The sequence below is a fragment of the Lissotriton vulgaris genome, unplaced genomic scaffold (genome assembly GCF_964263255.1).
Source record: "Lissotriton vulgaris unplaced genomic scaffold, aLisVul1.2 SCAFFOLD_793, whole genome shotgun sequence".
Classification (NCBI taxonomy): domain Eukaryota; kingdom Metazoa; phylum Chordata; class Amphibia; order Caudata; family Salamandridae; genus Lissotriton; species Lissotriton vulgaris.
Genome location: NW_028250973.1, coordinates 187,767 through 331,945, shown reverse-complemented (window position 1 = coordinate 331,945; position 144,179 = coordinate 187,767). Strand labels below are relative to the sequence as shown.

The 144,179-nt window shown below is 45.3% G+C and overlaps 1 protein-coding gene across 1 annotated transcript; it reads left to right on the top strand.

Moving 5' to 3' along the window:
• The first annotated feature begins 47,464 nt into the window (after positions 1-47,464).
• LOC147663069 (fascin-2-like) lies at positions 47,465-132,294 on the top strand. The gene is made up of 5 exons (XM_086950705.1): positions 47,465-48,419; positions 122,456-122,612; positions 122,924-123,045; positions 129,560-129,727; positions 131,604-132,294. Exons 1-5 carry the CDS (start codon positions 47,597-47,599, stop codon positions 131,807-131,809), a joined length of 1,476 nt encoding a protein of 491 aa, XP_086806831.1. The 5' UTR covers positions 47,465-47,596; the 3' UTR covers positions 131,810-132,294.
• The last annotated feature ends 11,885 nt before the right edge of the window (positions 132,295-144,179 follow it).

Sequence of the window (144,179 nt, the reverse complement as noted above, 5' to 3'; positions counted from 1 at the left end):
TATTCCACACATCAATACTGTTCAACAAATTTGATACAATTTATATAGCTTCAGTTCCTCCTGAGGTCAGAAGGGCATTTTCTCATAGACATCGTGGGTAGGATGATTCAGTGCCAATGCTTCAGCAACTTCGGAGCTAGAGTGCTTACGTGCGGCTTTGTCCAAGATGGAGTTTTTATCAGTATTCAGGCCCAAGTATGAGCTATCAGCAAAGTCAAAGAGAAACATTTTAGAATACAAAAATAAATGAATGCACTGTATACCACTTATCTCTACTCTAACCCCATCACTTTATTTTAACTTTTGCATTAATTGTTAAGCAGAACAAACAAGCTTAGTACAAGCAGCAGCATAAGCTTTAGCATGTGAGGGTTGAAGCGGCCATTTCTGGCACTAGTGTGCAGAAGCGAGAAGTTCCCATCAAAAAGCAAATGTACGTCACACCACGTAGATGTGGCAGATGCATGCGTAGTACATTTTAAGAGTCTCAGGTTAATGTTAGTAAAAGCACATATGCAAGCTTCCCCAGCTTACTAAAATGTTGTGAAATGCAAATATTAGTGAACAAAACATGTTGATTAATTAATTATATGTTATTTCGAGAGGGCTGAGTCCAAGCAAGTTTCGGTATACGTGAATCCTTGCTCTATCAAAAGGACTTAGAATGAGGAATGACCACTGGGACCAGAGAAGCAGCTAGCAACACAGCCTAGAGCACTTAGAATGGAGGAGTTACCAGCTGGACAAGAGAGGCCGCTGCATCACTGTCTAGGAAACTAAGAATGAGGAATTACCACTGAGAACAGAGACACAGCTGCAGCTCTGCCTATTGGACTTTGAATGGGGGAGTCGCCAATGGGACCGTAGAAGCAGCTGCAGCACTGTCCAGAGGACTTAGAATGAGGAATTATAGATGAGACTAGAGTAGCTGCTAGGAGCCCTGTCCAGAGGACTCAGAATGAGGAATTGGCATTGGGACCTAAGAAGTAGCTAGAGGCACTGTCTAGAGGCCTTAGAATAAGGAATTACCACTTGAACCAGAGCAGCAGCTAGCAGCACTGTCTAGAGCACTTAGAATGGAAAATTACCAACGGGACCAGAGAAGCAGCTAGCAGCACTGCCTAGAGGACTTAGAATGAAGAATTACTACTGGGAACAGAGAACCAGCTGCAGCACTGTCTAGAGGACTAAGAATCAGAAATGACCACTAAGGCCAGAGAAGCAGTTATCTTCATTGTCTAGAGGACTAAGAATGAGAGATTACCACTGGGTGGTCACATACATGAAGGAATTGACTTCTCCGTACACTTGAGTCAATATGCTTGCGAACACCGTGTCAGGGACAACAAAGAAAAGTGCTTCACCAGGCACCTGCATGCCTCTAACGGTCTTCACAGTGCCCTGAATCAATCAGGTATAATGCTTTACAATGTTTTTCACTCATTCACTCAAATTTGAATGAACTACCTTAGATCCTAATATTACCTAAACAATCACCTCAGTACAAAATTCAACTATGCTAAAATTGATTAGAAAAAATGATTGAAAGCATAAATATCCCCACACAAACTCTCCCAGCCATATGTAAATACTAAAAATATAAGTAAACATAGTCATTTATTTTCACATATTCCCCACAAACCGTCCACTCAGTTCAAACAACAACTTAAACAAACTACTTGACAATTGTATGTACTTATTTTGTGAGCAGCTGGAACAAAAGAGGGATGAGAGCTGCATGTTTTGAGCTTAATGTTTAATCAGAATGTTCAAAAGTTCAACATTATTTCTCTTGTTGCTGCTGTGATGGGGCAATAAAAGGATATTGCATTGCATGCTTGGCATGGCCTATTAACGAGACAAGCTGGCTCCTTGGTGTACTGCCTGCAGGTGCGGTTAGAATGGTGCGGTTGGTTCCCGGTGGGCATGGAGATGGGTGCAGTACAGGCCCTTCACGCTCTAACAATAACCAGGATGGGTGATTTTTTATGTTACAGAGTTATGACTTGTTGAGAATCAATCACTGATGATGCTCAGCCCCTCTCACCCTCTACCCAGTTTCATTATTACAGAGGCTTGCCATGCTTTAAGGGACCTGCTGGGTGATGATCTGCTGAAACCTCCTTATGTGCCAGCACTAGCTTTTCTAATACAGACGATTACCCCTGTGAAAGTGGTGTCTAGACTTTGTGCTTATCCTTAGGATGCCAGGAGACCTGCTATGACAAAGGCATGCCTGGAGTGGCAGGCAGAGCTTGGCAGGACTTTAGATGATAAATGCTGGCAATATGGTTGTGCTATGATTAGGGGGATCTCTTTAAATAGGAGACACCGCCTTGTACACTTTAAATACATCAATCATGTGTATTACACTCCTGAAAGATTGTATGGATAAGGCTTGCATGACTGTGGAATGCCAGCGGTGTCATGTAGAAGATGCCAGCTTTAAGTACACTCAAAAACAACAGTTGATGGACAGAATGCAGAACAATGTCATACATTCACCCCAGTACAGAGATCTGGGCCTAAATCCATCGATTTTTTGCAGTCCACACCACCCCAGTTCAGACATGGCCATATGCAAATCAGCCTTGACCCTGTGCCTCATGGGAACAGTCCAGCCTGAACTGCCAAGCCATGTCTTCCCTGGACCGGAATCAAGCATCCTAGGACCGGTTTCTGGCTATCAGCCGTCTTCAGCCAGGATAGCTTGCCTCCAGTGGCGTGGAGAGCACAGGACTCACTTCTGAGCATACCCGTCCCACTCGGGTGACAAATGCAAAAACAACAGTTGATGGACAGAATGCAGAACAATATCATACATTCACCCCAGTATAGAGATCTGGGCCTAAATCCATCATTTTTTTGCTCACCACACCACCCCAGTTCAGACATGGCAATATGCAAATCAGCCTTGATGCTGTGCCTCATATTATGTTATGTTATGTTAAGAGGGTACTTTTATAGCGCACGGCTACTCCGAAGAGTGTCCCGGCGCTGAAGACCCTCACGAACCCAACGTGGAAGATGAAACAGGGGGAGCGGATAGAGTGAGGGAAAAAAACGAATTTATTGCATAAAAAGCAGGGTCTTCAGATCCTTCCTAAATGCCAGCAGACTGGTGTTAGATCTGAGTGACAGAGGAAGAGCCGGGGGGCGAGATGTTTGAAGGACCGCCCCCCGCAGCGGGCACGACGGATCACCGGGGTGACTGCCCTGGCCTGGGTGGCGGAACGCAAGGATCTGGAGGGAAGATAGAAGCTAATCCGTTTTCAAAGATAACAAGCACCGGTACCATGGAGGGCCTTAAAGGCAATGGTCAGGGCTTTAAAAGGAATCCGCTTCTTAATAGGCAGCCAATGAAGGGTTTTAAGAAGTTCACTGGGCCTGGCTCTTCGAATAAGGCCAAAGATGGCCCGGGCCGCCGAGTTCTGCACAACCTGGAGACGTGCAAGGAGGAAGTCTGGAAGGCCTAGGTATCGAACGTTGGAATAATCCAGGCGAGAGCCTATCGGGGCCTGTACCGTAATCTTTCTATGCTCTAAGGATAGAAGCGGCAGGAACTTCCTCAACATCTCCAGGATTGCAAAACACTTGCCGGCCAGAGCAGACACCTGGGCCCTGAAAGAGAGGCTATTATCAATCTGAATGCCCAGATTCTTTGCGGCCCCTGAATCACTGGCAGGAGCGAACATGGCAGTAGGCCACCACTCCTTCCAATGGGGGTCTGCAGGACCGCCAAAGAAGAGCACCTCTGACTTATCGGGGTTGCACTTGAGGCTGTTGCGACTAAACCAGTCAAACACAGCCCCAAGGCAGCCTCGAATGGATGGCCCGTCAAAATCGCAGCCCCTGCCACACGTAAACAGAAGTTGTGTATCGTCTGCATACGAGACAACCTGGGCCCCGAAATCCTCCGCCAATGCCGCCAATGGGGTGATGTAGATGTTAAAGAGCGAAGGGCTCAAAATTGAGCCCTGCGGAACTCCGACCTCCAAGGACGGCATGGCGGCCGAAAAAGGGGGGGCCCAGACCATTTGCTGGCGATTCGAAAGAAAGGACCTAAACCACTGGAACTCCGTCCCCCTCAGACCAATCTCCCAGAGTCTAGAAAGGAGGCGGTCATGGGGGACGGTGTCGAAAGCCGCCGAAAGGTCCAGCATCACCAACATAGCTTTGCCTCCATTGTCTAAGGTTTCCTTAATCACCTCGGTGACCTCGAGCAGAGCTGTTTCGGTGCTCAGATTGGAGCGAAAACCAGACTGCGACTTGTGGAGTATGTCGTTGGTCTCGAGAAAGAGGGACAAGGTGGTGTGAACATGTTTCTTGACCACTTTCGCAAGCGCTGGCAAGAGGGAGATGGGTCTGTAAATGGCGTGGGATTCTGAATTCAGGTTGGTTTTCTTAAGCAGTGGCAAGATGAATGCCTGTTTCCATGGCAGGGGGACCTCACCCGAACTAAGGGAGAGATTAAGTTTCGGGTTGATAAGATGGTTTAATGTAGGGGCCAATTGTGCACGAAGACTAGCAGGACACGGGTCTGACGGAGAGCCAGATTTCAATTTGGAGAGGAGATCTAAGGAGGCCTGTGCAGTCAAAGGAGGAAAATTCCACAAAGCAGGGCCCACAGTGGTCGGGGACAGATGTGGAGAACACGGGTCAGGGATGGGAGACATATCATAAGTTCCAAAAGAGGCCTGGATAGTCTGAATTTTGCTGGAAAAAAAGTCAGCAAGTTCGGAAATCCAGGATTCAGAATGCTTAGATTTAGGGGTACACCACGGAGGCGAAATAAAGTCCTTAACTATCCTGAAAATTTCCTTACAGGAACTGGAAGCATCTTCTATTCTGGTAGCCAGGTAGGACTTTTTACCAGCTTAGACGTCCTATTGATAATCTCTAATCAAAGCCCTGTAGGTTTCTTTGGCGCTGGCGTCGTAGTGCTTACGCCATACCCTTTCGGCTTTTTTACACTGATGACGCTTAGTAGCAAGTGCTGGTGAGAACCAGGAGGCAGATGTTTTCACTGATCGTGTCCTAGGGGGCACAAGAGGAGCTTGGTCGGCTAGCCGTTGGATCAGCCAGCCCTGCAAGAGCTCGAGGTCCTTTTCCAGAGAACCCGTCAGCAGGCATGGGTGCTTGTCTAAGGCCTGTATCAGCATAGACGGGGAAACCCGGTGGAACGTTCTGGAGGGATACGCTTCACACCACTGTCCACTATAGACACTCCTCTCTTTAAGAGGGATCTGAAAATCTGCCAAAAAATGGTCAGACCATAGCCCAGGAGCGAGAGAGATCAGGTCAACTGGGATAGTGGAATAAATTTGTTCCAATGTGTGACCTTTACAATGCGTGGGGGACTGAAGATACGGGATAAGCCCTAAAGATGAGGTGATGCCATTGAGTTTTATACTGTCGGGATCCATTACAATGTCCATATGAATATTAAAATCGCCTAGGAGCAGACAGTGATTAGATCTAAGGCATAGTGTGGAAATAGCCAAATTAAGTTCTTCAAAAAAAGTACCCATTGGGCCCAGAGGCCTATAGATCAAAAGCCCTATGCATGATTGCTGAGGAGAGAAGGCGAGGGAGAAAGCAAGAACCTCACACCCAGTGATATTGTCCATGGGAAGAACCCTAGAGCAGGTATTGCCCGTGGTCCTAAGGGAGAGCAACTCATCCCTTGTATATTTTAGCATCCTAGCTATACCTGCCCAGCCGGGCCCGCGCCCGTCCGCCTCCGGGACGCTGACGGGTGCAGACCGGCTGTCCTTTGGCGCTCCTTAGGCGCCTCCGCAGCGCGCGCCCGCAGCGCGCGCCCGCAGCGCGCGTCCGCAGCGCGGAGAGAAGGGCACGCAGTTTTAAGGCGTCGCGGGCGGCGCTATTCTGCACCACTAGACTGCCGCCTCGCGAGCCAGCCTACCCCGAAGATGGCCGCCACAGAACTGCATGGCTGCCGGTCCCTGGAAACCCTTCAGCAGCTTAATGTAACGGCTGAATGGGACAGGAGACTGCGGGCCGAGCAGCGTGTCGCATTCAGGGTGAGTAGGAGAAAGGAAAGAATTAAAAGTCGGAGAGGCCTACGGTCACCCGAATTTCCGCCTCAGGTGCCAGAGAAGAATTAAAGTGCAAAGTGCAGAGGAGACAATCACAGAGTAGTGAGCTAGTAGTCAGCTCCAGCCGTAGTGCAATAGATAGCTTTTTAAAATTGCTCGCTTATCGCTCGTAGTCAGCGTAGAAATTCACACTCTCCGCACCCGGCATCCGCCTCAAGAGGTGGTATGAAAGTGAGGATCTCATGGGAACAGTCCAGCCTGAACTGCCAAGCCATGTCTTCCCTGGACCGGAATCAAGCATCCTAGGACCGGTTTCTGGCTATCAGCCGTCTTCAGCCAGGATAGCTTGACTCCAGTTGCGCGGAGAGCACGGGACTCAAGTCTGAGCATACCCGTCCCACTCGGGGTGACAAATGCAAAAACAACAGTTGATGGACAGAATGCAGAACAATGTCATACATTCACCCCAGTACAGAGATCTGGGCCAAAATCCATCGTTGTTTTGCTCACCACATCACCCCAGTTCAGTTATGGCCATATGAAAATCAGCCTTGACCCTGTCCCTCATGGAAACAGTCCAGTCCGAACTGTCAAGCCAGTCTTCCCTGGACCAGAATCAAGCATCCTAGGACCAGTTTCTGGCTATCAGCCGTCTTCAGCCAGAATAGCTTGACTCCAGTGGAGTGGAGAGCACGGGACTCACGTCTGAGCATACCCGTCCCACTCAGGGTGACAAATGCAAAAACAACAATTGATGGACAGAATGCAGAACAATGTCATATATTCACCCCAGTACAGAGATCTGGGCCGAAATCCATTGTTTTTTTGCTCACCACATCACCCCAGTTCAGACATGGCAATATGCAAATCAGCCTTGACCCTGTGCCTCATGGGAACAGTCCAGCCCGAACTGCCAAGCCATGTCTTCCCTGGACCGGAATCAAGCATCCTAGGACCGGTTTCTGGCTATCAGCCGTCTTCAGCCAGGATAGCTTGACTCCAGTGGCGTGGAGAGTACGGGACTCACGTCTGAGCATACCCGTCCCACTCAGGGTGACAAATGCAAAAACAACAGTTGATGGACAAAATGCAGAACAATGATATATATTTACCCAAGTACAGAGATCTAGGCAGAAATCCATCGTTTTTTTGCTCACCACATCACCCCAGTTCAGACATGGCCATATGCTATATCAGCCTTGACCCTGTACCTTATGGGGACAGTCCAGCCCAAACTGCCAAGCCATGTCTTCTCTGGACCGGAATCAAGCATCCTAGGACCGGTTTCTGGCTATCAGCCGTCTTCAGCCAGAATAGCTTGACTTCAGTGGCGTGGAGAGCACGGGACTCACATCTGAGCATACCCATCCCACTCGGGGTGACAAATGCAAATACAACAGTTGGTGGACAGAATGCAGAACAATGTCATACATTCACCCCAGTACAGAGATCTGGGCTGAAATCCATCGTTTTTTTGCTCACAACATCACCCCATTTCAGACATGGCCATATGCTATATCAGCCTTGACCCTGTACCTCATGGGAACAGTCCAGTCCGAACTGTCAAGCCATGTCTTCCCTGGACCAGAATCAAGCATCCTAGGACTGGTTTCTGGCTATCAGCCGTCTTCAGCCAGAATAGCTTGACTCCAGTGGCGTGTAGAGCACGGGACTCACTTCTGAGCATACCGGTCCCACTCGAGGTGACAAATGAAAAAACAACAGTTGATGGACAGAATGCAGAACAATGTCATACATTCACCCCAGTACAGAGATATGGGCCTAAATCCACCGTTTTTTTGCTCACCACACCACCCCAGTTCAGACATGGCCATATGCAAATCAGCCTTGACCCTGTGCCTCATGGGAACAGTCCAGCCCGAACTGCCAAGCCATGGGCATTTTTCTGTGGGCACAGTATAGAAAAATATATTTAGGAACACTGCCATTTGCGAGGCAAGATGGCGGCCGCAATTGTGGCCGTGTCAGCTTCCCTACCTGCGGTGACCACACGTCTGCTGAGCCGGACTCAAGGTGCCTTACACCCGCGTTTTTCAGGTGTGCCGGGCGGTGGTTTTGTTCTGTTGCTGGAGGATTGTAGAGCCATTTGCGTACAGGAGGCGAAGGTGGTTTGGACCCGGCTCCCGCTTTAACCTGCAGGGCGTCCTCGCAGGCGCCGAGGCAGCGGTCCATACAGTGGCGCTTCAGGTTCCCCATTGCCGCGGCAGCTTTGCCGGACGGGTGTATGGACTCCGCTGCAACTCTACCTCCCTTGACAGCGCTCTGTAGTGTGTTCACCGGTGCTGGAGCTGGTGCTGATGCTCCTCGATACCAGTTGTGAATGGCTGTGAATGGGACTGGCGAAACGGGAAAAGGATAGGAAGGATTAAAGGCCCAGTACTACCCTGTAACAGGCAACATTGAAAATCAGCGAAAACATCAAAAACAAGTAAGCTTGTCTGGTGGATTCTGGGACTAGTAGTTTATCGTCATTTAAAATCCTTTTTCTCAAAAAACTTTTTGGACAGCTGTTGGTTAGAGAGCGGCATAACAGAGACTTGGCAATATAATTACATATCGCGGAGGGGATACCGTGCCCTGATTCAACCCTCAGTTCAAAGGATGGCCCCGAAGGGCAGGGGCACTGCTAGGAACAAGGGTGGGCCAGCGGTTGAAACGTCAGTGGGGGCTTCAGCTACTGGAGAACAAAATCCGGGTGCTGTAAGTACTAATGACAGTGACTTTAAGGCTAAGGGGAATGCTACAAAGATTAAGCCTGGAGGGGCTAGCAGCAAGCAAGCTCAGAGCGCGGTGTCCGAAGATACTCCGCTAGCTTCATCTAATCAAGCACTGGCGGCGCAGGGTGCGCTAGGAGATATACAAAGTCAGTACCGTGACTCGGCGGCCCACCAGCCTCAGGTACAAGAGACACCTATCAAGCAGAAGACTGTTGCAGCAATATTCAACAAAAAACGAACTGTGAAGAACAAAGAGCCTATACTGGCTGCAACAGTGTCATCAAGTGAAGCCAATGAACCTGTACAGTCAGGCTCAGGAACTCTGCGCTTCAGGTTCCCCATTGCCGCTGCAGCTTTGCTGGACGGGTGTATGGACTCCGCTGCAACTCTACCTCCCTTGACAGCGCTCTGTAGTGTGTTCACCGGTGCTGGAGCTGGTGCTGATGCTCCTCGATACCAGTTGTGAATGGCTGTGAATGGGACTGGCGAAACGGGAAAAGGATTGGAAGGATTAAAGGCCCAGTACTACCCTGTAACAGGCAACATTGAAAATCAGCGAAAACATCAAAAACAAGTAAGCTTGTCTGGTGGATTCTGGGACTAGTAGTTTATCGTCATTTAAAATCCTTTTTCTTAAAAAACTTTTTGGACAGCTGTTGGTTAGAGAGCGGCATAACAGAGATTTGGCAATATAATTACATATCGAGGAGGGGATACCATGCCCTGATTCAACCCTCAGTTCAAAGGATGGCACCGAAGGGCAGGGGCACTGCTAGGAACAAGGGTGGGCCAGCGGTTGAAACGTCAGTGGGGGCTTCAGCTACTGGAGAGCAAAATCCGGGTGCTGTAAGTACTAATGACAGTGACTTTAAGGCTAAGGGGAATGCTACAAAGATTAAGCCTGGAGGGGCTAGCAGCAAGCAAGCTCAGAGCGCGGTGTCCGAAGATACTCCTCTAGCTTCATCTAATCAAGCACTGGCGGCGCAGGGTGCGCTAGGAGATATACAAAGTCAGTACCGTGACTCGGCGGCCCACCAGCCTCAGGTACAAGAGACACCTATCAAGCAGAAGACTGTTGCAGCAATATTCAACAAAAAACGAACTGTGAAGACCAAAGAGCCTATACTGGCTGCAACAGTGTCATCAAGTGAAGCCAATGAACCTGTACAGTCAGGCTCAGGAACTCTGCTGGAATCAGCTGATAAAACTGTCGAACTGGAAGCCGACGGGAAATGTTATTCTATGTCGGATCTAACGACTTTGTCAGATAAGGAGCATGAGTTAGATAGCTCCAGCAACCTGGGGAACTGGGGGGACCTACCAGATGATTTTGAAGGAGATGAGCTTGACCAGTCTGCCTCACTGTCTACAGTGAGGAAAACTACTGATCCCTCGGATGGAGTGCAGCAGGATCAAACCCAGCAGGTTACGCAGCTAAACCTAGAGGAGGAGTTGGAAGAGGAGCTGAAAGAGGGCTCAATAACTCTCGGCTTAATCTACAAGACTATCATGGCTCATCGAACTGAGACGAAAGCGGAGGGCTTACTCACGCAAGGAGCAGTAAGGAAATTACAGAATACCGTGAGACAGCTGGTCAAATCCTGCGCTGAAGTAACTACGAGGGTGGTTGAGGTTGAGGAGAGAGTCTCTTCAGTTGAAGATACTTTAGTGAAGCAACAGAGGGTTGTGGAGTCCCTGCAAAGATCGGAGTCTGACGTTGAATGGAAGCTCACGGACCTAGAGAATAGGGCACGCCGTAATAATTTACGCGTGCTAGGAATAGCTGAATTGAAGGAGGGTGCAGACCCTTGCAAAATTATTGTCCAGCTGTTCAAGCAAGCTTTCCCCGAATTAAGTGCTTGGAATTGGGAAGTTGAAGTAATTCGTGCTCATAGATTTCCTTTTGTGCTGAGAAATCGGGGCAAGGAAGGACAAAGCGGTCAGAATCTCTACCCAAGGGCGATTCTAATTTGCCTGAATAATTACTTGTTACGTGAGGCCCTGTATGATTTAGCAAGGCCGGAGAAGAAAAGAGCCGCTATGGGATGTGAGTTCTTCGTTCGCCCAGATTTTTGCCCAACGACTGTTAAAGAACGATGGCAAATGCGAAAATTAATCGCTCCCTTTCAAGAAGCGGGAGCCCAGGTGTTCCTGCTCAATCCTTCAAAGTTAAAAGTAATTGTGAATGGGAAAGCGCGGTTCTTTACATCTTGTAATTCAGCACAGGACTATTTAAAGGAGGTGGCTGAGCATACCAAAAGATAAACATTACAATATATAGCGCTTGCACTGTTTAGAGGGAAAAAAATATTTTTTCTCTTTTGTTGATTGGCTCGATTTGTCTGTAGACTACAATTTGGACCTAGTTGGGGATCACCGCTTAATTCACTGTTAGTTTATGTTAATAAGTGCCTACTTTTTTTTTCCCAGTGAACTCTACTCCTAAATTTTGGTCATTCAAATGCTCATGTTTGATATAATCGAGTACCCCAGAATTTCTACCTTTATGACTAAGACATTAGTCGGGGCATAGAGGCTGATCGCAATAATTAGGCTATGAAGTTTAATAGTGTGTAATTGTGTGGGGGTCTTTTTTTTCCTTTTTGGACCTGAAAAATTCTTTTTTCCTTCTTATGGTACCTATAACTACTTGGATGTTTTAGGAAAGGAGATATGGTGCAAGGAGTAGAGGGGAAAAGGGGTGGCACAGGTGCTGGTAGGGAAGCTGATGGGGGGGCACGGTTATAGCATCGCAACATCACTGAGGACTTGGTCCTTAAGCCTTACTATGGGTGGTGGGGGTGTGGGGTGTGGGGGGGGAGGGAATGGGGGTGGGTGGGAAGACATAAGGGGGACGGGGTAAAAAAAACAAAAAGAGTATTTGTTTGCATTGCAGTAATGGTATTACAGTTTGAGTATATGCACATCTTGTTCTGGTTTCTGATTTATTTTCTTTATTCTGATGGGGCAGGACAAATTGGCTCTATGTACATGGAATGTATGCGGTCTTAACGATGGCAGAAAGCGGGCTCTTTTTGCTAAAATTGTTCATTTGATGCGGGCAGATATCCTTTGTATACAGGAAACTCATGTACCGTGGGGGAAGCGGGATCTCATCAGGCTGGCTGGCCATAAGCTCCTTATTTGTTCTAAACAGACCTCTATGATTAGAGGGGTCGCTATATTTATGAAGCGGAGTTTAGGCTCCTGTAAAAGGACATGGGGGACAAAATGGGTAGGTGGGCCATAGCTGAAGTTTGCATAGGTGGTAAACAATTAACGATTTGTAATGTGTATTGGTCGAATTTTGACGATCCGGAGGCGGTGCAACAGCTAAATGTGGAATTGGCAGCTTGGCCTACTCCACTTTTATTATGTGGTGACATGAACATTAATACTTTAAGTAATTTTGATTTAGCTAGTGACTCAAAATATGTGAGTAGAAAGCCTAAAGTATTTAAAGCGCTTCGGACTCTCCTCCAGGAGCATGGTTTGGTTGATCTTTGGTTCCTGCATAATAAAAAGGAAGATGGGTTCACACATCCCCATTCCCCATAACAAAAATGTTAGGTTAGATTATGTTTTTCTCACAGAGCAGGTGGCAATTGCTTCTTCTATTTCCTGTTTTCCTCGACTTATATCAGACCATAACCCATTAATAGCAGAGTGTGAATGGCCTCGAATTAGGAAACCCCCTAGGGAGTGGGCGTTTGAAAGGAAGCTGCTTTGCGAAGATGAGTATCGGCCCCATATTAAAAAGTGGATAGTTCAGTTTCTAAATATACATATTGGGTCGGCATCTGATCAAGTGGTATGGGATACGTTAAAAGCTAGACTACGGGGGGAGACCAAAAGCTTCACTTCGTACAGATGGAAGTATGAGCAAGAGCAGATGCGCAGGCGCGTTGAGGAGCTAAGAGAGGCAGAAATCGAATTAACTCTGAACATTAAGAATGGTTCTGAAACGCAGTCGAGTCAACAAAAAGTAGCAATCCTGAAAGCCCAATTATTGGAGCCACTCGGAAAAGATCTCGCATCGAAGTACCTGCAATATCGTACAGAGATGTTTGAGTTTGGGGAGAATTCTGGTAGGGTTTTAGCTAAGAGACTTCGCCAGCGCAGTATACAGAATCAGGTAGTAAAAATCCAAGATCAACATGGAATAATACATGATACCCAGGAGGCAATTAATAGAGTTTTCTTGGATTTTTACTCCTCTCTGTATACGGAAGATAGGGAAGATATCCCTAGGCCAGATATTGAGAGGGCTATGGAGGAGTTTCTTATTGGTATGGAGACAATCAAAATTTCTCAAGAACAGGCTGAATTTCTGGGCTCTCCCATTCAAATGGAGGAATTGGAACTGGCTGTTAAATCTTTAGCCAACGGCAAGGCCTGTGGTCCAGACGCGGTTCCACTGGAATTCTACAAAAAATTTCTGGACGAGATTAAATTTTTTTTCCTCGAGGTCCTAAGGGCAGCACAGAAGGGCATAGTGCCTGAATCATGGCAAAATGCAACTATAGTCTTGTTCAAGAAAAAAGGGAAACCAGAGCTGCTCCCGTCATCTTTCAGGCCGATATCATTAATCAATGGAGATTCGAAAGTCTATTCTAAAATTTTGGCTTGTCGACTCGCGCAAGTGATTACTCCGTTGGTCTCCATATATCAGCATGGATTTATTCCAGGCAGGGACACAGCGGATCATGTAAGGCGCTCCATTGCATTGTTAGATTGGGCCCATGTCACGAAATCTCCCCTCGGGTTGATCCTGTTGGACGCCGAGAAGGCTTTCGACAGGGTCTCCTGGGGGTTTATGTGGGCGGTACTTAGATGGAAGGGTTTTCCAGATAGATTTATACATGCAGTTTCTGCTATGTATCATTCCCCAAGGGCCCAACTGCGTATCTCAGGGCAGCAGACTAGCATTTTCTCTATCACTAGGGGCACACGGCAGGGGTATCCCTGCTCACCCCTACTGTTCGCCCTATATATAGATCCATTTCTCTCTAAAATTATGGCTAATCAGGCTATAGTTCCAATCAGGGCTGGTGGCATCTGCTACAATCTGCTAGCTTACGCAGATGATATAGTTGTGATAACATCCGATGTTCCATCTGCATTTTTGGCACTGAAGGAATTAGCTAAACAGTTTGGAGCAGTGTCGGGTTATAAGCTCAATGTTTAAAAAACGCAGGTGGTTCAGACTCCCAACATGCCTATATCCGATGCCCCAGTTGTATCTGAAGCTACGTATTTAGGGGTGCGGATAAGTTCCATAGTCGATAGGATTCCGGCTCCTAAATATCCTCCCAACAATAGAAGCAGTCAACACCAAATTGGAGAGACTTGACAATCTTCACTTATCCTTGTATGGACGCTGTAGCATCCTCAAAATGATAGTCCTCCCGAAATTTTTATATTTGTTTAGAACCATTCCGTTGTTATTTTCTCAAAATAGTTTGATTAAGGCAGAGAGGGTGCGCAGTAGGTTTTTGTGGGGATATAGGCGATCGCGACGAGCAGCTAAGTGGATGTATCTTCCCCGAGATCGGGGGGCTGGGCGGTTCCCAGCCTTGTTATGTATTACTGGGCAGCAATGCTGCAAACTATGGGAGTGCTGATATGTGGAGATAGGGCGAATGTACCGATGGCCAATCAACCTACTATATATGAGATAGGGTTAGGTGAAGCTGTCAAGGGTATACTGTTGGAAGTTTTGGAGCCTAGCTATTACAAAAGGAGACGCTTCAAAGTTCTGATCGCTGCGTGTTCTATTTGGCGGAAAATTAGGAAAAATTTAGACATTCCAAATTTGAATCTCTATACACCATTCAAAAGCAGCAGAGTGTATCCTAGTATTTTTCAAGACTATGTAATGCTTGGTTGGCAAAGGAAGGGTGCTTATATGCTGGGTGACCTAGTGGAGGATGGGCAACTTTTAACATACAGTGACATTAGGAATAAATATAAATTACCCCAGCGCGATTTTTTAAATACTTGCAAATACAAAGCTTTGTCTACAAACAATTGAAGACCTTACCAGCTATATTTAATCAGCTACCAATTATTGAGATAATTGGGAAAAGAAGTAGAATAGGGGCACTTTATCAATATATAGTATCAACTTTTCCTGATGACTTGTCAGTACAAAGTGCTAACTGGGAAACTAAAGTAGGACAGACAGGTATTGACCTAGCCCCGGTAATGGAATTTGCCAGTAAGGTTATTGTATCAGGTTCGTTGAAGACCCAAAGCTATATGGCTATGTTAGATCTTTACTATACGCCAATGAAAATTGCAAAATGGGGTGCTAGGAAGGGCAATACATGTGCTTGTTGTAATTCATCGACCGCGGACATAATACATATGCTTTATGCTTGTCCAGTATTAGAAGGGTTTTTTGACGACATCGAGCATTTTATCAACTCCGCACTCAAGATAAGTTGTTTATTGACTCCAGCATTAGTAATATTCGGGGTTGATGTGGGCAATAGCTCAGCTGGTACTCATTCCTTTTATAAATCTGCTTTTCTATTCATTGCTATGTCCCAGGCACGCCTATGTATTACATCTCAGTGGTTATCTGCGGAAGCCCCAACGTTTGCACAATGGCGAGCAAGATTGTTAGCCCTTGATAGGTTAGAATTTTCTGTATTTTCTTGTAAAGGGGGGAGGAGCCGGCAATTAGCAACTAGGATTTGGGCGCCGGTGGCTGAATGGGTTGGTTAAAGACTTACTGTGCTACGGGGTATTGATTGATCTGTGTTCTTTTTTTTCGCTATGATTATGGCCCATTATTTTATTGTTGATTTCTATTTTGTAAACCGCTACATAAGTGCTTATCATTAGATTATCTATAGGGATGTGCAATGTTATTTCGTAGCAATGTTTTTTTTTGGGTTCAAAAACCAATTCTGCAATGTGTATTGTAATGTGTTTCTCGTGCATTAATAATAAAATAAATAAATAAAAAAAAAGGAACACTTCCATTTGTGACAGAAGTGGTAATTCAGCTCTGGCAACAAACATTCAAGTATTTTAATTGGGAAGGAGTGCCTATGGAAGCAATGCTGTTATTGTGCAGTATTCTGGTGACCGCAATGGGACAACTTTAGATCTCGGTTCTGGTTGAGGTATGAGGAACCTCAAGTTACTGACTTTTGAATTGGTGCAATCAGAGTAAAATGGCAACTCTCAAGAACTAGCCATAGCTCCAGATTTTGCATGCCCACAGGAAATATGTGCTTTGTTACATCTGATAGGCCAGATTCCACTCCTGTAACATATACATTGTTAGATGATCTGAACAGATGGAAAATGGTCTCCCTGGCACATAGAATCCTTAATCAACAACACTCCACTCACTTTGAAAAAAGTTACAGCTAGGTGGAAGTCTGGGTTTTGGTGCTTTGGGCAACAGAGTGGGAAGACACCCCAGGGTGCTCTAGTGAGGGGGCCATCAGATTCGGGTTTAGACTGATACATCTTACAATTGTACATCACACATACGGTGCTTGCACCCCCCTAACTGTGTGTATGAGGAGAGGCTCCCCTACTTAGGTGTACATGGGTTCTTTCTGATTAGGGTCTGATGGTAGTTACAGAGATAGTGTATGTGCCTGGGGTAATGGGAAGCGACCAGACATTATATTAGGATACTGTGAACTGAATATTGTTTGACAAAACTATGTCTTAAATATTGTTTACAAAAGCATCCCCTACGAAGTTAGCAATAGGAAAATAAACATTTGTTAACACATGCATGTCCGACAATATTTGTGTAATTGATATTCTGGCTACAACCAGTGACCGACTTAGCAGCATGATGTGTGGCATGGATTGGTGTCTAGTGTCGGTACAAACTCCACATCAGGCAAATTGATCAAAAACTCGTGAAAATGTATGATCTATTTTGGGCTGACAACATGAGTATTTTTGGGAGGGGATGGATGGTGATGGATGTGTTTTTTTCTGATTGGGACTGAGGCTGGGGGAGGAAGAGAGCGACAAACTTTCGGTTGCAACAACCGGGGGAAGATTCTGCACCATATTTTGTCGGCTAGTGATATATTTATCCCGTTTATTGAAGTGACGGACGGCCAAAGCGTGTGTTGACATGTAACTTTCTTCTCTGTTTTCTTTTGGACATGCAAAAAAATATAAGGAAAATAATACTTTAAAAAATAGTGTTACGAAAAGCCTACATTATGAAGAATTTGAAATATGACTACAACTCAGGTCCCACTTTCCAGAGAGGCGTCCATTAAAGCCACCCTTCACCCCTTCTACATGAAGGTACTCAGCATCATTAATTGTGTTACAAGTATATGTTATACTAAACCTTTGCTGGGTAAAGTACACCTGCCACAGGTAAGAGACGCGCAGGCCGCGCCGCCGCAATGTAAGTGGAACCGGCGCGAGGTAGAGATAACCCAGCCATGAAAAAATCATTGGAACCCAATCTTGAGGGCCAGTTTTCAGGAACAAAGAGCATCTCCAGGCAGCCCTGAAAGGCGACCGATGCTTTTACGGAATGTGGGTCAGTAATGGGCAGTCCGAGCCGGCACTGCCATCCTCATCCGAGGAATGCGGCAGAGATGCGTCCTCCCGAGGGTTGTGGGAGGAACCTACCCAGCAGAAGAAGTCAATATTCGGCTGAATATTTAATAGCACAGTTTAGCACTTGCTCAATAGTGTGCGGTATAATATCACACGTCATGCAAAACGCGCCCATTGTCCTAGAGCTTAGTTTAGCCCTCGGCTGAACACTGAACAGCGCGCATCAAATGGAAGATTTCAGACGTTTACGAATTGTGAAAAAACATATTTTATATCGTGTTGAATAGAGAGCAACTTAGGCTGTACATTATCAAAACGATTAAGCAATAAAATAATGAACGATCTCATTTATATAATAATATATCAAAGGACAATTTTGAACGAAAGGGGTCAGATCCGGCGGAAGCCGTGTTTAAATACCCGGCCTTCTACTATATGAATATACTAGTGTTCCATTAAGCGGAGGAGCTGGATTTTGGCCGAGTTTAACTGAATACTTTCTCGACAGAAGCTCCACTTTGAAGCTTAATCGAGTATGTCTGCAGCTCCTGTTAATGATGGTCAAAGTGCCCCTTTCCAATCGACTGCTATCTCCAATTTTTTATAAATATCCCCATCACACCTATTGAAGTCACACTTAATTTTTTTTATTTATTTTTTTTTAAAGCTGGAATGAATCAGCCTGGAGTCCAAGAACTCGTCTCACCCAGAAAGGAAGTTTGAAGGCCAGTGACCTAGGAAGATGAGGTACAGAGGAGAAGCTGGCACCAGTGGACTGTGTGAGAAGCTGGCACTGGTGAGTAGTGCTGGAAGATGGCACGAATGGAGAGTGCAAGGCGGGCAGTACTATTACAGACCAGTGGGGGGAATCAATGGCGTAACATACAATGATGGGGCCTCCCTGCAGATTGTGAAGATGGACCCATGAGTCTCCGATACGTCACAAATATTCGCCCCTCTGAATAATTGGGTGCCCCTGAAGGATTGATTGCCACCCACGCTGCTGGGCCTTCAGGAGCTTGCACTACTCCCTGGGGAAAATGTAAGATGCTATCACTGATGGGTAGAGAGAGAAGCTGGTACTGGTGAGTATTGTGAGAGGTTGATACTGGTGAGCAATATAGGGCATTTGGGACACTGTCACTGGAGAGCAGTGCGAGCAGCTGGCATCAATGGGCAATTTGAGGATCTCGCTATGGCAAGACGTGAGCAACTTGGATAGCTTGGCTAAAACCACTACTGGTGGGAAAATTAGGAAGCTGGCCATATGGGCACTGTGAGAAGTGACTAAATCATTTAGGAATCCATCTCGCACTCAAGAATCAAAAGTAAATTGTTACTATAAATTTCATTCAGTTCGTTGTTGTGCAACATTCACCAAGTGTTTCGTCTTGGACACTTTTTTACCATGGAAAAAATTTGGAGACAGCGGAAACTCCCGCTGGCTAGGTGGTGATATTGTGCACACGTCTACTTGAACCTCCTCGGTTCTCCTCTCAATGTATATGCCAATGATACTTCATTCAACGTTTTTTTCTCAATTCAATCATTGATGTTTATTTTTTCATCATCATAATCATCAGTATAAATCCTTTACTCAGGACACTTCATATATTTACATTTTCCTTCTACCCAATGCATTTCGGGTCTACGGCGACCCTTCTTCGGGGGTCTGTGTGAGAAAAATCAAGGAAATACAATCAGCCTTTTACAGCATCATACTATGTTTTACATGATAAGCGAGGCTATAAAAATAACGGAAATAACACAAACTTTCTAGCAATCATGCCTGATAATATTGTAAACCAATTACATCTGAGCCACTACTCATTAAATTAACTGACTCTCCATTCTGTTGGTAACCGCGCTCCATTAATCCCTGAATTCTAAATTAACCTGAAAGGTACAAAACAGCCGCTAAAGCAGAAAAAAGCTAACATAAACAGTTTAAATGTACAGCGGTCGTGCTCGACTTACGGAAAATGGTAAGCGTCCCGGGATTCAAACTGTCTTCCAATCAGTTAATCCAAACCACCTAGTGCTATGTTCTCTGTGCTTTAAGTCATGAACTCTGACCTCCCTTTTTCTTTTGGATCACAGATTTGTTGATGATTAAGGAAAAATGCAGTATTATTTTCCCGTCATGAGCTATTGCATTTTGCAAATAATATTTAGGATCAAGAAGATGTCTTAAATTGCTTTAGTGTACAGACTAGAAGCTATTGTGAATGTATATTGTTTACAAGTTTACAAACACAGTACATAAATTGTAATTAGATTTCTTGATCATCAAATATCTTTGACAAAATAAAAAAAATAAAAAAGAGAGTATGAATATATATACTAATAATATTTGTGAATTAAAGTAAATTCACTTTCTTTGAAAAGTATCATCTTGATAACAACTATCTTTTTTGCCCACAGGGTTCACAGTATCAGAATTGTTTGAATGTAATATTGTTAATATTTGGACAGATATTCGAGTAATGATATGTACTTGAATAGGAATTGAATATATTGAATTTATGGTCTTAGGGGTAATCTTGTTTATGTATCCTGTTGATTGAGGTTATACCACCGAAACGCGTCAACGCTGGAAGTCTAGTTAAATTTTGCAAAGACAGTAATAACACAAATACAGTAAATTGATTCCCCTGTAGGGTGCTGTCTGTTAATTCAAACTAAAGGGCATAAGACAAATGTAACTGTCTTACTGTATTCCTTTTGAGGAGGTTGGAAACATAATGAAATTGTAAAATTGTGATATGCAATGGTTTAAAAACATTTGGAATGTGTTTTTAATTTTTTTTTACTCTTTACGTTTTTACTGAATTATTGTAGGAGTGTCTATTAAATACATTTATAAGTGCCAAATTAAGCCATAGACAGAGCACAGCACATATAAGTAAACAGCTGAATTTCCACAATCAGCAAGATTATTTAATACAAAAAAGTTCAGTGTGTGATTAGTTCAGCAAGCAATCTTCATCACAATTGTTCAATTGTTATAACATTGGTACAGCTACAGCCGACATGTGTTTCGTCGCCAACTTGCGACTTTTTCAAGGCTCCAATAGTAGATATAATCAAGAAGTCGAAAATCGCGTTTATCCCAGAAGGATGAAGTCGTATTTCATCTGGAATTTTGTTCTCCAGATCACTAAAGAAAATCCTGCCCCCAATGACGTGGAATCGGAGTTTCTGAATATGTAATTTCAGTGTGTTTGCTCTCGCAAGCGTATTCATTTGTAGCACAACATCTTCCAATAAGTAATAAGATGTTGAATATAATATCGCCAAGTCTCCAACACTGTTGTTGTAATCTCTGAGGCATGAAAAGTTGTTAATCTCCGGTCCACATCTTCGCACAAAAATGAGGAAAGAATTTAATTCCTCATTTTTGAGCGAAGATGTGGACCGGAGATGAACAACTTTTCATGCCTGAGAGATTACAACAAAAGTGTGAGAAATGGGGCTGTAATTGCCACATTGTAGTGTGTCTTTCCCAGGTTTTGGGGAGGACCGGGATTAGCGCCCTGTTGGAGATACTTGCTAGACTTCCTTGTTCTTCAGCTTCTCTGAAAGCATCATAAAGGGAATCTTCCACATATGGTTGTACCCATATGTAGAATTTCCATGGGAACCCATCTTCCCCATGGGCTTCATTATAAGGTAGGGTGGTAATGGCCTGTGCTATTTCCTCTTCTGTTATTTCACCAGCTAAGGGGGCTCTGCCCTGGTCATTGAGAGATGGGAGTTGGAGACCTTCTAAGAAGTGGTCTTGCTTGCACGTGTCGTCTCTGATCTCTGGGCTACACAGCTCAGTGTAGTGAGCCACAAAAGTAGTAGCCAGTCTGTGACCAACATACCTCCAAAACCGCCGATGGCTGGGATGCCTGTTATGGTTGCTCGCTGTCGCAGATGGGCTGCTAGCAAGCGGCCCGCCCTTTCACCCTGTTCATGTTGCGTTTCGAGGCTGCGTAGGTTGTATTCTGCTCTGGTGGTTAAGAATCAGTTCAATTCCTTTTTTACCTGTTCCAGACTCTGTCTGGAGCTTGCAGTCGGGTGTGCATGGTGGGTACTCATCATAATGTCCCTCTCTAATGCTGCCTGGTGCTCTAATCTGTTTTTATTGATCAGAGCGGAGTTCCTCATGATTTGGCTCCTGAGGGGTGATTTTGCAGTGGCCCACAGTATCTGAAGGGAAGCGGCCAAGCCTATATGTTTCATCAAGTAAGTTGATAGGTGCAATGTCAAATGTGCCCTCTCAGCCGGCATCTTGTTTAGTGAAATGTTAAGGCACCATGGCTTCTTGTGGGGGACGGAGTACATTCCATTCTATTGTGATACCTATGGGGGCATGATCGGTAAGTATTGGACCAAAGATGAGGCTGTTGTGGGTGCATGTAACTACTGCATGTGTCACAAAAAAGTAGTCTGTGTGGGCCTGAGAGTCACGGACCTAGGAGTGAAAAGTAAAATCTATGTCCACCTGGTGAAGGAGGCTCCAAATGTCAGTCAAGCCACGATCATCTCGTAGTTCCTGCAGTAGAGCCCTGTCACTGCCATGTGTTGTGGCTAGGGGTCTATCCTGTCCATGATCACATCAGGGGTTAGGTTCCAGTTGCCCCCAAGATCGCGTGCTGAGTTCCTAGTTCCATAAGTATGCTATTGAGACGAAAGAGGAGAATACGCTTTTTATTCCCTGTGGGTGCATAGATCTATTGCACCCGAGGACCTACCTCTGATCTTAAGTTTGGCCATTACAAAGAGGCCATCCATGTACACCCAGGAGTGCAAGATCTTACATGGAAGCGACTTCCTCACCGATTTGGCCACCCCACATTTCCGGGAGCTAGAACGCAAAGTTGGCTCCTCTTGTGCTTGCGGGGTGAATAATTGCTGTATAAGACCTATCCCACCCAATCCCTCTTACGTTTCGAGGATTCAATGTGTGAAAGGTGAGTCTATTGAAGGAGAGCTATATCTGCCCACTTGTAGGCCTGGTAAAAGAGTTTTTCCTGTTTCTTAATGTAACTCATTAAGCCATCCACATTGTATGAGACAATCTATAAGGGGTTAGTGGTCATCGTGGGTAGAAAGAAGGTGAGTCAAGGAGAGTGTGTGGCAGTGAGGGGATGGCTAATCCACCACCAACCTGGGGACAGGGAAGGAAGAGACGAAAGTAGTGCTGCTAATGTGGGATGGATAAGGGGGATAGTACTAGCAACAGACGAGCCTTGGGTAGCCAGCTGTCCAATACCAGGGCTTACTAAGGAGAATTCTTTCATCAGTGGGTCTAAACCTCGGGCTAAGACCAGGCGCTGTGGGGGAGGAGGAATGCCCTTAGGTAGTTGGCACTAAATGTGTGCATAAGGCATAGGGAAGAGTAGGAGGAGGAGTCGCAACGGGAAAGTTGGGGGAAATAAGACAGGGCCATCAGAACCCCAAGAAAAAAGGCCCTACATAGGTGACAGGGATAGTGCAAAAGTTAAAAATAAGAGTGTAAGTCTGTTGAGAGATACTCATCTGCATGCATCTCAAGTAGCCGCCCTGTAACCGTGGGGGTACCCCAAGGATCTATTCTTAGCCCTTTGCTATTCAATGTATATCTTACCCCGTTGGCGAAGATCATCAACTCATACGGTTTTGTAACCGTATCGTACGCTGACGATACCCAATTGCTCATCACATTCGGTACAGATTACTCTGGTACCCGTTCTCGTTTTAAAAACTGCATGATTGATAATAGCAACTGGATGAGTAACAACAAACTCCAATTGAATGCCAGTAAAACCGAAGTCATTCTGTTTGGCAATACTGAAAAATCCTGGTCGCAAGACTGGTGGCCTCTTGAATTGGGAGCATGTCCCTCCCCAAAACCAGCAGTACGTAATCTGGGAATAACGTTAGACTGTGCCCAATCCATGAAAAACCATGTCAATCAGGTCGCTGGAATTTGTTATGGTATCATGCGTAATCTTCGGAAGATCTTCAAACGGCTTCCTATTAAAGCCAGGAAACCTCTGGTACAGGGCCTGATCATCAGCCATTTGGACTATGGCAATGCCCTGTACGCCGCACTCAACGAGGACCTGCTTTCAAAGCTGCAGACTCTCCAGAATGCTGCAGCCAGATTGGTTCTGAATCTTCCTCCCAGAACAGCCTCTGCTCCATGCTTGAAAAAACTCCACTGGCTCCCTGTTCTTCTGAGAAGCCATTTTAAGATCTTGAGTATGACACATAAGACTTTGTACAACACCGGTCCTGAATATCTTCGAAAGAAACTCAAATGGTATGTCCCCAAAAGACCCCTAAGGTCCAGTAACAAATCATTTCTGATTCAACCACGTGTCCGTACCTCCCGTAATGGCCATCGTTCCTTTTCCTATCTTGCTCCTTTGCTTTGGAACAAATTGCCCCCCTATCTTTTATCCATCACCAAACACAAACAATTCCGTAAAACTCTCAAAACTTGGCTGTTTTCTAAATAACCTTCGACACTTCCCACAATAGCTTCTAACGTGGTCTACCATTTTTGCTGCAAGCGCCTTGAGACCTTACGGTGAAAAGTTGCGCTATATAAAAACTTGTGACATGACATGACATGCAGCAAGCTATCAGCCGTTCTGCCCATTAAAACTAGTCACAGGTCCATTGACAGCTGGTGGCAATTGTTTCACAGTGATCTTTATTTGTCCCCGACAGCATCGTTCATGAGTTCCTCCATAAAGCGTACTGCTTGCTCTTTATCTGAGGATTTTCTGAAGGGTCGATCAAGGGATCTTCCCCCTTAGCATGATGGCTGCATGTCTTACTGCGGTGGAGGCTCCTGCAGGGGTGGAGGTGGAGTTAAGTCCATAAGCTGGTTATTCAGTTTGTCTAGGAAGTGGGCTGAGTCATCCAGTTGTGTATGGTCTTTAGATTTACCATCCTTCATTATCCAGGTTTCAGGAGTCCACATTTGATGTCCTATTTATGAAGCTGTAGCCTAAGTTGTTAGAAGGTTTTCCATTTGGTGTTGGTTTCCACTGAGAAATCTGCAGATATCTGCACTTTGTTTATGTCAGTATCATTGGGGCCATGGGCACTGACTGGTGACAGAATCTGGAGGACCTGCTCATTGCAAATGAAGCATGCGATAATCGGTCAGGGCCTCATTTCGGTTGTCTGATGGTGAGGCCAGAGAAGGGATTCTGTAAGCCCTCTGTATATCAGCAGGATGAGCAAAAAGTCAGGCCAAGCAGATGTGGTAACAGTTTCACCAGCAGAGTCACAACATCATTTTTAGGTCTCGCTCTCGAGACCTATTGTCACCGACATGCCTCTCAAGGGAGACAGACCGGTGCACGAGCCGCTCAGGGTCTGTGAACGCGCTTACGCAGGCCGGCCGAAGGCAGGCACGCACACACACACACAGAGACAGACACGCGCACACACACACACCGCCGCCCCTCCCCCCCTTTACACCACACCACACCCCCCCCCTTACCCGCCGCCGTCTGTGCATGGAATGACCCACATCTTCCTCCCCTGCCTCGATATCTTGCTCTACCTTCTTCGCCGGCGGCAGTCCCAGGACCGGTCCTAGGCATGGGCGGTATGGGCAGCTGCTTGGGGCCCCGCCGCAGGCCCCGCAGAGTAGACCGCAGATCAGTGGGCCAGGCCCGACATGAAATGCGGAAAGCCCTGCAAGTTAGTGGAACTAGTGCACCGTCACAGTGCACGCACCCCCGCCGTGCGCGCGGCAGGCGTTTAATGATGTGGATCCCAGGGCCGTCAATCTGGTAGCGCTACCAATGACGGCCCTGGACATCATTTTGGCCAGCCCCCACTCAGCAGTGACGCAGCACGCCCGCCGCATGCGCTCCCTGGCCTACAGTCTCTACTCTCTTCGGCCAGTAGCAGGGTGGAGTCGGGAGTCGGTTCGGGCCGCGTTGGCGTAAAATCTTAGATGAAGGTAAGATCACAGTCAGTTTACTCTCTGGTTTCTTTTTGCTTCTTTTCCTGTCAGTACTCCTGTCTTGTGTGCATTCTTTTGTCTTGCCCTCTGTTTTTTCCTATCTTTGAAACTCCCTACCAGTCCTATCTTCTCTTATCTCTTTTGCCCTCTGCTTATTTTTCTGTCCTTTTTCTGTTTTACCCTACTTGTTTTATGTTTTGTAGGTGAGAATGTTAAGGTGACACTTTATTTGTTGCACGTGAAAGTGGTGAAGTGCCGCGTTTTGCACCTAAGAGTGTATTTTGTTCTGTTCCAGATGGCGAAGGCAACGTAGTGCACTCCATTCAGTACTCCAGTGCCGACCCCGCACTGCATTTCGTCCGGTTACACGATGTTAAAACCTCCCTGTATTTCTATTTTGCACCGATCCGGGGAGTCTTGGAGTGAGTCCTGTGTTCTATCCTGTAGCCGGGTTACCCTGTCGGAATTTGTGAACGAGATGCTGTAGTTATTTCTGTAGCTCGAGTTTGGAGTGTCCATGTTTTATTCCCTGCAGCGGCGTGTTTAAGAGGTCTCGGCCTAGTTTAACATTCTGCCGCCGGAGGCATGGAGGGCCTGCTTCTGGCCTCAGTGCGCGCACGCTGTGTGCTTTTAAAGCAAATGTCTGACAGGAGCCTGAGTGCGCTTAGCTAATTTCATTGTCCATGGCCGGCCCCTCCACGCGACGGTTATTAACTGGGTTCGATCCCTCTCTCTTGTCTTTCCCGTGCTTGCTGTCCAGCCCACACCCTCACTTGCGTCTTGTACTGCTCTGCTTTTATGCGTGTTTGTGTGTATATTTAGCATAGTACACCCCGTCGAACTGGGTCTTTGCAGTATGCAGGCCGCATATTCATGACACTGTCTGTCAGATTGGGATCAGCCGCTTTACGTTTTGCAGCTTTTTTTTCTCAGTGCCTCTTTGTCTGTTTATGCCATTGTGTGTCTTGTGCACCTACAGTCAATGTCCACTGTGGCATGACAGGCTCTCTCTCTTCACCTGGTCTGTTACTTCGCTCCTAACAGTTCAGTTGATATGTTCCTTAGCACAGAGAAACAGTAACTACGTTATTTTTGCTTAATTCCCTGGAATAATTCAATTTCATGGGTGCCCGACAGTTTCTGCAGTATTTGTAGGTATGATGTGCTTGTGCACGTTTTCTTTTTGTGGGGCTTACTGAACAGGGCTGGAAAACTGTTCTGGCCAACTGGTTAGTTAACGTGTGCTTTCTGCTTTGTGGCCTGGCCAACCGTGTGTGTAAGCTGTGTTTTCTGTTATAGAGCCTGGCAAACCGGGTAGGTATGGTGTGGGGGCCCTGCCGACAGGGCGGGTAACCTCTCTTTCTGGTGTAAGAGTGGCCAACTTGGTAAGTAATCTGCCCTTCTAGTTCATGGCCTAGCCTAAAAGGTAAGTAATCTGTACTTTCTGGCGCGGAGCCTTTCCAGTAGAGCAAGTAACCTGTCCATTCCATTGCATCAACCTTAAACAACCAGACATACCTGCCATCCTGCTGTTATCTAAGGCGGTTATCCTTCTGAGGTTCAGACAGCGAGCACCAATCTCAGTCTCTTATAATGTGCAAATTATCAGTAAAATTGTTTGGACGGAGATGCAGACCGTATGAATGCATTACTGTGAATGCGATGTGAATGGCTTCTGCTTGTGAAACCAGAGCCTGTTCGCAGTCTGTAGAACTGTGTGACCCTCTGCTGTAATCGAAGCCACGGGCAGTGCTGGGTGTTTGTGTTGAGCACGCGGCGAGCTACTAACGCACAATGACTCATAGTGCAGGGTCCATTGTCTCAAAATGCTCACATAGATTAATGCCACCCTCCTTCTCTTTGGTATCCATTTGTCGACATCAGAAGGATTGCAGCACTAAAGCTTTTGGGCTCCACATCTTTTTGGTGGGACCTGTCCTGGTAGAGACGTGAAACATGGAACCGCATTGGCACATCAAAGTCAATTATGGGAAGCATTATAGTAGCAGGGCGACGATGAAAGGATACGTGTCTGTCTTTAATGACTCAGCAGCCGTGATTGCTGCATTGGTATCACATATATCGACAGTTATTTATCTGTACAGCGTGAGAGATGCAGGGCGGTGGGCAAGCCAGGCATTGAAGACTTGTCTGCATTCAGGAAAATTATGTAGTTTGGCATCCCAGACTGGTATTATATGAAACTTTCTTGAAGACTGACATAAAGTTGTGAATTGTTCGCGGCATCACCCCTGGCTATGTGCTTTCATCAAAAATGTGGGCCAGGCATTGTTTTGCCGGTCTGAGGATAAAAGCAGTTTATATCATTGAGGCAGCGAGTCGGACATTTTTGTGTCAGATATCTTATGTTTTTATTTATTTCTAAACTACTGCTCTGCTGATTTTTGCAATTGTTAGGTCATTTAAATACCCAACTCCGTTATTAGTCAAGGCAGTGGTATTCAGTGCATTTTAAAGACTGAATGCGTTATGCTGGCATTGACATCTGTTGATTTGAAGGCAGTGTGACTGGGCGGGGGCAGGCAGGACGGCTGGGCAAATCGTGAATTCCATTCACTAACCACGAAACTCTTTTCTGCACAATATCAGTTCTCTGTCCCTAGTCAAATTGTGTTAGTGCTCAATGCTGACATATACTGTGAGCTGCAGATCACGAATCAAAGTCCTGACATGGCCAATTCGGGCTTCCATCCTTCCAGATTTATATATTCAGTACTATTAAATTAGGCTGAGCAATAGTAAAACCTGTTGCTTACAGCGCTTAGAAACTGCGCCAGTTGATCTGTATGAGAAACAAGATATTATCACCCTCCTTATTAGGTGCACCCTACTAATCCCTTAACTGTCCATGCTCCATGATCGTGCAAACCCTATCCATTTTAGATCCTCGTAACCCTTACGGAGTACCAGCACTTTTTTATTTTGAGGGGGAGAGTACCGGCACTTCTCAAGAGAAATGCAATCATTTTAATTGCAGAGTACCGGCAGTTCTCAGAAACAAGCAGGTACTCTGTACTTTTACTTTTCCATTTCAAGCACTGCCTATTGGCCCAGCAGAAACGTGCAAAAATACCCAGATGGCCAGTCCGGTAATGTAACTATTTTTGAAGATGAACATTTTGCTTGCTTGCGTTCTCTGCTCATGCAATGGCGTCGGGCAGGAAGCAACTGCAGAATAAAGGGAGGATGGAGAGTCCTCAAAAGGGGGAGTATGGCGCCTGTCTGATAAACTTGCATGCCAATATGATATGGCGAAAGTTGTCGGTGTTTCCTGTTATCTATGCTGTGTGTATGCAGTTGGGTCTTTTTTTTTCCTCATTCATAAATAAGCGTTGCGGGTTGAGTGGTGCTGTAGGAGTTGGGGGTTGAGTGGTGCTTTAGACGTTGCAGGTTGAGTGGTGCTTTAGGCGTTGCGGGTTGAGTGGTGCTTTAGGTGTTGCAGGTTGAGTGGTGCTTTAGGCATTGCGGGTTGAGTGGTGCTTTAGGCATTGCGGGTTGAGTGGTGCTTTAGGCGTTGCGGGTTGAGTGGTGCTTTAGGCGTTGCGGGTTGAGTGGTGATGTAGGCGTTGCGGGTTGAGTGGTGATGTAGGCGTTGTGGGTTGAGTGGTGATGTAGGCGTTGCAGATTCAGTGGTGCTGTATGCGGTGGGGATTGGGTGGTGCTGTACACTGTTGGGATTTAGTGGTGATGTAGGCGTTGCGGTTCGAGTGGTGCTGTAGGCGGTGTGGATTGAGTGGTGCTGTACGTTGTGGGGTTTTAGTGGTGATGTAGGCGTTGCAGATTAAGTGGTGATGTAGGCGTTGCGGGTTGAGAAGTGATGTAGACGTTGCGGGTTGAGTGGTGATGTAGGCGTTGCGGGTTGAGTGGTGATGTAGGCGTTGCGGGTTGAGTGGTGCTGTACCTGGTGCGGGTTGAGTGGTGCTGTACCCGGTGCGGATTGAGTGGTGCTGTACCCGTTGCGGGTTAAGTGGTGCTGTAGGTGTTGCGGGTTGAGTGGGGCTGTAGGCATTGCGGGTTGAGTGGTGCTGTAGGCGTTGCGGATTGAGTGGTGCTGTAGGCGTTGCGGGTTGAGTGGTGCTGTAGGCGTTGTGGGTTGAGTGGTGCTGTAGGCGTTGTGGGTTGAGTGGTGCTGTAGGCGTTGCGGGTTGAGTGGTGATGTAGTTGTTGCGGGTTGAGTGGTGATGTAGTCGTTGCGGGTTGAGTGGTGATGTTGGCGGTGGAGATTGAGTGGTGCTTTAGGCGTTGCGGGTTGAGTGGTGATGTAGGCGTTGCGGGTTGAGTGGTGCTGTAGGCGTTGCGGGTTGAGTGGGGCTGTAGGCGTTGCGGGTTGAGTGGGGCTGTTGGCATTGTGGGTTGAGTGGTGCTGTAGGCGTTGCGGGTTGAGTGGTGCTGTAGGCGTTGCGGGTTGAGTTGTGCTGTAGGCATTGCGGGTTGAGTGGTGCTGTAGGCGTTGCGGGTTGAGTGGTGTTGTAGGCGTTGTGGGTTGAGTGGTGCTGTAGGCGTTGTGGGTTGAGTGGTGCTGTAGGCGTTGCAGGTTGAGGGGTGCTGTAGGCGTTGCGGGTTGAGTGGTGCTGTAGGCATTGCGGGTTGAGTGGTGCTGTAGGCATTGCAGGTTGAGTGGTGCTGTAGGCGTTGTAGGTTGAGTGGGCAGTACGAGGTGGGGATTGAGTGGTGCTTTAGGCGTTGCGGGTTGAGTGGTGCTTTAGGTGTTGCGGGTTGAGTGGTGCTGTAGGGTTTGCGGGTTGAGTGGTGATGTAGGAGTTGCGGGTTGAGTGGTGCTGTACGCGGTGGGGATTGAGTGGTGCTGTACGCGGTGGGGGTTGATTGGTGATGTAGGCGTTGCGGGTTGAGTGGTGATGTAGGCGTTGCGGGTTGAGTGGTGATGTAGGCGTTGGGGGTTGAGGGGTGCTGTCGGCTGTGCACGTTTTCAACAGGCACACTCCTACAGCCGTCAGTGCACGCTTTCACCAGACATACACACCACCAGTTGCCAGTGCACGCTTCCACCAGGCACACACCACCAGACGTCAGTGCACGCTTGCACCAGGCACACACCACCAGACGTCAGTGCACGCATTCACCAGGCACACACACCACCAGCCGTCAGTGCACGCTTTCACCAGGCACACGCACCACCAGCCATCAGTGCACGCTTTCACCAGGCACACGCACCACCAGACGTCAGTGCACGCTTTCACCAGGCACACGCACCACCAGCCATCAGTGCACGCTTCCACCAGGCACACACCACCAGACTATTTCCAACATCACCTTTCCAAAATAGAAGCCGTACAAAAAGCCCAGGCTCCTTGCACACATACATTTGCGAAGCTAGGCCATTTTAAATCCACCCATAAGCGTGTGTCATTTCTTTTAGTGTCTATTGAATGGTGAAAGGTAGTTGTTTCCTTGCGGTGCTTACAGTATCACCATCACACCATTTTATTGCTTCATAAAGGCAGTGTTCACATTTACGTGGAGTCTCTTTTACGTCCTTTACAGCAGTCATATTCCTTGCATAACTACAGATCATTGTATTATTCCCTGGATGACATTATCCTGAAAATACTGTTTCAGTCTACAGCAAAGCAGTAATGTTCGTGATGTCACCGAGTAGATTTTGCTTGCTTGTAAACATTTTGCTTGCTTTGAAGTGTCTCGAAGCAGCCCTTCCTACCTAGCCCCACTCAATTTGTAAAGTGTGAGGGAGTGGAAAATGTGGGGTGTACCAGGCCTGGCGTGAGCAAGGCACTGTGCATAGTGGCCATGGGGGTTGTGTTTCAACAGATGGTGAGAGACCCGTTTATTGGGGTGCATACAATTGTGTAGTGCTGGAAATGAAATGTTGAAGTGCAGGTGCTGCTAACGTGCAAATTACACCAGAGGATAGCCAACTCGGTTATACTTAAGATTTACAAAACACAAATGCGTGGCGTTTATATAAAAAGCCAAACCCTTTGGTAAAACCTTGTCATTTACAATTCCATTACTTAATTAATGCTTTACGAAGGGAAAAAAAAACAATTCCAATGCCAATAGCTTAAAACAATGTCACTGCGAGACCTATTGCATTGTAAATGCTTGTTCATCTCCATCTTTTCTGGGATGCCATAGAATCGGACATTATTCTGCTGTGCCCTGTCCTTCAGATTGATCACCTTCTGTCTAAGGTTCCAGATGTCTGGGCCACAGGAGTCCATGTGGTCTAGTTGCTCCTCGAAGAGGGTCATCTGCTTAACCAGTTTGTACACTTTAGAGTGAAAAGAGCCCATGTCCACCAGTAGGGTTTTCATTTTCACAGTGAGATCCAAGATATTTGCGCCCATGGTCCACAATTGTACACCAACCGCTAATATTTCTTTCAGAATGAGTTCAATGGAGGCCTCTGGATGGAGAGGTGGCATGCCTCATGAAGACTGTTTTGAGGCCCCCCACCTCCTCACTGAATAGCAGTTGATGAGTGGCCTTACCACTGGCCATGTTGTCCATTCAAATAGTGCAAAAGTGCCATGGTTCCTGGCAATGTGTATTTGGACTAGCTAGCAGATGAGGCAGGCTGAGGTGCATTCCCCAAGATGCAGGCCGAATCAGTGAGGCCATGAGGTGCAATGCAGGAGGAGCAGGGTCTTGTGAGATGCTAATGGAAAAGGGGTTGTAGCCACAATGGACAGAGGTGTAGTCCGGAGTATGATGAGGCAGTGGTACGCTGTGAGGAGGGGGGCACTTGGCACATCCCCTATGTCTGTGGATAGAGTATCAGTACAGCATGGGCCCCCGGGTCCCAGTCATGATCTACAGGTAGACAGAAAAGAGGAAGGGGAGAGGGCAACAGAAGCAGTACAACGATCTCCCCCTGCAAGAGCCTGGTGGGTAGGAAGATGGTGATAAACAGATGGTGGGGGTTGTTGGAGACTTTTAGGCTGCCTGCACTCAACTCAGGTCCTGGGGGCAGTAGTGGTGCAGGTGGTCCCACCAGCAAGGGGCCCCAGGAGGTTTGAAGGATGCTTCAATGGGGCGGGCCCTGGGAAAGGGACGAGTCATTGCAGCTATGAGCCTGTCAGCGTGGGCAAGAGTGTCTGGATGATGTGTCCCAGATGGCCACCCTTACCATAAGGGGGGGGTGTGCAGCTCAAAAAATGGAGCGCAGGCTGCCTGGGAGCCACTGAGGCTCAGAAACAGGGGTGAAGGTAGCCCTTGTAATTCTCTGGGCACTGGCGTACACTTAAGTGGCCGATTGTACAGACCTCAGTGGAGTGCAGTATGCATCTGCCTCTCAAGGTTGATGCCTCATACTGCTATGCGGCTGCAAGTAGTGCCTCACCTCTCCGGGGGTGACAGCCTTTGGTAGGTATTTACAACAAGGGGTGGTGAGGGACAGAGTCTCTGAATTAAGCAGAAAGCTCTCACCCAGTCAAGAGATCAGGGCTAGATCCAACACCGTTTTTTAGCTCACTGCACCATCCCAGTTTCAGAACCTGGCTGTATGCAAATTAGTCTGTTCCTGTCCCAGTGCATGATGGGAACAGGGCAAACCAAACTACAAAAGCCAATTCTTACACTGGGAAGGAAACAAGCTCCCGGGGACCGGTTTCTGGCATTACAGCCGTCTTCGGCCCGGTTTGCTTGAATCCTGATGGTGCAATGAGCAAGGGTCTCACATCTGAGAATACCCTTCCACGCTTAGGGTGGACAAAAATATTTACAACAAGGGGTGGTGAGGGACAGAGTCTCTGAATTAAGCAGAAAGCTCTCACCCAGTCAAGAGATCAGGGCTAGATCCAACACCGTTTTTCTGAATCGTTTTTGGCCACTATAGGTGTGGCAGGGTATACTAAGACATGAGTCCCTTTCTCACTGCACCATCAGGATTCAAGCAAGCCGGGCCGAAGACGGCTGAAATGCCAGAAACCGGTCCCCGGTAGCTTGTCTCCTTTCTGGTGAAGAATTGGCTTGGTAGTTTAGTCTGCCCTGTTCCCATGATGCACTGGGCCAGGGACAGACTGATTTGCATATAGCCAGGTTCTGAGCTGGGATGGTGCAGTGAGATAAATAACGGTGATGGATCAAGCCCTGATCTTTGGACTGGGTAAGAGTGGTCTGCTTAATTCAGACACTCTGTTCATCACCACCCCCTTTTCTGAATAGCCTTTGGTAGGGGCATTGAGGCACGCAGAAAAAGGTAGTTAGGTGGCAGAACTGGAGGAGCTTCACGTTGAGGGGGTCATGTCGGTCGGTCGGCGGCCAGAATTCGCCCGTCCACCTGATACTCAACTAACTCTGGGCTGAGAGCTCCGCTCCGCCCACGGAATTTGCGGAATGTTACCTACTCCGCGTTTCATAGAATAGGCGGAGTAGGCAGCACCCCACACATTCAAGGGTAGAGCTGAGTTGGTCCCAGCCCCCGCCTCACTCCTGCCCTATTAACAATTAAATTAGAGGTGTAAAAACTATTTATAAGTAGGGGAAACGTCTTACCTGAGATGCAGCGTCCCAGGCTCCCTCTTCACCTTCATCGCGACTTCAGCATCAAAACTGCGCATGCATGAGCACACGCATGCGCAGTTTTGAGGTTCCCTCTTCCTCCTCCCTCGCGCCTTCTTCATCAAAACTGTGCGTGCGTGATGAAGAAGTCGGCGATGGAGGAGGAAGAGGGAGCCCCGGGACGCCACATCCCAGGTAAGACATTACCCTTACTTTTAAATTGTTTTTACACTTCTAATTTAATTGTTAATGAGTTGGGAGGGGGGGAGGGAGGGAGGGAGATGGGCGGCACGTAGGGGGGCTACACGGAGTGTGCGTAGATTGTCCCCCCTCCGTGGCACTCCGCGTAGCCCCATTACGCACATTATGCCCACCCTTATTCTCAACCCAATCAAGACAGAATTTTCTTTTTTAAAGAACAACAACCAAGAAACTGTACAGACCTGTCTTAGTGCCATGAACCCTAATGGCTTCAAACCCTAAATTTCACTGAATGGCAAGTCACTTGGATTCCCCCTGGACACCAACCTCAACCTGAAGGAACATCATGCCATAAAACAATTATGGCCTGATACAAGCTCTCTCTTCTAAAGAGAGCCAAAACACTTTTTACAGAAAGAGACTTCAGAACTCCTGTTCAATCCCTCAAACTCTCCCATCTGTGTTGGTGGTAATGCCCTGCTCCATGGACTCCCTGAATCCAAACTGGCACTATCAAGGGCTTAAAGAAATATGATCAAATCACCCCCATCCTGATGGAACTCCATTAGCTCCCCTTGCCGACCCTCACCAGGTTGTTTGAAAGAAACCCACATTCATTTCCCATGCAAGCCTTTACACAGCAGTCAGTACCCTGACTGCAACGGTACTACATTTTCCTTTACCACACAAGTTGTTACAACGACCTGCCTTAGGGGGCCGCTAGACTTTGGAATAGTATAAATCACTATTCCAACTCCAGTCAGTGTATCAGTAGGGAAGCTGTTTGACTTAAAATCCAACACCAGACCAACAACGCGTTCCCTAAAGAAAATCGTTGTAATGACTTGCTTGGTAACGTCGAAGTAGTGACTGTGGTGTAAAGGCATATTGCGGTATTGACTGCGGTGTAAAGGATGTTTCCCCCTGCACCATCTTCAAAACCAGTTGCATCATTTACAAAGCCATCAGGATCAACAACCCTCCTTAGCCTGCAGACAAGCTCACCTTCTCTGGTGGTTCTCGGCACACCTGCGGCCCGGACACAGTCAGAAACAGTCAAAGAAGTGCAAAAAATATTTTTAAAAAGGCAGGAGGTCTTTTTCATCTAGGAATCCAGGATATTCAACAACATCCCCGTATCATTGAAGACTGCCCAATATTGCTCCATTTTAGGAAAGAGATGAAAATGCACCTTTTTAAAGAACACCACATCACAACAAATTAATAGTAGGCAAACCAGTGACCTTTCTTTTCCCTTTATGCTTGTCTTTGACCTAGTACAGGGTTTTCTGCCTTTTGTCTATGTTCATACTATGGAAATTACCACATGCACATTCACACGTACACATATACACATGTACACACACACACATAAACTATTTACAGCAACGTATTATTATTATAACAATTACTGCTACTGATGCATTTTTTTCTTTTTATTGTGATATCCTTGGGAATGTTCTAGTAGGTTTATTACAAAAAAATTGTAATAATGCAAAAAATCTGTATTATTATGATTATTATTACTATTAGTAGTAGTAATAATAGTAGTAGCACTTGGAAGCAGTAATAATATTACAAAAATGCAGGAGTGAAAGTAACACATCACTTTAAAAATAGAAATCTCAGTCCAAGGGCAAAAGACGCAAGGAAATTGTGGGGCCAGGAAGTGAGCTAGGGAAGGCCAAGGGAGCTCAATATAAAGGCAAATAAACGGATTGGTGTCACTACAACGCATGCTTTTACATCGCATGCCTTTACAACGCGGTTTTTACCACGCAGTCCATTACAACGCATAATGCTTTTAGGCGCTGGATAGTGAATTATTTAATTTACTATTCCAACTCCAGTCCCCGTGGATAGCAGGGAAGGTGTTGGATAGTAAATTAAATATATTCCCTATCCTAGAGCGCCCCCCAGCGCAATGCGTTGTAATGGTATGCGTTGTAATGGTTGCGATGTAATGGTAGTGCGTTGTAAAAAATGCGTTGTAAGTGATGTTCCCCCAAATAAACATACAAGAACCGCTGCCGCTGTGGTCTGGCTTGTTCTCACTCCAACAAACAAAAGCATTTCAGTGACGATGACTCGGGAAGCCAGGGCAGTAGGGAATATAAAAGATGGCAGCTCAAGCATTATGACTAGACACCTCCAACCCATGCCCTGTAAATACATCTTGATACACAAGGCAGTGTCTCCATGCATCCATAGTATATCAAAATTACAATAAGGTGATATGATCATAACAAGGAATGTATTAGGAATATAATGTACTAATGTGAACTAGACATGGGCGAAATTTAAATTATGCTGGTGTCATTAATATCATTTAGAGAATTTTGCATTATGCTTTTTAAAGTTCTCTATATGGTGCAGTAGGCCACTCTGCGTAATTATTCGTCATTAGCTCACAAGAACAGCATAACAATAGTGGATGTTGTTAGTGGTGCTTTTGTTTTGTTGCACTGTTTTAGCACAAAATGCGTGCTTGCGTTACAAATTGACACAAGGGAACATTTCATGCTAAAATATAGTGTGAAATGATTGATTTGCATTCCATGTAATAACGCTTAATTTTTGCGTATCTTTACCAAAATTTTGCACAGAACCCAATTACGCACACTTCGCACACACTTAATGTGAACACGTCATAGATTGCACATTAGAAACATAGTAAATCTTTGCACTTGTGTATTATTAACCAAATCAGAGGTACTTATTTTATCCACTGACTCTAAAGGATGAATGCCCACTCTCTCGAGTTCAAAAATACACAGTATAAGAACTAAAGACTAGCATTCTGGGTAGCTGGATGGGGGCTACATAAATATAGCCTTTACTTAACAGCCTTTTCTGTATGGAAAAGATACTCTCTTTTCTACTTAGCCCAGCTTAGATGTCTAAGGAATTGCTTGCAATTTTGGAACTTGACACCCTTTATATTTCCATATGAAAAACATGTTCCCAAAATGCAGAGCAAGTTTTGACAAAAGTGGCACTTTGACCTTCTGAATCAATTATTTTTGTTGATCATTGAGTAATGTGCAGCAGGGCCACCACAGAAGTGTGCTAAGTGCTTTAAGCAAAGGTCGAAGTGGGTGGGATATAGGGACATGACCTGATCATACTTTTTAAATTTGACAAAAACTGTTTTCCTACTGTATATTAAAAGGCAACCGTCCCAGATGGTTAATCATTTGAGGCGCCTTAGCTGACGAGGAAGGGGAGAGTGAGTCTCCTGTGCTGTGAAGTCGGGGGAGGAACAGACAACTGGACAAGAAACAAGCCTCCTTGCCAAGGTGTGTGCTGCCTGAAAGAAATGCAAATATGCACATTTGGTTATTCTGCTTATGTAAAGACTGCTCTGAAGCCAGTATTGTCTGTAATTGATGGAGTCACTTGAAGAGCATTCTTTTTGATAGGTATTGTAAGGTGACCTGAGAAGCTGTTGAGTGCGTGCTTTTGAGGGACAGTTTGAAAACATGTTTGCACTAGGCACAGTCTGCATATTACTCGGATCTATTTTTGGACGCACTTTTTATAGTCTTAGACAATTCTTTTTGTGCACTTTGTGGCAATATGTCCTATACTGTTTTGATGCCGTACACATTAAGGCATATTTATGGCCAGGTCTAAACTGGGGTGACATGGTGAGCAATAGAATGATGAATTTAGCCCAGATCTCTTGACTAGGAGTGAATGTTTTGATTTGTTCTGCATTCCGTCCATCAATTGTGTGTCTTTTCCTTTCTCACCCTAAGTACGCTGGGTATGCGTGGGTCCCGAGCTCACTGTGCCACTGAATTCAAGCTATCCTGGCTGATGAGGGGTGAAACCCCGAAACCGGTCCTAGGATGCTTTTTTGTGGTCCGGGGAGGACCTGGCTTGGCAATTCGGGCTGGACTGTGGCACAGGGTCAAGACTGATTTGCATATGAGCAAAACAATTATGGATTTAACCCATATCTCTTGAATGGGGTCAAAGTTTTGATTTGTTTTCCATTCCGTCCGTCAGTTGTTTGTCTTTTGCTGTACGTATTTATAGAGCTTTCCTGTCAAAGGCTGGGACCTCATAACACTAAAAACTGTTCACTGTTCCCCACTGCACCAACCAGAATTCAATTCCGTGGCTTTCTGGCTACACACAAAGATATCTTCCGTGAGTGCATTAACCAATTAGGGTTTCACAACATATAAAAGTGCATCCCTCACTGATTTTTCAAAATTGCCTTTATTTTTCATTTAAGGTGTATTTTATTTTATGTGTAGCTACTTGAAGGTGAAAAACTAACGAAATAGTTACAGAATATTTAGTTCTTTTTAGCCAAGCCTTTGGTCTTGTCCCTACGCTCACTAGCCCCGCAGCCATTGAACGCAGGATCAAATTGTGTTGGGCACTGATGAACTATCACAGGAAAGAGTGACACGAAAATAATGCCACATTAAAACAGCTTGAAATTAAGGTATACTAGGACAGAAACACCATGTGGAAAATAAACACGGGATATGTTCTATAAAGTTCGAATCGAATTCAGTATCATGTCTGAGTCTTTGGAGGTTCTTAAAACCTGAACATATGATTGGAACTTTTCCCTGGTTGCAACCCTGGCTGAAATGCATAGAAACATTAACTTTACATTATAGTGTTAGGTGTAAGGTGTCAATCATTCATTTGATCCTAGCTTTGCCTTTGCATTCCTATAGTTTTGTTTTCCCCAACATAAATACAGGATTGGAACAGTGGCATAACGAAAGTTTAAGGGGCCCCCCTGCAATGTACACGGAGGGGCCCCAGCTCCGGATTTTATTCGGAGCGCTTAGGCCTGAGTACTGTGCTGAGGAGGGACCCTGCAGCTGCCCCCCCCCCCGCGGTGGGATTGGGAGCCTGTGTTACGCCCCTGATTGGAAGTAACAGACAGTAAAGGAAACAATCATGTGTAGGTTTACCAGAGGTCAAAGCAACCCAAAACATGCAATAATCTAGTCCTGGGCTTTACTTAATTTGAATCAATGTGTTTCACATGACTGCAATTGGATTGCACCAGACAGTACTGTTACACTAAAGGATTGCCCCTCGGGGTCAGCCCTGATTCCCCTGTCTTTGGTGAGTCTCCTGGACTTTGCTGGTCCCGACGTTGCTCCTTCTTTGATTACTGTATGGCTTGCCTTTGCCAAGGCTTGTTGGTGCTCCCTCCAGACATCTACCACTCTGCACTTGATATCATTCGTGGGACAGCTCGTGCACAGCTCCTGGTTCACCTCACCATTGCCTGGTCCTCACAGCTGCAGAGTTATGGTCCCCGTCAATTCTCCTGCCACAATCAACATCAGGGGTATTCGTCTTCCAAGTCTCCTGGTCACCCCTGAGTGACATAGACTCTGTCTCCTCTGCTTGCAGGTACCTCTCCTCTAGAAACCACCTTCGGATTACACCAACACTTTCTCCTTCTTCAGCAGGGACACTGTTCTGAAGTCCTCCATTGGGTTTAAGTGCGGTTTCCGACACTAATTCACATGTATGCATCCGTCTTCCCTGGTGTAGGTAATGTGGGTACTAGAGTATCCACGGGTGGGGTGGCTCTCCAACCTTCTGTCTTCCACTGGGTTTCTTCAGGGTCTGTTGGGAAGGGTCCTTAATCTTTAAAAATCCAACCCGCCTTACAGGTAGACGTGTACGGAACATGCAGTTGTGTAGTCACACTGCACACGCTCTCCATTGGGTTCCTAGATATTCACATTGGGTGGTTGCTTGGGTCCCCAGCCCTTCTACATCCTCTTGACACTGTCTTGACTCAAGTTGTGGTTCTTATACCACTTTCATAGTATATGGTTTGATCCCCCCTGGGGACCCCTAAGTATTTTGTGCTATTTACTGTGATTTCTTGCAAGTATTGTGCGCATTGCCCATATCTCCGGGTCGGAGATATTTGTATGTGTTAGAGAGTATTATATAATAAATACATATTTTTAGGTCTCGGCTAGCATTGCTGCGCACATGCGCAGCTCGCTTGGAGAGATTTTATGTTTTGGAGGACTTTCATTAAAGGGCTTCAACCCCGCCCCTCTTACCCATTGGCTATTGTCACCATTTATGCTAAACGTGGCCAGCCATTGAGAAAGAGCTTTTCCTGAAGTAGACTTTTCTTTTTTTCAGACGGCCCACTTGGACGGGCTTGCCTGCTTTCCTTCTAGCGTAAAAGGTTTCTTATCTTTTTGGGACCATGTGTTTAAACACATGACCCCATAAAGACAAGAGATCACCGCCGGGTGCTTCATCAGCTGTGGGCTCCTACGTCACTGCGAGCCGCGCTGGGATTGGCCCCAATGCTTGCATCGCGGTCCTTCTTTCAGCGCCGGCTCCGTGTGCAGGGGACTTAAAGAATCTTCTTTTGTTTTGTCTTGTCTTCTACAGGTCGGCGAGTCTACGGGACGTTGGGGGACCGGCAATCGTCGTCTTTTGCAAGCAGCAGTCATTGCGTAGGAGCCATGCAGCAATACTGGGCAGCGGAGTTGCTGTACAGCTGGAGTGCAGGGATTTAGCTGTGGTGTACTCGCGGAAGTTGCGGTGCACGGGGGTAAAGGGGGGGCTTTGGTTATGGCACTGGGCAATCGCGAGGGAGGCTTTTCGAGTGTTTTTGTAGTTAAACGGGGTGGGAGGACTGGATCAGGTAACCCCTCTAGTTTTTATAAGTGTTAAGTGCTCAGGGCAATAGTCCTTCTAATTTTAAAGTAACACATTATAAATAAATACACAAATGGAGCGAAAAAGCACTATACGTTTTCACACTTGCCTTAGCACCTGGACTTCAGTTGTCGCTTTATCCTCCATTTCAAAGTCTTACCACTTTCGTTTTCTAACTGGTGACACGTCCTACCTTTATAGTGGGCCTTTCTGTTTTTTTACCGAATTAAAAATAACCTCAGAGGAGCCCTGGAGCTTGCGTGCGGCTGTCTTCAGTTGAAATCCCCGTTTCCTAAACCGGTTTTACCAGAAGGACGGCTGCCTGGTTGTCTCAAACCAAAACAAACGAGAGATCCCGCGGGGCTGCACAGTGCCTCCGGGCGAGTGTCCAGGGAGGGCGCTCCGGTGCCTTGCGCCTCACAGAATAGAAGCACCGAAGATCACAGAGTACGGCCTTTCCCACCTCGGAAATGTACTCACGGGTGCTAAGCCCACGAGCATCCAGCCTAAAGGACAGCAGCAGGAGAGGTAAGGGGTTCACAGAGCAGAGGGCATGGTGGACTGACTGTCCCTTCGGGAGAGAGGGGGCTGGCGCTGTCCTGCAGCAATGTCTGAGTGAAAACAGATGTTGTCGGCCTACCTCCCCTGAGTGGCACTTTAGTTAGGACCACTGACAGAGGAAAGGATGGATCAGCGCTGTCAGGTGCAAATCTGTGACCAGGAGGGTGCAACACACCTCCAGACCTGAGGCAGAACCCACAGAACTATCTATGCTCCAGGTAGGCCTTCATTTTCAGCCACTTTTGGAAACTTATTTACACAGTGTTTTCGACCCAACAAGATGAACAGGTCACCTTCCATAACCCTACAAATGGGGGTGGGGTCGCACACTACTCACACACCGGCGGTGTCGCCCCTAAGGACTCTGGTCAATGTAGTAAAGTGTTCGCAATGCATCATCTTTCGATCGTCTGCTATCTTTGCTGTCTTCGCCATCCCTGGACACGTGTTTCGGGGTATTACCCCTCATCAGCAGGGATAGGCCGTGTACTGGGGTTGCCGATGGCTGCCAATATCTGCCAGGTATAGTACCACTCAGGCGCGTAGGTGCGGGATCCCAGGCTCGTCAGCCCGCTGCTCAAGGGAGCTTTAAAGTTACCTTCCATAACCCACACGCTTCTGGCAAGAAATCAGAATAAAATGTACTTTTAATATATATACATGTAGCGCTTCTACCGGCTCTGTTCCCCGAGACTTTGTGTGTCGGAGCCCTGTACATACACCTGGTACCACTTCTGAAGTTGATGGCACCCAGTGCTACTCGGTCGTTCGACTCTGGAAGGATGTGTGTTTGCGTGAGCTGATTTCCCTGCTGCGAGCTGACTCTGGTGCCGCTATGATTTCTACAGCAGGTTCATTAGCATTAGCTGACTCAGCTACTTTACTGTAAATTACTTTAGTCTGACAATTCCAATCTCACTACAAACCAGTTTTGCCTCCTCAGGTGGCAGGTACAATGCATTGTGGGTAGGCTCCTTGAGATGACAATCTACCATTACATAGGACCTAATGTATCAAACTCTTGCAGTCACAAAACTTGCAGTTTAAAGGCTCACAGGCTTGGGCTCTACGTGCGAGGAACACTCATTTCAAACGCGGGGTACTCTGCAAGTCGGAAATGTCTCATTTTGAATCGGGGGAAAAGTAGGGGGTGTGGGTTATACGGGGCGTCTCTTCCTACTTAGAATAACACTGCTACGTATGGCTTGCAAATGCATTTGTGGCTGGAAACCACCGATCAGACAACACGAATGAGAGGGGGCGTGTCCTCCTGCAACGAGGAAGCTGTCAGAAACAGGCATAAAAGTGCAATAGGTCTCGCCTTTCATTAAGTTAAAGCCATCTGCTTTGCTATACAATACCATTAGCAAAGCAAATGGCTTTAACTTAAAGGCGAAATCTATTGCATTTTCAATGCTTGTGTATAAATAACTTGTGTGGTTATTTTTCACTAAATCTATATTATGAGATTGCATTCTTGTAAAACAAGCTGCTTTACATGCCTTCAGGACTAAGCCTGAAGGCTGCGCTCCACAGCTACCTCTCAGAGAGCTTTCTAAGGGTGTCTAAGACCTCTTAAATCTCCATAAGGGTTGTCTGGACTGGTGCAAGATCTCCACTTACATAAGTGTACATCATATACCAGCCCAGCGTCTCACAGTGTACATCAGTGGTGGCCGATTCCGACTGCCCTCTTTGCCTGTGAAAGAGATCAGTGGCGTCACTAGGGGGGGTGCGGACCGCACCGGGTGTCACCCCATCATGGGGTGACACTAAACTGGTTAATTATGCTGCCTGGCTCCAGCGCTGACTTGGTGTGGGGGCACCATGTTCAACGCTTTAAAAGCACCGGATGCCGCATACTTAGTTTGTCCCTGCAATAAAAATGACGATTCCAGTGATTAATGTTCTTCCTGGAGAGAGTCCGGAGCCTTTTCTATTGAAAGTATTGACAGATCGTAGGGCAGAGGTTTAACATGCCTGCTGCAAAGTGCGTATCCCATTAACATCACAAAGTGCATATAATAAAAAAATAGGTCAATGGGTTACCAGTTTGGTCTGAGATCCTTTTCTTACTTTCAGTTTATAAGTTAAAATCTTAATATAGAGCAGTGAGCTATTAACTGCCATCACAAGCTGCAGGCAAACGGCATGGAAAATATTAAAGCAATATAATTTTTGCCCAGACTTTCTTTGTCCTAATATTGCAAAAGGGTGTCATTTGGGTAAAAATCACTACTTTTTATTAATGAAAACCCCTAACAATGGTTTTAAATTTTTAATTCTGAATTCGTGCTTTTCCAGTCCAAGGACTCTTAAACTATACTGCCTACCAGTATAGATGACATGTGACTCCTATCCCTTGCAGGTCTCTGTCTTATGTAACATTTCCTATATACTGATTTTCACAGCGATGATTGTCCCTGTGCAATGCATGTGTGATGTAAAAAATGTTGACATCTTAAACTGGCATGAGTGGTGCGTGCTGTAAAACGAAATGAATCTAAGAGATAGTGGTTATGGAGACTTGAGGGGCACTAGCAAATGGTGGTATTATTATTATTATTATTATTAAGTAATTTTATAGAGCGCACAGCTGCCCCAGCAAAGGGGCGTCCTGGCGCTGGAGGCAAAAAGCAGCGGCAGCAAGACTATCATATTAGGAACAGAAACATTTTGATGGCCCTACGGAAGGGAAGAAGCCCATCCAGACGGCAAATCTGTGCAGGAAGAGAGTTCCACAGCTTGGCGGCCAAAAGGCCAAAAGACCTCCCCCCAGCTCTACCGCATTTTACACGAGGGACCACAGCCAACAGCTGCTCCGCAGAACGTAATTGGCGGTTGGGAACATATGGGATCAGTAGCTTAGATAAAATTTCAGGGGATGATAGTTTAAATATTTTAAAAGCTAAGCAAAGCGCTTTAAACTCAATCTTTCTCGGCACGGGCAGCCAATGTAGTCGCTTAATGACGTCCGACGTAGGGCAAGATCTAGGGAGCCTAAGCAAGACCCGTGCAGCAGCATTTTGGACTCTCTGCAAGCGGTTCACATCCGCCATGATAGCCCCTAACAAAAGTGAGTTATCGTAGTCTATGCGAGACAGAATGGTGGCCTGAATGATCAGCTAGCGTGTGGCTGGATCAAAAAACCCCAGGATAGGTCTAAGGCCGTGTAGGGGCCCGAAACAGGTGCCAGCCACAGAAATATTTGTAGAAATAAGTCCTTGGTGTGCTTATGAAGGGGTACATTTTTCAGAAAAGGTAGTGATATCTGGACCGTTATGCACTAAAAATTAAAAATTACTTGCTGAGGGAGCATTTTTTCCAGTCATTCAATGGGGTACTGCAAAACCTGGTATGGTACTGCTGTAATTGACGTTCTGATTGGCCAGCCATAACTTTTTATGAAAATGCTGTGGTGGTCATGTCAGTACTCTGGGAATTTGCCATCTGTGTCCACTGGCGGACTCGGAGCGGAGGAGGTCCATGCGATAAGTCGTGAGGGGGTGACACCATGAGTTACCCGCACCGGGTGACACCAACCCTAGTGACGCCACTGAAAGAGATAGTGAATACTTAATTGTCGTCGAGGTAGGCTCTTGTATTGCCCTTGCCGATGGGCCGTCGTTCTCTTCCTCCTCAACCAAAAGTTTTCGATTTACTCTGTACACTGCGCCAGCACCCTATCCTTCACTTCGGCACCCTTTGACGAAGTGATTCACTCGCCTATATGGGCAGATATTTGGTGTTCAATGTGCCAGACTGCAGTTGCCACATTTTTCTTCTGGTGGCTTTGGCACGTTGGGGGTATATGGACATGCAAGCTCTCTCTGGATGGTGTCCACCATTTCTTCCTTCAAAATGCGGGCTTCCTCTGTCGGGCCACTCTTCTCATCAACGCCACCTCCATGTCATCGGCCTGGCTGTTCACCAGTTTCTCTGACCGCGTGAGGACTAATATTGCATCCAGCGAGATCCCTACCTGGTGCAGTATGTCTCCTCAGGACCGCTGTCCTGCAACTCTGTATCAGCTAGGATCTGATCTCATCAGACTGGTTGATGTCAACTTTCTGAGTTACATATAAAAAACATCCACTGATTCATCTTCAGACCGTCAGGCCTGCTGCAGCTTGAACCGCTCATAATCAGGGTTGAGCTAGGGGTTGAAATGCCGGTTCAGGGCTGCCACTGAAGCATCAAAGTCAGTGTCCCCCCTTATGTTGGGGAGGTTTCCAAACGTCGTACAGCTCTGCCCCTCCGAAATGAAGCAACAGCGACCTCTTTACCACCCCATCCATTTTGCAGTTGGGGCGAAAGTAGTGTTGCAGGCAACCAACCCAAGAGCGCCAACGTGGGGCCACCATAGGTGGGTGCACCAACTCACTGAACGGTGATCATGCCGTAACTGATGAATGGGAACCGGGGGCATGAGCTCTAAAAGTGCAAATGTGGGAATTATCCCCCACCACCTGTCGCACCTGCCACACCAGCCAAATCTGGATGCTCTATGGAGGTGTGAAACGCACACCTGTAAGTGGAGCAGTCATGGTCCTATACCGTGGCGGCCCTCACTTCAGCCGACTGCGTGTGTCCATGGGGATCAGCCGCTGCTTTCCTCCCATCACCGGGCTTCATGTAGCCGTTAGGCCCAGGTGTGACGAGGTATTGCTGCTCCAGGGATGCGGCGCGGCCTGGCCGAATACATGCAGTCCAGTGATTGCAAGGGGAGGAGTGGCTCTTCCTTTCGTCACACAGCCGGTGGGCTAGCGCGGGCAAGAAGGAGCTCTGAAACTGGCCAACTGCCATGTAGAGGGAGCCACACCACTCACAGCTGCATGGAGCATATGGGCTAAGCAGCAATGGTGGCAGTGGCACGAACAGGTAACCACCATCCTCGTTTGCAGTGTGAGGTTTGCCTCATGTAGACCCGGTTTGGCTGTAGCCGCTCTGGGCACAAACCACATGCACACCAAGGTAAAGCACAGAACTCCCCGGAGTGGCCACGAGCGACCACTCCGCCCTTTATTTATCCCAGTGGAAGAATTACAAAGCATTGTAGAGGCCGGGTGACACTACAGTTTCCAATCGAGCTCAGCCTTTGCCTTGAAGTGGCTGCCCCAGCCACACCACGTTTACAGATCCGTTGAGCGTGGCTCTAATAAAGCTCAGCCCTGTGTCCACCACGGCCCCTCTCTGTATACAACAGGCTTTTGGCCTAGTCGTTCGGCACGTAGTTTAGCGGTTGACGCGCGCCTTGCAAAGACGTGCCCTCCTCCTGATGGTTGCACGTGGCCCCTCCCGGCAGGGGGGCACTGGGCGCGTATTTAGAGCTCACCGGGCGCCTCGCAACAGATGGAGGCTCAGTCTGGCCATGGGGTGCCTGCAAGAAGGCTAACCGGATTACACGGATGGAGCGTCAGGCCCACTGCTAACGAGATTAGCTATTGGAGTAGAGAGTGCCGGCAGGTGGGGGGAGGTGACCTGGAGCCACACCGGGGGAATCAGAGAACCAGGTAACTTTATACAAGTGCAAAAGGAAGGGATACGCGCCGAGAGAACTCGGCGCATGGTGGGGGCAGGCCGGTTGCGGGGCTCCGGTTACCGGCCCTATTTCTTTCTTTCCACCTGCCGCAAGGTAGCCGGTTGCGTGGAGGGCTGCGGTGGTAAGAGGAGCCTGGGAGGCAGCGTGCGCAGAGAGAGAGCCGTCGCTCTGTGGCGGCAAAGGGAACAAAGGTACCTGTGGAAGGGGCACTTAAAAGCATCGACGGCGTTTATGTCGAGGAGCTGGGCACGTGAATAGGGCACTCACAAAGGGTCCTTTGTGCCACATTGTGCGCGACCTTCCCTTTGTGTCTTAAGCAGACGTCCACAGCGATTGGCTGCCCACAGCCGCCGGCTCAATGGGATCTTGGAGAGAATTCTGGTAATCCTAGAGGCACTTAATTAACCGGACCACAGACCCAACTAGCCGCGGCCGGGCCCCCGCCGGAGTAAAACCATGGGCCGCATTAGTCCCTCTCCTGAACATTAGGTCTGTTGGGGGCAGGAGGTCGCATGACCGGTCTGCGCACTCGTCAACAACCTGCAGCTTAGATGCAGGAGGTACCGCGCTCCGAGCGGCTGGGGGCCAGCCGGCGGATCAAGGCCACGTCATCAGCTGCGGGGCTGAGGAGGTCCAGAGTTCAGTCCCACTAATCCAGATATTCCCTGGCCGCGCTGCTTGACAGGTGCCTCGCATTCCTGTGCGGGCATTCCAGAGTGCTGCAGTGAAAAACAGGACACATTGGGCGATTGGTCGCAATACACACGACGGCTTCTTTGGGTGAAAGATGCCATCCAACGGAATACACCAGGTCCTGAAGATTCAGTTTGGCTTGCTCAACTCTGAGAGCCGGTATCTGACTGCTGAAGCCTTTGGCTTCAAGGTCTACGCTTCGGCACCAAGCCTAAAGAGGAAGCAGATATGGTCTCTGGAGCAGGATGAGGTCGACAATGGCACAGTCTACTTGAAGAGCCATCTGGGCAGGTACCTGACTGCCGACAAAGATGGTAGGGTATCTTGTGAGGCCGAGAAGCCTGAAGCAGACTGCAGGTTCACAATTACGGCCCAGTCCGATGGACGGTGGGCCTTACAATCGGAGCCCCACAAGCGGTTCTTTGGAGGCTCCCATGACAAGCTCTCCTGCTTCGCCCAGACCATTACGGAGAGCGAGCTGTGGGCAGTGCACCTGGCGATCCACCCCCAAGCCAATCTGTTGAGCGTCAGCCGGAGAAGGTATGCGCACCTCAGCGCCCAGGAGGACGAGATCTCTACTGACAGCAACATCCCATGGGGGGTGGATTCCCTGATCACTCTCATCTTCCTGGATAAACGCTACTGCCTGAAGACCTGCGACAACAGGTACCTGAGGAACGATGGGCGGCTGGTCAAAGAGCCTGAAGAGGCGACCCGCTACACCCTGGAGTTCAAGACTGGCAAACTAGCCTTCAAGGACTGTGTCGGCAAGTATCTGACTCCCATGGGCCCAACAGGGACTCTGCGATCAGGGAGGAGCTCCAAGCCCGGCAAGGACGAACTTTTCGACCTGGAGGAGAGCCACCCGCAGGTGGTGTTTGTGGCTTCAAATGGAAGATTTGTTTCCATACGGCAAGGTAAAGGGTCAGTGCTTTCACAAAGTTCTTAAATAGGCATGAGCCCCTCTTATGCCATTAAAATAAAAAATGTAACATAGTATAGATGATTGTGATGGCAGACAAAGACATCCCAACCCAATTGATCTCCACATTTTCCACTGTTGAGTCAGTTGTAACTACACAGTTCTGAGCTTAGTCTGCTCTGTCGTATTATTGTTAATGCCTCTTAAAACTTTCTTATTGATTTTGTCCTTACCACTGCTCGTGGAAGCAGTTTCATTTGTTTGCCACACAATTTACAAATCCCTTTTTCTATAATTTGCACCACTATCTGAATTACCTCATCGTTGCTTTTATCTTGCAGTGGTTACTGTGTAACAACAATTGCTCTGTACTAATGTAAATTGACTGCTTCTGGGTGATGTGGTGAGCACGTGCTAACAACCTGCCAGAACCACCAAAGGCTCTGGCAGGATCCTCCTATCACAGTTTCTCCAGCCATTACACCCATGAACTGGCATCCTAATGCAAATTTATACCCCTCGCCCCCCCTAAAGAATGTGAAGACGGACCCCTGAGTATACAATAACTCACAGATGTTCATTGGCATTGGGTTTAATAGGGCCCCCCTGAATGGCTGAGGGGCCCCTGAATTGTTGGACACCCCTCTAGAGCAGGGTAATGCAGGACGCCACATCACAGGTGATTCCTTGGCTGGCTGCATCCCTTGATCATAAATTAACCCTATCCTTTGAGGTACCAATAACTTAATACCAGCATGTATGTAACGCGAATGCCCAGCGCTCCTCGCATGAGTGGCAGTGTTGAGTCGGTCACTCATTCTGGCAGTGCTGTAACTCATCATTTAATGATGCTTCATTAAGTGCTGAAAGTCGTTTCTCAAATATTTTACTTGATCCCTCCTGTCTCCCCTCACCTCTCGCTACCCACTCGTGGATCTTTCCTGCCTTTCTTGCCACTTGGAAGGTTCTTCCTTTCTTGAAAAAGCAGGGAGTTAAAGAGGAAAATATTCGAAAGCTATACAACCACATTGTTACTGAGTAAGGTTTCAGGTTTTCATTGACCAGTTAGTATCACCATTTGGTTTATTCCTCAACGCTCCCATTGTGAAGAGATAAGGGCAGTGCTTTAAATGGGTCGGTACTGGAGAGTACCAGCACTTCGCAGAAACAAGCAGGTACTCTAGTACAGAGTACCTTCACTTATATTTTTCCATGTGAAGCACTGGATAAGGGAACCTTGGCACTAGAAAAGAAAGTCATATTTTATTTATTTAAGAAGCTTATAAAGTGTGCAGCTACCCAAAAGGGTCTCCCGGCGCTATCGGCGGACAATAGTATGGCACAGCAAAAAGAATACCTTAGAAGGCAGGGTTCAGTCAGGGCTGCTGAAGGGCATAGTTTTTAGGTTCTTACTGAACTAAAACAGTGAGTAAGATGCCCATTGTCACATGTTTTGTCCTCATCAGGAAGGTGGGATTTGAGCTATGGTTTCTTGTTTCATCAGTGTGAAATAACAACTAGACAGCATCTAATTTTCCCGCCAGGTTGTAAGATTACCTGAAGTGCCCTGGAGATATTGGCTGCAGGCAGAAATGTGCGATCCTAGAAAGAGCCTGGCGAACAGATGGGGCTATGGCCTCAGTTTTCAAGGACAAGATCTCACTGTTAAATAGTCAACATAGAAAATGAGCATTATTGATCCGAGTGCCTGGGCGTTCCCTACCCACAGTAAAGTAAACTCGTGCCAGAGGCAAAGGTGCAGGGTTGTTCATTTATTGGACTACAGTGAGCTGCACACAGCTGTGTTACCTTGATCTCAAATCCAGTCGTAAGATATGCAGCGGGGTATGGTTGACAGCCTTCTTACCTCCATTCATCTCCCAGGCCTTGTCTCAAGATGCAGCTTCAGGACAACCGGTGCGTCTGAGATGCTTCAGGGAAAGGGACCTTCTGCACCCCAAAGCTCTGCAGCACTGATTAATAGTCTGCAAAATTGGTGTTGTGAAGTTCAGAGCAGAGACGTTTTAAGGCATGGGTAACGTGGGCTCTGGCCCAGTGCCCCGGCCTTTCAGGGTGCCTCCTCATTGACCAGCTCTGTCTTGCAGAGAGTCTTGCCCTGATTATCTTGAATAATTCATAAACAGATTGTTTTAAATACAGATTCGCTTCAATTTATGTGTAATGTGGGTGATGTGGGAGAGTCTATTAGAGACATTTAGCAGAGAAATGTTGTTTTTGTTTCATGCAATAGACCTAAAAAACGTTTCTTTTAATGAAAACAGGACCTCGCATTGTAGAATTGAGAGGGTGTCAGAGATTATTTGCAGTAATATTAGTGAGCTGCTGCCGTGTTAAAATTTTGAAAAAAAATGTCACTATCCCTAAATATTAGATGTAAACACATCTAGAATTTGGAAGAGTGTGTCTGAGTCCTCTCAGTGATCTGGCCAAAGAAAGCATGAAAGAGCTGAAACCTGATCATAAATTATAAACTGTTCTTGAACCTTAAAATGTCCCTGGTTCAGTGAATAGCGGACCCTTTCAAGTAACAACAGAAGGTCATGTAAAAAGCGAAGCCGAGTGTCCTTGGAAGAAGGTGAGGACCTCGGGGTACTCATTTTTAAATAGAGCTGGGGGATTATGATCTAATTCCTCACGACATGGCCATGCAAAATAGGGCAGTTGTCCCTGAGCGAGACCTTCCCACCCAGGGGACTGTAAGGAGACCGCAAGTAGCGTGCAAACTGCAGCAGCTAAGTGTAAGAGGATCAGAACACAAAAGTAAGCTACTGCCAGTGCCAAGATGTGGCTTGAGGTCACCTGAGCTGGGCATCTGGGACGAATAACTGGAATGTGTCCAGTAACCGGTTCGGCACCAGACGAGCCTGGAGCTGGCCAGCCATGTGCGCTCCATTATGCAGGAGTGTGCACAATGGCCAACACAAAAGGGTTTTATTTATTTCCATATTTAGTACTCCTGTCTACTTTTTTCAGGCTGGGCCTTTAATACTAGTCAACAAGGACGTCTCGCTGCTGTAGACACATTTCAAAACTATTTTTCAGAACATTTATGATTGTCTGTGTGGGTTTTTTTTCCTTCGAATATTGATTCAGTTCAACGAAAACTCTGAAACTGGTGTGGGGCATCGGTTAACAGGTGTGAGGGTTGTTTGTTTCTATGCACGACAATGAAAACTATGCAGGCACCTTTAACCAAAATGTCGAGAAAGTTCCCTGAATGAAGAATGCATTGTCATGTACACACCTGTAATGCACAGCTGTTAGGACAGATAGTGAGAAAGCAAGTTGCTTGTCTGAAGCCACTGTGGTCACTCGGTGTACACGCCTATCAGGACAGGCGTATCTTGCAGCCCTCCTTTTATAATTCGTTTGCAATCAGTACATCCCTTCCTTTCCAAAAACCTTTCCACTACAGCATAGACCGCTGCTCAAAAGTCAGTCATTGCTTAACAAAAGAGTCAATGCCCGTTCACAAATACATACAATTCCCAAACTATCACACTGGCCAATCCAGTACCCTAAAAATACCCCCCTGGTAGTATATGCCAGGTAGATAGGGGCATCAGGGCCCTTCGGGCCACCTAACTCGTTTAATAAACAGAACTTTTGGTGCACCAGACGCACTGTACTGCCAGGCCTTTGGGACCACCAGACGCACTAGCCCACCAAGAACACTGTACCATCAGACCCATCAGTCCACAAAGCACTCTGTGCCACCAGGTCCACAGGACCACCAAGCATGCTGTACCATCAGACCCATCAGACAACCGAGCACTCTGTGCCACCAGGTCCAATAGACAACCAAGAATGCTGTATCATCAGCCCACCAAGCACTCTGTGCCACCAGGTCCATAGGACCACCAAGAACGCTGTACCATCAGAGCCATCAGCCCACCAAGCACTCTGTGCCACCAGGTCCATAGGACCACCAAGAACGCTGTACCACCAGACCACCAAACACTCTGTGCCACCAGGTCCATAGGACCACCAAGGACGCTGTACCATCAGACCCATCAGACCACAAAGCACTCTGTGCCACCAGGTCCATAGGACCACCAAGAACGCTGTACCATCAGAGCCGTCAGACCACAAAGCACTCTGTGCCACCAGGTCCATAGGACCACCAAGAACGTTGTACCATCAGAGCCATCGACCCACCAAGCACTCTGTGCCACCAGGTCCATAGGACCACCAAGTATGCTGTACCATCAGAGCCATCAACCCACCAAGCACTCTGTGCCACCAGGTATATAGAACCACCAAGAACGCTGTACCATCAGACCCATCAGACAACCGAGCACTCCGGGCCACCAGGTCCAATAGACAATCAAGAATGCTGTACCATCAGCCCACCAAGCACTCTGTGCCACCAGGTCCATAGGACCACCAAGAATGCTGTATGATCAGAGCCATCAGCCCACCAAGCACTCTGTGCCACCAGGTCCATAGGACCACCAAGAACGCTGTACCACCAGACCACCAAGCACTCTGTGCCACCAGGTCCATAGGACCACCAAGAACGCTGTACCATCAGACCACAAAGCACTCTGTGCCACCAGGTCCATAGGACCACCAAGAACGCTGTACCATCAAAGCCATCAACCCACCAAGCACTCTGTGCCACCAGGTATATAGAACCACCAAGAATGCTGTACCATCTGACCCATCAGACCACCGAGCACTCTGTGCCACCAGGTCCAATGGACAACCAAGAATGCTGTACCATCAGCCCACCAAGCACTCTGTGCCACCAGGTCCATAGGACCACCAAGAACGCTGTACCATCAGAGCCATCAGCCCACCAAGCACTCTGTGCCACCAGGTCCATAGGACCACCAAGAATGCTGTACCATCAGACCACAAAGCACTCTGTGCCACCAGGTCCATAGGACCGCCAAGAATGCTGTACCATCAGACTGAAGTAAGTGGGATGAAGAAGGAGGCAGGAGTCTTCAGGTGAATTTGTAGTTTTCTTTATTGTAGGATACAAGAGACACCCACAGGTACACAGCTGCTCTGCTCCAGGACCCCGGGCAACTGACAAACGTTGACCAGAGCACTAGAACAGAACAGAGAACTAAGAACACCATTGAAAGGGGAACAAGGAGAAATGCTTTCGCGCGCTGAGAACAGCACGAGAATGCACAGCAGTATACCACAACTTCTCCCTCTTCACAATGAAAGAAAATAAAACATACATGAATAAAACAAAATCAGTTACTGCAAACCAAATGACAAATTGTAACCCAGAATATAATCATTAAACCTGACTGGTAACCTCCTACACCTAACAGTCGAATCTAAAGATTGACGAGTTTCACCCTCTACACCCTCTGAAGAAGAGGAGAAAGGAGAAACTGTTTGATTTGAAGGAGAACCTAAATCTGGATGAATGGATGCACCATCTAAAGTAGAGGAGGTACTTGAAACAGGGGCATTCATCCAAAATGACCAATCACACTGATCAAATTGTTCCTTAGTCAAGTTGAGCAACGAACGTGCTTGAGAATTAGTTAAATGTACCAAAGCCCTTTTACTCCACCATCCTCTACTACCAAGCAAAGCAGAGGCTTTACTAACAGAGGTTACCTGAACAGGAGTAGAAAATTTGGAGAGACCTTTCAAAACTCTCTTTGGATTCCTAATAAGGACCCAATCACCAATTTTCAGATCAACAGAAGTAAAACGTCTTCCAAAATCATGTTTTTCTTTCATCACATTCTGTTTTTGTAAAACTCTACTAGACACATTACAATCATGAGAAATAGAAATTTCCTTTTTAAGGTTGGTCTCAAGACTCTTTTGACATAACCAAGTAGGACACAATTTAGTATGAACATTCCTATTTCTTAACAAAGAAAATGGAGATAAACCTGTGGTACTATGAGGAGAAATATTATAGGACCACAACTTATTTTCAAGAATTTTTTTTACATCACAGTGAGAGGAAATTGCAGTCTGAACAGCATCTTTCAACAATCTATTAGCTCGCTCTACTAAACCATTTGAAGTAGGTGAATATAGAGCTACTTTAAAATGAACAACATCATGTTCAATCAGAAATGAGGAAAACTTCTCAGCAGTGAAATGAGAACCATTGTCAGTAACTACAATGGAAGGACACCCTTCAATCATAAAGACATTCTTCAAAAACCTTACAGCATTGTTTGCAGAAGGAGAGTCACAAAACATGTGATACACCCATTTTGAGTGATAATCAATCAGCAAAATGATATATTTCATATCATGAGGTAGTAACTCAAAAGGGCCAGAAAAATCCAACCCAACCTTTTCCCAAGGTTTGACGGGAAAAGGAACCGGATGAAGGGGAGTGTTCATCACTTTCCACTTTTTATCTGAAAGTAGACACTCACTACAAGAATCTATAAAAAATTTAACCTGAGACTCGATAGAAGGCCACCAATAATGGGATTTGATAAGTTGAGACGTTTTAGTAATACCAAGATGACCTTGATGTGCGAACCTAATGATATCATTTCGAATACCAGAAGGAGGTACAAAAACATCATGCCTCATAACTAAATTGTTGACCAATGACGATTCAGAGGAAATCATAGCAAAAGCTTTTAATTCATTTGAAAGCTTCCTAGTCTCAGGCCATCCTTTGGTAACGTACTGCGCTACTAATTTTAAGTTATGATCATTATCATAAGCCTTGGACCAAGATTCTTCAGTAATGCACGGACACAACTTGACAGCATCAAGAGTAGCAACTACACATTCAATATCACCAAAGTCTTCCGAATCAGATGAATCATCAAAAGCCATTTGTGACAAACAGTCAGCCCTAAATTTTTACCCCCCGAAATGTGTTTAATACAAAAATGAAATTCATGTAATTTAGATAAGAGTCTGACAAGTCTTGAAGAGGCTCTTCCAAGGCCATCTCCATTGAGAAGCTGAGTGAGAGGTTTGTGGTCCGTGAACAAACCAAACTCACGTCCCCAGATATAGTTTTTAAACTTTTCTATGGCCCAAACGCAAGCCAAAGATTCACGCTCTATAGCACTATAATGCGTTTCTGAATCTTTTAGTTTTCTTGAAGAAAAAGCAATCGTGTGCTCTCTTCCTGAAACCCACTGCCCCAAAACAGCACCCAAACCAGTCAAACTTGCATCAACCATTAAAAAACATCTAGCAGAATCTTGAAAAGGATGCAAAGCAGGTGCTCCAACAATCATGTTTTTAATCTGAGTAAAAGATGCACCAACATCTTCTGACCACTCAAATTTTGAACCCTTGCGTAACAAAGCACGAAGAGGTTCCACAATCTGAGCATAACCTTTCACAAAACAAGCATAATACTCTGCCAATCCAAGGAAAGAACGAAGAGCATCTTTGTCCTTGGGGGGAGTGGCGTTAGTAATAGCCTCAATGAGAGAAGACTTAGGTTTGATTCCTTCTGAAGTCAAGGTATGCCCTAAATACTCTAAAGATTGAGTTCCAAATTTACACTTATCGGCTCTGACCGTCATGCCCGCATCATTAAGTTTACTCAAAACTGAAGTGAGATTTGAGAAATGTGTCTCCCAATCAACCGAAAAAATTAAAATATCATCCTGATAGGCCTGCACACCTGACACGTCATGAAAAAGACGATCCATGATCTTTTGGAAAACACTGGCGGCAGAGGCCAGGCCAAAAGGAAGTTTTAAGTATTTGAAAACTCCAAATGGAGTTACAAATGTGGGTAGCTCTTGGGAAGCCTTAGTAAGGGGAACTTGATGGTATGCAGAACGCAAATCAATAATGGAAAAGTATTTTGCCCCACCCAAATTAGCAAGGAGATCCTGAATTTTGGGAAGGGGATGGCAGTCAATCAAAATATTTTTGTTTAAAGTGCGCAAGTCTGCACATAACCTAACCTCGCCATTTTTTTTTCGCACGATAACGATGGGCGAAACCCATTCAGATGAATCTGAGGATGCAATAATACCATCATCTTGTAGTGAAGTGAGAACAGATTTAAGTTCCTCCCTCGCACTAATAGGAACTGGTCGAACCTTATGGACAACAGGTTGAGCACAGGCTTTCAACCTAATGTCATGCTGGAATCCTTTAACAGTACCTGGTTTTTTTTAAAAATACCTTTGGAAATTTATCCAAAACCTGCTTGATATCAGACTCCTGGTCATTGACAATTAGACAATCAGAAACAAAAGGTGGAGCAGGAGAATAACCCTCAGGTGGTTCACCTATTCTCAATGGGTTATCAGAACCAGGCACCAAATACAGACCCGTTTTCGCAAGATCTTGCCACCCAATTATGTTGCGACCCTTAACAGCAACATACATTTTTGTAATAATTGACCTTCCCAAACACTCTAATCTGTAGTTGAAAAAGCCAAGCATGATAATGTCAGCTTCACCGAACGCCTTATGACTGACATCAGACTCCAATAAGGCAATAGAATTGAGCCATTTTTCATGAAATGTAACGTCCGACAATATAGTAATTGGGGAACCTGACTCTGCCATTATGGAGATTTCAACTTCCCCAAACAGTGCTGTGCCCTCCGGACCTTTGACCAACTTCGGAGTTTGAATATAATTGCATTGAATAGAAACAACTAAATCCTGAAACTCATCCACACATTCATCAAGTTCCGAACATTCAACTGTGTTAACAGATGGTCTGAAAGGCTTTTTCACAGACCTACATAAACTCTGAAAATGCCCCATTTTTTTGCACAAAACACATCTTCTGCCCAGTGCAGGACACGCTGGACTATGACCAAGATGAGACCTTGAGCCGCACCTGAAACAAAAAGAATTTGGTTTCCTAGGCAACTGCTTAAAAGACCTGTTAACATTTACTATATTGACATTTGAGTTATCATGTGGGAAAGACTTAAGAGGAGTGCAAGGTTGATCGCTATGAAGAGCATTTGACGTTGTAATGGACCTCTCAATACTCTTAGCAATGTCAATGGTCTCTTGAAGTGTAGGCTTTTTGCAACTTAATAAGCGTTGCTGGATTTTCTTTTAATAGCAAGAAAAAACAAACTGATCTCGGATGTAAATATCAGGGTTTGACTCAAATTCACAAGTTGACGCCAAAATTCTTAACTGTGCAATATATTCCTCCACAGTTTCGTCTTCTCGTTGTTTCCTTTTAAAGAAATTATGTCTTTCCAGCATTTCATTAGGTTCCTCACCATAATGCCTTGCCAGGCGAGATAAAGCTTCCTTATAGTCATCCCAGTGGTCACCTGCTTCACCTGTAGGGACAGGGGACCTGGGAAGATTTTCAAAAACATTTTGCGCAGCAATACCCAAACAGCCATATAAAATAGCCACTTTTCTCTCCGGGCTAAACTTCACAGCATCAATTGCAACAATATGGTTAGCAAATGCTCTAACCCATTGACGCCATGGAATAGCTGGTCTGCCAGGAAGTTGAAGAAAGGGTGGGGGCTGTGCAAACTGCTGTGGAGAAGCCATATTAAACAAAGTATGAAGAGAAATAGCTTCAATTAACTGTTAATTCAATTTAAAAATAATGTATTTACTTCCTAGAGAAAACATCCGATGAGAGACAGGTAATGTTAATTAAAATTTAAAAATAATGTATTTACTTCCTCGAGAAAATATCCTGAGAGACAGGCAATGGTGTGCCTGTCACCGAGAAAAGAAAACCATACCTTTTTCTTCAAAATGCCCTATACATAAGCCATCCGATGAAGGGCGAAATGCGAAGTAAATTGAGGAAAGAACAAAGTTCGAAGCAAAACGGAGTCGGCTTCGTGAAACAGCTGTTCCGTGTAGCGTTGCTAAGCGACCTCCAAAATGGCCGCCAGCGTGATGACGTCACCACGCTCCGGTCTGCGTGAGAACTACGTACTCACAGAATCGCCTCACGTCAGCCTCACGTCAGCCGCTAGAGAATCCTCGAACCTCGCAGATGATGACGTGCAGCAGCTCAATACTGGAACACTCAGGCGAAGCCCTGAACCGTTTGCCGATGACGTCACCAAGGCTCCGCAGAAAGCCGAAGATCATCAAATTAAGTCCACGAGGTATTTCCAAATAAACCTCTTACAATGAAGACAAAGTGGACCAATTTTAAATCGCGAAGTTTGTCGAGAGCTGCTGTTATGAGGATGCGCCGAGTATCTTCCTGGTGGGTGTCTTTGGCGACGAGTGGTGTTCAACCACTCGTCGCCAAATGAAGTATGTGGAATGAAGAAGGAGGCAGGAGTCTTCAGGTGAATTTGTAGTATTCTTTATTGTAGGAGACAAGAGACACCCACAGGTACACAGCTTCTCTGCTCCAGGACTCCGGGCAACTGACAAACGTTGCCCAGAGCACCAGAACAGAACAGAGAACTAAGAACACCATTGAAAGGGGAACAAGGAGAAATGCATTCTCGCGCTGAGAACAGCACGAGAATGCACAGCAGTATACCACACAGACCCATCAGACCACAAAGCACTCTGTGCCACCGGGTCCATAGGACCACCAAGAACGCTGTACCATCAGAGCCGTCAGACCACAAAGCACTCTGTGCCACCAGGTCCAATGGTCAACCAAGAATGCTGTACCATCAGAGCAATCAACCCACCAAGCACTCTGTGCCACCAGATCGATAGAACCACCAAGAACGCTGTACCATCAGAGCCATCAGACCACAAAGCACGCTGTGCCACCAGGTCCAATGGACAACCAAGAATGCTGTACCATCAGAGCAATCAACCCACCAAGCACTCTGTGCCACCAGGTCCATAGAACCACCAAAAATGCTGTCCCATCAGAGCCATCAACCCACCAAGCACTCTGTGCCACCAGGTCCATAGGACCAACAAGTATGCTGCACCATCAGCCCACCAAGTACTCTATGCCACCAGGTCCATAGAACCACCAAGAATGCTGTATCATCAGACCACAAAACACTCTGTGCCACCAGGTCCATAGGACCACCACGCGCACTACCCACCAGGCCCTTTGGACCACCAAGAATGCTGTACCATCAGACCACAAAACACTCTGTGCCACCAGGTCCATAGGACCACCAAGAATGCTGTACCATCAGACCACAAAACACTCTGTGCCACCAGGTCCATTGGACTACCACGCAGACTCCCCACCAGGCCCTTTGGACCACCAAGAAGCGTTTACCGTCAAGCCCACTACAACATCATGCCTATACGCCCACCAGGCCCAGCAGACCATCAGACTCATCAATTTGGAAACACAGATACACAATAACCGACATGTAATGAGGCAGAATTAGATTTTCCCTTTGTACCCCCATTACAAATTCTATCCCCGCTCCTGACATGCCATTTTTGTTTTCCAGTAACTGTCTTTACTATTCAGCCACATAAATGTCTGTTGAGATCCTTGTTTTTAAAAACATTTTTTTACCTCTAACCCTGGAAGGAATCAGAGATGAGACCAGTCTCGACAGTGGAATATACAAGCAATGAGTATCTCACCCCTATACCGAAATGCCGCTTACCATCAGCCTTGAGTCAATCATTCTTCAGGCTCAAGCACTCATCCCTTTTAACCTCTGGCTACAGTTGTCTGCTAGAGCTCATGCCAATAATAAGAAAAACAAACACAGAGCCCAGGGGCTTTGTGTAAGCCCTCTTCAGCCATAGGGCCATTCAGGTCAGCCCTCAGCAGCTCTGCCTGATAAAAGTCATACACATTTTTGATCAGACCAGAGGAATATTTCAGTCTCACCAGTAGTTATTGGCTATATATGTGTCAGTCCACCTGATTAAAGAGTGCTTTCCATTATAGAGCCTGGATGGTGAAGGGAGGTGTCAATGCGCTATAAAAAAAAAGCACATTATAAGGTTTATTGGGAATTTTACAGTGCTACAAATCTGCAGAGACATTTTATTTATGCGCTTGTGAGGCCTTCCGGTGGCCGACTTTAACCCATGGTCCCAACATGGCAAGAGGGGGCCTGCAGATTCTGCAGCTTTAAGAAAGAGCCATGGTCACACCTTCTGTGCTGTTGTCCCATTCTCGACAACCCCAGGAGAACTCCCCTAAAACCAATTTACCTAAAGAAGGAAATTCACTCTTCCCTGGAGGCTTGGTCACTGTGCTTCTCCCATACTGACACAAGCACCCTATTGAGGTGCGGTAAATATGTAGAGAAGCTTGAGGGCCTACTCCGACACCATCCTGCTGATCCGCACTCTGTTACCTCAAATACTGATAACGGACTACTTCACGGCGAGATCCAGAATTAGGTAATGGCGCGGCAAAGGACTCACTCGTTAACTACAACACACTAAGAGGGAAAGTGGCCCCCTTTGCCGACCCCCACTACTCAACCCCAGTATGCATACTGCATAGGCCCAGCCCAACTTATTTTTCTCACAACAGATTTTATTGTTGACAGGTGTCAACGTTTGACAATAAGCCCGTCTAGAACATGAAGATACATAAAGCAAAGTCCGTGGAAAATATGCATTATAAACAAAAAACAAAATTGTCACCTGATCTACACAACTAACATTTGAAAATAGCTCTAGTAGCAACAGCCCAACTTATTTTTTAACCCCCTAACGCCTTTCCGGGACATCAATATTTGCACTTTGCACTTTAATTGTTTCACTCACTGCCTCAAAGGTCAGGTTGATGGGTTTTAGACACTTAAATACAGATTGCAACAATGATTTATTTTATTGTACAATCTCATTTTTGCACATGGACAATAACGGTGCTCTTTCTTATCTTTTTAATAATTGTTTATTGTAAAATTGTTATGTTTTTTACTAACTAAACAATACATTCTTTGACAATAACAGTTTTATATTGCCATTAGTGAAGCCCCTCAGCATTTTTGGGTTTGGGTACCTGCGCGTCAATATCCTAAAGATGCTGTCATAGAATGAGTCTGTTTTATGATTTTCAGTATTGTGGACATGGTTAATATATTGGGCTTTCATGTCTTGTGTAGTGAAATATGGTGTTGGCAGCAGGAGGTATTTTCCAATTAAGATATGTTCCATCTGAGGGACTGGTTCGTGCATTACCTACATGTGCTTTGTATGAGGTAACAGAGACTATGGTTCTGATTGTTTACTATTGAGAATTACAAGATAAGTTATTGAGACAGAAACAATGACATACTTAATGCAGCACCTGTCTCTTTGCCTAAAATGTTTGGTTAATGGAACTGCATAATAAAAATGATTTGGATATAAAACAGAGATATTATCAAAATATGAATAGTGGTGCAGTTACAATACACTTCCAGCACATACAAATTGTTGGTGCCTTGACATGAGTCCATACATTTTTTGTCTTGTCTGATCCTGGGCATTCGTCTGCTGTTTCTCAAAATGTTCAATTGATTTAAGAATGTCAATTTAAGTATGAGAACTACGTTTGTTGTAAGGTGGGCAGTACCTGTTTGTGCAGTAATTATAACGATTTAGAATTATCTTCCATATATACTGGGTGTTTTCGTGACAAAATACACATGTGCTTACTTTGGCTTGGTTGCTGTAATGGGATGCAGCCTTCTTTCTCTTTTCCATGAATTGCAAGTGTTTCTGGCTATTTTGCCGATGTTTGTTTGATGTTGAATCGGCTTAAGGTGTATGAATTGTACCTGCAAGCTTGTTTAGGTTTCTCAGTGATGGTTATCAGATTATGTTGGCTGTTGCAGAACTGTGGATTATTCCTTGGATCAATGGGCTCGGGATTAGGTTGAGAAGTTGAGATATACTTTTCTAATTCGAGGTCACTCAACTTTTGCTTTGGGATAGAGGCAGGTTTTGAGCAGTTTCTGGAAGAAGGAGTGTTTGCAGGTGGCAGAAAAGGTATTGGGTATGTGTCCCATAGTTTGGTAGGTGTTGCTGCAAAACTAAGTCCTCTGAGGTAGCTCTTAAGAGGGTTTTAAAGGTATGCTTGGTTGGCATCTCTTGTGCTTTGTCTGTAGGAACTTTGGTCCCAGTTTGTTTTCTGCTTTGTTTACAATACAGAGTGATTTGAAGATATTGAGTTGCTTGATCGGTAACCGATACATCACATGAATCATCTAGATGGAATCGGAGTCTAGGTGCCGCATTCTGCTTGCACTCGTTTGAGCCCTTTGTTTAGATAGGGATAATTCAGCCGTGGCAATGCTAAAGCTAGAATTGCCATGAATCTTTGTTTAAGAACAAGGGGGAGATCCTTTGGAAAATTCACAGCTGGTAGAAGCACTTTTGGATTTTCTTGTTTATTTCCAGGATTAAGGAGAGATTGGACCATGATGATGGTTCTTCACTGCTTGTGTGGAGTAAGGAGTGGATCCTAGCGAAAGAGACAGAGAATGGAAGAGGGTAGTGTTGTTATGTTGCCAGATGGCATTATTTCTATTTAGTTGTGCAATTTTTAATGTTTTTGAGATTGAAGTGTGCAAATGTATCCAATTTTAAATTTAATCTGTGTTTTGTCAGCATACTGTAGCAAGTGATTGACCTGATAGTGTGGTTCTACAAGGCTCAGATAAATGTCCTTTTTTAAGGCAGTGATGGCAGATCCTTCTGGCATTCCAAACGATAGGGCTTGAGAGGAAGAGGAGATTTGACCCAGAGAAATATTTTGTTTTATGTAATAAGAAGAACTGGAACCCTTTTAGTGCTAGGTTGCTGATTCCCATCTCTTGTAGTCTTTTGATTAGAATGCTGTGTTTGACGGTATGTAAAGCCACAGAAATGTGTAGTAGCATACAGCTGACGGCTCCATCTTTATCTGGTTGCTCTTTCAGGCCATCCCATATAGAAACTAGGTCAAATGTTTTTTCAGGGTTTCAACCCATTTGTGTATCAGTGAGTCGCTTGTTTTATTCCAGGAAGATTTAGAGTTAATGATATACCAAGCATGCTGGTATGTTTCCTGGAAATGGTAAGTTTGAGATTGTTCTAGTTTTGTTTGTGTCACTGTGGTCTAAAGAGCTTAGCTTTCAGTAATTGTTTGATATGTGTGATTTTAAATTGTGGAAGCACCACTGCATCTTCCAGGGAGATATTGAAACTGTCCTTGTAAGCAGCGGCGATTCAAGGGAAGGCCAGGATTTCTTTGAAAATGTAAGGAACAAATAGGTTTGTAAAGTGGCAGGGTTCTTGCTTTGTGTTATAAGAAATTGTAGGAAGCTGGAGAGCAGTCTCTTTAGAGTTTGGATGAGTGCTCAGTAGGAGATCCAAGAGAGGATAGCTGGTGATGAGTATTTAGGTTTATTTTAGAATTGATGTGCTCATACATTGAAGAGATTATAGAAGAGAAGATTGTTTAAACATTCTTGAAAAGATTGGATTGTTAGTGATCAGGCAGCTGGGTTTTCAATTCTTGGATACTTTTGAACACTTATTTGCTTGACCATTTGGGATTCAATATCCTTTCAGAGTAGAATTTGTGTGGGCTTTTCGTAATATAATATGGTACAATCTAAATTGTATCATTTATCCTAGTTTTTGCATTATTTATTTTCCTCCTTTTCTGTACTGTTATCCTGCTAGTTATTTGAATTTTCTCAGGTCTGCTGAACCAGTTATTCTGTTATCTCCTTTGGTTCTTGTGGAAGGTGGTGGAGGGCACCAGAACATTGATGGCTTTGAATTAGTGGTTTGAGTTCTTGTGATATTGTAAAGGGGTTTAATGTTCAGGGGTGAAGGGGTTGTGGTCAAATAGTTTTTCTTAGTTGTGTTCATGGACTTGACCTTGCAAGAGGTTAGGGCATTTTGTTGGATTGATCTTTTGTATGTTGAAAAGGGAAAAATTAAGGGCAAAGTTATCTCTCCAGATTAGTGGGTAGAGGGCGTTTAGTTTGATAATGCCTTGGGGACTGAAGATGGTATCAATGTTGTGTGCCACTATGTAAGTGCTGCCTTTCATTCTCATGTGAGTGTTGGGTTTCCATCTTCTCAGACATCAATTGGATGCAATATGTGGTATATTGGTTATACAACATGTTGAAGTCTAGAAGGATCTGGTTTTGGTGGTCAGATATTATGGAAGCTACCACGTTGCTAAAGGTATCTCCAAACTTTTGGTAATGGGCTGGAGTTTGCATATCAGATGTTTGTGGCTTAGGTTTGGTATATGGTTCTATTTATGGAGAATTTCGCAATTTTTGATATTTGAGTTAGAATGTGAAGGACCGGGTTTTAGAACCCAGCGGCGTGAGGGAAAACGCCCGATGCCTTTGAGTTCCCCTGCCTTGGCAAACAGAGACACGGGATACTTCTCGATGACGTCAAAGATCAAAGTTTATTGGCTGCAACCAGAAACAGAGATCTACGAAGCACAACACGGGTGGTTCGCTAGAGACTGCACAAATTCAATGAGCGGAGCATGGTCTTTTATGCCAAAAATCAAGCCTCAGGCAACATTCCAAATTAGCATTGGGTTCATACAAACTGACCAATAGGAACATGACATTTAAAAGTAGCGTATGATGACAATCCCACTTTCCGTTGTCCAGTCCACCAGAAATGACTAAGCACATTCCAATTTCTTGTTCGATCAGGCCGGACAAACCCCCATCAAAAAACCCTCAACCCAAATCAGTGATTATGTCGTAAAGGAAGGAGCAGAAACAGATTGTAAACAAGATAGAAAGGTGGGTGCAGTGTACTATAAACATCAGCATGTCCTGCTCTTTGATCTTTATCTGGCCAGCTGCTTAACAAAGAACTGGCTCAGCGAGGTCAGCCTCGGGCAAGGAGTCAGTTCGGCCAGGTCATTCAGAAGTCAGCTAAGGTGTACGTGTCCCAAAGACTCGCTTGGCCGTAGTCATCGGCCTATGTGAGGGCAACCACACAAAATGGCTGCCGCACACAAAATGGAACCCGAAGGTTCAAACGAAATCCCTGAATACGTAGTGTTCTCGTTGATCGATTACTGCAAAAACACTCATACACACTACACTCGTGATTTGCGGTCTGCTGACACCAAAATCATCTACTTCTGACGATCTTTATTGCACAGGTTCGAAACCATAAAACCAGACCCTCGAACTACGGAACTACAAGTGTAAGGTAGTTCATATTTCTTTTTTGTAAACAATTTCTAAATAGTCTGCTTCATTGTCGATTTTTCATCGCAGCTTATTAGCCTTCGGGAATTGGGTTGTGTAGAAATGGTTCACAGTTGTCGAAGAACCAGGTTTCTGCAGTGTATAAGAATTCTATTTGGTTTCCTAACAGTAGGTCATGAATTTCGGGGGACTTTAGAGACTGATTTAGCTGACAGTGGAGTTCTTGTTTATGTTTCTCAGCTTTGACTGTCTCTTTGGGGCTTTCTGGTGCTCTGGGTAGGATGGGGCCATGGTACAAAACAGGGAAGGGTAATCAGACCAACAAAGGTGGTTGTTCCTATCTTTTGGTAATGTGCACCATGGAGACTTGGATTAGGTTGTGTGAAGAGGTGCATAAAAATTTGGGCCAACCTTGTTCTTCTTTGATGGAGATGTTTATTATTTATGATGTGTGAAACATGGAAGGTAGTCTTTGTTGTTTTTTGACCTGAATGTCGGCTTAGCTGAACTAGAGGCATGTGGTTAGGATGTGGAGTGGAAGGACTTCTGTTTGTGTGAGATTCAGGTTTGAAGGGCTTGGAGGTACATGTGTCATTATCATTTACGAGGAGTTTTAGTAAGTATCTCGTTGAGCTTTGTGGTGTGGCCGAATGAGCTGTGGGGAGGACCCAGAGAGCTTTCATTAGGTGGAGATGTGGGGCAACGTTATCAAGAACGGCAATAACATTATCGCCGCTCCTGACGCTGAAGCGGCGATAAGGAGCTCGATAATATGCCCTTGTGAATTTCCATAGAAGCCCAGGTTCACACCAGAACCTGGGCTTGTATGGGAATTCACAAGGCATATTATCAAGCCCCTTATCGCCTCTTTAGCGGCAGTTTCCTGCCGCCTAAAGTGGCAATAATGTTATTGCCGTTCTTGATAATATGGCCATAAATGTTTGTACTGTGGAGGGATATTTGTGCTTGAACTGTGTTTGCTGTTTTGAATGTGGACAGTGTTGATGGTGGGTGTGCTCGGTTTTATCTTGCTTGTGTGTTTGTTTGGCAATTAGGGGGCCATGCATGTGTATTGAAGCATTTGAATGCCTTTGCTTGTATTTCCTATCATGTTTTAAGCATCTTGCCACTGCATGATTTGTGTAGCATAATCTCAAGGGGTTAGCTTACTTATTATAGCAGGGTTCTTATCGTCTCAGATTTGTTAATGACCAGCTATGTGGAGGAAGATTAGCTTCCGCTGTTGATTGAAAAGTCTTTTGGGTTTGTGCTGATTTGATAGCGTGTTAGAGAATCCTTCTTAGGACCACTGTTTACTTAAGTTTGGTAGTCTTGAGTCAGTCGATCCGTCATTTTTGCTTGAGGTATTCACTAATTTTGTTAGTGTTGTTGTTCTGTGATCAGAATATAAGGTTGTAGGTTGAAACAAGTTTTCGTTCTGATGCTATTTATGTGAGTCCCTTAAGATTTGGGATCAGGGGTCTAGATTTCAGCCACCAGCATATTGTGGGAGGATTTATATAATTACAAAGCTTCAGTAGGTCTGAGAGTGGTGGTGGTTGAATTTTTGATTGATGGTTTTGCTGGAGTAAATGTATTTTGCCATCGATGAAGGTGGGTTTCTGTTCAGATCAAGGAGCTTACTGTATGGGGGAGAAACCACTAGCCTGCTGAAATGAGAACAGCATGGCATTTATGTACCTATTTTGAAGAAGAAACAATGGTTTTTGCAATGCTGGTTGGTTGGTTATTTGATTAATCCACCATTTGAGAAACCTTACTTTTGGTTGTCTCTTACATTTGTATATTATTCATAGAGATATGTTCCTTATTTGGGATTAGGTAACCAAAGTAGGATGTACATGTCTACTTATGTTATAGTTGTATTGATGTGATAGGGTTGGTTCTGCTCATCTAAGCACGTATAGAAGACAAAGGCTCTATGTGTTATAATAGATTCTGGCACAGTAGTGTGGAAAGAGTTGCTTTCTAAATTGGTTCTGAATTTATGGACTAGATAGAATGTAATGTGAAAGGGAGGATGTTGGTCTTGGGCTTTGACATTTTTGAACAATAGATTTCATCTGTTGGAGAACTATATTATTGCTAAGAGCACTTAAACTAAGTACAGGTAGTTAGTTTTAATCATATATGTATTTAGGTTTAAGGAGTTTTATGCCTAAATAGGTATTTGCTCTTAATACATACGGTCCAAAAAGGATACGCTATGCTTTTTCTTCTTAGTCTAAAAAAATTCTTACAGGAACACATGGATTATCTTTGGTTACCATAACCAGAAATGTAATATATATAACTCTGTATGAAAATTATATTGTCATGATCCAGCCCTTTGCTATCAACCTTGCCAATATCTCCACCACATTGATTGATACACCCCAGTGCCTAGCAGCTTCCACGGCTAGGAATGTTAATGCTGTTAAATGACTCAATCCATGATTCACAAGAGATGTGCTTACTCACATCCTACTTCATCACATAGTATTACATACACTTACTATTGTAGAGTATAAAGTCTGAAGGGATTTCTCAATCCCACCATCTCTCTCCTCCAGGGGCTGCTGTTCTAACCCTTCCTCTGTTATAACCCTCCCCATGTTACACCTCACTTGACACGCCATCTTTGGAAGAACCCACCATGCAAACAAATGCCAATACGTTGGGACAATTGCCTATGCACATTACCACAAATGCGTTCCTGAATAACCTGTAATAATCAATACCACAAAACATCCTTTAATCTTAGTCTCTGACCAGGACATGCTAAAAGCAATCAAATGTCAAACTGCCCAAGTAACCTCAGAAAACTCACCTCTTTTCAGTCAACACGGATATCTGCTACACATCACACCAAACCAGCCCTCTGCAACTTCAATTATGCTGTCTTAAATGCAACATCTATATCTGCACTCATCCAAGACCATGACCTTGACACCAGTGCACTCATGGAAAGCTGGTTCAACTAGGATACAATAACCTCCACCCTGATAGAGCACTGGTGGTGGTTGCATTTACACACACAATATTCCTTAAATGCAACTAATTAACTCAATAATTTATTTTGTGTTCAGTACCTCAAAGGAGACTAACCTACCACCTAAACCCCTGAGGCTAATTACGTTTTGCCACCCCTCTAGCGCAAGCAATGTTTTATGTATGCTTCTATTCAATATACTACTGATCAACCCACCTCTTGTGACCAGATTTTCCTGGGTGGTTTCCACCTCCTCAGGGGAAAAGTCAAAGTGATGCTTGCATCCTTCCTCAAATTCTACCTATCACAACAACCTACTCTGTCATTGTACCTACCCTACTCATAGTAAAGGCTCAACACCGGACCAGATATTTGTTATGAAGCTAAAGCTCTATCTCACTAGATTGCTTAGACCAGTTCTTAATGCCTTTCAAAATACTTACCATAATGGATGGAGACTCAGCTCGGAAGATGAAAAATAAATGGAGAACTGCGATAATGTCTCACTAAGAATTGTAATAAGAGAACTCTTGTACACAATTTAATAACCATATACACTTGGACAGCAGAGAGGCTTTCAGTGGGCGGATCCAATTGTTTCTCTACACCCTTTTATTAAAGTATACCAGCGTAACTGGAGCATTCTCCCCCAAAAACACAAACAAAAGGCCCAAGCATGCTCTTTCTCTGGCTATGTCCCCATAATCTGGAACTCCTTCCCAGTATATATCAGGATGAATCCCTCCAGCATGAGCTTCAAAAGACAATTAAAAGATTTTCTCTAAAATCAGCAACTTAACCCTTCTGGCTTCAATGCTTAGCACACATCTCAAATCTCATCTGGAATCTCAAGCCATATATTATGTTCATTCCCCTACAGGAAATGCTACCAATGTTTTCTAACACTGCCTTTATCAACGCTTATAACACAGCCTGCCCCGCTTGTGCATGGATTGCGCCGAATGCCAGAACCTCTGTCAGTTCTACCTCACATCATGCAGTTAGAAGACGCTATTCTGGTAAGGAACTTTGAGCATTTAATCTCTTAGGCCACGCTTCGGGCTGTGCATGTTTTAATATCGTTGCACTTCCTCTCCAGACCAATTTAATCTGTTACAAATGTGGCTTTCAAATAAAGGAATATGAGTCCTCTATCAACGCAACGAAGTTGGCAAACCTGCCATTGGACGTTTCACCCATCACCAAGGGTCCTAATACGAAAATGTTGTGTTCGCTTATAGATGTGCTCTCATTAGTCAAACACATGTTTGAATTCACTGATTTTATAGGTCATCAACTCAATAATATTTTTACAACAGAAACCTGGGCGGACGCGCCTTTGAGTCCCAACCTGGCAATTGCAGTCCCCTTAGAATATTCTAACCATAAATTAGAAAGACCTCTTTAAAGGGTTGGCGACATAGCCATAATTTATCAAGAATGCTTTACTGCCAAATTTGACATAGCTTCATTCCCAGATTGTAAAGCACTTTCTTTTAGTATTGAACTCACCAAAAGAACAATCATTTAATGGTATGCTCATATATCGCCCACCCAGCCCTAGGAGCAATTTCTTGAAGATAATCAGATCACAGCTGGAAGCTGATTTATGCTCAAAAGATTTCACCTTGATGTCTCCACTGAAAAAAGACACCTGGACTTTCATGGAAATTATGACTACTTTAGGCCTCTCGCAACTAATTCATAATCCTACACATCAGGCAGGCCACGTATTAGATGGAATATTCTCAAATAATCCTCAAATCTTTGTTAAGGATGTCTTGCCGTTGATCTGGTCAGATCATGCAGTCATGTTCAAAATGTTTATTCCACAGCTATTCCAACGTACCAAAGTGCATGGTGGATCAACCAGCTTTCGAGTCTGTAATAAAATAAATAGAGACCAACTCACCCATCAGCTATCACAGTCTCAGCCATTACTTTCGCAAGATCCTGAACAAGCTACCCCAGACTATATTAACTGGCTAATCTCAGCATTTTCAATTCTAGTCCCAATTTAGACTACTAATACCCATAGGAAAAAACCCTCTGTGTCTTGGTTTACTGAAGCACTTAGAAAGGAAAAAGAAAACTGTAGAAGACAATTAAAGAAAACGGTGAACACACTACTGCAAACTTGAGAAAGTGTGATGTAAACACACTATGACCAAACTCAAACTCTTATTGACAAAAGAAAAAAGTACCTATTACAAGCAGCAAAATCAGTCTTCAAAAATCTTGTCCAAAGGGTTATTCTAGGTAGTTACAAAGTTAACTACACTACCAGGTAACAAAGTAGTAAGAAGTAGTCAGTCCTTTTGTGACTCACTTGCCCATTGTTTCTGGGACAAAGTAGATCAAATCTTTTTGAAATTTGATGCAAACAAGATTCAACTTCAATTTGAATCATGAATCCTCAGGAAGATCTAGAACAGGTGACCTTTTCAGAATTCTCCCTGGTTACTCCAGAACAGGTTGTCAATTTGATTCAGTCTACTAAATCTGGCTAACAATTAGAGACCTCTGTCCTCCTTCGGTGGTGAATCTTGTTCCAGAGCTGATAGCTTCCAATCTTACTAACATCTTTAATTCAATGTTCAAAGTTAGACACTTTACCTCACAGTGTAAAAAGGCCTCTATTATTCCCCTTATAAAAAAAGCTAGCCTGAACCCTGCAGACCCAAACAATTATCGCCCTATCTCTCGCCAACTCTACCTGCAAAAATTACTGAGAAAGTGATGAACCAACAGTTTGCTCAATTCATTCAAGATAACCATCTTCTGGACCCAACGCAGTTTGGGTTCAGACTTGGACACATCACTGAGACATTAAGGCATGGACGAGATAAGGACAGCATTGGATAAGGGAGGAACTGCGGTCCATATTCTCCTCAATTAGTCAGTGGCCATTGATCTGTTCGACCATAAGGTTGTGAATGACTGCATAGGGGAGATCAGGATCGAAGGAAGACACTCACCCTGCTGATTCCATTTCTGGAAGGAAGAGAGCAAACTGTGGACCTGGATCAGTTTGTTTCTAAACCGAGTTCCCTGCTATGTGGGGTCCACAAAGATTCTTGCTCAGTCTTAAGTTCTTTAACGTATACGTAACAGTGCTTGCAATATTGATTAAATCCATCAGTTTCACAGGGCCAAAAAACACAGTGATCCCCAGATTCCAAAGGATGAGTTGAGATAGGAAGAAGCTTCATTACAGGCACGACCAAGATTTGGAATCTTCGTTCCCCCCACATGAGGGCCCTGTCCTCCCTCCTACCCTTCAGAAAGGGTCTGAAAACATGGCTTTGTAATAATCAAGGGTTTTATCCTGTTTGTGCTCGAGCAAAGTTAAGCGCCAAGACACCTCCAGGTATTCGAGCGTTCTATAAATCGCTTTAACATAACATAACATAACATAACATAACATAACATAACATAACATAACATAACATAACATAACATAACATAACATATCTCATCTGGAACCTCTCCCTTGAGCTGTACATTATGTATGTTCCTCTACAGGTTATACTTTGACTGATTTTTCAACAAGATTTATTTGGTAATCAATGTTATCCAACCCTGCCTTGGACAATGTATATAAAGCACTCTGATACTCTTGGGTTTTGCCAGCGCTATATAAAACTCCTTAAATAAATAAATTCAACTGTTTTTTTTGTTCTTTGCCAGGCTCTGTACATTCCTTCAAATCGTTAGAGGGAATCCTGGACCAGAGAGATTTAAAGATTCTAAGGAACCTCTTTTTCCTCTCCCATGTTGCCTATTTAACACGAAGTTAACTTTTCCCGGTGAAATGGCTAAAATGACTTCACTTTGTCCGGAGGTGTCCACCTTGCCAGAGTGTCCCAAAGAACTGTCTGTGTGAGACCTCAACTGGGATCACACAGGGTTCATGCTAGGCCCACCCGTGGAAAGACCTCTATGTTTTAAAGGTGCCTTCTCACAGCAAGCCCTAGGTCGAGTGCCTGGCAGCTGTGCCCACACATTGTTGGATTACAACCAGGAAGATGTCTCCCAGACACGGGGGCCTCTTTGGCAGCTTCAATCAGAGGGCCACAAAAGGTGCCTCTTCCTAGTAGCTTTCCACAGTTGTGCTTAGTTTCTGGACCCAGGAGAGTTTTGCTTGTATTGGTGCCAGTTTAATTACCTTGATTATCAACCAATCTCAATGACATATAAATACCACAAGGATAAGTACCTCAATTAATCCAGAAATCAGTGTAATGTGACCCCAAGTCAAAATGGAATAATTAAGGACGTTCAACAGTTTTTTTATTTTATGGAGGTTTTCTGCTTACCTATTGTCACTAAAGCCTTGAGGGCATGAGGACATCTAACCTCAAAATGCATATGTTGGCTTGAATGATACCTGTAAGAACCCTTGTTGCATACTTTTGTATCAAGATCATGTTCTCGTGGGTTTAAGGGTTGCTCTTGTTGCTTTTTAAGCAGAGCTAATTATTGGAGCATCTGGCTGCGGCCCTTCAAGCTATCTATTGCAAGCGTTCATACGATCAGAACAAGGCAATGGCATTTTGTCGATGGCTATATAATTCGCCTTTGACTTTAAATTCTGGTTATGTTGCTACTGCAAAGTAGCTCCTCACCTCACACACCACCAGTGCAGATTTGTCAGCAGCTCTGGTCGGATCACCGAAGACCCGCTGCCCCACTAGCCGCACTCGCCCAGCCCCCTCCTGCAGAAGTCAGGTGTCTATGGGTACCAAACCGGAGTTCTCTTTACAAGGTGCAAGCCAGGCGCACTGACTTTGCAAATACTTGAAAATCCAGAGTCCACTGGTTTCGCCAACAAAGCATGCTTTACGTAACAGCCTGTATTCAGTCCAAGGCATCATGACTGTAAGAACTAACCCATTTCGTCCAGCTCTGCCAAGAAGAGCCAATAACTTTTCTACACATGTTAGGAAATGTCCTACACATGACGACAGATACACAAACAGTGTGCCATCAAATTTGAGGAGCTTTTTCCGCAGCATGTGAGTTTATTAGTGTGCGTCTCTCCTTTTTACGTCATTTCACCTACAGCCCAGTAAGACCAGTCGGTAGCGTAACAATCAAGCTATCACAGTTGCATCCATAAATGTGGTCTCCTACATAGTCCAGTGGTTCCCTCTCCCTTTTGCTGAAAAACACCTGCTTGGGAATTTCCACAGGCAGGTTCAAGGTGAAGTGAAAATCTCTTCAACGGTGTGAGGCTAAAGGTATTGTTTTCTTCATTCCTAAGGTGGCAGACATGGCTGCCAGTCTCCCGGTTGGCGAGGCACTTCCATTCTATGACCATGGGCCCAATTCAGAATTTGGCCGACATGGTATTCCATCATAAAAGCGGCAGAGTACCCTGCCTGCCAGACTGTTGGTACGCCTGCAATATGTGGTGTTGGTCGGACCGTTACTGGCATTGCCCCTGCTCGCTTTACCATAGGAGTGACGCTATGAGACTACCCATCCAATTCAGAGTCTGATGCTTTAAAAAAAAATGTATTCTGTCTGTCACCACCAGGAAAAACCTGTCAGAGCCAGATAGATTTTTTTTTTACAAATAATCCCTACACCCTAGGAGCGAACTTCCAGGGTGTGAAGGTCCATTCGTTTTTTTTGTCAATAACAATCTCCTGTTTATTTTTGTGAAATAAAAAAAGTTTGGTGTTGGTGAAGGACAAGGGCCGTGCATCAAACTTGCAGTATTTTCAGAGGAACCTGAAGGGTCAAAGATCAATGCTGGGCCAGTGATCATCTCTAAATAGAACATGTCCTCCAACACCCTACTGGACAGCGAGACTCCAGCCAAAGTCAATCTCAGGCTCTAAGTGTTAAGCAACTTAATGGTATATACATGACCCTTCATTAGGCATAAGGTGTGCAGAACACTACATACCTTGAGATTTTCCCATTTCAAAGGATTTTGAACTAAATATTTATTTATTTGTAGATGCATAATAGCTTTAGGCCTTATCTAGTGTTTGGCAGATATTGGACATCCGCCATATGCTGTGAACTTCCCTATCACCCTGTTTAGAGTGTATGGCCCTCCAAATAGGGTGGACGGGACATTCGCCGCTTTTTGGTAGATATGCTGCATCTACTGAACACTAAATAATGTGCTTAAAAATCTTATACTTGATGCAAGAGGTGGCAAGGAAGATGTCTGTGGTGGGCAAGAGGTATTGTATTTTTGAGTTTGCCCGTTGGACTGGCTTTTAGGGGAATCACTGACAGGTTTGGGTCCTCGGGAAGGCCAAAAGCGCCCGAGGAGATTATGTCGCTTGGCAGCTCTCCTGACTTCCCCGAAAATCACTGTGCCTATCCCCTTACAGGCCAATCAGTCTCTTACAAAGGGTGCCTGTGGACAGACTGTTCGACACAGTAAGCTGGTAAATTGGCTCAGAGGGTTACGCACATGTTGCAGAGATTTGTGTATAACCAACAGGTCACAGATTTAATTTAAGGATTTGGTGACTCAGCATTTCATGCTTTTGAGGGGAATACTTGTGGTTCTAATGTGGCTTTTTAGATAATATTACCTGTGGTCCTGAGAACTGACTCGTATTGCCTCCACTTTCCTAAACAACAAAGGCTGGAGTTTTATCAACGCTCATCTACTCGCCGTAAAAGCGCTTTGACGCCTCATCAGGGGTAGTAAGCACTATATAAATGCAATCCAATCCAATCTGATACCTTTTTCTCCACCTCTCTGGAGCTGAATTTCATGTCCAGTTTTTTTCCTATTTTTATTCTCTGCAGTTTCCTTTTTTCACTTAAATTCTTCATGCTGATCGTTCATATTTTATTTGTTGTTGTGTAACTGAATCATATCCACACAATGTGTGGTGTTTGAATGGTTACACAAATAACATATAAAATGGACACCACTGAGTTGGATTAAAATACAATCTAATTTGAGCTCCATGAGGCGATTCATTTTCCAGTGTGCAGTTTTCTCTCCGCAGTCCACATTCTCGTTATCCTCTCTGTATGAGAAGGTGATCTGAAAGCCTGCATCCCCTCGGTGGGTGGTCTGCACTCAATCCCATTATGCACCAAATCCACCTAAACAATTGTGGCTAATTGAGCTGCTTAATCTGATTGCTGTTGTTTCCATTCAGCCAGCAATTCCAGCACAGACAGATCTATTTATACTGCAGTCATTCGCGTCAGCCCTGACGAAGAGGCTTGAGGTGGGTGCCTAGGAATTACCAGTTTGCATCAGGGGTGAATGATCGCCTGCAAAAGGAAATTAAATGTACAACAGTGTGAGGGAAATCACACATTCTAGGGAGAAAATCGCTGATTCTGGAGCTCACTTGATTGCCATCTGTGGGGAGGAAAGTACTTGCATGGTATGAAAAGGTCTGCCTTGCTCAGTTTTATATTTTATTTTATTTATTTTTTATATTTGTATGGCGCACAGCTACCCAAGAAGGGTTTCCCGGCGCCGATGACAAATCGGACAAAAGTAGGAGGAAATTGATGAATGAAAGGTTAATTTATTTCTGGAAAAGCCAGGTCTTCAGGTTCTTTCTAAATCTGGCATAGTTGTCTTCCTTGCGAATGTGAAGCGGGAGCTTGTTCCAAAGAGTGGGCCCTAGTACAGAGAATGATCTCCCTCCCATTCTCGCTAGTTTGAATCTCGGGGTTGAAAATAATGCCGAGGTCTGGGAGCGCAGTTCTCTAGCTGGAAAGTAGGGGGTTGTAAGAGATTGTAAATACTTTGGTGCAGTGCCAGATTTGATCTTAAACATGTAGCTCAGGGCTTTGAACCTGATGCGGTTTTCCACCCTGAGCCAATGAAGGTCAATCAGATGTTTAGACACACTAGATTTTTTAGGAATATTGCAGAGTAGTCTTGCAGCCGCATTCTGGGCAAGTTGCAGGCGTTTGGTGACGGCTTGGTTGGAGCCCAGGTAAAGGATGTTGCCGTAGTCAAGCCGAGATGTGATGAGTGCATTGACTACGGTCTTCTGAGTGGCAAGGGGCAGCATCCATAGGATCTTTCTCAACCATTTCATGATGGTGAAACAAAGGCAGACCACTTTGTTTGCCTGTTGTTTCATTGAGAGGGTGTTATCAATGATAACACCTAGATTTCTCACGTGTGTGGCCGGAGTGGGGATGGAGCCAAGCTCGGGAGGCCAGTGAGATGGATTCCATAGGTCTTTGTTTTTTCCCAGGAGAAGGACCTCGGTCTTGTCTCCATTTAACTTTAGCTGGTTAGTTGACATCCAGCTGAAGATATTTTGGAGACCTTGTTTGAGACAAGATGGGGCCATTGGGCTTGACTCTGATAAGGAGAAGATGATTTGGGAGTCATCGGCGTATGTCATCAGAGTTAGTCCTGATTTATCAGCTAGATCAGCCAGGGGTCTGAGGTATAGATTAAAGAACAAAGGGCTCAAAATAGAGCCATGTGGTACTCCATGAGGGGCATTTACTGACTCTGAGCAAGCTATAGAGGATGTAATTTGGAAAGTTCTGTGTGACAGGAAAGACTCAATCCATTTGAGTGCATCACCACGAATTCTCTCCAGGGTGGCCAGAAGTTTGGAATGGGATATGGTGTCGAAAGCCGCACTCAAATCTAACAAAATGAGTGCGACTGTCTGGCCGTCGTCTAGGAGTTTTCTGATGTTTTCAGTAACTCCTAGTAAGGCTGTTTCCGTAGAGAAACCCGCTCTGAAGCCGGACTGTGATGAGTGAAGGAGGGAGTTCTCTTCAGTGAAAAGAGTGAGGGTAGTGTGAATGTGTTGTTCAAGTAGTTTCGAAAAAATTGGGAGAAGAGCGATAGGCCGATAATTTGCTTAAAGTTCAGGGTTAGCTGTCGTTTTTTTTAGGAGTGGGCTGACCATAGCGTGTTTCCAGAGTGAGGGAACTGCGGAAAACTGAAGTGAAGAGTTTAAAGTTTCAGCGATAATAGTCAGAGAGGGAATGTCCATTTGCTTAAGAACAGAGGCAGGTATTGGATCACGAGGGGAACCTGATTTTACGGTTCTAAGGATGGAATTTAGTGATTCCAGGGTGATGGCAGGCCAGTGTTCAAGAGTGTTAATGACACTCAAGCTAGGGGGGTGTCATCTTCAGGGTTATGAGTAGGGAGGTTGCTTTTTATACCTGAGATGATTGTTTCAATTTTCTCATAAAAGAAGGAAGCGAGGTCTTGGCATTGTCTTTTATTCAGAGGCTGGGCTGATGCAGTCGTTTTTTCCCCTGCGAGGTATTTGACTGTATTGAAAAGCGTTTTCGCCTTATTATGTGCCGAGTTTATGGTGTTCACCACATAAAGTGCTCGGGCTTTTGTGCAGGCTGAGTGGTATTCGTTTCTGGCTTTGTGGTATTTTACTTTATTTTCGTGGGCGTAGTCTTTTCGCCACTTTCTTTCAAGGCCTTTGCATTTGGACTTTTCCATTTTCAAAGGCTCAGTAAACCAGGGGGCTGGGGGGCGGTGGGTGTTATTTTTAACTCTAGATAGTGGGAGGCAGCTGTTGACGGCACTTTCCAGCCATGAATGTGTGGCTAGAGCAATGCTTTCTATGTCAGAGGCTGGGGCTGGAGGATTATTGGCAAGAGTTCTGTTGAGGTTACCAATATCAAGCTGTTTCCAGTTTCTGAAGACGGATACAGGCCAGGCGTTATTAGCTTTAGGTGTGGGTAATTTAAGGCTGAAATAGATAGGATGGTGGTCTGACCAGCAAATTGGAGACGTGTTTATCCACTTCAGTTCAGGAATGTTTGAAAAGATGGGATCTAACAGATGCCCTGCCTTGTGAGTGGGCCCCGAGTTAAGTAGAGATATGTTCAGAGCTGTTAGATCGTCCAATAAGTTAGTGCAGGCCATACTAGTGGGGTCATCGAAGTGCATATTTAAGTGTCCTAGGAGAGAGAAATTATTTGAAGCGAGATAGAAAGGTGTAATGGAGTTAGCCAGGTTTGCCATCTGTAAAGGTGAAATTCTTCAGTCATCTGTGCCTCTTTTCCATCCCTTCAATTTTCTGTTTGTCCAGAGGTTCTCTTTGCTTTACTTCTGGTTGGCAAAGGCTCGTTATGGAAGGAACATCTCAAACAGCAAATTGTGTGCTACTTTAAAACCCCTTTGTTTTTCCTTGAGATTGTGGAGATCCTCCTTTAGTTTCACCACCCTGTTATCCTAAGGGACACCTACCCTCCACCTTCTGTGAACAGTCCCTTGCCGGTGGCAACGTGATAGTGCTTTGGAGTGCAAGGGAAGTACCCAAGGGTGAAACTGAAAGAGCACTGGTCCTTAAAACTCAATCTCTTATTCAAGTCATTAAAGATTTTTACCCATTGATCGTATGGAGCTATGTTGATTGACATGAAACATTGAAAGGGAGAAGACATCAAAAATACAATTCTAACTTGCAAGCCAATGTGACCCTACAATAAGGACCAGGAATCATCAAATATGGTTAAAGGATTTTGTTTTGGATTAGAATAGGGCAAGCCAAGAGGTTTGTACCTCTTGAAGTCTAAAGGGAATCTCATGTCTCCCAGCTGTGAGAACCAATTTAAAAGCAAAAGGAAATTTATACACGTCCTTATCTCCTTTCACACCACCAGGAACCAACCAAATCATTACTCGAGTGCATCAGCAACATCCCTTCAGTTTCATGTTTTAGCAAACTTTGTCTGCAGTACTCAACCTTAATCATCTCTCCATCCTGGTACATGATAATTAGAAGGCATATTTTGACCATTAATTCTTCACTTTCACTGCCAAGTTCTTCCCTCTAAGTGTCACTGTCAGCTGTCTAATACAATCAATAAGCCTTTCTTCGAACTAACGAAAATCATGATAATACACCTGCAAAGAAAGAGAGAACATGCTGGCAAAGGAAAATGCATTTCAATTGAGGCCTGCAGTCAGAATAAGTTTAATTAAGAATTTGCAATGCACTTCGTGTACAATGGTTATACATGCGCATGTGTAACTTGAAGAATAAATGTAAAATGTGAGTAAAAGAGTACATGTTTATAGATTTCAAAAGAACATTAATGCATACATGTATAAGTCTCTAATCTCTACAATAATTATATTTAATTATTGCATTTAAATCCTTCACACATATTAATGAAGTTGAGGCACATAGTGAATTTAATGTCAGTTACGAGTATGCATAATTGTGATGTGAAAGAGTGGAGCCTAAATTGTGCTGCGCCAATTCCCCCTCTGATAACGATGTTAGCCATCACAATCAATATATGAATTTCATCAGATGAGACTAGCTCAAAACCCTGATTTTTTTCAACATTTTTCATTCAGAGATTTCCAGGCGGTAATTTCTTCTTAAAATCTGCACTGACACTCCTCTAGTTCCACATCATTTCTCTTTCTTCTTATTCCCCTTCTTTCCTACTCCTTTCCTTTCACTTTTTTACACTTGTACCCCTTAAAGATTACAAACAAGCAGATTACAAAAAGGGCAAGTGTGACAAAGATTTCAAAATAGAACTCAATATCCCACTCTCAAGATTTCTGAACCATTTGCCTATTGCAGAACTTCTACTTCCAAATGCTTCTCTAGTACCTGTAGCTTCCAACTCCTTTAAATCTACCTTTAAATCTGTAATATTCTTAATGTATCTCTTCACCTCCTCACTATTGTCAGCAATATAGGTTCAGTATTGATGAACCTGCAACATCTTGCAGACCTTGCCTTTCTAATTGAGAAGGATGTCTAACCCTAAGCAATTCTGCATTACCACAAACCTCATAGCTATCATTTCAGTGTTCACAATTAACCATGAATTTGTGGTACTAGTAGCTAAATTATCAACTAGAATGGGCAAGCTTCTAATTTTGAGATTATTCAAAGCTACTCCTACACAAGAACTCAATGAACCAAATATGTCTCCAACTATTTCAGAACCATTGCTGTTTCTTTTGGTTCTAACTTGTGATTCCATTTCCTAAACAGGATCATCCAAATGTTCGACATGATGAATCTTCGGGAAGAATATTGGCAAATTACATGTACCATACCACCCATGTGGGCATTGTAAGATATGCACAATCCCTACAACATAATACATTCTAGGAACAACAAGATACTGGCCTCCCATGAATAATGGCCAATTTCCCCCATGTTCAAAAATGTGATCACAATCACTCTTTCCCATACATTTGGTGTGAACTATGGATTAACCTCTAAGCACACATCATTTTCCCTTGTGTTTCAAATCTAAAGTTAGTGCAGGCATAACTCCTGATCCTTGATGTTCATCTTCCTCTTTAGCCCTACTTATTTCTATACATTTGATCCTTCTCTATCTTCAATCTAGCATCCATTGCCCTTCTCCTGTCTTCTACCGAATCTAGAACTTTCCTTTCAACATCAGTTAGGTAACAAGTCATATTGTGAATATGAGCATAAGCAGGGCTTCAGGAAACACAAAATCATTATTTGAAACATAACACTGGAAATTATCCTCTCCATACAAAAGACTCATTATGCGGCTAAATGTAGTACAATATATAAAAGGAATATGATGATAGGTAATCTCTTTTGCCACTGAAGCAGGTGACTGCATACATACATAACAGTCCTCAGCGTCCATGGTGTCAATATATTTATAAAGAAACCTAAAATAAGCATTTAAGAAGTCTCCCCTCAATGAATCTACATGCACAGTCTTAAAATCAAATGTATTTAAATTACTGTCAGTAGGAATCTGGGTTCTAGGGTTAGTCCTAGATCAGAGGTCTTCACACTCTGGGCCCCCCTCCCCCTCCTCCGGGGGGCTGTGCAGGTGTTTCCAGGAAAGGTCAAATGGGTTTGCAACTCTATTTAAATGAAGATAGCCTGTAAGCACGAAAGGCGCATTCCTAGGCTGCCTTCATTTACATGCAGCAGTTAAAAGCCATAAGAAAAGTGTGAGGACAGTACTACTGAGTGGCATGGGGCAGGGTCAGTGAGTATGAATTCGGAGTCAAACACATGGCTAAAGAAGAAACCATTTGTCATTTTATTGTTTTTTTGACCTTTGGGTAACTGTATATAAAAACACACAGGCACCTCAAATGAAAAATAAATGCAAGGTAAACTAATCAAAGGGAAATATACTCTTTTATCTTATGAAACATCAGTTGGCTAAAGTGATCACTGAATTAAATACCGATTGGTTCAGTGAGGAATAGTGAATTGTTTACAGTGCCACACGGTCTCAGTCTGTGACTGAAAGCACTGTGAATGTCATTATTTTCAAATTGCATTACACTATAAAACAGGCTACTGCAAAATACAGTTTATGATAAAACAGATTCCTTAAAAATATACATTTTACTGAGAGGCATTCAGACTACATCTAGTGAAAATATTTTTTATGTGCACTTCTTTTAATGAACACATATATTACTTCTTATAAATAATAAATATTTGTCACCATGAAGCTGAGTGACTCCATTGATTTAAACCTACAGTGACCCCAAACCAGTCTTTATATTTGGTGATTAATCATTGCATACATTTACATTTCTTTCAGGTAGCGGGCACTTTGGTGAGAAGGCATGCTTCTACTTTAGGACTCTACTATCTGTTTGACAGCCCAGGAGACCATCTGTGAGCGGGCACTGGACCCCAGTTATGGCAGGCTTACAATGAAAAAGAATGTGTGCTGCCTTTTCCTTCCTAGCCTTAGGGCCCAAGTCACCATTGTTGCGCACAGAACAGGGCCCAAGCAACAGGAGAGGAGAGTGGGCTAAATTGGCTCTTTTTGTTCTTATTTTTTACACAAAGCAGCAGAAAGCCTGCTTTGGGCACCTGGCCAAGAAGTAGTGGCCCTGCTGAGTGGGCAGAGCAGATAGCCTGCTTTACAGAGCTATAGGTATCATTGGTGCTGAGGCAGCATTAGAGTTCCAGGGCCTACTTCCTGTGCCAGTGTTTATTTGTGCCTTAGAGTAATGGCCTAGGAGCAGGGGGGAAATAAAGCAGAGGAGACACCCTGATTTGGGGAATCAGAGAGATGAGAGGGATAATGAAAGATGGGAGAAAGTGGGATGGTGTTAGATGGGAACCCATGTGGTTAAGAAAGGTCACAGGCGACAGCAAGGCAGTAGCTATTATTAGGAAAACAGGTGCCAAGGACTTTTACCCAGGGGCCTACTGCATCACAATTATGAATGTTTTAAAATAAAGAGTGGAGCTCATTTGTCTTGTTAGCATTAGGGAAGGTCGAGCCCTTGGCATAAAAAGGGGAGCAGCATGTGAAAGCTCATTTTCTTTCAGAAAGAGACCAGACTTGTTTAGAGATTGTTTAGAGATTGTTAGTGAAGTTATGATCCGACATGGTGGGGAAGGAGTGAACAAAGAGTGCTTCTCAAGGCTACAGCCATCATTAGTGCAACAGGTGGAGTTCACTGGGACCCACAACACCCCAATTATTGGGAGTAGTCTTTTTCGGTCAATTCTGTTCTTGTTTGATGCTGTTGCTTTTATATACGTCTCACATTTAGTATGAGTTACGAGCTAAAGAAAAGCACCCCTTAGATGATCTCAGGATCACTGTCCCGTGCGATCATCCCTACCTTCCACTCACCAAATCCTTGCCATATAGTTTTGGAGGTGGGCCCACTTCAAAACATGTTGCTTAGGGGGTGCCAGAGAAAAAACGTTTGAAAACCTCTGACTAAGATCTATGTTCTCCTGAATTGGGAAGTGTGGGTGAATACTACTCCTACAATTATAGCTATAAATATACCAGCTAATATAAGGCAGTGTTTATTAGGGTTACTAGTTTTCAGGACTTCCCTAAAATCTGACAGTTGAATAGAAAATAGCAGCAAATGGATTACTTCTGTATGATTCTACTTGTGCAAATGATAAAACGCGTCATAAATCATATGATGAAATTATTTGCAAAGTCTTTGTGAGTCTTCCCTAACTCTACCCCATCTTCTTCTAAATGACACCCTTACGCTCCTTGTGCAGCCTTAAGTCTAGGGAATCTTCTTAAGTCTTTTAAAACAAGGTTAATTCAACTAAGCACAGATTAAAGTTCAATTTAGAGATCATGCCAGTGACAAAACATGTCAGTCTTTTCAAAGTTAAGCAAATTAAAAGCGCAGTTCAGCCAAAAGTTAAATTCACAGAGGTTCAATTGGAATTTCACTGTCATCTTCAAAATACCAGGACCCTTGCTCGCTTTCATATGCCACAAAGTATTCCCATTCAGGGGATATGTACCTCAAACAGGGTACCCTAACTATTTTTGATCTTCTGGGTACAGATCATTCATCTTCACTGTCACTTAGATCAGAATCATCAGTATCCTTTGGGATAGTGCGGGGCACACGCTCTGCCGGAATACTAAGTCTCTCTCTCCCCTGTCTTTCTCTGCCAGCTGTCTCCAGCTCCCACTTGGCTTGCCACAGAACTAAACCCTTTGGGTCTGAATCTGGCTCAGTCAGCGCCACAGGCCAAGACTGTCCTGTCTCCACCTCAGATGTCGACTGATCAACCCTCCTCAGACCGAAGATGTGCTGTTTCAGGTTCTCTGTGATTTTCTGTATCTTGTTCAACCTCTTCCCACTGCCTTACAGTTGAGGTCTGCATTTCTGGGAGAGGTACTGAGATATCATCAAGGGGGTACTCCACTCTGCAAATATACTCAGTATGAAAAAAATTGGGGAGACTGTCACACTTGACAGCAGTGTTAATCACAAGGATTACTTGAAAAGGTCAGTTCGAACAAGGTTTCAGACACATCGTGCGAATGAGATTCTTCGCCAAGATCAAGTTGCCAGGACTGAGATCATGGCATTGTTCCTGATGCGGAGGGGGCGGAGGCAGCAGCTCCAACCCGGTGAGACACAAAATGCACCACAACAGCCAGTTCCATGCTGTTATCAAGAATCATGTCCTCTGTAATATTAACAGGCGCATTTGCAGGCACTGCTGGCAGTCTTATTGCTCGACCTATAAAGATTTTATGTGATAACAGTTCTGTCCTCCGATGAGGAAAGCTTCGAAGATTCATTAACACAAGGGGCACACACCTTGGCTAAATTGGATTTCAATGTTTCTTTCACCTGCTCGGCTATGCCTGGAAATTGCAATGTCGCCTTTGCTCAAATTTTAATGCTGCTGGCAACATTTTCAGGACCTCATTAATAAACTGAGTTTCTTTGTCTGACTTCAGCGAATTTGAGAAACCAAACCTAGGGATCAGTTCCCTCAACAACAACTTAGCTACTGTGAGGCTTTTGTTTCTCCTGGCTGGGTATGCTACAACCCAAAGCGATAAGTTACACAAAATCACCAGGACACATCTCAGCAGTTGCACACATGCATCTCGATAATGTCCAGCTGCATCCTGTTGATCGGCCCTCCTAATCTTCCTACATGGCTTAGTATCACTGTGGTTCTTTTCCTAACATTCATCTGCTGACACATGACACCTGTGTTGGGGTTAAACCAGTTCTGTCAAAACAATCTGACCATGGCATCTCTTCCAAAATGTATAGGACAGTGCAAATGTCTAGCCATCGGAGACAGCAAGCTATCTAGCCATAGAAGGTCTTCCATCTGCTGAAACCCAAATGTCATCCTAACTTTTAACACAACCTGCTCTGACGCAACCCTGTTGTTTGGTCTCTGGCCCTTCCTCCTGCAACCTTTCCATTTCTTCCCAAGTATCAGCTACTGTCAACCAAAGGTTGTAATTGATCACATCTTCAGATTCATTTACATATTCTTCATTAAAGGTTTGATATCCATGAGCAAACTAAAGCAAAACCTCATCAGCATATTGGTTGTCAACTGTCAGAAATCCCTCTCCACTTTTATGGGCTGAACACTTCACAACAGCAATTTTGGTATGCAATTGCAATGCTTCCAACAATCTTTTGATATGTTCTCCATAGTGTACAGGGATCCTGATGGCGTCATGAATCCCCTCTGTGACCATAACTGACCAAAGTCATGAACAACACCACAGCCATACGGACTGTCATTAAGAATTTCCACTTTCAGCTGTTCATAAACACAAGCTCTAGTAAGAGCGATCAATTCAGGCAGTTGTGCAGATGAAACCCCTTGAAGCCAGCAGGCTTCCACTACCTCCTTTGACTGTACAGACTGTCTAGACAGCTCTTATGTTCCCCATCGTCTCTCAGGCAGGACCCATCAACCAACAGAATGAGATCGGATTTTGTCAATGGCTCATTTTGTATATCTGGTCTTGGCTTGGTGCATAATTCGGTGAAAATGACACAGTCATGCTTTACTTCCCCATCATCATTTTCATTTTCAGGTACAGGTAATAGTGTAGCAGGATTCATAGAAGCACATCTTTTGAGGGTAATGTTATCTGCAGCAAGTATAATCTGTTCATCTTTGGTCAAGTGACTGTCGTCCAAATATTGAGGTTCGGTACACGTCAACAAGATCTCCACAGAATGGGGAATTAACACAGTAAGAGGATGTCCCATGACAATAGTTTCACACCATTGTATGCTAACACCTACTGCTTTAGGTAGTCTTGTTGCTATGGGATCACGAGTTGCAGAAAAATAAGTCACAGGTCTCCTTGCATTTCCATGCTTCTGTGTAAGCACTGAGAGAGCCCAGCCCTCTCTCCTACTGAAGAAAAGCGTAGGAGCTTTGTTATCTTGAGGCATTCCCAGCGCTGGGTATGACAGAGACTTTCTCTCAGTTCTAGGAAGGCAACCAAGCAATCGTTATCCTATGGTACCGGATCCAACACATACTTGTGTGTCAGCCTCTATACAGGCTTGGCCACTGGGGAAAAGTTGAGTATCCACTGTCGACAGTAGCCTAACATTCCTGACTTCTCTCTGGGTGGTTGGTGGATTCCTTTTCAGAACTACCAAGATTCTCTTTTGTGACACCTTCCACGCTCCCTTCTCAATGTGATGTTTGAGATACATAACATCTCTTTGACAATAGTGTATCTTATCTGGGAACACTATATGTCCATTCTCAGCTAAGTGGTTAAACAGTACAATGGTGTCTCGTTTACATGCTTCGTGGGTAGCTGATGCTACTAGCAGATCGTCGATATACTGTACTAAGACAAAGTTGCAGGGCATCATTAGTGACTCAATGTTTTTTTAAGCACCTGGGTAAAGATTAAGGACTTTCTGTATGCCCCCCACGGGACTTGGCACCAAGCCAAAACATGGCTATGGAACCAGAAAGCAAAGACGTATTCGCTATCCTCATGCAATGGTTTAGCGAGAAAGGCCTGGCACACATCAATCTCAGTAAACCACTTAGCCTCAAATGGAATCTGAAATGCAATCACAGCTGGATTCCGCACCACAGGACAACAGGGAACAATGATGTTATTAAACTTTCTCCCATCCTACAGGATGTGGTACCTACCACTAGGCTTCTGCATGCCCATGATGGGCGAATTACATGGACTCCCCAACATCTCTTTCAAAATGCCATGTTGTATCGTTGACTCAATCGTCAGGGTAATCCCAGCAATCGTTTCGGGAGTCAAAGTGTAATGAGGAGTTCATAGAAATTCAGCATTAGGTTTAACATTTATACAGACAGGTTCAATTCCTTTTATGAAACCTATGACCTTTGCTGACTAGTCTCAGACTTAACCATATCTCTAAGATCTGGTGGCAAATCATCATTTGTCATCAATGGGCACAATCCAATGTTGGGCCCTTGACTCGCCAATTTGAAATCAACATCTCCGTCATGAGTCTGAAACTCCACACCTTTCGGCATGCAATACATTGTGCAATGTAGTTTACAGTGCAAGTTGCGACCCAAACGATTTACAGGACTAGAATCACACACCACAAACTCACAGCTCTCTTCAAAGGACCCTATTTTAACGGGCACTTCTTGTTTTTACTGGGTTTGTCATATTTTTATTTGCAACTCCTACAACTTGGATTGTTTTCCCCAAGAGGGGTAGAGCAGAATGGGTAGCACCAGTGCCAATCAAAAATGACACTGATTGGCCATTCACTTCACCGTTTGTATGACGTTTCAACGCATGCTTTTACAACGCATGCCATTATGACGCAACTTTTACAACGCAAGTCGTTACAACGACTTGCGTTGGGGGGCGCTGGATGGTGAATAGTTTAATTTACTATTCCAACTCCAGTCCCCGTGGGTAGTAGGGAAGGTGTTGGATAGTAATTAAACTATTCCCTATCCTAGAGCGCCCTCCAGCGCAATTCGTTGTAATGACTTGCGTTGTAAAAGTTGCGTCGTAATGGTAGTGCATTGTAAAAGTTGTGTTGTAAAGGATGTTTCCCCACTTCACCTTCCATGAATGGACCTTCTGGTCTCCTACTGAGACTGCACCAAGCACACAATCCTCCTTTTGCTTCAGGCACCGTTATTGGGAAAAATCAGAGCCTTAGCCCTCTAGTGTATCAAACACAGGAAATTACTGAAACAGATGTTGGTTCTGGAAGGAATTCTGATAAAAAAATTGGGACCTGTTAGAATTAAATATAGGGCCATTTATATCTTGCTGTTGAGTCAGGGTTAGAGGAACTTGTATCACTGGGACTTGTTGTACATTAGGACCTTGGGTCCTTTGTCTCTGCACATTTTGTGGAAGAACGGGATGTTAACCTGTGTCTGTGCAAACCCTGAATCTGATTCCCATTCATTAATCTGTTGGGAGTAAAACGACATTCCCACTTCCAATGTCCTAACTTGTTACAATAATGACATGGATTCGATTTCTTCAATGTTGCCACATTAATCCCAGTTCTTGGGTCAAATGGGCTAACACGTTCTCTACCCAGTTGCAGATAACTAACTTCATCCTGTATCACAGGAGCTCCCTGTGGATACACACCTTGCATAGCACCAACATACTGTTGATTCTGATTTCCTATCTATGTTGCTTTTATTTGGGCCAAAATGAGCTTTTCTTTCAACCGCTTCTGTATAATTTCCAATTCATCACTGCAATATTTTGCATATCTAAAGATCTCACCAATTGACTTATTCTGCCAACAAATTAAATGCTTTTGAATCATCATGCTAACCCTAGGCCTCAATCCTGTCACAAACCGAGACACAAATCTTCCCACATCTTTGGTTTTGGGAGTTTCCTTCCAGCTGTGCTGTCTAAACACTTTTAACATTCTCTCATAAAAAGAATACACAGTCTTTATAGGCCCATGAGTCATTCTGTCAATCTGAACCCAATGTCCAGTGATCACCTGTTGATACTTTTTCATTACCAAAGGCGGCGGGGCATGAGATATTCGATTTCTCTGAGGCTGCATCTCTGGCCCCTGTATAGACACTTTACATTCTGCCCACAAATCACTCTGTCCGAGAGTGTCTAAAAGGGTAATAAAATCTATCCACAATGCTAATGAAATCTTCACAAATCAATCAGCGTGGGTGTACCACTCCACTGGCTTATCTCTCAATTTGGGGACATCATTTAAAAATGATGCAAGATCACTTCTCCACGGTAAATGAACCTCCACCAGGCACTTTTTCCAAAGGGAAATTTGAAGCACCTTCTCTATCTATCAAAGACGGAGCCGGATCTCCCTTCACTTTCTTCTTGGCCCATCTGCATTCCCACGTATCCAATTTACTCAATTTCTGGATGCTACCAATTAACTCCCTAATTTTCAATTGTCATTCCTGACGTCATCATACTGGTTAAGCCATATGTGGTAACGTTTCTACAAAGAAATCTACATCATGCACTCAAGCTAATTCAGACAGCTTATCAGGAGCTTGCTCCTTATGTAACATCTTTGCACATGTATATGGGTTCATTTAATTGATAGGCATCTAACCTAGAAAGATCAACATTTCTAATATTATCTCATCCAATTGTAATTTTAATGTAACCACATCCACTGCTTTCTCCCTTCCTGAAGACTGGAGCTCTCTGCTCAATCCTGAACCCTCACCTTCTCATGGGTACCCATTGAAAAACCTAACCAAATCATATAATTCCTGTGACTTAACACCATTTTGGACTCCTGGAGTATTTGACGTTATTCCTTCTCGAGGACTACAGCTTGAAATACAGTGAAGTTAGTTACAAATAGACAAGTGAGAATTTTGTGACCCATGAGCTGGTTCCTTTACAGGGGGTGAGTCCTGTCAGATTCTTTGTCGATAGGAGCTAAATAAGGTGGAGTCACCCTTTTTAGGACCAAAGAAGTTTTCCAATACCTCTCCATCCGGAGGCAACATGAATGATAGTTGATGTATTTACTCCAGTAGGAACCGTCAAACCGTGTGTGGTGGCTCCTGATGACTCAGTTTTATAGAAAGTATCTGCGGGACCAATAGTGACTTGTATAGAAGTTGCTGCTGGGGCATTAGAAACAGTAGAGTTAACAGGAGCACGGATCCCTGAACTCTCTCCAGTAAGGTTCTGACTCGTATTCACTGGGGCGGTGGCTCTCTCAGAGTCTCCACCTCTAGCAACACCACTCATCCCTACAGATTGGGTCAAATTATAAGGCAGTTGATGGCTTGATAATAACAAATACAGAAAGTCATCACTAGAATGACTATTTCACCTGAGCCCTCTGCACTCTCTCCCTTAACTTCTTTTTTCTTTTTCTTTTTTTCTTTCTGAGGTTCCTCACTTGTCAATGCAGGATATAACCTAGTTCCCTCAATTATGTCAGCTCTCGATTTTTATTGTGCTGCAACCCACCTAGCTTCAACACAGCTAAGTACTGCCTTTCTGACTCTACCCTGATATTTCTCTCTCTCTTTGACATGAGTTACAAGAAAACATGACCTCCCAAAATGCAACCCTGAAAATGGAGTAGCTTGTGCAAGACCCAAGGTAACAGGTGTGCATTAGCTCTCCAGCTCCACTTCACTGCCGGAACCCTTACTGCAGTGTTTTGCCTTCAAGTCATATGCGCATTGACATCAACCACTGAGCAGTTGATTAGAGTTGTGCAAAATTGCAAAGTCTTCAGGCTCATACCTTTTCGATTTTTAAAAAATGTTTATAAGCTTTGAAGTTTATAAAAAGGGACAGTTTGAGTGACCCATTCCGATAACAGAAAAAAATCCTACTGCCTCAAAATGCCATTAGGGGGAGAAGTATGATGAGAAGGTCAAGCCCTGCTTGGCAGCTACCCCCATCTTAACTGAGCCTCCCTCCTCAAAGAATATAGTACCTCTGCACCATTGTCCCACTTCGGTGACCCTAGGTAAACCTGGTACTTCTGCCACCCTTCCGCAGTCTCTAACACCAAAGTCAAGGTTCTGCTGCCACCATTGTCTCCACCTGCATGCAAAGTTCGTTGCTCATGTACCCTTCCCAACACGCAAACACAAGGAGATGATGGATGGAGCACTGAAACTTTTCAGACACTCACCCCCAATCACAGATCTGGGCTGAATCTATCATCATTCTTTAGTTCACTTTGCCACCTCAGTTCATACCAAGCTATATGCAAATCAGTCTTGACCCTGTGCCTCATGGGAACAGTCCAGCCCGAACTGCCAAGCCAGTTCTTCCCTGAACCAAAAACAAGCATCCTGGGACAGGTTTCTGGGTAACACCCTTCATCAGCCAGGCTAGCTTGAATCCAGTGGCAAAGAAAGCAAGGGACCCACGTCTGGGCATACACTGCCAACTTGGGCGCACAAAGCAAACACAAGGAGATGATGGAGGGAACGCTGAAACTTTTCAGACACTCAACCCCAGTCACAGATCTGGGTTGAATCCATCATCATTCTTTAGCTCACTTTGCTACCTCAGTTCAGACCAAGCTATATGCAAATCAGTCTTGATCCTGTGCCTCATGGGAACAGTTCAGCCTGAACTGCCAAGCCAGGTCTTCCCTGAACCGAAAACAAGCATCCTGGGACCGGTTTCTGAGTAATACCCTTCATCAGCCAGGCTAGCTTGAATCCGGTAGCAAAGTGAGCAAGGGACCCACGTCTGGGCATACCCTGCCAACTTAAGGCACACAAAGTAAACACACCCCCATGCAAATTCCAACTGCTGTCCCTGCACTCCACTAACTTTCCCAGATATCTCCTGCTTACCTTTCAGCCTGAGAGAGCTGCAGGCAAGAAGTTGTCTTTATGGCAATATCCTACTTCCTGGTGCCACACTCAAGAGCAATCCTGGAGCAGGAAGTCATTATGTGTGTGGTTCAGTTATTTCATTCCTCCCTGATGGCCTTTTTGCAGGTTTGACAGGTTGCTAATGCTTTATATGGTGCCCTGTTTTGTTGTCCTATCTGTAAAAAATGCTTTCCTATACGAAATAATGTTGTTGCCGTAAACATCTCCTTGAATTTGTTTTTTAGATTGAGCTGAGGCAGTGTGCATGCAATATCTTCGAGGCATGTTGTATCTCCTCTGTTGGCTTTTGGCATGCCCATTGATTTCCATTTGTCATTTTGTGTGCTGTTCTGAAATGCTGGCTTTTCAATGGTGCATTGCTTGCATTTGTCCCTCCTTTGTGTGCTTGATTCCCACCAATGGCAACTGGCCCTATTACATGTACTCTTCTCTCCTGTTGATTTATGCTAGTTCTGTTGCACTATTTTTGTTTTTCCTCTCAGCTTGTGTTTTAGGAATGCAGTGTTTCTGTGCTTGGCGAGTGAAACACACTCAGCTGGTGGCAATAGATCAAAGGTGAACAGGGACGACGGTTGAGAGAAGCGAAGCTTGGATGTATGAGTGTGTTAATAAAGTTTCTACAATTAAATGCTTTTGGAGCCAACGCAGCTTTTGCTGGATTGGCACACACAGTTTGTTTGAGCAGCACAATGGCCCCCACGGGTTGGGAGGAGCATTGCTTGTATGTATGCATGTGTAAACAGACTTATAACAATTAAATGCTTCTGTAGCCCACGTGGCTTTTGTAGGATCAAAGCACGCAGCTTCTGTGTGAGCAGCACAACGGCCCACAAGTAGTTGGGAGATACGGACCTTGTATGTATGCATGTGTAAACAAAGTTTCTAGAATTCAATGCTTTTGTAGCCCTCGCGACTTTTGTTGGATCTGCAGGTGCGGCTTCTGTTTGAGCAGCACAATGGCTCCTGCAGATGGTATTTGCCCTTTTGTTTCTTGAACTTTAATTAAATATTCAGGGAACATCTCACACATCAAAGTGCCTCTCAAGCACCACACAAAGCCCTGTGTCATTCAGCTGGGCTACATGTTACTTGTTTTTATGGTGTTCCTCTGCGTCTGCTTGTTTGCCATTTCCTCGTTGTTTATGTCACTGTTCAGGAGCATGCTGCACACACCCTCTCACAGTGTAAGTAATGCTCCAAGCTGTGATGTCGATATTGCACATTCACTTCACCACATAGTTCAACTAATACTTTACATATTTTGGTGTTAAAAAAACACTGCTGCTTCTATAATAACATGTGTATACTTCATTAAACGTACCATTTTCTTGTGAATGTTAGTGCTATCCACAAATTTATTTCTTCTATGTCTATACTTAATTGACCTAGCACTTCTAGGATCATATCTCTTGGGGTTGCTGAGCTTGCTATGCTGCAAATCACCCTGACATACCTTTTTCCTTTGTATCTACCCATTTGACAACAGAACATTAAGTGGCTGTGTTATTGTGCTATTGGGATAGGAATATCAAATGCATAATTATTTGAATGACGATGTATATAGGTCAATGTGGTACTGAACTTCAAATGTATATAAGACCACTTGTTATTTACTTTACAACTTACTTAACTCTATCACTATCCTGATCACGGTCCCTTCCCTCACCTGTCCTTCCTTTCCCACGTCCTTCCTCTTGGGCAATAAGATTAAATGTCTATTATTGTTCTTGTTGATTGCTCTGACAACTGATCTGCATTTGAGGATGTATATTAAATAACATCGCTCAGAAGATTTTGTCCTGAAAAGTTATCTTCAAAATATGCTTATTGTATAAAAATTGTGATTGTGCATTTAGAATGTTGCTTTGACTGGGACCACTTTATACACAACATTGAATACCCAGGTCCCAGTACCATTGGGTCAACCCTTACTTTATAACAAATCACCCTGGGGCATATTTAAAAAGAGATGGCGCTGCCACAGAGTCATTCTTTTTTTATGCAGCAGCGGCGCAATCAGTGCTCCACACTGCTCCATATTTACAACCTAACACATTGGGTCCAATGCATCAGTTTGTAGAGTCCTGCTTCTTATTATATCTGCACCAGGTAAAATGTATAAAGGGTAGGCGTTCCCACATTAAAAGCAACGTAGAACTGTAAACGCGCAGACATCGCCGAAAAACGCCGAGATTTTTACCTGCCAGTGCCTGTGAGAGGGAGTACCCAGAAGGGGAGTTTGGCCAGGACCGGCCACCAACACCAGAATCCCGCCACCAGTCGCGCCGCCGCCGGGAACTACGTTTCCCATCAGGCTCAGCGGCGGCGCGTTCCCCGACGCGGGAGAAGCGACGGGAGGGGCTTACAAAGCTGCAAGCCCTCGGTGGAGCGGGGGGGAGCCTGTAAACGCGCTGCAAACGCGCAGACATCGCCGAAAAACGCCGAGATTTTTACCTGCCAGTGCCTGTGAGAGGGAGTACCCAGAAGGGGAGTTTGGCCAGGACCGGCCACCAACACCAGAATCCCGCCACCAGTCGCGCCGCCGCCGGGAACTACGTTTCCCATCAGGCTCAGCGGCGGCGCGTTCCCCGACGCGGGAGAAGCGACGGGAGGGGCTTACAAAGCTGCAAGCCCTCGGTGGAGCGGGGGGGAGCCTGTAAACGCGCTGCAAACGCGCAGACATCGCCGAAAAACGCCGAGATTTTTACCTGCCAGTGCCTGTGAGAGGGAGTACCCAGAAGGGGAGTTTGGCCAGGACCGGCCACCAACACCAGAATCCCGCCACCAGTCGCGCCGCCGCCGGGAACTACGTTTCCCATCAGGCTCAGCGGCGGCGCGTTCCCCGACGCGGGAGAAGCGACGGGAGGGGCTTACAAAGCTGCAAGCCCTCAGCGTCGCGGGACGCGAGCGGGACGCCCGGGGCTAAGCCCGGGCAAAGGGCGGGCCCTCTGAGGCCCTCAGAGGTCACCAGTGGTCGGGCGGGCCACCCCACCAACACCTCCGAAAGAAGGTTAGTCTCTAAATAAGTCTCTGATAATGGCTGACTGCGCCGCTACATGCATTAATGTTGACACCCTTACCCAGGATGCAGAGTCCCCCGGGATATTGCTCACGTCGTTCGAGGCATTGATTGACACTGCCTTCAACGAGATCGTTGAGACTGAGAGGAGATTTTCTATGGGCCCATTGAGTATTAATCAACCGCATAACACGAGCAGTCTCAATGGTAATACTTATACCCATATAAACCCTGAAATAATTATTGTAAAATCCTCACATCCCATTGTTGATGTACCAATTGTCTTAGACGACGAGGATACCGTCACTTACATAGCACCAGAAGTGACTCTTGGCCATACCTTAGAAACAATATCTATCGAGGCTGCCAATAAGGTATCTGGTAAAGCTGCAGCAAAGAGAAAGAGGGGCCCTGCCAAAATAACCCACAATAAGCGGAAGCAGCCTCTAAGGACTGTCAACCAACCAACTCCACAAAGTATGTGGAATAAGGGAAAGAGACAGAAGTTGGTCCAACAAATAGCACCTATACAGGATCAACCGCATTTGGGTGATGCAGTCGTTATAAATAACGAGGGGTCAAATTATATATCTATCTCCACCCAGACTGAGTCCCCCCACGAAAATGTCAAACCTAGTCATTATGCTAAGTCTGAGGGGAACCTTATTGAGACTATTGCAGAGACAATTTTTAAAAATTTGGAAGGTCAAATGATCAAACAATTTAATAATATTTTTAAAAGACTCGATAAATTGGAGAACTTAATTAAAAACGAGGATGCAAAGAGAAAAGGCATAGCGAACTTGGACAAAATGAGAGTAGAACGTCTGCTAAAAGACCTCGAATCTTCTACTCGTGGTTCCTCCACTGGTAATATCGGGACAGTGGAACAACAAGCTATTCCTAACCCAACGCAGTCTGTTACACCTAAGGTGACTAAAAATAAGGGTACAACTAGCAGTAATCTGCCTGGCTGCCAAACCAACACTCCCTTATTACCATGCGAACCTATACATGGGAAAGTCACTTCATCCAAACCTTCTGTTTCCACTAATGTTACAAGCGGGGCATCCATGAATTCTACAAAAAAGGGTACTACATCGAAACAGACCACACTAGTACAGAAGGGTTCTGTTAATTCCAGCCAGCACGACAAAAAGATCATGCATGAGGACAATAGACCTAATAAACATCAAGGCCCGGCCCTACATCTTCCACCTGAGGCCTGTCCCTATGTTCTAGTGCTGGCTGGCATCCCCCCGCTTAAGGAAGGTCAAGGTGAATCATGGGTTCAACTTCATAACAAGTGTATAGACTGGTTAACGAAGCACAAGGGAGTGGGGTACGATATTTCAAAAGAAATCATAACCACACGGCGTGTAACCTGGGTCGGTCCCCTTTACAAAAATATCAATGGGGACTGTATCGTAATCAATTTCAGAAACCCGGGCACTGCAAAATTCCTGTTGAACTGTAATCCTGCTCGACAGGGCCTATCTACTGTGGTAACCCCACTACCATTAAAATATTTCTACCGTCCTCCACACAAGATGATGCAACCCCCCCCAGTTTTCCCATTGCAGAATAGGTTTGGAATCTTCCAGGACCTGGACACATTGGACTGACTGCCCATTGAAAATACCAAACTACTTCCCGTGTGCCCTGAGGTAGTTCAGTTAATGGAACCATTTCGAGAGGCGGACCCGTTAACACAGGAGTTTTTTCCACCCGGTCCATTAAGTGTTCAACAGGGACATGTAACATCTAAAACCGCTCTAAGCATTAATCAGGGTTCCTGTTCAAGGAGCAATAATGGTAACAACCTAAGTATCCTCAGTTGGAACATTGCGGGCCTGAAGTCCAAGTTGGGAATTCTTTCATGGAGGGATTGTGTCCATTGTTATGACATATTGATGTTTCAAGAAACTTGGTGTGTGGAGGACTTATTGTTTGAGGGGTATAGCTGCCATAATAGGACTGTCCCGGTCCCTTTGGCTGGCCGTCCTAGCGGTGGATTGTCCATCTGGATAAAAATTTGTGCTGGAACTAAAATTGACGAACTACAAACAAATTGTCCTAGCTTCATGGCACTCTCGTATACCGAGCGGATAAAATTGTGTTTAATCAATTTCTATAATAATGATTTTCTGTCCCAACCTAACCGGAATTTTATTCTTTTATTTGATTTTATTAATGAAATCATGGATGGACAGGTATATGGGAAATTTGATGGTATTTGTTTAGGGGGGGATTTTAATGCACATGTACACCCACGAAATCCCCCATGTAAAAGAGGGAAAGAACTGTTAGACCTTCTTGCTACCAGTGAATTTGTTAATTGCATGGAACATGTGGGTATGGAAGACTATGCATCCCCATTCCCTACTTTTATTGGACATGGGGGTGGTACAACAATTGATTATGTTTTCGTTTCACATGCCATTGCAAATGCACTAATAAGGGCAGAAGTAGTGTGTGAAATTCACAGTGATCACTTTCCAATTGCCATTCATTTATCTCTACCGAAGGGTAAATGTTCAAGACGAGAAATAGGTGCAATGGGCCTGGAAGTTTCGACAGATAAGCTAAGGGTAATCTGGAAGGGAGTAGACAATAAGGGAATCCTGGCAGAAGTATGCAAAAAATACCCAAGTTTGATCAAAGATTGTCTAAGCACAGAGAACTCTGGGATCAACGTGGTTAAAGCGTTCTCCGAACTCTGCACCACAATTAAAGGCGAAATTTCCAGACCAGCCTCTAGTAAGGCTGAGGAATCGCCTAGATGGTTTGATGCCCCATGCTCTAAAGCAAACAGGTTGCTTAGAGCTGCCTTAAAAGCTAAACCTAGGGATATACCGCGGGTAAGGTGTCTTAGATTAGAGTATAAGCATGCTCTACGCACTAGATCAAATGATTTACTAAAAATCCACTGGGATTCCCTGGCACGATCTGCTGACCTAAAAGATACCACTGGGTTCTGGAAGGAGGTAAAGGAAATAAGATCTATCGGTTCGATTTTGACCGAAATTAATTGTAATATTACTGGTCCCATCTGGGTTGCTCATTTTGGTAAAATCTATGCAACACCAGACAATCTTCCTTTACTGTTACCCCCTCCGCACCCAATGTCTATTTCTATATCTGAGGTATCTGATGCCATTCTTGAAAGTGCCGGGAATAAAGCGCCCGGATCTGACGGGCTCTCCATAGACCAGCTAAAATGTGAGCCAGATTTTTGGGCCCCATTGCTGTGCAATGTTTTTAATAATCTAACTGAAGGGGAGATCCCGGAAACATGGTCACGAAGTATTATCGTTCCTATTTTTAAAAAGGGCGACAGGCTGGATCCTGGGTGTTACCGCCCAATTTCTTTAATAGATAACACTTTAAAAGTTTTGGGACGGATCTTATTTAAAAGGATAAGAACATGGACTGAGGAGAATAACATCCTACATCCGTGCCAGTTCGGGTTCCGCAGTAGCATCGGAACAGTGGAACAATGCCTGAACCTGAACTTGATCATGGCAAAATATAACATTGCAAAGAAATCCCCTTTATACTTTGGTTTTATGGATTTGAGCTCGGCTTTTGATTTTGTTAACCGTTCCCGGCTTTGGTCTACCCTTCTTGAATATGGTTTAGACGACCATCTGGTACATTTTTTAGCTTTTTTACATCGTGATCTTAAAGCTTGTGTACGTGTGAATCAAATGGGTGAAGTCTCTGATGATATTAGTATTGGCAGGGGGGTCAGACAAGGGTGTGTGCTGGCCCCTCTCCTGTTTATCTTGTATATTAATAAGTTAAGCAGCACTTTGAGCACCTTAACTAGTGATGTGCCTTACATTAATGGAGTCCCTTTACCCACACTTCTTTATGCGGATGATGCGGTCCTGATGGGCCGCACCCCCAAGGCACTCCGTATTTTAATCTCAGGTTTTGTCCTTTTTATGGCCGATTTAGGCCTAACAACTAATTTTAAAAAATCATTAATTATGAGCTGTGGTCCAAAAAATCACAAAATCCCCCAGATCGTTTCAGGGTCAAATGTTCTAAAAAGCACCAGCACTTTCCCCTATTTAGGGCTGCTATTCTCAAATAGCGGTACGTGGCATGCACATGTTTCTTATGCCAGGAACAAGCTGGGCAAGGCTATTAATTGTGTAACCTCCTTGAGACAGCCCAACCAAGCTGATGTAATAACTCCCCTGGTCAAGATATACCAAACCCAATGTATGCCAACTGGCACCTACGGCGCTGAGGTCTGGGGTTACACCACCTGTTCCCCTATTCAAACAGAAGAGAATAGATTCTGTCGTAAGGTATTGGGGGGGGTTATCTGTTCTTCAAACTATGTATGCCATAACGAATTAAACATCCCTTATATAGAGGATTTTGTGAGATCCAGACCAGCACTATTCTGGATAAAGATCTGGAACAACACGGCCGCTACATTGACCCGTGAAATTATTTTGGATTGTCTAAAGTGCGACAGGGGACATTATATACCATGGCTGAAAGCAGTAAAAGAGTGCCTTGTAAGTGTGGGGTTGGTTTCTCTGTTCACATCACCAAACCTAATAAACCGCTCCCATAAGACCATCATTTCAAGGGCATTGTATGATTTATATAGAGAAGAGCGTGATAGAAAGAACCTGACTAAATGCACGGTTGTAAAATACCTGGCCCACTCTGATCCACATGTCAAAAAACCTGGCCCACCGTACAGATATTTGCGTTTGCATCTTGGAAGATGGGTAAGGGGTCTACTGTTTCGTTTCCGAGACGGGAGTATAGTCAATCTACTGAACTTCCCGATGGGATATAATAAACATCTCGAAACCTTAAATTGCCCCTGTAACCCTAACATGAAGCAAAGTCTCATGCATTTCTTGTTCTTTTGTGGTTTTTATAAAAAATACACTGCACATTTTCTTATGCCCTACTGTAAGAAAAACGGATTAACTAATTTTAAATTGGCACTCCGGTCCTTTCTGGTATTGGGATCAGACGAAGTCATCTTTAGGATGAGTTGTTTTCTCAAAGCTGCTGTCAGATCGAGAATCACCCTTAACATTGATGTATAAATTGTTGCACACTGCACTTTATATATTTTTATACTCTTTTATAACGGTTTAATAATGGTTTTAATATCGTGTTTTTAATAGCGTTTTTAAACACTGCTCTTAAATAATATTGTATGATATTCTCTTCTTTTATAAAAACCTAATGATTTACTATTATGAAGGGATATATGTTGTACAGCTGGGATATTGTAAACGGATTTTGATTTTGCTCATTTGTTCTCGGATAATTCTCCAATTGTAACTATCGAACTGAATTGATTGAATGTTTTTTTTTTAAAAATGTATTGTGTTTTTTGTCTGTACTTTTATGGAGGTATTTTACTCCGAATAAAGATCTTTTGACTTGACTTGGCAACGTAGAACTGATGCAATGAAATGTACAACTTTTCACTGCGTCACTCTACAACTTGATTGTGTCAAAGTCCCTATGCCTTCTAAAACCAGGTGTAAGAATTGAAGCGGGCTTTAAAAATGGGGCTTGCCTCTGTCTTCTGATGCATTTCTGGAGTTGCGTCAGTCTTACCACCAACTCCAGCAATGTGTCACTTTTGCACCGAAAGATGCATCAGAATTTCTGGCAGATCCGTGAATCCTTGCGCCATGGATCACTGTCTTGTAAATACAGCACATCCATGGCATCATTAGGGCATATGCAGCGGGCACAAGAAATCTGATGCATCGATGCAGATGTGTCAGTTCTAGTAAATATGACCCCCATTCGTATTGTTAGGCATTGAGTTGGGTCACCCAGTGTCAAACTTACTGCTTGCAGTCAGTGATCCTTTGGAAATTGTCTCTGTTGTTTACAGCTTAAAGGGATGGGTTACATCAGGCGTCTGCTCGCTCTGTCGCTGTCTGAATCCCTTAGGGGATAGACAGTAAGGAGCGCTTACCTGCGTTTGCTATCTTTTTGAATGTTCCCTTCAGGGACTGGCGGTGTGGAAAGAAGCATGATTAACCCCTCATGCTATGATCGAGGGCCCCTGGGTCAGCGCACCATGAGCAGTTCACGTTATCCTGGAGTTCTTTGGGTCTTAATGTAAACCCCCTTGTTTGGGAACAGAAATACAACCTTAAAGGGTACAGAGGGCATCCTCTAACATATCCTGGGAAGAACATGAGAGGAATTTCTATTTACAGGTCATTCAGAAATAAATGTACATTGTAACTATTAACAGCAATAGTATGCATTTATTCCATTTCATTGACTGAATAAAGCAAAATGCACATTCCCGTCATGCTGAGGTGTTTTTGTAGTGGCGGCTACTACTGAATAGTATGGGTGAGAGGGTAGAGAAAAGAAAAATTCACTTACCTGATGGCTACGCCGCTCCTCCGTCCTTCTGTCCACGATGCAAGGAAGCAGGAAGCACACAGGCTCCCAGACTCCCCTAGCCAATCACAATGCTGCTGTCACTAGCATGACAGCAGCGTCATGATTGGTCTGAGCGGCCTGGTTTGCCTCTAAGACAGGGGTGGGAGCCTGAAACCGTTCTTCACTCGGCTCTCCAAATTGGTGGAGAAATGCTAAAGTTCACGTGACCATTTGGCCGGCCCAAGACCAAACTGTCAAGCGCCCTTCTGGTGCATCAACGACTCCTCCCCGTGACACAGCCCAGCCCCGCCCAGTATTAAAAACCAAACTCGTGCACTACAGAAAAAGAAAATGATAATAACAATGTGTTATTGTCATTTTATTTTTCCTTTTTTTCAATTGGGGCGACGCTCCTCCGCCTTAGCTGAGGAGCCGCTGCTGTATTTTTGCTGCTGACTGTGGGAGAAGGGTTATGTCACAATGTTGTGTATCCTTCGTTAGAAAACAGTCATTATTCGTTTGGAGCTATAAACTTATTTTCAGCATATCAGCCGTCACTAATAAAAGCAGCATTATTGAAAAAATCTGCAGTTTGAAAAATACTTCAATGATGGTTGTGTTTCCTCCTCAGCCATCCCCCTAAATCTCTTACTTCCATTCGGCCAGTGGCGTCACTAGGGGGGTGCGGACCGCACCGGGTGACACCCTCACATGGGGTGACACCTGTCACGTCGTCTCGCCTGACCCTGCTTCAGGACAGGGCAGGCGAACAGGAAACGGGAACAGGAAGCGGGCAACAGGAAAGGGGTTTAGCCTGTAAGCAGTGCGAGGCTGGCAGGGAATAAAGCAAGACGTAACTACATTGCCTCCGACTCAGTGTACTTATTTCATTGGGAGATCGCGACACTGGCGACGAGGGTGGGATCTGCATAACGCCCACAACCAACGCTATCACCCAGCCAACTATTGTGGCCAGTCACCGAGTCCTGCAGCCCAAATACCGACAGCGCGGAAAGAGCGCGAAAGCCAAGACCGGATTCGGAGCTGCCGTCTCACAAACCTGCCAGAAGCCTGCCGAGCTGCTGAACACTGAGCCGTCTGCCGGGAACAGAAGCGCATATGCCAGAGCGCTGTTCCCACGTGTCTCCAGATGTGAGCAGCCTGAAGAGGCGCGAGGCCTCCGTGTGGCTCGAGGGAGAGAGAGAGATACCCGCCCCAGAGACGGATGAGCAGCGAGAAGCGAGGGTGAGTCATACCCCGGCAACATTCCCTGCGAAACCCGAAGACTGTCGGCAGAAAAGCGCCAGCCACAGTGGGGTAAAGAGACACGACTTCCCGTGCGGCGGCCATCTTAGAGTCAGGCGACAGCCGGTTAGCTAACCTACGAATCCTTGATGGCGGCCATTTTAAGGTCAGGCGCCATTCACCACGAAGGACTTCATTAGCAAAGAAAAGAGCGGGAAACACATAAAAGACGGAGAAAACCTCCTAGAAGTCAGAAACAACACAAAATCAAGAGAATTCACACAAATATAACCAGCCACCTCGAGTCCTCAGTCGCAGATGTCAAACACAACCCCTGACAGCTCATCGGGAGGGAACAGCGCAGCAGGCCCAGCCCCACAAGCGAACACAGGGGGGCCAGCCCCTCCAGTCAACGCACCTATAATGGCCAACGCTCCCATCGGGGCCTCGTTCATGCGTCAACCGCAGCCACTGCCACTGACGCTAGGCAATACTATGGGCCCAACATGGAAAAATTGGAGTGAAGACTTCGAGGACTACATGGTAGGATCCCTAGTGCAGGATCCCAAGCAAAAACTAGTGGCATTAAGAAACTTAATAGGCCCAGAAATTGCACAAATCATCAAAGAACTACCTAATGCAGCAACCGCCACCTACGAAGAAGTAAAAGGAGCCCTTGACAGGCGATTCCTTCACAAGCGCAACGTGGACTATGAACGATACACGTTCAACCTAGCTACACAAGAAAAGGAGGAATGCATGAGCGACTTCATCATGCGCATCAAACGAATGGCACAATACTGTGAATTCGACAATTTCAAAACAGAAGACGCATTGAGACTTCGCATCATTGACGGATGCCAGTCTGAAACTCTCCGACGGAGACTTCTAAAGAAACAATATACGCTAGAGGAAATCGAAGAACTAACGAGAATCAACGACCAAGCAGAAGACTATGCAAAAAAGATGGGAACTCACAAATCGGACCGGAAGGACCACGCCCTGCGAGTCCAGTCTCACAGATCTACCAAGACTGCCAAGCCCACATCAAAATCTCATAAGTCTTACAACACCCGAAAGTCATCCTCCAAAAGAAGCTCGCGGCACACTAAGTCCGCAAGGTCAGCACCCACTTGCTACAGATGTGGGCAAGACTACCCACACTCAGGACAATGTCCAGCTATTGGCCAGCGGTGCCACCGCTGTGGGAGAGATAACCACTTTGAAATAGCCTGTCAAGCCAAGCAGTCAACCCACAAATCGTCGACCAAGGGCTACGACACGCGCCATCACGCAAGAGCCTTAAAAGGGAGAGAAGGACGCTCATCCAGCTCATCAAACTCCAGCGTTCAGTCGGCATACTCCTATCGATCAAGGGGTCGCTCTGTGAGTACTCACCGAACTGAATCTTACCGGTCACGCAGAGCCACATCCAGCGACTCATCATCACACACTCCAGCATCACAGGACAGCGATGAGTACATCTGCATGGTATCAGACCCGGACCGCTTGAAACGATACCCGAAACTCGACATCCTGATAGGAGACCATCCAGCGAAATTTGTTCTGGACTCAGGAGCCTCATTAAACTATATCTGCGCCCTTGAATACTATAACATGAAGCAAAGACCCAAATTGGAACCCGCAGCTGTCCGCATATTCACGTGGATGTCACGCAAGCCCCTACCTTGCCAGGGCCGTTTCCACACCACTCTCACGTTCAAAGATCGGAAAATCGATGCCTACATCCACGTGGTAGAGGGACCTGATGTGGCAGATTGTCTGCTAAGTCTACCTACAGCAGAAAGACTCAAACTCGTGGAACTCCTTTACATGACTGAAGACGCCCCCGACATCGTGGCGAAGTTCCCAAATCTTTTCAAAGGCCTTGGGAAGTTGAATCATTTCAAGGTGAAGCTACACATTAATGAAAACGTGACACCTATTGCTCAACATCACAGAAAGGTGCCATTTCACCTACAACAAGCCGTCGATGACGAGCTCCAAGACCTCCTTCAAACAGACATTATTGAACGCACGTCAGGACCTACTCCATGGGTGTCACCCGTCGTGGTAGTTCCCAAGAAGGGACAGGACAACAAGGTCAGACTGTGTGTCGACATGCGTGCGCCCAATACCGCCATTGAGCGGGAACGCCATCCAGGACCACATATCAGTGACATGATCACAAAGCTCAATGGTGCCACTGTGTTCTCCAAACTCGACCTCAACAAAGGTTACCACCAGTTGGAGCTTCATGACAAATCGAGATACATCACGACCTTCACCACGCACCAAGGTCTATTCCGTTATAAACGTCTGAATTTTGGCATTTCCTCGGCCGCCGAGATCTTCCAGGAAGCCATCAGACGGGTTATACAAGGCATTCCCAACGCCTTCAACTATAGTGACGACCTGCTAGTTTTTGGCAAAGACCAAACAGAACACGACACAGCCTTGGACAGGGTCTGTCACGCGTTGTTGACCGCCAACTTAACACTCAACGCCAGCAAATGTGAGTTCCACAAGGACACCTTGAAGTTTTATGGACAAATCTTTTCCAAAGAAGGGATGAGACCAGACCCAGAGAAAGTAGCTGCGCTCGCTGAAACTCCAACACCTCGAGACGTGAGCGACCTCCGTTCTTTCCTCGGAATGGCTAGCTACTGCGCACGCTACATTCGCGACTACGCCACGATCAGCTATCCCCTACGAGAGCTCACTCGTCAGGGCCAGCCATTTGAATGGAGTGAGGCGTGCCAACAAGCATTCACCGTGATCAAACAAGCTGTTGGATCCGCCATCAATCTGGCATATTTCGACACAAAGAAGAAGACGGAAATCACAGTTGACGGCAGCCCGGTGGGCCTGGGCGCCATCTTGGCCCAATATCGTGAAAATTCTGACCAATGCCATATCATCGCATACGCAAGCCGTAGTCTCACAGACACTGAAAAAGCGTACTCCCAACCAGAGAAAGAAAGCTTGGCCGTGGTATGGGCATGTGAACATTTCCACCTTTTTGTCTATGGCAAACATTTCACGATCATCACGGATCATCAGGCGCTAATCACAATCTTTGGGAACCCTAACGCAAAAATGCCGCCACGCATTGAACGGTGGGGCCTACGCCTGCAAGACTACATTTTCACCATCATCCACAAGCCAGGGAAAGCCGAGAATCCAGCCGACTTCATGTCGCGCCACCCGCGAGCCGGCGCTCGAGCTGCACTGTCCGTGGCTGATGAATACCTTCATTTCGTTGTTGACACAGCATATCCGCCCACGGTTCCAGTCAAAGCCATTCAAGAGGCGTCCACGTTTGATCCACTCGTGCAGGCCGTAATGAATCGCATCCGCACAAACTCCTGGAGGGACGTGAAACACTCACACCTAGACTCTGATCAACTTCATCAAGACCTCGCCGCCTTCCAACGCGTGCGTGATGAACTTTCTACAGCGACAATGGGCTCCTCTTAAGAGGGGGGAGGATCGTGATTCCACACAAACTACGTCAAGGAATTATCAACTTGGCACACGAAGGCCACAGAGGCATCAACGCAACCAAGAAGGCCTTGAGAGAGCGTGTTTGGTTCCCCACACTTGACCAAATGGTAGAAACAACTCTGAAAGACTGCATGACATGCCAAGTAGTCAGTCGGGAAGAACCACCGGCACCATTACAGATGTCAGAATTACCTGAAGGAGTATGGCAACAAGTTGCAGTCGACTTCTTTGGACCGCTACAGTCAGGACAATACATCATGGTTGCAATGGACGAATACTCTCGGTTCCCATTTGCACATCTAATAACATCCACCCGAGCAGCAACAGTAATCCCAGTGCTCGATGAAATCTTTGCAGCCTGGGGCATTCCCCTGCGAGTAAAAACAGACAATGGACCCCCATTCAATGGCCATGAATTCACAAACTTCGCGACCCATCTCAACTTCAAACATCAAAAAATCACTCCACTATGGCCACAGGCAAATGGCATGGTGGAACGATTCATGGGAACACTCAAAAAGGCAATTCAGCAGGCCGAGCTAACTCACCGTGATGTACAACAGACACTAAACGAAGTGCTAAGAGCATACCGAAACACGCCGCACAGCACCACCAACCAGTGTCCAGCCACCGTGATGCTGGGAAGGACACCTCGAACCAGGTTACCCTAACACCGTTCCTCAACAACGGAACATCACTGTTGACCACAATACCCTAGTCGGGATTGGTGACGTTACAATGCAGGCTATTACAACGCCTGCTGCTACAACGCGGTTTTTACATCGCATACCATTACAACGCATAGTGCTTTTAAGCGCTGGATAGTGAATTATTTAATTTACTATTCCAACTCCAGTCCCCGTGGATAGTAGGGAAGGTGTTGGATAGTAAATTAAATATATTCCCTATCCTAGAGCGCCCCCCAGCGCAATGCGTTGTAATGGTTTGCATTGTAATGGTTGCGTTGTAATGGTAGTGCGTTGTAATGAATGCGTTGTAAGTGATGTTTCCCCCTAGTCGAGATAGACCATGAAAACAAACGCACGATGAAGACGTACGCTGACCAGCGTAGACATGCCAAAGCGTCCAACATTCAAGAAGGAGACTGGGTGATAGTTCGGGGTGATCGGCGAGCCAAGGCAGACAGTCGATACCTCGACATTCCCCTACAAGTCATCAAGAGAAAAGGAACCATGGTCACGGCCAAAGCTGACCACAAACAGATAACGAGAAACATATCGCATTTCAAAAGATGCAATCGGCGCAGCCGGCATGAGACCTCATCAAGTCAACTCTCAAGTGACTCCCTCAACCAGAGTGACAGCAGTGACCAGAATTACCACAGTCCCACACGAAAGGTGGATACCACAAACCACCACAGTCAAGCATCAGGGCGAGAGAAACGCCCACAACGTCTGATACGGAAACCTCGACGTCTCGTCGAAGAAATGTAATGGGACTGAGACTTTGTAAAACAGGGGAGATGTCACGTCGTCTCGCCTGACCCTGCTTCAGGACAGGGCAGGCGAACAGGAAACGGGAACAGGAAGCGGGCAACAGGAAAGGGGTTTAGTCTGTAAGCAGTGCGAGGCTGGCAGGGAATAAAGCAAGACGTAACTGCATTGTCTCCGACTCAGTGTACTTATTTCATTGGGAGATCGCGACAACACCATCTGGTTACGATGTGTATGTAACACAGCTCTGCAGCCTCGCTTCTGCTCTGATTTGCTTTATCATTAGGAGGAACCCTGAGCTTAATGAAATGTTGCGCTTCTTTGACAAGCGCAGAGGCTGCTCTCCCAGGCTCCTTGACGTCATCAGTGAGTATCAGCCACGCCCCTCTGCTGGTTATTTGATGTTGATGGGCGCACGCTGAGCGGGATTGGATCAATAGATTAGCGCAGCCGCAGTCAGTTCCTGCAGCCACCAGCGTGCAGTACGCACTGTCACAGGTCAGGGTCAAAGGAAGTTGCCCGACTAGGCCTCAGAAGGCCGCTTTGCTTATGTTACATTTCACGAGTGGATTGTGAGCCCCGTGCTGCGGCCTCTGGTTGAACTGTGAAATCATGGAACAATATTTGGGGTTCAGTGGGCCCCTTGGGCCTCTGGGCGCAGTGCAGCGTCACCAATGGAAGGGGCGGCCATGGTCAGCGCCCTCTGTTGTCTTAACTTTACCCCGGCACTTGCCAAAGACTCAGGTGACTTTCGGCGGGTAAGAAGGCCATTGTAACCTTCTTTAATATCTTATACTTTGTTTTTATTATTGTCCAGTACCTTCAGATTAACGTTTTATTGAAGGTATACTGTGTCAATTTTTAAATCACTTCTTTCTGTTTCTTTAACCCCCCCCCCACACAAAAGATTACCAGCTTCACTGTAATTAAGGTGTCGCAGCACACCCGGATTGCACTCGCCAATCCGGGTGGGCCCCGATGATGAAGCATGTCACCAACCAGGTTGGCGAGTGAGGGGTTTATTAAAACAAGGAACCTTTTCTATATATTCATTTTTCTCCCTTTCACACTTCCTCTGTAACCCTGTCTCTTCTTCCTTTTTCTCTCCTGTTTATCTCTTTCCACTCTTCCTCTCACCATTTCACCTCTCCTCTTTTTCTTGTCCTCTATGCTGCTCTTTGTTCTCTCTATATTTAGTCCTCTGCTTTCTCTATTTCTGTCTAACATTCACCCAGGCACACATGGTCTATTTCTTTTAACCCCTCCTGTGGTCACTCTCATTCTGAAACACACTGTCTGTTTCCCCTCTCAGTTTTACTCATTCTCTCTTTAACGCCCTCTATCTCTTTCTCAAGCACACACACAGAACTTCTTGGTGTTTCTCTCTCTTCTTTATATGTTACCCTTTATCCTTTGTTTGGTTATCATTCTTTTATTCCATTGCTCTCCTCTCATACTAACTCAGTTTGTCTTTCTTGCACGCTCTCTCTGCTCCTCTGTCTGGAGTTCATTCAGCACCTTGTGCATAAACTGCCTATCCCTCTCTGTCTTCCTGTCTATGCTGTGCAGCTCTCACCCATATCTATCCACCATGTCACAAATTTCCACTCCGCAGATCCACTCCACACCACACAATTCCACAACTAACAATTCCAACCCACATAATTCCACACCAAAACAAAATGCATGGGCAAAAGACAATGCCATTCACAACGCCAATAGCTCTAATTCTCGCAAATGATAGACCAATTGGCATTGCCCATGCTTGATATTTTTTATTGAGGTATGTGTGGTTTTTTTAGCATTCCACTCTATTATGCCATAGTTCCTTTGAGCATTTCACCCCTTTGCTCCATTTTGTGGTCTGTTCTACTGCTTTGAAGTGGTTATTCTTCTTTATTTCAGAGTACTCTATGGCCATAAGAAAGTGTAAGCTTCTCCTTCGGCCAATATTTGAACTGTAGCTCCTTCTACATGGCTCAGCCTAAAGTGGTCCAACAGGTTATATCTGCCCTGGCTGTGGCTACGTCCTGCTTGTTTTGAAAGATAAACATTTCATATTTCAAGTTCTTCTTTGCTATTGGATATCTCGTCATTGTTAGTATTATGGAAACAAGAGCAACAATAGGTATCCCCAGAGCAAGGCTATTTGTTTAAAAAAGACCATCCAAAGAATGAGGTGAAATTCCCAAGGTACTGGGGAGTTGAGAATCCTTGTTGTACCCGACTATCCAGGACCAGATCGAGAACCTTGTCCTAACAAGTTTATGGCCATACAAGGAGGACACCATTTAGTATTGATTTTTAGGCCATAGGCTGTCATGAAAAATAAAACACCTCATGCTATTCTACCAGCTTCCACCCAGTGGCCATATTGGAGTAACACCACATGGCTCCCGAACCTGACGTTGAATCACGGTGGTCACTCACCAGACGTTTACATAAGACTCTACCCTTCTGCTTCTTTTTAGGTTTCGCCTCGCGTCCACTGCGCAGCAGTGTTCGTGCAGGCGAAATCATTTGTTTAGCAGTACAGGGCTTTGTCCCACCTGTCTCTTCCATTGGCTAGCTCCATAAATGGAGGCTAGCCATTGGAAGAGATGTGTGTCAATTACTCTTTTCCCCGGCTTGATGCGATCCGTGGGCATTTCGGTCTCTTTTTTTAAGTCACGCCCCACACACCCTCCCTCTCGCTGAGGAGTTACACCCCTCATTGTCTGCGTTTTCCATCCGTCGCTCTCCTCCTGTTGTCAACGATCCATTTGTTCCCGCCTCCTCCCTGTTGTCCATGTTCTCTATCCTCCCCTTCCCGTTGTTGTGCCTTGTTTATCCCCCGCCCTCCTTCCCGTTGCCGGTGCCTTCTCCCTCCCGCACGCCCACTGTCCGTGCCTCCTCCCTCCCGCCCGCCCCCTGACGGGCGGTGATTTTTTCCTAGCTCCGCCCCTTTTAAAATGTCATGCGGCGGTGGGCGTAGTTTATTTATTTCTTTTTAAAGGTTTGTTTTGGTCATTTCTCAGAAGATGGCGCCCGGGCAGTAGCTTCGTATTCGAACAGCTACCGACCCTTGTTCTAATATGGCTACAGAACGGGGTACACAAGGCAGTTTCACTGCGCAGATGCAACGGCAAGCCACGGGCTGTTGGGATGTATCAAGAGGGGGTGATTGTGATCCATCATGGCGGACGTGGCATAGCCGCCAAAGCTGTCCACAACAGGAGAAGAAGCAGGGTCGGGAGGCGGTCACTGAGTCGTCCAGAACGCTGTGTTCGGACCAGCAGTTAGAAGGACGAACACAGACCATCCTTGCGTTGAAGCACAGACAGGCGACCATATCAAGTATGTCTTAAGTACCCTGTTCAGCAAAATGCGCGTGCGCAGTTCAGAGAGAACTTCATGAAGCCCCCCCTCCTGCTGTCCGTGTGCCAGTTCCCCTCCCCCCTCCCGCTGTCCGTGTGCCCATTCCCGCCACCCCTCCCGCTGTCCGTGTCTCCAGGATGTGCAGTGGATTGCATGCACAGACATGCCCTTGACGACCCAGAGCCAGCATGCACCAGCTCCTTTTCCTCCCACGCGTCACGTCCCCTTACACCCACGTGACCCCACCCTCCCCTTGCAGGTTTCCATTTAACATGGAACCGTTGATTAGCAAGAGTGTGACTCTTTACTAGTCTTGCTACCGGACACATCCCGGACCCTTGAAACACTACCTTGCAGGGCCTGATCTGATTTCTTCCCCGTCCTGCAGACATCGTCATCCCTGCTGCCGATTAGAACCTTCTCCTAGGTAAGCTTACGATGCCCCAGCCAGTACTTTCCTGTGTGCTTCTGCCATACGCGCTAGTAGTTACCCCGGGCCGTTTGTCATCCCTACTCCCAGATTGCAGTCCCACTTCGCATCAGCTGCCTCCTTTGATGTGGACTGGATCGAATCATTCGCCGCCCAGCCACCTCGGATTTACTCGCTACAGGTAACCTCTTGGCTGAGATTTACCTACCTTTTCACGGCGTGTTCCCCTGCCCTACCCCATATTCCTTTCACCGCAGGTCCAGACTCATGGTTTCCTGCTCCCACCCTCCCCGCACGGACTTCTCTGCCCCAGTGTGAGCAGGTACCCAATTGCTGTCCCAGGACACCCTGTTTTAATTTGTTTTTCCTTCTTGGCTCTATCTCTATTCATTATCCCTCCCGACTCCTCCTGATTCTATAGAGCACTTTTCAAGAATTTTTGTAACCATCGTCCATTTGCGAGAGATTAAGCTATTGGCATTGTAAATGACAATGCCATTAATGTATCTGTTTTCAAAACCAACACATAAATAAAAATGTTGTCATTTACAATGCCAATAGCTCTAACTTTGGCAAAGGCGAGACCGTTGCATTGTAAATGCTTGTTTAGCTTTCTTTTCTTTTCCCTGTTAGTAAGTTTCCTCTTACCTGAAAAAGGGTCACATCGCTTTTTGTTCGCTTAAGCTATTCTGAAACTTTGAACCGTTTCTCTGGGCTACTTGCCCTATTTACATGAGAAACATTGGGTTTCTTTTGGACCATATCCCAATCTCTGTTATATAGTGCCACTATTACATGCACTTGTTTTCAAGGCACAACGGGTTTGTCCGCTGCTCCTTATAGGCTGTCCGATTACCTCCAGGGTTTCTGCAGGCAAGCTAGTGTGTGTTGTGTGAGTGAATATTGTAAGCTACATGTATAAGGAATCGTGAAAAGATTGTAGAAATATCACCTTTGTTAAAAAGACAATGAGAACTGAGAAAATAGCATTAGTAGGCAGACTAAAAGGAGCTAAGACAAGTAATCATAATCTACTTTAAAACGTAAAAGGACAATGAAGCTGATCATGAGGGTTTGGAGGGTGGATGGAATCTGATGCATGTTTTAATAGACATAGGGTAAAGCTCCTTCGGGTTGCTTCCTTAAAGAACAGAGCACGCTGACCAAAACAGTTCAGTCACAAAGGAGGAAACGGACGGGCCGGGCAGTCTGAAGTTTGGAATCCCCTGTTTATTGATTCCAGGTTAGCAGCAATGAGGAAAGGTGCGTCCCGAAAACAAGACGCAACCAATAGCAAGTTGCTAGGGAAAGGTGAGAACAGTGAAGCGGCTGAGAGGAAAAATTCATAGGCGCAAAAGATGAGAAGAGGTCTTATCTTACACTAAAGTAAGATAAAGCCCTGCGGGAAGATGATGTCACAACGAGGAAGTAGCCCCACATAAGTAAAAAATTAAAAATATTGTTGATAGCTGTGAATACAGCAGAAAATATTAGAGAACAGTCTTTTTAAATTTTCTTTAAAGATCTTATCTCTATAGATCTTATCTCTAAAGCTCCTCTATCTTATCTACTTGGATTTTGGCTTCACAACCAGATCTCCTGCTGTCCTGGGTACAGCAGTCTTTTCACATGACAAAATGTATGCACAGTGGCTATTTATGTGTTATCTAGGTCTGTGCCCGGTATATTTTGTGTGAAGACATTCCTCTGATTTTCATTCTTCCTGGGCATTAGGGTGCGGTCTCTGCTGCCCGCAGCCTTTTTGGTGGATATGTCTGGAATCGTCCTCAGGTTAAGTGTCTGCTGCACTCTGTCTCATTTTAGGCCAAGCTGCCTGAATCAGAAAGAGATGCCATTTTGTGAAACCTAGTTGTCCCCTTGTGGTGCGAGGCTGCATTTGGAAAGGTCCATGGGTTGCACTTCTTTCCGTGGGCGTGACGTAATGCGTGCCTGAAGACATCTCCCGGCCTCCCTCAGCATCAGGACAGTCCTGTAAGGTCAGGTGCAGTTTCAAGGCAGCACACCCCAGTCGAGCTGAATGTCTTCTTGAATTGTGCTGCACTTCAGCCAGGCGGAGGAAGCTGTTAGAGCCACTAGATTCATTTTCTTCCTTGCTCGCATACGGTGGGGGACTCTCCACTTCACTCACCTTCTCTTCGGATCCATTCCCCAGGAACTCCTGCTGTTGTCAGCAGCCTGTCATGGGCCAGAAGATAGGTTCCCATCTTTCTACTTGCTGATTCTGGTGACATCTGCTAATTGCTGGTGCACCCTTGATTTTCTGGCCACTTGGGCTCAGGCTTCTGCACATGCATCCTGCAGTATCCGCAGCTCTACCATGAAGAGGCAGGCAGACCTTTGTTCCAAGATGGGCTAGATTCCCCATGCGTGTCTTGTGCCATGGAACCTTGCGGAGCTTGCTAGTCCTCCATGGCGTTATTTACCACTCAAAGTGCAAGCGGCCCCATAAACTGACAGTGTAGAGTCTCTCACTTGAAGCTGGAGCAGCGGCCATCTTGGATCGGGCTCAGCAGCACCACTTCTTCTGCATGGGTGCTGGAAGCGCCTGCTGTAATTGTGGAGTGCCCTGGCCGTCCCAGTCGTTTGCAGCTGCAAACTCTGCAGTAATCCACCTTTTTTCGGGTATTGTGCGCCATAAGCCTTGACCTATAAATACAATATTACATGCATGCAAAGTGAAAGAATTGTTTCTCAATTATTTCACATTCACTTCAAATGGAGAATGCAAACACTGCACAGTCACTCTGGAGATCTTCTTCCCTGGCACGGGGCCGTTATTATTGTACGATTAAACGTAATTCTGAAACCATCTATCCCTACATCTTTACATAAATTGACTGTCTTGTGGTGGTGGGTTTTCGTCCCCGTGTAATAAAATCACGGAAGAAATGAACTTGAACATTAATAATAATATTTACAAATTTGGAGTATTCTTTTCTGAAAGTAAGTTTGCTTACATTGAGGATATTTATATAATTCATACTCAGAGTAGTGCATTGGTCGTGGATTTAAAATGCCACCCAGGCGCACATATGCATGTGGACTGGGAGAAGTGCCAGGACTCTTAAGACATCACCTTCTCTTCCAGAGGCGCCCTTATTCCATTCCATTGAACTGAGCTAAGAACCTTGATAATGAGTGAAAGGAAAAACATTGCGAATGATCTTTAAACTTTGGGCATGCTCCCTTGAGGGGAGAGGGGGACAGGGGACATCCCCTGTGGCAGGAACGTTGCTTCACTCACAGGAAACTGGATGCATGCTGAAGGCACTGCCGAGGAAAGCTCACAGACATCTTGGCTCTGGGTGAAGCGTCAGGGGGCCGGTGACGCAGAACAGCACGCAGGCCGGATTTCCTAATGCCGCAAGATATGAAGTAAGTGGAGTGGAGGGTGTGGCCTTGCAATGAAAATTGTCACACTTTTCATGATTGCAGAGATCAGCCACTGCCTGTCAAGATTATAGGGGTTATTAGTTGGAATTTGTGTGGATCAGAGCTTGGGGGCCTTTTTATAGAAGCATGAGTTTAGAACAAGCCATTTACGAAGAAGCCAAGGGCGGCTTGCAGCTTTAAAAATCGGTGAGGCGCAGAACGCCTTGCACCATGTAAATATGCTTTTTTTTCAATAAAAATTACTGAAATAAAAAGAACTCGCTGATGTCTACTCCTCTCTCGGACGACGAACGGGAAAAGAAGGTGGTTAACTTCCTACATTTGAATCAGACCAATCAGATCCAGGATTGTTTGGAGCAGGCTAACCCAATGCTCATTTTGAGGCTGGGGGTCCGGTGCTGGCAATCCCTTGGTTGTATTTCAGTGTTGGGATTGTGACATGCGTCCATTTGCACCTACGATGCCATACTGCAAAGTGCAGGAATCTGCCCAGTCCCATCATCCACTTGCTATGGCTGGCAGCGCATTGAATACAAAAATAGTAATGGCCATTTTACTATATTCTGAGTGTCCCTGCTGCGCTCGCAGGAAGCGGGGCGACGCTCCTCCGCCTTAATGGAAGAACCTGAAAGAAGCACAGTGAGCACAGGTGCATGAAGGATGTTATGTTATGTTATGTTAAAAAAGCTTATATAGCGCATGGCTACCCCACAACGGGGCGTCCCTGCGCTTGCAGACAGTTTGAAGCAAAGCATGAAGGATGCATGTTTATTCTACTGCCACATGTGGTAGAATCTGCAGATGACAAGTAATGATTTTGGATTGCGAGACCCGCTCAAGTCAGACCACATGCACTCCATTAAGGGACTTATAAAGGGCTTGTGTTGCCCTTGAGTCATGCAAGACAAAGAAAGACCTTAGATCAGATTAACCATGCCACACAGAGCAACCTTGCATGGCTCTGCATGGTATAGAAAATCTGGAGTAACACAAGACAATGCACGTTGCTGCCTTGCGTTACTCTGCGCTGGGAAAGTGTTCCCAGATTTACTAACACCAGCAAACCCGAAAATGTGTACAAATGCTAAGCCTTCCCAGGTGAGGCCATTAATGTTATTTGAGAGTAATGAACACAAGAAAAAAACGGAATACAAGAATTAGAACCTATCTATGGGAGAAGAGAGACTTCCGCTCAAGTGGAGTAGAAAAGTCTACTGGTTAAAAAGAAGAATTTCTTTCTATAGTCCCCTCACTCACCAGGGATTCCCCTTGTTGATATGCTTCATCATAGGGGTCCTCTCAATCCACTGCGGATTGAGGCGTGCTACGACTTGCAGAGTTACTTACGAGCACTTATGTGAAATAAATATGGAGTGCAGTGGTGTGCAGTGGGAAAAAAATGGGTTAAAAATTAGTGGGCAAAATACTTTATTCTTGCTCCTAGTTGGTATTTTTTAAAACAGGGGTAACTACTAGGGAAAAACAACATAACCATGATAAATAAGGCGTCCCTAGTATAAGTCGACATTTTTCGAGCCTCCCCAAAGCTCTTCCTCAGGACCACACAGGGACCAGCCCTGTGCGTTCCACTCCTAGGTGTCCTATAAATCAGGAAAATAGAGAAATATAGTGTGAAAGTGAAATAAAAGGTGCCACACGTAATGTGTGTGCACTAATGGGTAAATACATACGATGTCATAGGGCACCTACTCGCTCCCCTGGAGAATGCATACAGGGGGGCGAGTAGGTGCATTACCGGTGAGGTGCGCTCTGACAAAAGTGTGACTACGAGCCCCTCAACCCCTCAAGACCATGGGGCACATTTGAGCCTCATAAAAAATACCACCTACCATTGAGTAAAGCATATGTATTTAACAATTAGTGCACGCACATTAGGTGTGGCACCTTTTATTTCACTTTGGGTATTGTGAACTGTCTTTTTAAACTCACACAACAGAGAAGTGCTAGTAAATAAGACAAATATTTTGTCCTAGTTCTAAGACAAAAACAATTCATGTGACATTACATCAAAACCCACGTCAGTACAGTATTTATCTGATCTTATAAGAGCTTTAGGGGAGACAACACATGTCTTAATACTGCCCTCACACACTTTGCAGTGTCATGCTTCATCATTGGGCCGCATCATACATCCAGGTGCAGACCAATACACTGGATGGAGCACAAGTTTTGTTTTAAGATGAAGATTAGTGGTGAGATTAAAGGAAGTAAGAAAGTGTGATAGAACACATACAACACAAAAAATAATGTGACGTACCAAACAAACAACAAAGCCAGAGGGGGGATTTTTGCATCGCCTCTGTAACGGGACCAATATAGTGCAGTATTTTTACATTTAAAACAACCTAAGGGTTAACATATATACTTTTATTCTAGCTGTGAAGCCCTGGAAGGATTAAAATCTCTAAGGAAACGGGTATAAAGGGAAAGTAACGGTCCCTATATCCCCACTGCATATACCAACATGTTTCTGCCAACTTTGAACCCCCACATGGTTGGCACTGGCTTTCATCAGGGTGTTGGTCCCTTGGTTGTAATCCTTACCCTAATTGGGTTTGTATTACCTTTTGGTCTGTAGGTAATTTTTCCTACACTGGGGTCTCACCAGGATTTCTGTCAGGGAACCACTTCATGAGTTCATATAAAATTCTCTCTGTGGGGACGTGCTCTCGCCGTCACATAGTCATGAGCAGCACCAGGAGTTCTGCCCCCACCAGTCGTCCGCGCATCGGCAGAACAGCCTTTCCTACTATCCGGTCACAATAATGTTTGTGAAGTAGCAGCCTGACCCAGATTCCTATGTGGCATAATCCACTCGACAATCGAGTTTTTATTTTTCCTTTCTCCTAACTTTGGACGCAAGGTCATCTGACTGTAAGTAGCAGTTAGGTTACAGGGGCCGAGGGTTGGATACACCTTAGCGTGTGTATACCGCCCAGGCCTCTTTTCACTTGGTCCTGAAGAAAACCTGGGAATTTCCTCTACAGGTTGAAACATGTAGACCATATTGCACCCACATAGATGCTGTCGGTCAATCTAACCAACTCTAGTATCATATTACTGTTTTTAACATTTTCCAGCAGCTTCTGAATAAAGTTTTTTCAGAGAAGTTATACTTGGCCAATTTTTAACAGACTTTTTTTCATCACACTCACAAAAATCTACCTGCTCCACTGTAATCAGGTGTCGCAGCACACCCGGATGGCACTCGGCTGTCCGAGTAGGACCCCGAAGATGAAGCATGTCACCAACCAGGTTGGTGAGTGAGGGGTCTTCTAACAAAAGAACAGTCTTCTTTTGAACATCCCCTTTCCCCACACTCCATTAGGACCTGTCAGGTCTAGTGGTGATACTCCTTCCTTTGTTTATACATATTTAGGTCTAGGGGACCAGGAGTACTCCCCTCCACACAGTGGAAAATCCCTTACTCTCTTGTTTTGTTATTACACTGCTCGTGTACCTTGCCTTCGTGAGGAATCTTCTGCATCCTGTGGGACCATTGGGACTTATTTTATATTAAACATCATGCCAGAGTGCTACCTATGAGGTCCTCTGGAGCACTTTGGGACACTTGACATCTAAAGATGCAAACAGACAAAGTAGAGAACACCTGGCCTACAACAGTTGTCTACTATGAATCCAAACAATTATCTATTTAGAGTGTTCCACTTTCTGAATGTATTTGTTCATGATAAGTGCCTCGTGGTGACTTCGCTGTGAGTGCTTGGAAAGGAGTCTGCATTTACTAAAAAGTAAGGTAACAAGTGGCCCAGGAATACAGTGTGAGTTCAGGTTTACTGATGCTTTCCCCTTTTGGTACCTCCTGTGGCTGCACAGCTCGCTCTTTCAAGCATTATTGTAGGAGTCGGTGTACTTCTATTGGACGTTTTCTTATTTATCCTACATCAGTAAATTCTGCTGTGTTCAGTTCGAATGCCTTGATATTCTTTATTCTCTTTTTCATTGTGTTCCCCTGCATTCACCTAAGTTACTATTTTACTGTAAATTCACCTTTGAGTTCAGAGTTGAGCATTCCCTCAACCTATCTACTATCACTCAGAGAGCAGGGATATCTGCCTCTTTGCACCTGAAAAGCACAACCTGTTTATTAAATATCAGCAGCGATCCCACTAATTCAGGTGTTATTAAGAACCTCCAACAGGTATTATGGGTCAGATTTAGAGTTTGGCAGGCAGTGTACTTCGGCACAAATGTGGTGGTGTACTCTCTCCATCAAACCTTTGGTCTGGCTGCTCTTTTGTGAGTTGGGCAGACTGTTATCTTTCAGGTGGTGGCGTCCTGCCATGGTTTGGCCATCAGCAATCTTACTCCATTAGCTCGGCAGAGTAAGGGCTGTAGGAGTAAGGACCTCAGACAGCCCACCCTATTTAGAGCAAATTGTCTGATGTATTTTTTTCTGTTCTTTGCCACCAGGGAAATTCCTGGAGCCCTGAACAGAGAAAAATAACAAGCATTTGCAATGCAATAGGTCTCACATTTTTTTTAGAGTTAGAGCTATTGGCATTGTATTGGAAATGGATTCATTTGTAGTGAGTATGCATAAGGTACAGCAAAAGGAACAACTGGCGGGCCGCAGCGCTAATGATCATGCTAGTGAATTGATGCATGTTGTAAAAAAATGCTGTGTAATCATGGAGGCTGCGGAAGGTGTTAACCTTTATTTAAGACCCGATTTAGTACCAGAAATAGCCCCGTCCTAATTTAGCTAAGGTGTGCACCTATAGAATGTTTTGAGTGTTTAGTTTTGCAGTTTCATAATTTATTTCAAAGCGACACTGGTAGCAGGGCTTCAGCAGCAGATTAAGTGCATTGTTAGATTTCCAGACATGGTCTACTGATGGCACTTGGGTACCTTCACTATACTTCTTCACAATGGAAAAGAGTCATTTTGCAAATCCCATTTTCGCATGAACACATACAAAAATGTATATGCACATTGTTTTCCCCAAACGGAGAATATTTTTCTTCAAGGTGAAACTGTTTCCCTCATTCACCAATTCTGGGAATAATCCCTTCCCATTCCCACCTAGGATGTGGATCTACTCCTGCCTTTGACAGGAGTAAATCTGTGACCGTGTCCAGGGTGGAACGGGCTCAGAAAACGGTTGTGAAGTCAAAGAGCTCAAAAGCTTGAGGTTCAGCTTGAATATCAGATTTACAGATTCAAACCCTCAAACCAACCTGAGAGCAAGTTTAATCCAGCTTAATATTACTTTATAATGGAGCTATTGTACGTTAGTGAACCGATTTACAAGTGCAAATTCTAGGTTGTGGCTACAAAAACCAGAATTTACACTCTCAAATCAATCCAATTGCACATTTTAATTTAACTTACACGTGCAATTGGATTTGTAACTTGGGACTAGAGTTATTCTTAAGATTGTCTCACTTTGCTGTTGTTTATCAGTGAAATCATGTCTTGTGCAAGGTTTTCTTTGGCCTGTGACTAGAGGCAAAATAATGTGGCTAAACACCCATACATTGCTTACCATTGGCTGGCTTTGTTTTCACTCTCATTTCCTTGCTTCTTATTTGATGGTTTGCCTTGTCCATTTTGTTCCGTCTAGTGTTTGTCCTGCTCCTGGAGCCTAGCCTCTTTATCATCACCAATAACCTTTGCACCCACCTGCCCCTTCAATACCACACAGTCTGGATTCAGATCCAACCACAGTACTGAAATAGCACTCATTGCTGCCACAGATGACATCTGCATGATTCTTGAGAGAGGAGGCATGGCATCCCTCATTCTCCTGAGCCTCACTGTGGCATTTGACATGGTCTTACACCCCATGCTCATCAGGCGCCAGCACAAGATTGGCATCCAAGGACCAGCTTTTTGCTGTATCTGCTCCTTCTTAACGGATAGAACACAAGTTGTCCACCTGTCATCCTACTCCTCGGAAGCCCGCAAATGGATCTGCAGAGTTCCACATGGTTAAACGCTCAGCACAACTCTCATCAACGCATACCTGATCCCTCGGGTCAATGTCATCTGCAGACGACATCAACATCCTCTCCTACACAAATGGTAGGCAACTCAAACTCCTCTCGGACCAGATGCCCAACACAAGAAAAATATTCATCTCCTGAATGACCGAAGTCGCTAGCTGAATGAAAGCCAACTGTCTCAAGCTCAGTAGTGATCTTTGGCACAAACACCTCACTATGGGATTCAAACTGGTGGTCAACTGCACTCGGACCGACACCCAGTACCCACACCTGGAACCTCGGAATCATCATCGGCAGGAAATTGGACATGACTGCACAAGTCAACCTCATCACTGCACCCTGCTTCCACACCCTGGGGTTGCTGAGGAAGAACTTCAAAGGGCTCCCAAGCAACAACAAAAAAGGTCACCCACACCTTAGTCACCAGAAGGTGGGACTATGTGAACACCTACTACACTGAGATCACCAAGCAACTCACCAGAAGACTAATGACCAAACAAAAGTCGGATGGTAGACTCATCCTCAACCTCCCACACAGAACTCATATTACTCCACACCACAGGGACCTACACTGGCTTCCAATACACAACTGTGCTCCATTCAAACTCCTCACACACACATTCAAGGCACAACTCAACTCACAAGACAACTCAAGCCCCACCTACCTGAATAGTTGCATCTCCTCCCACCAACCATGCAGACACCTCTGCCCTGCAGGACTCCTACTCGCCAACATACCACATATACACAGAACCAGATCAGGAGAACAAGTGTTCTTAGACATCGCTCCTAAAGCACGGAACAACCTCCCTCCAGGTCCTGCTCCTCTCTTCTTAAATTCCGCAATTAGCTGAAGACCTTGCTTTTCACTTAACCAACCTACTATAGGTAGAGCTAGGCACACACATCTGCTCGGCGCTAGGATACCCTTGTGGGTGATGGTGTGCTTTACTAATATGAAACTGGTCAGGTCAGGCGTGCAATTCTCTGGTGAATGTGCACACTTTTTATGACAAACCACAGAGGTTTTTTATCCAAAATTGTTCGATAAAATAATTCAATAAATTAAATATTTAAATCGGAGTTCTTCATTCTTTTCATGAATTTTATTTCTCAAAACCAGTTTTGCAATATTGATAGGCACTGACAGACGCAGTGTACCAAATGGAGCAGCATGCAGCATAATTTTGATTATCACTAAAACAAGTTAAGTTTTCAAGTGTGCACAGAGAATCTACATTTTTTCAGTGCTTTACTAATATAACATAACATAACCATCCACTTGATTCGACTAACTTGTGCCCTTCCACTGCTCACTTTTAGGGAACGACTTTTTTATTTTGATTAAGCACTCAATGAGGGTCTATGTGATTTCAAGCTCTCTCCCTCATGTGCCCGCCCAAATGCCTCCTATGCTTCTCTCCGCTCAATGCTTCTCTCTCTGCTCCCTGTGTTGTTGTCACCCTTGTGCGCTGCTCACTCTGTTGGGTGCTTCTTTCACCCACCTGTGCTTAGTGCTCTTTTCCCCTGCCACCACTCCATTGTGTGCTTCGCCTCAATGTTGCTTTTCCCCTCCAAGTTGCTCTAACGTGCTGGTTTTATTTACTGAGTGGCAATTGGTTAGTAAAAAAAAAATGGTGCTTGTGTCATTCTGCTGGTGCGCATGCGTTGTGATGCGTGTGCACGCCAGCGTGGAATGAAGTTTTGTTGCGTCTGTTTTCTATTGCATTTTTACCAATGTTGCACAGCATCACAAAAAAAGCATTTTGCTTTTCTCCCCATGCTGTACAGCATCACGAAAAACCATTGGCAAAGACAATATATCCCAGAGGTGAGACCAATTGGCTTTAGAAATGGGCCGAAGGGTCATGAGACTTCAAAGAATTTGGGATCTAACTGATAGATTCCCCAGGTGGTGAGTCTGCCCCTATGCTCGTTTGGAGGTCATTGCTAAACACCTGGAGATAGAGGAATGTAAAGATGCTGCCGAGGGAAATGTTGGGTTATCCTAAATTGAGTAGCACTGTTTGTGTCTTGAACATAACAAACACATTAACAGATCTGTCATCCACTTTCTTTCACCTACAGGGATCAATGTGTCTGCCAATCAAGATGAGGAGACAGATTTTGAAACGTTCCAGATGCAAATTGACAAAGAGTCACGGAAGTGCATATTCTACACGAGTGCCGGCAACTACTGGTGTCTGGTCACCCACGGGGGCATTCAGTCCACGGCCACAGAAATGTAGGTGGAGGCGCTCCTCACTCGTGGCACCTATATATGTTGAATAGCCCCTCCACAGAGTCCTCAGAGGGTGTTTGACCTTAAGGGAGTGGGGAGGATCCAGACAGGCTTGTGAGTCTTAAAACTCTGGTAGGAAAGGCTGATGAGGGCACTACTGTGTCTGGAAATATCCCATTTTCCACATAGACCCTTTCCCTATGCAGTCCTGTGTCAATCCTTGACTATAGCGCTGAGGTGGGTGGTTCAGGAGGAAGTTGGGCACATCTGTAAATTAGCTCAAAGATTAACTTCCGGTCTCCTTTTTTCTCCAGCGCTGCCAACACAATGTTTGACATCGAGTGGCGCGGCCGAAGAGTGGCCCTCAGGGCCAGTAATGGAAAGTACGTGTGCACCAAGAAAAATGGGCAGCTGGCCGCCGTCTCTGACGCTGTGGGTAAGGCCTCCGCCAATCAGGCTCCTTTGGTTTTCAGGATAAGTCAACCTGCTTATAAGTTAAAGTATGTATCTAGTTACTATGATGTTTCTTAAGACGTAGGACATACCCCAGACTCAGTGCAAGAGTGCTGCATAAGAAGGTTCATAAAAATACACTGTTACACAATATGATCTATATTTCAACACCAGCATTGATTCCAGGAAGGGGAAGCAAAAGGGGTACCCTTGCCAGCTCCCTCCCCCACCCCACAAAAACCACCAGCTCATTTTTAAGCCTGCCCAGCCATGCGGTCCTGGAGTCAGAAGATGAAGTAACAACACACACATGCATGTGCGGAATCAATCATGTGCGCACAAATACTTTGGCTTCAGTGAGATCCCAGTCTGAGGTTTTGTTTTCTTTAAAGGCTCAATTCAACGTGAGGAGGGCTCTTTGCCATGCACCTTAGACACAGGAATGTTACTCTCTTGCCTCATATTTCACGTTGAGTAGCCTGGCTGTCTTGCCAACGTTACCTATAAAATTGGATAAACATTCTGTAACTCTAAAAGGTTATTTTAAGTAAAGAAGCCCGGCGTGCGGTGGAGTGACTTCCTGTAATGCAATCCGAGTGCAAGATATGAGCGTCGATAGACAGCGTTATCTGTAATGCAACTAGTAAAGCCGGCGGTTGCTAAGCGACGGTTGCATTGCCGCGTGGGTGAGCATCATATCAAGATTTGCCAGGCTTTCACGTCCGTCTTGTAATGCCCGGGGGGCTGGGGCTGGGTACGACCCTGGAGTAATCGACACCAGCGCCATGCTGCTGGTAAAAAGTGGGGAGGCGACCCCAGTCAAGAGCAGGAGCATCTGGTGAATGAAGGTGGGAGGGTATGAAACCCGAATACCCTTGTCGGATATCAGCTGAAATAAATATCGCGTCCTACCTATAGTTTACCAAAATAGCGAGTACTCATTATAGCTTATCCAGATATCACCCCATTGGGAATAATATGAGAAAATCTACACTGAAGGGAGCAATATTTTAGTAAACGATAATTAGGACACGAGATTATGTCAGATAAAATTTCTGGCAGTGGTACACCTATGGAGAGAGGTCATGTGGCACACAGGCCAAGCGTGAGTTTCATACTCACAGTGGAGTGAGTACATGCTTTAGAGTGCATGGCATCACTGCCGAAGGCTGCGCACCCCAGGCCACAGCCTACAAGGTGACAGACCCTCGGAGTCAGGACAAGGCCGTCACTCCCCAGGGAACAGGCAGCGGCATCAACACCACGCGGACACTTATTTATTTACGAGTGTTTGAGAAGCACTTCCTGAAGAACGACAGCACATGGCAACAGGAAGCGGCGCATGACATCACCGTCCGAGAGGCGGCCTGCAGCAGGGAGAAGGTGGGGATGCAGCGATGCCAGGCATGGAGAACGTAAACAGAGAGGAGGCTGCCACGCCTAGAGCATATTTGCACACTACAGAGTCTTCGATATTTACACATGCAGCTTGGGGTTACGGCATGGGGTTGCAGCTGGAGAATTGCAGCTGGAGATTACATTCTGGTGTTACAGCTTAAGGTTGCAGCTTGTGGTTGCAGCTGGAGGTTACATCTTGGGGTTGCAGCTTGAGGTTGCAGCTGGAGGTTACATCTTGGGGTTGCAGCTTGTGGTTGCAGCTTGAGGTTGCATCTTGGGGTTGCAGCTTGAGGTTGCAACTGGAGGTTACATCTTGGGGTTGCAGCTTGTGGTTGCAGCTGGAGGTTACATCTTGGTGTTGCACCTTGGAGATGTAGCTTGAGGTTGCAGCTGGAGGTTACATCTTGGTGTTGCACCTTGGAGATGTAGCTTGAGGTTGCAGCTGGAGGTTACATCTTGGTGTTGCACCTTGGAGATGTAGCTTGAGGTTGCAGCTTGGGGTTGCAGTGGATACAAGTAGTAGAGCAGGGAAGCTAGGGAGTTTGGTTGTAAGCATTCTCTGTAACAAAGAGGTGGACCTTTGGAAAGAACTTCAGTTCCTCCTGTGGTTGTATGAAGTTGACTCTGCAGGATATTTAGAGGGAAGTTCAAGACACAGAATCTTGGGGTGACATGTGGTTGCACATGGGACGTTGAGCAGGTATACCTGCGCATGATGAATGCCTTGGTGATTATACAATAATAAGCTGTGAGAGTGATCTACCGTAAATATCAGTAAACAATCAGACGTGCAGCACACATTTATTGCTGTGTTTTGGCTGTGAGTCCGCCCGATTCCAGTGATGAGGCATGGTTCCATGCCAGAGATGGTTGTAGGGGACCCTACTGCACAATGAATGACTTTGCTGATGGAGAAGGAGGGCTGGTTAGTGGGTATCCCACCAGTAGGTAATTGCAACAGCCGATCTAGCTCACAACTAAGGATTGATAAATGCGTCCATGGTGTGGAAGAGGAGCAGTGGGTGCATTTAATGTATATTTAAGCAACTGGTACCTGACAGGGGGGTGTGATAGTGCTTAACTGCCCTAACCGTGTACTAATATTATTTAATGGTACACCAAGGTACCTGGCAGACAGAAGGTTGTCAGGATACCAGACAGGAAGGAGATGGGGCCGGTAAAGAGTTAGGAGTGAGCATGTGGGAAAGAATGATGAACAGTGGATTCATATCCACTGAGGTTAAGGAACAGAAATGTGCTCATGTGTTATTAGCATAGGTTCCATTCACACAGGTCCATGACCATACCAAGCAGGTGTTTCCTATCCATGGGCATTAGGGAGAGGGTGCGTGCCAGTAAGTAACAAGCACAGACCTCACAGGGCTTTCAGTGTGGCAGCGGTACAATTATGGAATGGGCTGCCACAAGGCCTCAGGGTAGCTAGCTGCCTGCTGAAATTCAGGAAGGAGTTGAAGACCTTACTATTCCCTAGGGGATAGTTCATCTTCTCCAATCTGGAACTGTAGGATAATCGTTAATTCTTGTCTGAGCGCCAAGATACCCGTAGGGTGATAGAAGCGCTATATAAGAACATAATACAATACAATAATACAATACAATATGCACACTCACTAAAATGTGAGCAAGTAACTTTGAGTAGCAAGCAGGCTGACATACTACGAAGTGCATAAAATATGTGTGTCTGAGACACCTCATCTCCATAGCGAACAGGAGTGGAAATGTGACCTTGGGCAACCAGCATGAGTTCCTCGCCACATTAACCCCTTCCATGCTGATGACGACCCCCGTCCGTCATGCATCACGGTGGGCGTGTGCTGATGACGGCTGGGGGCCATCATGAACCCGCCCACTCATTTAAACGGCCGCACAGGCGCAGAATCGCAGCCGCGCCCAAGGGGTTAAAGACGGAGTGTGCACTTAACATTGGGTAGCAACTGCAGGGGAGCTCATCCCTATGGACTGAAGAGTGGTCACAGGTCTCCACCATTACCAGTAGAGACAAGCTGGTGGAGGCACTGCTACCTCGATATTCAGGAATGGTAATATGAAGGCAGATGGCGTTAGTGCAATAGCACCTTCCCGCTCAAGCCGGACAAGTAAAGCTAACAGGAGAAACAGAGATTTATACCCTGATCTTTTTCCCAGCCCACGTCTACCCAGGTGTTCCTTCTTTCTTTCATAGGCTTCATTTCCCTCAACATCTGTCAATTCGTTAATTCTTCCTTTGTTGTTTCTTCTGATGGAACGTACATTGCCCAAGATTACACACCGAGTTACTGAGGTCTGGGTAGGTGAAGGTCACAAGGGCCACTGAAATGACGTGATTTTGAGGCTATGGATATCTTCCGCATAATAATGCATTTATCGCGTTTGCCACATAATTTTTCTGCTGCATAATTTGCAGATTCTAATAAAAAATGGTTTCTAGCTCAAAGAGATCAAATATTACTAAAAATGCAGCAATACATGTTGCCCTTCGGTGGAAGGCCCGACTGGTCACCTTTCATTTATCTTTTGGTGTATTTGGGTGCTATTCTGATACTAATGCTGTGAAACCTTTGCCCGTACAGTGTCACACTTTAAAAATGCCAAAATAATGAAGTAATACTATCAAGAAATATAATGTACTTCGCCTCATAATTTGCCTTTTCGTGCTGCATAATTTAGACAACCCTGCTAAATAATGTGACCCTCCCTAGCCTCATAATTCCTGTGACCCTGAGTATCAATAATGCCCATACACTGCCCTTGGAAAGAAATCTTAATTGCTGTCAGTGGAGTCCCGAGCTTCTAAAGTTTATATCAGTGTAGAATTGGGCTACATATTCCTTCCTTCTGGACCAACACATTTACCATACAGACGGAAGGGGGGTGTCTGCTGACATCTACCTTTGGGTATAGTGAAAAAGTCTCAAGTGTTTCACGAGAGGGAACCATGAGTCTTTTCTCCCGACATCAGTGAACCTCAGGCATCCAGCACTGGACCAAGGGTGGCCACCTGCATGATAGGGGAATGGGACTAAGGTGACTTTCTCTGGCTGAAGTGCCCCCCTCCTGGAGCTGGTGTCCCCGGCCCTCCGGTCTCCATACACATACACAAGGGAAACTTGTTCAATCAGCCTTTCGAATCTAGCGTTTCTCTGCAGTATTGATAAGTTAATTTCTCACCCCTAAACCAAGTGACCTCCATATTCCTCCATTTAAAAGCGGCTTCTCCTTTTTGCAGTACGTGGCATGAAATGCATGATTACATTTATTGTATTTGATTAATTAAAGCCATTACAATCCAGAAAGAAACAAAGTAGACTAAGAACAGTTTGTCTATAATAAAACTACTATTATAAGTATATGTAAATATAAATACTATAAAAGACTAGCACTTAAATTATAAACTGACAAAAGTTTTTTAAATCCAGGCTGAAAAAACTTACCATCCCAACATAGTTCTGAAATATTCCCTGCATTACAGCAGTATTTTAGTGCATCTATATATCTCGTTATTCTGTCAGCAATAAAAATCTGTCTAATGCATATTGACTGTTCTTTTTTAGCCCCAGGGCAGCAGCAAAGTAAGTGGAGTATTGATTCATTTTTATAATCGCACATTCTACATCTTAAATCAGAAAAAGTTCGATTGGACCAAGAAGATCTTAGGTCTTTTTTTGGAGAGCAACATAAAAAAAGTATTCTTACTATGCTTAGTCGCGCTGTTCTTCGCATTGAAATGTAAGTTCTCTCTCTTGCTCTCGACCAACAACTTAGAAAACATGGGGGCATATTTACAAGCCCCTAACGCCACCTGAGCGTCACTTTTTCTGACGGACCGGTGGCGTTGCTCTCTACCCTATATTTACAAGGTAGCGTTAAGCCATTTAATGTGGCTTAATGCCACCTTGTAAAATGCCCCTTACCACAGCAGTCTGCAGCGGCAAAGAAGCGGGCAATGAGTGTTGCAGTGGGCATTCCACCGCAACACTCATTGCTTTTTGACGCTGCCCCATCTTTACAAAGATTGGGCAGCACCAAAAACGAAGACCAGGATGCTGATACAAGGAGAAATTATTAATTTCTCCTCGTATTTTGCTTTTTTTATGCAGCACACATAGAAACCGCAAATCACCTTTCAAGATTATTTATGTACAGGAAAATGTCCCTTCCTGCACGCAAACCATCTTCGCTGCAGCACAGGCACCCTTGCAACATGGCGCAAGGGTGCCTGCGCTGGCGCTAGGCATCTATCTTAGCGCCAGTGCCATGGGAAACACAGGGGTGCTGCATATTTGGGTAAATACGGCACATCCCTGCGTTTAAAAAATGTCAGAGCGCAGCATTTCCAATTTTGGAGTAACACCGCGCTCCAACATTTTATTGTAAAAGTCCCCCCAGGTCTCTTCCAAAGCATGTAGCCATGCAGGAAACTGAAAATATAGACACCAACTCAGCTGCATTCCATAAAATCCCTATTTATTCTAAGCACCCAGCGTATGGAGAAGAGATCCTCAAATGTGTAGAATACTTACCAAAGCTGTGAAGCTATTTTCAAAGTATCTCATTTTATATATTTCTGCTAGACTGAGGTCCCCAGCATAACACACCATTTTATACAACTGTACTGGGGTGGATTTGAAGAGAGAGGAAGGTTCTCTTCTGGGAATGCAGGCTAATGAATAAACTCAGGAACATGATCCTCTGGCTACTTCGCATTGGACATCTGCCCTTTCTAATAGGGAGTCTGAGAGACCAGTCTTTGCACACACCAGATGCATGCCTTCTTACATCATCTTTGTTCTCCAGGGTAATGCAAAAGTACAGCACAGTGCAATTGTACCACTGAATATACCATTCTAATTGCACCTATGCTAACTACTTAACCATACCAGCTGTTTAATTATACTCTGTATACTTTCTAATTGTGTAACCTTACTATCTAAATAACTGCACTAACCGCCTTAGCGTAAATTGCTCAGGATGAGTCCGCTGCTCGGATATAGATGACCCTGGAAACAGAACCCTTACAAGCAACCTTTGGTTTAGAAAAACAGAGGTCTTCAACCAGCTTTTGTGCTTCCTCCCCATAGGTGAGGATGAGGAGTTTATCATGAAGCTAATCAATCGGCCAATCCTGGTCCTGCGTGGTGACCTCGGATTCGTCTGCTACCATAAGAGTTCCAGCACATTGGATGCCAACCGCTCCACCTACGATGTCTTCCAGATTGTATTCCATGATGGGGCCTACCAGATTAAAGGTAAGCAGGATCCGGGCACAGCTGGGAACCTCTGGCTGGCTGAATCTGTGACAGGCCATTGCTACTGGTGTTGGGAAACAGGGCCCTATGGACTTCCGAGTGACACCTTTTGCACTTATTGAAGAGGTGCTCATTTACTAGCTTTTCACAGAGAGGTGAGGCTCAGGCATAGTGAGAGACATTGTAGATATTTTGGCTTATGCTCAGAAAACAAACTTTCACCCCCAGTTTAGAACTTTGGAGGATGGCGCAGCTAGGTTGACCCCTGGCAAACAAAATATATACGCTTTCTCTAAAGTGAGTTGACCACAGCAGAGCACGCTGTCTTACCCCTTGAAAGTGCTCCACACCTACCTTGTAGAGCACAATAGATGTCACTTTTTTCATTCCTGGTTCATCACCAACCACAATACTAAGTATTGTGATAAGGCTGCATATAGCCGTCTTGACTTGAAATAAGAACCTTCGCAAGCATTAGCCATGTGAAAAAGCCCAGTGGGGCAATGCATCTGCAGTTGGAAACCCCACATATCCTCACATAACCTCCAGCACACAAGCACCATTTTTAGCAGGGCCCTTTCAACCATCTTTCTGATGTTTATTAAGTGAGCACCATTGATTTCAGTAACATTTCTGTGACCTAACTACCTGTGAGGGCTTTGAATATCTCACTTAGTTTGAACCACCACTCTTGGTGGTGATAGAGATGACAACTATAAGAGACCTCAGATTGCCCACATGGGCATGTTGCACTTCTCTTCTTCACATTCTGCCTGTCCATCACTATGGACTGCCAAGGTCAACTTGCCGGCCCCCCTGCCCCGCCCCCCAAGAGGAAGTGGCATCATATAATATGCTGTTAGAGGTATATCCAGTCTCTCCAACCACAATGTAAATTACTCGCTCAAATGCTCTTGGAGAACAGGCATTACAAGAAGGGATCATGTGTGGCATGATGCTACTTCACTAATTTCCTTTGTTCTGCCACATGGCACCTCCTGGATAGATCTGCTCGTCTAAGGGTGGGGGGGTCCTAGTCTATCCACCATAATAACACTGCACACATTCTAGGGTCAAGGGATACTTCTGATTTCATCAGAATGTTTGGATCTTTTTCCATTTAAGGTCCTCAAGGTTTATGTGAGGAGTCTAGGGCATTGCCTTACTTCTGAGTTCAAACTGCCAAAGCGGTTCAAGAATGTGTGCCACAGCATTGATTGGCCAATTAATAGATTGCAGCTCTTTATTGGCCGGATCTTTTAAGCTAGGGGCTGTTTACTTTGGTCAAATGGTACAGGCTTGATACGTCACTATCTCTCCACAGCCAAGCACCGGGCTGCTTTTAGGCATAGAATAATTCCAAAGGATTGTGCAAATGGGGGCATCTCATTCGACCAGATTTCATGCATAGGAAATTATTCTTTTGGGATCAGATGATACAGTAGCAGAAATTCCTGGGCAGGAGAAACTCCCAAAGCCATGTAATGCTGTCGACAGTGAATGTACGATAGACAAATGTAAAACTGGAACACAATTGTCATTATGACGAGAAATACTTGGCTAACTGGAACTCAGTGATTCCCCCCCGATCCCCAAGGTTCTGTTGCCTCTGGAAGACAGGCCTTGCAAAGAGCAAGTCTCATATCTGTCTGACATGTAGCTCTTTCCAGCACTTCTAGCTGTCTAGGGACACAAGTCTGTTGACCATTGTCCCTGCTTCCAAGTAGACCACTCCATCTCTGTTTCCAAACAGCAAACAAAAGACACAACACCAATGTCAGGGCTTTGCAAGACTCCTTAGAGGGCTTCCGAAAGAAAGAGGTGGGTTTGACCAATTACAGTACTAACCTCCTTTTTTGATGTCTCTTCCTCTCAGGGCTGGATGGCAAATTCTGGTACATCGCAGGCAATGGCACCATTTTCTGTGACGGGGACATGTCAGAGGACTTTTTTTTCGAGTTCCGAGAGCACGGCCGCATAGCCATCAAGGGCAAGAATGGCAAGTACCTACGCGGTGACCAGGCAGGTACTCTGAAGGCGGATGCAGATTTGGTAGACTTTGCCACCTTGTGGGAGTACTGAAGATGCTGGACTATTGTAGCCATGTATTTGGGGGACATAGACCTAGTGCTCAGTAGACAACGCCCTTTGGGGTATGAAATTTAGAACACAAAGGGCAGGAGCTTCAGAGAACCCCAGAGGCGAGGCCTGCATAGCTGATGCCGAGCTGCCACATTCCGCTATAACTGGAGTCCAACTAAGGAGGAGAGGCGCCGGTGCTGCAATCACCACCATTTCTGAAACGCTGGCCCTGGGGCTTTGGACCGTTATGGTTGCAACTGAGAAAAAGCAAATGAGACTGTGGAGAGAGTTTAGGTGTAGTGGGGCAGAGGTCCTCTTCAAGTGCGTCGAATGGCTTTAGAGATGCTTGTATGTACCGTGATCGCTGCTGTGCGAATGCCCTCAGTGCTTGGGAGATGTGTGTGTGCAGCTGACCTGGGCAGAGATCAGAATATCTCTTTTCATTGAAAGACTGTACTTTTGTAATAAACTCTCTATGAACAGTTGTATTCGTCTCTTGTTGATTCAGTGGCTCTTTGTAATACATGGGAAATCTTAGAAAGATCAGCATAGCGGATGCCACATGCACTATAATCGAAGGGAGGAATTTGCACCATCCTGGATGAAGAGGAGCACAAGAGGTTCTAATCATGTCTGTCCCTGGAGCAACCAGAGAATGGGCTGTTAACACCTCTTAGTTCACGGCTAGACTGGTATGCGACTAGGTCTGGTCATCGGAGGAGAAGGTGAGCCCCGAGCTCAGGATACCTCGAAGCAAGTGTGGCCTCAAGATGAAGGGGCGGGTTTGAGGTACGGGTGCACGGACATTAGGTGCTAGTCCAAAGACCTGCCCAGGCACTGAGAGAAATTCCCTTGCATTGGAATTTCTTTGCCATTGCTTTATGAGCAGGAGTCACCCTTTATCAAATGTTATTCATCACAGAGTCTGATACTTTGTGATGCATAAAGGCAAATTTGTCATTAAGGAAAATCGTTAAGTTTCTTATTGGATGTTGTCCCGAAAGAACTGGGGGTAGCGTTGAAAAATAGTCCTGTAACTGATCCCTCAACCCCATACGCGCCCCGTCCAACCATTCTTTCAGAGACACTAGCTGACTTCAAGGTTTCTCGCCTAAAGAGGGATGCGTTGCATGGCTTGCACATGCACCATTCTGATGAGCATGTTTGCTGTCTGTGGGTGCTGAGTAATCCGTGCCAGCTACTGGAGTACAAAGTGAATGGCAAAAACTAAAAAAAAAGTTTCTTTGAAGCACAAAGCGTCACAACAGCCATGAGTCTGAATTCTGTGACTGAGTCCCAGCGGTGTATCTTAGAAAAGTTGTCATGGTATTAGCCTTATATGATTATTCGAAAATTAGACGAGCCCAGAAGCGACCGTGGTGTAAATTATATCATTACATTCCATAAAAAGTAACTATTAACTCCAAATATATGGTCTATTAAAATTGATCTATATAACATTTGAACATTGGAATGTTGAGAGCTCCACTGAAGACAATCAATTGCGTCATCGTCCACAATGGCTGGTAGAGACACCTTCTGTGCCAACATTGCTAATGCTTGTCTTTTTGTTTCTTTTTTTTTTACTTTTAACATTCTACTCTCAGTTGTTGGAATGTCCTTCTTTAATTGTAGATTTTCTGCCATGGTGCCTATAATGGTTTTAAAGGCCCTCGCCCATACAAGAGGCCCACATTATTCGGGGGTCTTTAAACAATGGCTATATAGATGAACATTTTAAAAGAAAAGCAGAACTACTACAAAAGATATAAGAAAACTGTTATGCAAATCTCAGTGAGCATCAGACAACAATGCAAATCCCAAATGTAATATCAACAGTATTTAACCTACCACCATACCCGAGATTTATTCAGATGTTCTATCTGTGTGAGCAGGATTTCAATACCTAATTAAAAAAGGCTATATCTAGTCGACATAGCTTCTTGATCATTTGATCTGGAAATCAAGTTATAAAAAGCTAGCTGCATTGCCATATTAGTCAACCAAGTACTTTGCAATGGACTGGAAGTATTTTTCCCCATGTAGGTAAGATACCTGTTTTAGAGCCCATGCTGGTGGTTGCTCTGAGCCACCTACGAGGGTGGAAGAAGGAAGTGAGGTACTTACCTCACCCAGTAAATAGCGCTGTGCCGGGGATACTTATGTAAATGTCTTCACGTTTGGTCTGTGTATGTATGCATGTATGTATGTATGTATGTTGTATAGCGCAGACCTAGATGGAAAGGCACCCTACAGGGTCAAAGGCCAGCATTCAGTTAATGAGTGATAGGAGAGGCAGCTGGTTATTGGATTGTTACTGCATTGTGTTGTCCTTATAATGAGACATGACATGCAAATTTAGTATTTATCGTAGCTAAATCTGCTTGTTATGCCTTTTCACTGGGTCTTTCCTCCAAAAACGTTTAGTAGGATTTAACTGGCAAAATATGTCAGGAGAAAACAGCACAACTCAGAATTCGTAACTCTGAACAAACTGTTGTTTGCACAGGGATTTCAATTTATCCAGAATCATATTAAAGGCCAAACACGTTTGTGATGGTTTCCAGCATCTGATAATTCATGCAATATAGCCGCTTTTAATTGTAAGGCAAGACCTTGCAGGTGAAAGTTGTAACTGTTTCTCCTATTGAGACCAAAGCATTTCCAGAGTTGGGCTCTTCTGGACTTCTGTGTTATGTATACAGGGTACTAACTGTGATCATGTGCAGGTGCCGTATGTTTTAAGACTTACTTTGTTCAGCTTATCTAGGGGCCACTACGAATTGTGGAGAGTCCTACAGTGAACACATTGTGTGTACCAGCCTCCCTTGCACCCTCAGTGAAAACATTAATCCTTCTACTCCATTAATCATCTAACAAATTACTCCCCAGGTATAATTCCTACCTAAACTTGTTAGTGGAATAACCTTCTTTGAAAAAGACTCTTCTAAGATGAAGGAGTGAAAATAAACATTAGACCCGAATGATTGCTCTGCTTTTCAGTACCCTATGCTAGTATGGGAGGAGAATTTGTTCCAATGGCTTTGACTTGAGTCCTTTCAAATTATGTTTTCTCTTGTTTAAACCTGACTTTCTCAAACTGAGGTAAACAGTATTTTCCTACAACCGATTAAATGTGGATATAGATTTGCCCCTATTCTTTCAAATTCTCCTCTTTTAAACTAAAAATAAATGATGTATGCCCAGTTTTTATGCATCCCATGTTCTACCACAGCGGAGCTTTAATACAACTATAGAAACCCACCCTCATGTGCAGTGCTAATTTGTAAATAAATTAATGGTTGCTACAACCCTCTGACTCTTTCTCCACCAACCTATACAGCCTGTTTCTTTATATCACTCTTTTGAATGTTTTTTGTATCTTCCCCTTTTCTCGTTGTTACTGTTTTTCAGTTTTTTTCTTCCTCCTTCTTTCTCTTTTTAGGTCAAGCCTAGACAGCTCTTCCACGGTCAGGATGATCTTTTGTAGTACTGTGTGGGCTTTGACTCCTCCCATTGCTTTGGATTTGTCTAGTCGGTTGTCTTGTACAAATCCTTGCTTCCTAGTGAGCCATTTGGATTCCTGGTCCCTCCTTTTTCCAAGTTCTTGACTCCCCTGAAGTATTGCCCCAGGACATGGAGGCTTCAGCTTTTTTTAACTTTCTGTTCAGGGACTTTTTAAAGTTGGTTGAGCATTTCCCGGGCTTATTGCCGCTTCATGGGCACTGCGTTTTATCTTTCACAGACCTTGCTCTCCTTCCCCTGTGAGTGTTTCCCCGGCTCAGTGAAGTGCCCGCTTCATGGACACCATGCTTAATCTTTTCCACACACTTGCTCTCCACCACCTGCTCATGTTACTGCCTCCTTTTCTCGCGCGCATGTGATCATGGCCGTTTGGTATATCCAGAATCCAAGAGGGTGGCTAGCAGGTGGCTGATATCCCATTCTTGGGAGCAGGTTATAGCAGGGACGGGGTTTGAAAGTGGTGCTGAGGTGTGTGGGGCAACTTGCTAGGGTCCTTTACTCTCCACTAAGCCACGAAAAGCAGTGGCTTGGCATGCTTAGCGCCCTGGAGGTCCTGACGGTAGCTAGACCTCAAAAAGTTGCATCCTCCGATTCCCACGCGCCGTGTCAGCAGGCCTTTCATGCCACAGGCTCTTGGAAGCGGTCTTCTCAGTTTCCTCAGGGTGAAGGTGGTCAAAGGTCCACATGGAAAAGGCATGTCCTCGCCTATCAATTGGCCAATAAATACAGTGCAGTGAGAGGGAAGTGAGCATGTCATCTAAGATGGTGCGCTCTGCTCCCTTTAACTTTTTCTTTCTCCACACCTCCACCACTTTCTTCTTTTCCCCTCTAGTTTTTTCGCCCCCACCCGCCCCAACCTGTTTTTTTCTAAAAGGCTCAAAATAGGACCGAGGACACTGCAGCGTTTTAGACGCACACCAGATTACTTTTCACATTTAATTTTTTGCCTTTTTAGGTTTCGCCTCGCCGAAGGATGCGCTCTGCGCATCTTTTCGGCGCAGGCGAAATCCTGTTGAGAACTGTAAGGTGGCTTTGTCCGGCCCTCGTCCTTGATTGGCTGGCTCCGTAAACGGAGCCTTGCCATTGGACGAGGGGCCTGTCCGTCAATGCCGGACCAGACACGGGGGCGTTCCCGACATTCTTTGGCTTTTGCCGACGTCACGGGACGCCGGGAACGCCCCCGTGTCTGGTCCGGCATTGCCGGCACGCAGTATGTAGCTCACCTTTTTTGGAGCCCTTGTGCGGCTGCTGACAGGCAGCTCGTGTACTTTCTCCTCCCCTCTGGGATTCTGGAAACGTAAATTGGCAGTGAGAGAAGCCCCGGCCTGAGAGTGAGCTCAGGTGCCTGCGGAGTGGAGGAGCCCGGAAACAGCTCGCGCCGGCCGGGTCTTGCAAAGCCTCGTCTCCACCGTGCTCAGCTTCATGCCTGGGATGTCGTCGTAGGGAAGCTTTCTGCCACGTGCCATTCTCTCTCGCGATCCCTGCGTGACGGAGCCGCCTCTTGCAGCCATGGTGGGCTGCTGCGTCGCCCCAGCGCCGGAAAGTACTGCAGGTATTTATGGGTTTATTAAACGATCTTTTCTGGACAGTCTTGTGTTTAACGTTTGTGGTGCATTGCATTTATAGCATTCAAGCCCCATAGTTCTGGTTGGAGTACTGAACGGCATTCTCTATGGACGTGAATGTTTCCTTTAACCTGAGTCTCCGCATTTCTACCGCAACTTCCCGCCACCATCTCAGCAGATGAACTGTGTTTCGGTGAGAATCGCCCCTCCTGCTACATCCTGCTGTCTCTCAGCTCTCACTGAAAAACTCGTGCTGTGCACTGCTTTGCACGTAAATTTCGTGCAGCGCTGCTCGCCGATTTATCTGAGGCGCCTCGCCTTATATAAATCGGTGTGCACAAGATCACACGCTTTCTCTTTGCCTTCTGGGGAAGCCGGGATAATTAACCGCAAGCCCACTTCTAAAATTAGGCTGGGCTTTTCGGGGTTGGTATGTGCGTGTGGGCCACCGATACTCAGCCCACTCGGCTTCGGGTGCTTTCACTTTCGCCGGTGCTAGCTGCGGCGCCTCCGAGGGGGCGGCATTTCCCGTCTGAGGCCGTGGGAAGAGGAGTCGGATCCCCGGGCGCGGGGACGGTGCCAGGACCCGGGATGGACGCGCGCGCGCTGACCGACGACCTGCCGGCGGTGGGCAGTCTGTCCAGCCGGGCAGCTCAGCTCAGGTGGTACTCGGAGTAGGAGGGCGCAGCACAGAGACTGCCACCGGGTAAGCAGGGCGGGAAGGAGGGAGGTACCATGCCCCCTGCACTCACACTGAAGCCCCATAGTTCTGGTTGGAGTACTGAACGGCATTCTCTATGGACGTGAATGTTTCCTTTAACCTGAGTCTCCGCATTTCTACCGCAACTTCCCGCCACCATCTCAGCAGATGAACTGTGTTTCGGTGAGAATCGCCCCTCCTGCTACATCCTGCTGTCTCTCAGCTCTCACTGAAAAACTCGTGCTGTGCACTGCTTTGCACGTAAATTTCGTGCAGCGCTGCTCGCCGATTTATCTGAGGCGCCTCGCCTTATATAAATCGGTGTGCACAAGATCACACGCTTTCTCTTTGCCTTCTGGGGAAGCCGGGATAATTAACCGCAAGCCCACTTCTAAAATTAGGCTGGGCTTTTCGGGGTTGGTATGTGCGTGTGGGCCACCGATACTCAGCCCACTCGGCTTCGGGTGCTTTCACTTTCGCCGGTGCTAGCTGCGGCGCCTCCGAGGGGGCGGCATTTCCCGTCTGAGGCCGTGGGAAGAGGAGTCGGATCCCCGGGCGCGGGGACGGTGCCAGGACCCGGGATGGACGCGCGCGCGCTGACCGACGACCTGCCGGCGGTGGGCAGTCTGTCCAGCCGGGCAGCTCAGCTCAGGTGGTACTCGGAGTAGGAGGGCGCAGCACAGAGACTGCCACCGGGTAAGCAGGGCGGGAAGGAGGGAGGTACCATGCCCCCTGCACTCACACTGAAGCCCCCACCCGGGCCTGGGGAGTTCTCCAAGCAATGGAACCACCTTTGCATTCTGGTGCTTGTGGGTTTAGTTTTCTTGAGGGACGTCACAAGAAAAATGGATGCTCCCCACTTGGAACGGATCCGAAGAAACACTGAACCAGCGGGTGGGGTCGACACTAGCCCGGGGAGCAGGGTGTGGGACCGTCTTTCTTTAGTCCTTCCAGTTCTCGATTATTGTCTTTTTCCATCCTTCCTTCCATTTTTCTTTCTCTCATCTTTTTCTCAGTCCTCTTCCACCAATTCATCCTTCTTTCCTTCTATTATTTTGTGCCTGTCTTTTCCCCTCCTTCCTTCCATCCATAATTCATCCATCCTTCTTTTCTCCATCCGCCAGTCTCTCCACCCCTCTTTCCTTCCCTCCATCATCTGACCTGCTCCCCTTCCTTCTCCATATCCACCCTTCTCTCAGGCATCCCTCACTTCTCCATTGATACATCTGTCCCTCTCTCCTCCCACCCAGCCATCCCTAGCTCCATCCACCCACTCATCTGTGTCTGTCCCTCTGTCCACCCTTCTCTCATCCACCCCTTCAATCTAAACTCTTTCCATTTGTCCCCTGTCCGTCGATCCATCCTTCTCTCCATCCACCTACCCCCCTCACCTCTTATCACCCTCTCCGTCCATGCTTCCCTCCATCCACCTACCTACCTCTCCTCTCTATCCATGCTTCCCTGCAGCCACCTACCCCTCTACCTCTCATCCTCCTCTCCGTCCATGCTTCCCTCCATCCACCTACCTACCCCTCTACCTCTTATCATCCTCTCCATCCATGCTTCCCTTCATCCACCTACCCCTCTGCTTCTCATCCTCCTCTTCGTCCATGCTTCCCTCCTCCACCTACCCCTCTACCTCTCATCATTCTCTCCGCCCATGCTTCCCTCTATCCACGTACCTCTCTACATCTCATCCTCCTCCCCGTTCATGCTTCCCTCTATCCACCTACCCTTCTATCTCTTAGCCTCCTCGTCGGCCATGCTTCCCTTCATCCACCTACCCCTCTGCTTCTCATCCTCTCTTCGTCCATGCTTCCCTCCTCCACCTACCCCTCTACCTCTCATCCTCCTCTCCATCCATGCTTCCCTCTATCCACCTACCCTTCTACCTCTCATCCTCCTCTCCGTTCATGCTTCCCTCTATCCACCTACCCCTCTACTCCTTATCATGATCTCCATCCATGCTTCCCTCCATCCACCTACCCCTCTACTCCTTATCATGATCTCCATCCATGCTTCCCTCCATCCACCTACCCTTCTACCTCTTATCATCCTCTCTATCCATGCTTCCCTCCATCCACCTACCCTTCTATCTCTTAGCCTCCTCTTCGGCCATGCTTCCCTTCATCTACCTACCCCTCTGCTTCTCATCCTCTTCTTCCTCCATGCTTCCCTCCATCCATCTACCCCTCTACCTCTCCTCCTCCTCTTCATCCATACTTCCCTCTATCCACCTACCCTTCTACCTCTCATCCTCCTCTGTCTATGCTTCCCTCATTCACCTACCCTTCTATCTCTCATACTCCTCTCCGTCCATGCTTCCCTGCATCCACATACTCTTCTGTCTCTTATCCTCCTCCGTGTCCATGCTTCCCTTCATTTAACTGAGAATCCCTAAACCAGTTCACCTGCCAGTGCTCGAGCACAGCTTGCTACTTTGCGGCGACGCCTTTGACCCACCTCAGCGTGGACTTCCACTCTCATGTTAGATATCTATGTAAACTCTGTAAAGCAGGCAGATATCTGAATAAGCCTGCCCTTTATTCTTGGCCTCTGTTTTGCAGTTACCACCTTCCACATAATGAAGGCCTGAAGGTCACCACAAAGTCTAAATGTGAACAGATCAGCTGGCTGCAAGGGCCCATTTATATTGTGGTTTCAGATGGGCTGAGAGGATCTGGAGTGCCTGGCGAGTATTTGGGTTAAGGATCTTCTTCGATAGTGTACTGAGCGCAGCCGTTAAACAGGTAAATCATATTTATGTATAGCTCAGGGTAAATGGCATTCAAATGGATGAAAATAATTTCAAATCAGAGCTCGAAAATTAAATTAGGAGTTGTACGTACCCATTGTGACTAATGGGTTATAAAGAGTCCAGCTCAACGTAAATTAAATTCAGCAATATCTAGTGGCATTTGACAGTCACTGGATGGCTATGAAGAAAGCCGATTTGGGTACAGGTTATTCTTGAAATGACAAGAGCATGTGGACAGGTCAGCTGACTGCGACAATAGCTGTAATGTAAGTTGCTTCCAATATCTTCCCCAACTGGACTTTGAACACCTCATCCGCGCAGAGTTTTTTTCCCCATCTGGATGGCGGTAACAGTCTCACCGCCTGAATCAGTTCCTCTTCCGGGTATCTCGCGCTCTCCAGTGACGCCGAGATTGATGGATTGAATACAGACTGCGCAGAATGATAACTAATGCACACCAGAAGGGTCTGGTATCCTCTGTGGATGAGATCTAAAGCCCTGTGACTCGCATTAAATCTAGCATACTTCTGCTCTGTGTGGGGGGGGGCTCTGTGTGGGTGTATGTGTGGAGGGCGCTGTGTGGTTGTGTGGGGGGGCGCTGTGTGTGTTTGTGGGGGGGCTCTCTGTGGGTGTTTGTGTGTGGCATTTGCGAGAGATTAAGCTATTGGCATTGTAAATGACAATGCCATTTATTTATGTTAAAAAAAACATAAATAAAAATAATGTCAAGAGCAATGCCAATAGCTCTAACTTTAACAAAGGCGAAACCATTGCATTGTAAATGCTTGTTTAATCGATGATAAAGGATGTCCTCCTAGCTTTTATCTGAAACATTGTAAGCACTTAAATTGGTTTTAATCAAGAGCCAAACCAAGGGAGGAGGTTACAGGCTCGTGTTTCAGATCATTGTGACATGGACACTGGGAGATTAAGTGATTTGCACAAAATCACAGGATGTTGATCTGATGCTGAGACTCGGTTAAATAGACGCGAATGCTGGGACAGTTGGAGACTTCCTACCCTGCATGCAAGCATGCTTCTACATGGTGACTTAAATAACAGGGTTTCAGTGTAAAATATAAGAAACAAGGAGTGAATTTACAGCGAGATAATAACCTAAGTTGACAGCCCCAGAAGCAGTACACACTGCCCACACAGCTCACACACAGAATATAATACTTTGACTCCAAAACGAAGGCCTTAATCACCTTCAGTAGAATGAAAGGCCAAATCAGCCAGCAGATATTCAAAGCTTCCTCGAGCAGGTCGTATGTGTATTTTATCCACTGAACCTTCTCACTTCCCAAAAATTCCCGAATTCACTGTCAATTCATGTGCGCGGTCACATTTTCTGACTTTTAAAAAATTCCCGAATTCACTGTAAATTCATGTGCGCGGTCACATTTTCTGATTTGAGTGCATGTGCATGCTGCCAAGAACAGTAGATCCCAAGTACGGTAGAGCACAAGAGCAGCAGCACAGAAGAATGCACTGTAGGCAGCACACACTGACAGTAGCACAACGGGATCAAAAGGCAGGTGAATCAACTGAAACCCACACATACTGACAGCAGCACAGTAGAATCTGCCTAAAGTGCGCTCATAGATCGCGGTACACAGGCAGCACCCATAATGCTTCTGTCAGTACTTGCCGCCTGCCCACTACAGTACATTCTTCGTGTAGCCCTGTCCGGGTGTACATGCATGATTGTGATTTGCAGCTGCATTTTTGTGGGCAGTGATCAATGCATTTCCCTTGTGTCTTACAGTCCTTGTACCCATGTCTGCTGGTGTTTCTGAAAGGGGCCTTATTGCCAGTGCTTTAAATGGACCGGTACTGTCGGGTACTGAGTACCTGCACTTCATTATTTTGAGAGGGACCGTACCTGCACTTCTCAGCACCTCGTTTGTCAACTTCACGCCAATATTGTGACATTAAATGTATTTGTGAAGTATGACATTTGTTTATTTACACGTGGAACCAATGGTCCTTCTATCTTGTGTATGAAAACTTACTTACCAATGCATTCTCGATAATTGGTTGATTTTACTGTCACAATTCCTTTCGATCACACAATCCTCACCTAATCACTCCCTCCCTTCCCCAGGGGCACTGTATAGCCTACTATATTGTGTAATTGAATTGGTACTATATTTAATATATCCATCCCCATTGTGAATAAACCAATGCGGATTCATTTATTGTGTTTTTTGACTTTTTTCTAATTTGTATATTCGTTGTTTTACTCACGCTGGGACCCCTCCCTCTCAGTACTAATTAGAGCTGAGCAGTTTTTATATACCCGCTGCACATAACAGCGGAACTACAATAGAATGCCATTGGGCTTCTCATTTGGGCTATGTTTTTTGAAGTGATAATACTTTTTTCTTTCCTGAGTCAGCAGATATGCAGTTAATGCCCATGCAACTTTGCTTGGTTTCCCAGGGTGCTGCTGTCGGTGTGAGCGCCCCGGTGACAGGTCTGCTCTAGGGTGAAGCGCGGAGCTTCAGATGATCACACAAGGCTCTTGATGCCCATGGCCAGCTCAGCTTGCAATCAACTGGCTTCAAGAGCGAGCATGACTGTCAAGTGCCTGTGAGATGGGCACTGTCTGCAGATCAGTGATCAAACATTTTTATGCCTCAACCTCTTCAATAAAATAATTGAGCCGGGTGCCCTCTGAATGACGTAATATGTATGCACATATCATAAATACATTTCATAGATCACAGGCAAGCTGAAACATTGCTACAGGTTTCGGACAGTACAGTCCTCCATAAATGTAGGCAATATAAACTTTATTTAAGAACTATAATCTAATTAGATTATATTAGACAGCCTCTTGCTGTATATTTTAACATTACTTCTTCTCATTACCACAGGTGAGCTAATGTTTCACATTTGGAAATTATGAGTCACAAGTTTAAAGAGTTAAGCAATAGATTGTAGAGAATGGGCCATTACCAGTGGCTGTAGATATATGTTATGCATTCATGTGATGACCCAAAACGTCAACAATAATGTTGCTCATTATCTGCTTATCTCTGGCAAACTAAAATTATTAAATAAGCGGGCAGGGCTGGATCTAGTGCTAAATTCCAATTATCTCCAAAATTCATAGATGTATGTCATGTCTCTAAAATGAGTCTCTTCAGGCATGACAGGAAGCCAGGCCTATCATCACTGGGTTCTTAGGTGGAATTGAGAATTGTCGTTTTATCATCTACATGCAATTATATCACAACAATTCTCCCTTCATGATCCTTTATATCTTAGCCACCCTACAAACCAGATGCATTTTTCAGGATGCGGGCCTCACATTGTTTCTATTTGCCCCTGCTATTGTGATATAGTTAGCTGACTCACTCTTAGAGTTTGTCAGTTTCTTCAAGGACATATCAGTTTCTTGCTGAAGCCCTATTCAAGATTCACTGTTTTCAGATAATGAAGAATGCGCCTGCATTTCACATAATTAATTATGCCTTTACCTGTCATGGTAACTGTTCTCCTAGAAAACACCTCTTGATATCACAGATGTGTCAAGACATCTATCATGTAATAAGATCATATGTTTTCCGTTTCCAGTTACCAAACAGATGCTGGTCGACCTGCACTTCGAGGCGCTCCTCTGAAAGCCTCTCAGTGCTGATGCATGTTCTTCTGAAGAACAAATGTATGAGCCTAGCTGTCCGCCTAGTGGCTACCAAAGGGGTTCAACAATAAACACCAAACCATCCAATACATCTGCACTCTTTCTTCTGTGACATTGCTTATAATATGTGCCACTGAACAAAGCAATGCATACAACTATTACATGGGAAG

Excerpts from the sequence above, each read along its gene's own strand:
- LOC147663069 (XM_086950705.1), top strand. The coding sequence starts at position 47,597 with ATGCCATCCAACGGAATACACCAGGTCCTGAAGATTCAGTTTGGCTTG. Across the intron at positions 122,613-122,923 it reads CAGTCCACGGCCACAGAAAT|CGCTGCCAACACAATGTTTG; the intron begins GTAGGTGGAGGC and ends TTTTTTCTCCAG. Across the intron at positions 123,046-129,559 it reads CGCCGTCTCTGACGCTGTGG|GTGAGGATGAGGAGTTTATC; the intron begins GTAAGGCCTCCG and ends TCCTCCCCATAG.